We start from the raw sequence: 143605 nt of genomic DNA on the forward strand, positions 1-143605 counted from the left end.
GGGCTAGATAATCGGCTTCTTCCAAGGACCGCTGGAGCTGGAGCGCCACCACCTTCTCAACAACCTTCCCCATAAAGGGAAGGTTGGAGACTGGCTGATAGTTGTTAAGAATGGCTGGGTCCAGGGAAGGCTTCTTGAGGAGGGGGCACACAAGTGCCTCCTTGTAGGGATCCGGAACGGACCCCCTCCCCAAAGAAGCATTGACAATCTCCTGGACCCGGCTCCGCGTCACCTCCCTGCTGGCCAAGACCAGCCAGGAGAAACATGGATCCAGTAAGCAGGTGGCGGAACTCACAGTTCCAATGGCCTTGTCCACTTCATCAGGTGTCACCAGATCAAACTCTTCCCAGACAGATGGACAAGTACGGGCCCCAGTCATCTCGACTGACTCGTCAGTCGACTCTGTTATCCAATTGGAGTCGAGGTCCACCCGAGTCCGAGCAATTTTATCAGCGAAAAACGTGTTAAAATCCTCGGCACTACTCTGTAAGGGCTCCCAAACTCCCCCCTGGTTAAGAAGGGAGCAGGTCACCCTAAACAGCAGCCGGGCGGCATTCCGCTGATGCAATCAAGGCAGCATGATACGCGCATCTTGCCACCTTGAACGCCACTTTGTAAGTCTTAATATGAGCTCTTACAAGTGTTCGATTGGATTTGGACTTACTCTTCCTCCATCGCTTCTCTAGACGTCTCTTCTGGCGTTTCAATTCCCAGAGCTCCTCGTTGAACCATGGAGCTCTAGGGGGTCTAATGCCACGGAGAGGTCGCAACGGCGCAATCCGGTCAAGAGCCTCCGCTGCAGCCTTGTTCCAGGCCTCAGCAAGAGTCTCGCCGAACTGTGGACGAGTGCATCCGGAATGACCCCAAGCACCTTCTGAAAGCCCTCTGGGGCCATCAGGCATCTGGGGCGGAACCACCTAGTCGGTTCTGCGTCCCTGCGGGGAAGGATTGGAGACAGGAAGTCAAGCCGCAATAGAAAATGGTCTGACCATGACAAAGGCAACACTTCTAAGCCCCTTAGTCTCAGACCATTACTCAATTGCTCAGAGAGGAATACCATGTTGGGTGCGTGCTCCCCCTCATGAGTCGGACCCTGTACTACTTGAGTCAGGTCCATGGCTCTCATGGTGACCATGAACTCCTGCGCTAGCCCAGAGGTTTCACCGAGCAACGGTAGGTTAAAGTCCCCCAAGACAATAAGTCTGGGGAATCCTACCACTAGCCAGGCTACCACCTTGAGCAGCACAGGCAGGGCTGTTGACACGCAGCTGGGAGGCATGTATATGAGCAACAAGCCCACCTGAACCCCTAAGTCCAACTTCACCAGGAGGGACTCACAACCCGCAATCTCTGGAGCAACAAATCTAAGCAGGCAAAGGCTCTCCCTGGCTATAATAGCCACTCTCCCCCCTTCCCTGGGGTCGAGGCTGATGCCATATCTGAAACCCAGCTGGGCAGATTTCAGAGAGAGGAACTCCTCCCTCTGGGCCCAGCCAGGTCTCAGTCACACATGCCACGTCGGCCTCCTCATCCAGGATCAAATCCCGGATGAGGAGAGCTTTATTTACCACCGACCTGGCATTGAGTAGCAGCAGCCTGAGCCAAGGGCTAGAATTACACTCGTCACCAGTACCCTGGGTTGAGCTGTTAAGCAGCGATCTCTCCTTTCCCCTTAATTCTTCAAGTTTCAGCATAATAAATTTCCAAATATTTTACACCCGAAACAATCTCCTATATAAAATAGTAAACAACCATAATATATTTTTGTTTCATTTGATCTATTTCCACTCTTTTAATTTTTAGTTGTCCACTTTTAAAGCTGGTAATTAATTGTATTAAATAAAAAAGCCTGTCAACATTATCAATTCATCCATCTAATGTGTAATATCAACCTGTATAAACAGAACAGAAAACTCTTCACTCTTAGTAAAATCATTAAATTAATTATATATATAAAATTCTAAACCATTAACAATTAACTCTAGGATATTGATTATAATAAAGGGAAGAACAAAAAGAAAGGAAAAAACCCTTCTATAACATTCCAACACCCCTCATCCATTTCCTTTTAATTTCTCAACTACTACTAGAAGAATTTGAACGATTAAAGACAAAAAAGGCTATGGGTCCAGATGGTATCCATCCCAGAGTTATTAAAGAACTCAGATATGTGATTGTTACCCCCCTGACTGATTTATTTAACCAATCCCTTTTAACAGGAGATGTTCCTGATTATTGGAGAATGGCCAATGTTGTACCTATCCACAAGAAGGGCAGTAGAGAAGAAGCTAGTAACTACAGGCCAGTTAGCTTGACATCTGTTAGAGTTAAAATGATGGAGACACTACTCAAAAAGAGGATAAATCAGCACCTAAAAACCAATAACTTATTGGACCCAAACCAGAATGGCTTAACTGAGGGCAAATCATGTCAGACTAATCTCATTGATTTCTTTGACTATGTCACAAAGGTGTTGGATGAAGGTGGTGCCGTGGATATTGCCTATCTGGACTTCAGCAAAGCCTTTGATATGGTTCCACATAAAGAGCCAATAGATAAATTAGTGAAGATTGGACTTAATACCTGGATAGTTTGGTGAATTTGCAGTTGGCTGAAGCGTAGATATCAGAGGGTTGTTGTTAATGGCGAGTATTCTGAGCAGAGTCTGGTTACAAGTGGTGTGCCACAAGGGTCTGTTCTGGGTCCTATTCTTTTTAATATCTTTGTGAGTGACATAGGAGAAAGTTTGGTCGAGAAGGTTTACCTATTTGTCTATTTGACTCTAAAGTGTGCAATAGGGTTGATATTCCTGGAGGCGTCAGTAATATGGCAAATGATTTAGCTTTACTAGATAAGTGGTCAAAGCAATTGAAACTACAGTATAATGTTTCCAAATGTAAAATAATGCACTTGGGCAAAAGGAATCCTCAATCTAATCTGAGTATTGTATTGGCAGTTTTGTGCTAGCAAAAACTTCAGAAGAGAAGGATTTAGGGGTAGTGATTTCTGACAGTCTCAAAATGGGTGAACGGTGCAGTCAGGTGGTAGGGAAAGCAAGTAGAATGCTTGGCTGCATAGCTAGAGGTACAACAAGCAGGAAGAGGTGGATTGTGATCCCGCTGTATAGACCACTGTTGAGACCACATTTGGAATCATGTGTTCAGTTCTGGAGACCTCATCTACAAAAAGATATTGATAAAATTGAACGGGTCCAAAGACAGGCTACAAAAATGGTGGAAGGTCTTAAGCATAAAACTTATCTGGAAAGACTTAATGAACTCAATCTGTATAGTCTGGAGCAGCATTTCTCAACCAGTGTCAGGTGTGCCGCGAAACTCCTAGGGAAGCTCCAGCTGGGCGGGGCACTGCCGGTGCCTCCAACCTGGAGCTTCCACTCACAGCTGCCCCCCGGCTACTGCCCGATGCTGCTGTTGCCGGCGCTCTCCTGCTGGGCCCCAAAGAAGGAAGGCGGGAAAAAAGGAGAGCTTCATTCTTCACACCGGCAGCAAGAGGAGGAGGGCGCCATTAGCAGCGGCACCATGTAGTAGCCGGGGGATGGCGGTGGCAAGAGCTCCAGGGCGGAGGCACCAGCAGCGCCCCGCCCAGCTGGAGCTTTCCTGGCAACCAGTGTCCTTTGGGGACCGGAGGGAGGGCACTGGCGGTGGGAGCAGGAGGGTGCTGGGCCGTGCATGCCTGCGCCAGCGCACACCAAAATGCCCCCCGCGCACCCTTTTCCAAGGGCGAAGCCGCAGCCGCCCCCCCACGCCTCTAGCCCCCTCACGCCCCTGGCTACTCGCCGCTGCCTTCGCCAAAAGCGCTTTTGTCCCTGGCTCTCAGCGAGGGGGCTGCAGGAGAGGCGGCGAAGGCGATCTCTCTCGTTCTCCGGAGGCTGGCGAAAGTGATTTTCAATCTCGGGCGCGCGGGCCGGCGTGCGCTCTCCCTCTCCCCCTGCCACATTCAAAGTAAGCCAGCGAAGGTTTTTCTTACTTTGAATGTTCCGGGCTGGCTAGCAAGGGGATGGGGAGAGAGCGTGCGCCGGCCCGCGCGCCCAACATTGAAAATCACTTTCGCCAGCCTCCGGAGAACAAGAGAGTGAGAGCGACAGAGCAAGATAGAAAGTGAGAAAGAGAGAGAGAGAAAAAGAGGTGGTAGAGAAAGAGATAGCAAGAGAGAGAGAATGAGAGAGAGAAAGAGTGTGAGAGAGAAAACAAGAGAAAGTGAGAGAAAGGGGGGAGAGAAAGAGATAGCAAGAGAGAGAACGAGAGAGAAAACAAGAGAGAAAGAGAGAAAGCAAGAGAGAAAGAGTGTGAGAGAGAAAGCAAGAGAGAGAGAAAGAAAACAAGAGAGGGAAAGTGAGAAAAAGAGAGCGAGCAAGAGGGGGAGAGATAGAGAAAGAGGGGGAGATATAAAAAGAGATAAAGAAAGAGAGATGAGAGAGGAAGGAAGAGAGTGAGAGAGAGGAAGAAAGCAAGAGAGAAAGAAAGAAAGATGAGTGAGGAAGGAAGAGAGTGTGAGAGAGAAAAAAGCAAGAGAGAGATAGCAAGAGAGACAGAGAGAGCAAGGGAGAGAGAAAGACATGGAGGGAGAGAGAGAGAGCAAAAAAGAGAGGAAGGAAGAAAGAAAGGGATGGAGAGAGAGAAAGAAGGGAAGGAAGAGAATGAGGGAGGGAGAAATAGAGCGAAAGGGAGGAAGAGAGATTTTTTTTGTCCAAACTTTTCTTTAGCTGCCCCCCCCCCCCCCCGTTCATTGTTCCCCAGGATTTCGAAAATATGAATAATGTGCCGCGGCTCAAAAAAGGTTGGGAAACACTGGTCTGGAGGACATAAGGGAAAGGGGGGACATGAAACGGGCTTTACATAATACACTTGGGAAATTCAGAATGGATTTGATAGCAAAAATATCCGTCAAGCAAATCAAAGTAGGACATGATCATTCATGGACAATTCATTCTTCCAGGACAAAATGTAACCTTAAAAATACTAACACATTTGAAGAGAATCTAATGTGAAGTTCGGTTTCTTGAATCACCACTTATTAGACCTGAGAAAATGAAATTTCAAACTTTATTCCCACAATCTAAAACAAATTGCCACACCAAAATACAATTTGTTTAGGGTCCAAAATGAGAGATTATATGTTGTATTATTTCTTGGCCAAGGGGGAAGAGTTTTATGCTTTTCTCCCAATTCCTTTGCTTCAAATCTTCAAAGAGAGAAACAGTAGATGAATATCCACTAGTTCCTTATTAGGGTGATCATGGTTTTTGGAAATAATATTAGCACATGATCTAATTTACCCATCATTTTGAATTTGAATTCACAAGATCCAGCCTATATGTAAATTTCAATTGCAATATATACACTATAGTATCCACTATATAAGTACTTCAATATTTTAATATTCCCCTTTAGAATCAGGTAGAATAGGGTTTCTTCACATTTAGAAATGTGAAGGAGACTCAATGTCTACATTTATAAGGCATTGTGAGATTAATATGTGACTTCTTTCAAATAAAGTTTTAAAGCATGTGGTTTGTTATTGAATTCCATTGGTTTCCAAAAAGCCTTTTCAATTTCAATTTGAATTACTCATGTTTCTAACCCATCATCACCTTTCAGATATGTACAGTAGTTGCCTCCCTCACATGTAGCTGAGAAAGGAACACTAAATGTGTACAGCAACTACTGACTTCCTGTTTGAAGAATATCAACACTCCTCTAGAAAATCTTAGACCTTTATCAGGAGTGGTAATTTTTATTCTGGTTTTTTTATACTGTAATTAGGGATTCTTTTATTGTCATATTAATTGCAATTGTGCCATAAAATGAGTGGAAGGAATAAGAAGCCTGACCAACATAAGATAAAAATCCATTTTTCTGTATTGGAAAATGAATTTATTGTGTGGATGCTTTTTCTACACAAATAATCATAATCAGGCTATTTTTCTTTTCCAATATTGCCTTCCTATGGTAGAATATCAAAAATTGAAAAGTTAGTATCAATATTTAGGACAAAGAAAGATTAATATGCCAAAGCTTGAATTATGTTGTAGATTGTAGAACATAATTCAAGCTTTGGCGTATTTCTGTATTTTCTTTGACCTAAATATTGACACTTTCCTCTGCATTGAAGTAGAAAGAGAAAATATTGAAGATTTCCTCTGCATTGAAAAAAATAGCTTTTTCATTCTTCGCAATCATGAATTTAAAGAGATCTTAAGTTAAAATACTGAAATGTAATTTGTTCTTATAATTGTAAAGATGAGCAGGACCCGAGGAAACAGAAGATTCAAACAGCATGTCCTTCACAAGAGGGACAAGTTTGGAAAATGGAAAAAAAACCCAGTTTTGCTGCCATAAATCTTACACATCATTTAAAAGGAGAATACTGGAATCTTGTCCTGTAATCTTAATCTTTTAATAAATAGTCTTAAGCAAGAGTTTTTAGACTTGTTTCTTTGGAGTAACTGCTTCTAATATACTGCAAGCAGAGAGAGAAAGTTGACGTTAATTGTCCTACCATTGTATAAATACTAGCTTAACAGTTTTAACCGTTTTAGGAAGTAATGTGAAATAGCTGAAATGTGTACACAAAAATGCTCTGAGGCAGATTTTACATACTGGTACTTCATAAATCTATAATTTATTGGGGGTTTCAAATGAAGCAGCTGGAGGAGTTATAGGGTTTGTACAGCTGATCAAACAGGCAGAGGCAAAGCACAACTACAGGCAACACAGGAAGTAAATTCCTAGGAGAGGATTGAGTGATAGCTACATGTACTTATAGGATGTATAAAATTATACATCTATCCAGTGGTAGATGATTTACAGCATTGTATTTCGTAGTACAGTGGAACCCCGACATAAGAGCTGCTCTACTTAAGAGCAACTCGAGATAAGAGCTGGGAGGGGAGAGATATTTTTGTTCTACTTACAAGCCCAAATTCGAGATACAAGCGCCAAGGAGCTGTCTCCTGAAGCCAAACGCTAACTTCCGCGGCGTGCGTGTTTTAAAAGGTTGCAGCCGGCCTGGGGGGCTCGGGGGGGTGCTTGCAGCTTTCTTTCTTGCTCTTTTTCTTTCTCTCTTTTACCTTCCCTTCCTCTATTTCTTCTTTTCTTTCTCCTTCCCACCTTCCCTCCCTCCCTCCCTTCACTCATTCCTCTCTTACTCTCCCCTTTCATAAGTTTCCTTGCTTCCTTCCTCTGTTCCTGTCCCTTCCCCCTTTCTTTCTTTCTTTCTTTCTTTCTTTCTTTCTTTCTTTCTTGCTCTTTTTCTTTCTCTCTTTTACCTTCCCTTCCTCTATTTCTTCTTTTCTTTCTCCTTTCCACCTTCTTCCCTCCCTCCCTCCCTTCACTCATTCCTCTCTTACTCTCCCCTTTCATAAGTTTCCTTGCTTCCTTCCTCTGTTCCTGTCCCTTCCCTCTTTCCTTCCTTCCTTCCCACCCTCCGTCCATTCATTCACCCATTCCTCTCTTGATCGCTTAAAGCCGGTCCCTGGTGCAAAAAGGGTTGGGGACCTCTGTCCTACAGGATTGGGTGGCAGAGAAGTTGAACATATGTAAATTTAAAAGTTTAAGAAAGTTTACAAGTTAAGTGAAAGAAACTTCATTATTCATTTATATGTACATGTACATTTCTTCATTAAAAACATGTCTTTCTGCATAATTTAGACTAACTTTGTGAGTTTTTTGAGGGCTGGAACCAATTAAAATTATTTGCATTAATTCCTATGGGGAAAAGTCGTTCGAGATAAGAGCTGCTCGACTTAAGAGCCCAGGTCCGGAACGAATTAAACTCGTATCTCGAGGTACCACTGTATATCTTAATTTACTTAGGGAGTTGTGGTATCACACTATTTGAAAATTTGTACCTTGCAATACAGAAAGATCTCAATCCAATTATTAACTTACCTTTGCCACAAAATATAGCACTAAGAAACAGCAACAATGTTTGCATTGTGTTTTGTAAAGTTATCACAAGGTTAATATCTCCAATTTTGGCTAACAAAAAAAATGAACGTTAACTGCATGGCAAAATACTCAATATTGTCTCTTTTTGTCTGTCTGTTTAGCTAGCTTATTAGATACATACATACATACATACATACATACATACATACATACATACATAATTTATTATATGTAAAATTTCACAGTGCTTCCAATTTCTGGACAACAAACCTTTCTTTTAGACTTAACAATTATCATTTCTAATTTAACAACCAGATCTATTTAATTTGTAATAGTTGTATCTTCCCTTAAAACTGTGGAACAAAAATCTGTTCAAAGTATCAAACTTGTGCCGTAGATTCAGCAATTATTTTAATGTGAATAGAAGTATATGCATATCATAATTAGAATTAGATAACATTGTAGAAAGATATCTTATAAGTTTTCCCATCTATTTTTGCCATTTGGATTTTACAAAATATTTTGTTTATTCCATGCTTTATTAAAGCAGAAGCATTCCTAGTTAACCTATTCTGTGAAATTTATAAGCATTTTTTTTAAAAAAAGCATTCTGGATGGTGAATGTAACTACGGTAATACTGCTAGATTCAAATGACAAACATTAGTTTAAAAAAGTGCTATTTATTGCTTTCCCCTGGGTAAAAGCTGAAAAATGATCTTTTAAACAGACTATATAAACAATTTCTATGAAAGACTTGTTACATACCAATGTTTCCCCGAAAGTAAGACAGTGTCTTACTTTCTTTTTATCCCCAAAAGCCCCACTATGTCTTACTTTCGGGGTATGTCTTATATTGGAAAAAAATTGTTGATTTTTTGTTTTAACCATAAAATTAACATTTAGACGCGGTGACGTATGGAGGGGGGGCGGCGCGGAAGTGGGCAGGAGGCGGCGCTCATTAAGATCAGAGGGAGGTGGCAGACGCGGCGACATATGGAGAGGGGGACGGCGCAGGCGTGGGTAGGAGGCGGCGCTCATTTGGATCAGACGGAGGCGGCAGACGCGGTGACATATGGAGGGGGGCGGCGCGGAAGTGGGCAGGAGGCGGCGCTCATTAAGATCAGAGGGAGGTGGCAGACGCGGCAACATATGGAGAGGGGGACGGTGCGGACGTGGGCAGGAGGCGGTGCGCAGCTAGATGAGAGGGAGGCGGCAATACCCCCGTGTTTCCCCGAAAGTAAGACATACCGTATTTTTCGCTCCATAAGACGCAGTTTTTTTCCTCCCAAAGTAGGATGAAAAATCAGCCACGTCTTATGGAGCGAAGATGCAGGCAGGGAGGGGGGGGAGGCGCTGGAGCAGAGGGGGGGGCGGCGATATACTCATCTGGAGACCGCCGCCTCTGTCGCCGCCTCTCCTCTTCCCAACCCCGAAGAGAGCTGCGCCTTTCGGCCTCCGGAAGTGCTGGGCCGGGGGACGCCTCCACCCCACAGGTTTAGGAGGCGGAGCGGCACCGGAGGAGCGTTGGCGGTTCCGAGCCTTTGGGAAGGCTACGGGAATCGCTTCAGGAGGCGGGGAGGTCTCGAAGACCCAAAACCCAGCCAGTCGCTCGCAGCCGGCCGCCGCCTGTGCAAAGTTTGGCTGCGAACTTGGCTGGCTAGCTGCTGCCTGGCCCCCTCCCTCCCGGAGGAGGGTCTCCCTTCACACCACCAGCGGCGCTCCCCCCGCCAGCCAGCCAGCCAAGCCCCGCGCCCGCCGGAGCCGGCTCCTCGCTCTCCCCCCGCTGCCCGCCGCGTTTGCAGGAGGTGGGGAGGGTCGGGCGGCCAGCCAAGGCCAGGAGGGACGCCGCTGCCCCCCCTTCCCTCTCTCCGCCCGCCGCTGCGCCTCCTGCTGAGCCCCCTCGGCCCTGCGCGGCGCCTGTCAGAGGAAGCTGCCCTGTCCCGGCCAGGATCCGGGGGCGAGGTCGTCGGGGTTTGAGGGGCCCTAAACCGCCCACAGCAGAAAAACAGAAAAAATAAGGGAGAAAGAGAAAGAAAGAGAAAGAAAGGAAGAGGAGAGATAGAAAGGGGGAGAGAGAAAGAGGGAGAGATAGAGAAGGAGAGAGAGAAAGAGAGAGATACAAAGAGAGTGAGTGAGAGAAGGAGAGATAAGAGAGAGAAAGAAAGAGGGACAGAGAGAAAGAAAGAGAGGGACAGAGAGAAAGAAAGAGAGGGACAGAGAAAGGGAGAGAGAGAAAGAGAAAGAAAGGTAGAGAGAAAGAGGGAGAGATAGAAAGAAAGAGAGAGGGGGGCTTGTTTGTATATTTTCCCAATTCCCCTAGGGCAGTGTTATTGTAATAAATATTTTAGCCTACTTTTTGGCTCAAAATATTTTTTTTCTATTTTCCTCCTCTAAAAACTAGGTGCGTCTTATCAGCAGGTGCGTCTTATAGAGCGAAAAATACGGTATGTCTTACTTTCAGGGTACGGCTTATATTAGCCGACCCCCCTGAAACCCCCGATATGTCTTACAATCGGGGGTGTCTTACTATCGGGGAAACAGGGTACATGTTACCATATTTCCATATGAAAGCTATTATATTTTAGATTCAATTATATTTCTGTCTTCATGTTAACTCTTAAGCAACTTATTCATTTAATTTTAAAGAGTTATTTGAACTGTAAAATCTGAAGCAAGACTTATAAATAAGGGCCATGCATAGGTAGTCTTCAACATGCAATAGTTCAATAGTGATTGTTCAGTTACAATAGCACTGAAAAAAATGAGATGTGACAATTTTTCACACGTATAACAATTACAGCATCCCCATGATCATACCATTAAAATTCAGACACTTGGCAACTAACTCACATTATGATGGCTGCCTTGTCCCAGAGTCGTGTGATTCCCTTTTGTGACCTTGTGACAAGCAAAGTCAATGGGGAAACCAAATGTACTTAAAACAACTGTTACTAATTTAACAACTGCCATGATTGATTTAACAAGAAACATCATGAAATGGGGCAAATTTCACCTAACAAATGTCTCCCTTAGCAACATAAATTTTGGGCTCAATTGTGGTCATAAGTCGAGACCACCTGAATACAGAGGTGGGCTGCTAAGGTGGAACGGTGACGTGTGCTCGCCCCCGTGGCTCTAAGTGCCAGCAGAGTCTGGCACAATTATGCTACTGCACCTGGGCAGGTAGCGAAATCACACGTGGACATGCAGGTGTGGCACACATGCGTGTCTATGTGCGATTTTGCCACTTGCCCAGGTCTAGTAGGAAAATTGCGCTGGACTCCACTAGCCCTCAAAGCCATAGGGACAAGCACACATCACCATTCCATCTTAGTAGCCCACCTTTGGTTCTAAGCATATCTGTGTATCATATTTGTCTCTTACACCATCTGTCACCAAAGTATATATTTCCGGCACTCTAGCCACTAGGGCTTGCCACCCCAAAAGCTCCATCGCCTGCTCTGTTGCAATTCCTCTGCTTCTGCTGTGCAGCTACAGATTCCCAGTACAGGGCTCTTCACTTTGGACTGTCATTGGACCCCAGGGTGTTTAACAAGATCCTGGCAGCATTAGCGTCTCACCTTAGGTCCCTGCCCGTGCATCTGCAGTGTTATCTGGATGATAGCTTAGCACATGTGCCTTCTAAAGACCTTGTGCTGCAACATCTCCAGGTGACCATTCTAAGTTTAAGACAGCACAGGTTTTCTATCGGTTTGGACAAGAGCCACCTCTGCTTCTTCATTTGGGAACCATCAAAAGTCTGCCTATAGGAGGTGTAAATTCGAGATACAAGCGCCAAGGAGCTGTCTCCTGAAGCCAAACGCTAACTTCCGCGGCGTGCGTGTTTTAAAAGGTTGCAGCCGGCCTGGGGGGCTCGGGGGGGTGCTTGCAGCTTTCTTTCTTGCTCTTTTTCTTTCTCTCTTTTACCTTCCCTTCCTCTATTTCTTCTTTTCTTTCTCCTTCCCACCTTCCCTCCCTCCCTCCCTTCACTCATTCCTCTCTTACTCTCCCCTTTCATAAGTTTCCTTGCTTCCTTCCTCTGTTCCTGTCCCTTCCCCCTTTCTTTCTTTCTTTCTTTCTTTCTTTCTTTCTTGCTCTTTTTCTTTCTCTCTTTTACCTTCCCTTCCTCTATTTCTTCTTTTCTTTCTCCTTTCCACCTTCTTCCCTCCCTCCCTCCCTTCACTCATTCCTCTCTTACTCTCCCCTTTCATAAGTTTCCTTGCTTCCTTCCTCTGTTCCTGTCCCTTCCCTCTTTCCTTCCTTCCTTCCCACCCTCCGTCCATTCATTCACCCATTCCTCTCTTGATCGCTTAAAGCCGGTCCCTGGTGCAAAAAGGGTTGGGGACCTCTGTCCTACAGGATTGGGTGGCAGAGAAGTTGAACATATGTAAATTTAAAAGTTTAAGAAAGTTTACAAGTTAAGTGAAAGAAACTTCATTATTCATTTATATGTACATGTACATTTCTTCATTAAAAACATGTCTTTCTGCATAATTTAGACTAACTTTGTGAGTTTTTTGAGGGCTGGAACCAATTAAAATTATTTGCATTAATTCCTATGGGGAAAAGTCGTTCGAGATAAGAGCTGCTCGACTTAAGAGCCCAGGTCCGGAACGAATTAAACTCGTATCTCGAGGTACCACTGTATATCTTAATTTACTTAGGGAGTTGTGGTATCACACTATTTGAAAATTTGTACCTTGCAATACAGAAAGATCTCAATCCAATTATTAACTTACCTTTGCCACAAAATATAGCACTAAGAAACAGCAACAATGTTTGCATTGTGTTTTGTAAAGTTATCACAAGGTTAATATCTCCAATTTTGGCTAACAAAAAAAATGAACGTTAACTGCATGGCAAAATACTCAATATTGTCTCTTTTTGTCTGTCTGTTTAGCTAGCTTATTAGATACATACATACATACATACATACATACATACATACATACATAATTTATTATATGTAAAATTTCACAGTGCTTCCAATTTCTGGACAACAAACCTTTCTTTTAGACTTAACAATTATCATTTCTAATTTAACAACCAGATCTATTTAATTTGTAATAGTTGTATCTTCCCTTAAAACTGTGGAACAAAAATCTGTTCAAAGTATCAAACTTGTGCCGTAGATTCAGCAATTATTTTAATGTGAATAGAAGTATATGCATATCATAATTAGAATTAGATAACATTGTAGAAAGATATCTTATAAGTTTTCCCATCTATTTTTGCCATTTGGATTTTACAAAATATTTTGTTTATTCCATGCTTTATTAAAGCAGAAGCATTCCTAGTTAACCTATTCTGTGAAATTTATAAGCATTTTTTTTAAAAAAAGCATTCTGGATGGTGAATGTAACTACGGTAATACTGCTAGATTCAAATGACAAACATTAGTTTAAAAAAGTGCTATTTATTGCTTTCCCCTGGGTAAAAGCTGAAAAATGATCTTTTAAACAGACTATATAAACAATTTCTATGAAAGACTTGTTACATACCAATGTTTCCCCGAAAGTAAGACAGTGTCTTACTTTCTTTTTATCCCCAAAAGCCCCACTATGTCTTACTTTCGGGGTATGTCTTATATTGGAAAAAAATTGTTGATTTTTTGTTTTAACCATAAAATTAACATTTAGACGCGGTGACGTATGGAGGGGGGGCGGCGCGGAAGTGGGCAGGAGGCGGCGCTCATTAAGATCAGAGGGAGGTGGCAGACGCGGCGACATATGGAGAGGGGGACGGCGCAGGCGTGGGTAGGAGGCGGCGCTCATTTGGATCAGACGGAGGCGGCAGACGCGGTGACATATGGAGGGGGGCGGCGCGGAAGTGGGCAGGAGGCGGCGCTCATTAAGATCAGAGGGAGGTGGCAGACGCGGCAACATATGGAGAGGGGGACGGTGCGGACGTGGGCAGGAGGCGGTGCGCAGCTAGATGAGAGGGAGGCGGCAATACCCCCGTGTTTCCCCGAAAGTAAGACATACCGTATTTTTCGCTCCATAAGACGCAGTTTTTTTCCTCCCAAAGTAGGATGAAAAATCAGCCACGTCTTATGGAGCGAAGATGCAGGCAGGGAGGGGGGGGAGGCGCTGGAGCAGAGGGGGGGGCGGCGATATACTCATCTGGAGACCGCCGCCTCTGTCGCCGCCTCTCCTCTTCCCAACCCCGAAGAGAGCTGCGCCTTTCGGCCTCCGGAAGTGCTGGGCCGGGGGACGCCTCCACCCCACAGGTTTAGGAGGCGGAGCGGCACCGGAGGAGCGTTGGCGGTTCCGAGCCTTTGGGAAGGCTACGGGAATCGCTTCAGGAGGCGGGGAGGTCTCGAAGACCCAAAACCCAGCCAGTCGCTCGCAGCCGGCCGCCGCCTGTGCAAAGTTTGGCTGCGAACTTGGCTGGCTAGCTGCTGCCTGGCCCCCTCCCTCCCGGAGGAGGGTCTCCCTTCACACCACCAGCGGCGCTCCCCCCGCCAGCCAGCCAGCCAAGCCCCGCGCCCGCCGGAGCCGGCTCCTCGCTCTCCCCCCGCTGCCCGCCGCGTTTGCAGGAGGTGGGGAGGGTCGGGCGGCCAGCCAAGGCCAGGAGGGACGCCGCTGCCCCCCCTTCCCTCTCTCCGCCCGCCGCTGCGCCTCCTGCTGAGCCCCCTCGGCCCTGCGCGGCGCCTGTCAGAGGAAGCTGCCCTGTCCCGGCCAGGATCCGGGGGCGAGGTCGTCGGGGTTTGAGGGGCCCTAAACCGCCCACAGCAGAAAAACAGAAAAAATAAGGGAGAAAGAGAAAGAAAGAGAAAGAAAGGAAGAGGAGAGATAGAAAGGGGGAGAGAGAAAGAGGGAGAGATAGAAAGGGGGAGAGAGAAAGAGGGAGAGATAGAGAAGGAGAGAGAGAAAGAGAGAGATACAAAGAGAGTGAGTGAGAGAAGGAGAGATAAGAGAGAGAAAGAAAGAGGGACAGAGAGAAAGAAAGAGAGGGACAGAGAGAAAGAAAGAGAGGGACAGAGAAAGGGAGAGAGAGAAAGAGAAAGAAAGGTAGAGAGAAAGAGGGAGAGATAGAAAGAAAGAGAGAGGGGGGCTTGTTTGTATATTTTCCCAATTCCCCTAGGGCAGTGTTATTGTAATAAATATTTTAGCCTACTTTTTGGCTCAAAATATTTTTTTTCTATTTTCCTCCTCTAAAAACTAGGTGCGTCTTATCAGCAGGTGCGTCTTATAGAGCGAAAAATACGGTATGTCTTACTTTCAGGGTACGGCTTATATTAGCCGACCCCCCTGAAACCCCCGATATGTCTTACAATCGGGGGTGTCTTACTATCGGGGAAACAGGGTACATGTTACCATATTTCCATATGAAAGCTATTATATTTTAGATTCAATTATATTTCTGTCTTCATGTTAACTCTTAAGCAACTTATTCATTTAATTTTAAAGAGTTATTTGAACTGTAAAATCTGAAGCAAGACTTATAAATAAGGGCCATGCATAGGTAGTCTTCAACATGCAATAGTTCAATAGTGATTGTTCAGTTACAATAGCACTGAAAAAAATGAGATGTGACAATTTTTCACACGTATAACAATTACAGCATCCCCATGATCATACCATTAAAATTCAGACACTTGGCAACTAACTCACATTATGATGGCTGCCTTGTCCCAGAGTCGTGTGATTCCCTTTTGTGACCTTGTGACAAGCAAAGTCAATGGGGAAACCAAATGTACTTAAAACAACTGTTACTAATTTAACAACTGCCATGATTGATTTAACAAGAAACATCATGAAATGGGGCAAATTTCACCTAACAAATGTCTCCCTTAGCAACATAAATTTTGGGCTCAATTGTGGTCATAAGTCGAGACCACCTGAATACAGAGGTGGGCTGCTAAGGTGGAACGGTGACGTGTGCTCGCCCCCGTGGCTCTAAGTGCCAGCAGAGTCTGGCACAATTATGCTACTGCACCTGGGCAGGTAGCGAAATCACACGTGGACATGCAGGTGTGGCACACATGCGTGTCTATGTGCGATTTTGCCACTTGCCCAGGTCTAGTAGGAAAATTGCGCTGGACTCCACTAGCCCTCAAAGCCATAGGGACAAGCACACATCACCATTCCATCTTAGTAGCCCACCTTTGGTTCTAAGCATATCTGTGTATCATATTTGTCTCTTACACCATCTGTCACCAAAGTATATATTTCCGGCACTCTAGCCACTAGGGCTTGCCACCCCAAAAGCTCCATCGCCTGCTCTGTTGCAATTCCTCTGCTTCTGCTGTGCAGCTACAGATTCCCAGTACAGGGCTCTTCGCTTTGGACTGTCATTGGACCCCAGGGTGTTTAACAAGATCCTGGCAGCATTAGCGTCTCACCTTAGGTCCCTGCCCGTGCATCTGCAGTGTTATCTGGATGATAGCTTAGCACATGTGCCTTCTAAAGACCTTGTGCTGCAACATCTCCAGGTGACCATTCTAAGTTTAAGACAGCACAGGTTTTCTATCGGTTTGGACAAGAGCCACCTCTGCTTCTTCATTTGGGAACCATCAAAAGTCTGCCTATAGGAGGTGTAAAGAGTCTGGAAGTATAGCTGACAGAGAGATGTATAAAATGAGACACAAGGAGGCGAAACAGATAATATATGCTGCTAAAGCCTCAAAAGAGGAAGAAATTGCCAAATCTGTAAAGAAGGGGGATATATTAGTGATAGGAAGAAGAAAAAATGCAGCATCACAAAGCTTAGTACTGGGGATAATACATACATTGATGGGAATAAGGAGATTGCTGACCATTTGAATAGTTACTTCTATTCAGTTTTCTCAGAAGGCAGATTACAATATAACACTATGGATGGATATGGCATTGATTCCAGCTGTAGGGATTCACCTTCAGTGATCTGAGAGGTCGATGTCTTAGAAGAACTTGAACGATTAAAGATAAATAAGGGTCCAGATGGCATCCACCCCAGAGTTCTTAAAGAACTCAGATCTGTCATTGCTACCCCCCTCAACTGATTTGTTTAACCAATCCCTTTTAACAGGAGATGTTCCTGATGATTGGAGAATGGCCAATGTTGTGCCTATCCACAAGAAGGGCAGTAGAGAAGAAGCTGGTAACTACAGTCCAGTTAGCTTGACATCAGTTATAGTTAAATAAGAGGATAAATCAGCACCTAAAAACCAATAACTTATTGGACCAAACCAGCATGGCTTTACTGACTTTAAACTAACGTCAAACTAGCTTCATTGATTTCTTTGACTATGTCACAAAGGTGTTGGATGAAGGTGGTGCCCTGTATATTGCCTATCTGGACTGCAGCAAAACCTTTGATATGGTTCCACATAAAGAGCTGATAGATAAATTAGTGAAGATTGGACTTAATACCTTGTTAGTTTGCTGAATTTGCAGCTGGCTGAAGCATAGATATCAGAGGGTTGTTGTTAATGGCGAGTATTCTGAGCAGAGACAGGTTACAAGTGGTATGCCACAAGGGTCTGTTCTGGGTCCTATTCTTTTTAATATCTTTGTGAGTGACATAGGAGAAAATTTGGTAGGGAAAGTTTGCCTATTTGCCGATGACTCTAAAGTGTGCAATAAGGTCGATATTCTTGGAGGCGTCTGTAATATGGCAAATGATTTAGCTTTACTAGATAAGTGGTCAAAGCAATGGAAACTGCAGTTTAATGTTTCCAAATGTAAAATAATGCACTTTGGGAAAAGGAATCCTCAATCTGAGTATTGTATTGGCAGTTCTGTGTTAGTAAAAACTTCAGAAGAGAAGGATTTAGGGATAGTGATTTCTGACAGTCTCAAAATGGGTGAACAGTGCGGTCAGGCGGTAGGGAAAGCAAGTAGGATGCTTGGTTGCATAGCTAGAGATATAATAAGCAGGAAGAGGGAGATTGTGATTCCGCTTTATAGAGCGCTGGTGACCACATTTGGAATATTGTGGAGACCTCCTACAAAAAGATATTGATAAAATTTAACAAAGACAGGTTACAAAAATGATGGAAGGTCCTACAAAAATGATGGAAGATCTTAAGCCTAAAACATATCAGGAAAGACTTAATGAACTCAATCTGTATAGTCTGGAGGACATAAGGGAAAGGGAGAGGACATGATTGCAACATTTAATTATGTTAAAGGGTTAAATAAGATTCAGGAGGGAAGTGTTTTTAATAGGAAAGTGAACACAAGAACAAGGGGGCGCAATCTGAGGTTAGTTGGGGGAAAGATCAGAAGCAACATGAGAAAATATTATTTTATTGAAAGAATAGTAGATGCTTGGAACAAACTTCCAGCAGACGTGGTTGGTAACTGAATTTAACTGAATTTAAACATGGTTGGGATAAACATATATCCATCCTAAGATAAAATACAGGAAATAGTATAAGGGCAGACTAGGTGGACCATGAGGTCTTTTTCTGCCATCAATCTTCTATGTTTCTATCCCGCAGCTACAGACACAAGTTTTGCTTTGGCTTACAAGTACCCATTTTATTTGGAAAAAATCTAAAAACAGTAAAATAGATACATCTTAAAATTAATTAATTAAATAAATAAATAAATTAGTTTTAAATTAATTAAATAAAAATATCACACACATGCACACACATATTCCACTTGTTAGCAAAAGAGCAGTGGTGGGTTCCTGCTAGTTTGGACCAGTTCTTTAGAACTAATAGCAGAAATTTGGTGCTGCTTGCCAAACCGGCAGTGATAATCAGTGGTCCATGTTCCCAAATCGATAATCCGGTGGCTACAGATTGCCAAAAAACCTTCTATGCACGTGCAAAGGCTTTTGTGCATGCACAAAGGGTCATTTTTGGGAAGTGATGCGCATGCAAAACGTGCACTTTTGTCGTGATCTGAACCGGTAGGGAAAGTAAGTAGAACCCATCCCTATATAAGAGTATCCAAACCTTATCTAGTTCATTGCGTTTGTTTCCAGTCCCTAACCTGGATGGCAGAAATCTATTAATTACATGGCAGTATAGGGAATTATATTACTTATGTTATCCTATCAGCTGGATACTTTCAGCAATCTGATTGCCAATTATTTACTTTTGAACAAATCTTTGATTTAGTGGTTAAGATACCAGGCTAGAAACCAGAAGATTTGCAAGTCTCACTTTAGATTTGAAAGCCGACAAGTGGTTTTGCTCCAGTTACTCTTTCTTTCCGCCCGCCCCGAGTTTTCGGAGAGGGGCGGCATATAAATCCAATAAATTGAATTGAATTGAATTGAATTTTCTTTATTTATTTTATTCAGATTTGTGTGCCGCCAGGGGTGGGCAGCAGGCAGGACCGGGTGGAACACAGTTCCACCAGTGGAAATTTATTTATTTATTTATTGGCTTTATATGCCGTCCCTCTCGGAGGACTCGGGGCGGCTCACAACATAAATGAAGCTGTGTGCCTGGCTCCAGCTGACCATCCCACCCTCCCACCCTCCTCCTCAGAAAGCAGCAGGGAGACCAGCATCGGCAGGAGTTGCAGGGGACCCATCTCCTCCCCCATCTTTCTGAACAGCTGATTGGCCCCCGTTTGTTTGCCGAGCTACCCAGCCTGAGTCAGGGGGTGACCCAGGAAGGAGAACGCGGGAAACACAAAGCAAATTGTCACCCCAGAGAGCGACACTGGTGAGGCTGTAAGTCAAAGACTTAACAGTTCACTTGAATGATGACAATCGTTCAAGCCACTCCCACTTGGTCACATAGCCGGCAACCCACTTCTACCCAGTCACATGACCATCAAGCCACACACACACAGTGTGGCAGTAAAATTTTTGGCTCCCCATTACTGTGTGCCATCAAACTCTCAAGGGACTCTGGGCGACTCACAACCAAAGAATAAAACATAGATGTAACATCAAAACCCCTTAAAAACAATCTAAAACAATTCAGCCCAACCCACCTCAAAGTTGTGGGGAAATGAGGATGAACAAGGTTAGCTATATTCGCAGTCTTGAGTTATTTACAAAAGTAATACAGAAAGAATATTTAATCCAGACTACTGCAAATAAAATCCACTCTCTCATAGTAAAATTTCCAAATACTGTATAACAAAGGATCTATCTGCGCAGAGACTCCAGAGATAACCATTGCTTCGGCCTCCGAATGCTGTTTCCCCCCCAAAACAGTTCAAATCTAGTGGGCGTCAAACTATTGCCTATCGCAGCAACGGAAAACAAGCAGGTCTCTGAACATCGACGGGAAACTAGTCCTCCAAAGCGGTAGAGGGCGTCTTAACTTGCTGATAGCACAGGAACCCGATGAACGTGCCTTTCTCAGGGAAGTTAACGGATTTATAGATTTCTTTTCCATTCTGAGAACCGGAAGCATACTAGCATTCTAACATTGGGAGAGGGGGAGTCAACGGGCTTTTCACCAGGCGGTTAGTCGTCTCGCGACTCCAACCCCACCCCTTGCCTCTCAAGTCGGCTTCCCTTCCGGTCTCGGGTTCCTCATTTCCGGAAGCGGGAACTCTCAAGTAGCGACTTGAGAGTTGGGAGTGGAGGTCTGCTGGCCTCAAATGCCGAAATGGACCGGTGAGCCATTTTGACCCTTAGGCAGATGACGAAGCCTTCTGTGGGTACCTTAAAAAATGGACGTGTTTATTATCGCATAAATTTATTCAACCATGATTTTGCATAATGGAGGCAGAGTAGCAGATTTATTGTTGTTATTGCTGGGATTTTATTAGAATAGGAATAGAATAGAATAGAATAGAATTCTTTGTGATTGGATGCACAAGGAATTTGTCTTTGGTGCATATGCTCTCAGTATACATAAAAGAAAAAGATACATTTGTTATTTAAAACCCTTGGTAAAAAAATGCAAAGTGACTGGGACTAATTTTTATTTCAATTAATGGCATACTTTTAGTGGCCCAGGTGGTATGTCTACACCAGGTTTTATAAAAAACGGAAAGTTGAAGTCTTTCTCCCTCAGCCAAAAAATATAGTGCTCAAAACAATAAAGGGAACACTCAAATAACACATCCTAGATCTGAATGAATGAAATATTCTCATGAAATATTCTGAATACTTTGTTCTGTACAAAGTTGAAGGTGCACAACAGCATGTGAAATTGATTATCAATCAGTGTTGCTTCCTAATTGGACAGTTTCATTTCACAGAAGTTTGATTTACTTGGAGTTATATTGTGTTGTTTAAGTGTTCCCTTTATTTTTTTGAGCAGTGTACCTATATGAGTAAGTGGTGGGTTGCTTCTGTTTCAGACCAGTTCGCCTGTACCGCATAAAATACAAATACCTTTTCCCACATCATTGAAGCTTTTCTTTAGATGCTTTCCTCTTTTGAAGTGCCTTCTGTAGAATTTCACATTTGTTAGGTCATGCTTTTTGCACTTTGGCAGGATTCTAAGAACAATTAATATTATTAATTTAAGAAAAATATAATTCCCCAGTGATTATATCTATTTTACTGTAGTGATTAAAGTAATTAAAACCTATTCAAGTATTATTGCATTGAATGATGGTAATTATTCTTTTGTTTTACCTTTTTCCAATTCAAAATTATACATTTGAGTCTAAATTTCAAATATTTTTTCAATCTAAAGGAAGCAAAGCTATCCTATGTCTATGAAGAGAAAATATGGACACAAGTTCAAAATAATTTTCATTCTTATCTTTTCAGGAATGATTTTCAGAATATGTCTTCACAAGAAATGATTCAGCCAGTTCAAAAGCAAAATACTCAAAAAAAAGTTTCTAGTATCCTTTATTATAGCAGTTAACATGAAACTTGTATCCCATAAATGATGAAATTTGAGAGATGCCCGTTATTTTGGGGTACTGCAAAAAATAGTGTCTCTTTCTTGAAAATGAAAAAAATACTCTCATTTGTGCATTTGTACTTGTAACAAAAATAGGTGCAACATTGCATGTTGTTTCAATCTTTAAATTTTTTCAGTTTCTCTTTGGAATGTATTTTAAAATGAATTAGATGGCAAACATTTCTTGCTGATTTAATCTAATACACAAACTACCACACACAGTTTGTAATGAAAAAAATAGAATACCTGTTGCTTTACTGCACTAATTATAATATGGCTTTCTTGATTGTGGCATTATGTAAGATGTAAACATTTGAATTTGATTTTTCTCTACCATTATCGATTAGGTTATCCCAATTCTCAGTTAATGGAATAAATTTTGTACATGGCATCATCTGCCTTGGTTGTCAGTAACTAAACAACTAGAAAAAAAATGCATTTGTAGGACTTGATGAAAAAGTGCTCAACTTACCAAATTCTTGATAGGAGAACTTTCTATACCAGTGATGGCTAACCTTTTATGTCACCATGTGCCAACTTGTGTGCCGGAAATGGCAAAACTATCCTTCCTGGACTGCACAGCTTCACTGGCCTTCGCGTGCACAGGAGTAGCAAAACCTGGCAGAGTAATGTTACAGCACGCATGCGCACCCTGGCACTTGAACATCCGGAGACACATCTGACGAACAGCATGCACAACAGAAACCTGGAAGATCATGTGTCGGTGCGTGCATATGCGCTGAAACACTGCTCTTTGGATTTCAGCACTCCCACATGTGCCAAGGGCAACTGAATGGCGTACGTATGTGCACAGGAACATGGAAGAGGAGCCAGCAAGGCTATACATCCTGCTCAGGATGACTCTGCGTACCGCTTCCAGAACGCGTTCCATAGGTTCGCCACTAGGGTTCTATATGATGAGACAAAATCTGATATACATTTTCTTAGCTTAGCTTCCTTTCTTAGTCTTGGCTGCCTTAGATGACAGTTTAAATGAGATGTCAACAAGAGGATTAGCAATTCCCAGGACTCCAGGACTGTTTTCTCAATCTGGTAAGATTCTTTTTATTTAATATCTATTTATACATATTAAAAATTACAGCTAACATACAGTAAAATTCCTTTAATAAAATAGTCCTTTACATTTCCTGTATTCTACTTGTTATCTAGAATTCATTTTCTCAAAATAAAATTAAATGTTTTAAACACAAGAGAATCTGTTTTTCAGAAAAAAAATAAAAAACATTTTTTTCCAGTTACTCCAAGGAGCCGAAGTGCCACAAAGCAGTCAAATATATCTACCAACCTAGGCACAGAGAAGAAATCACCTTACTTTGTGAAGATTCCTGGGCATCTTGGTAATGTGTCTGTGGTAAGAGCATACTAAAGAAATAGACTGATGCATAAAATAGTTGAATCCCTATTTATACTTTGTGATAACCCACTATTGTCACAAAACAGTATTCCCAAAAATTCATCCAACTGCATTTAACATGTTCAAGGAAATATGCATAAAGTAGCAGAGTGTGAGTCTTAATTTTATTCATGTAAGTAGTTTTGGAAAGATTGCTAGTCTGTAATTCTAAGAGAGAGAAAATAGAACAAATGGGACCTGCAGTAAGTTGTGCATTGTACCCTTCCACCTCCAAAACCAATTAGTTTGTGACATCTGTTTTTTATTTCATCCAAGTAGAACATTCATCACATTCTTTTCTCCAAGTAACATGCCATGCTTTCTGGCTAAAGTGTATATTGAGCCCTGGCAACATTGGAGGGTTTCTCCTTTCCAATATGTCTTTAAGTTAATATGAAAAACTTTGTAAGAATATGTTGGATCTCAATTAATCCTCAATGTAAAATATAGCAAGTAAGAATATTTTGGGTTTTTTATGAATGAGTTACTTGGAAGGTAAGTAAAGAAATAACAATTACCACTTAGTTACTATGGGTTTTATGAATTATGCTGCAGCATTTGGGGTTTAGAGAGGTTGAAATATTCAAGAAAGCCCCTCCCCCATTAGGAGGTTATGACATAGAGAAATATAATTGGTTGCTATAGTTTATTCCCATGGCTATTCTGTATTGACTACAAAATCCAGGCCATCAATACTTTTTGCTGTTGTCTCCTGGTTTTCTGAATTTCTGCAGCCCAGATAGGATGGCTCTAACTCCTGCTAGTAAGTATATTACTATTAAATGAAAGTATCTGCTCACAGACATTCATGCCTTGTGACCATCTGGATTCCTGCAGTTCACGAAGGTTGCCCTTAAAGAGCATCCAGAAGCTTAAACTGGTCTAGAATGAAGCTGCACCATAGTAAATGGTGTCAGTTATACAACATATGCAAGACCATTGATTCATTCATTAGTTGTCAGTGTGGTTCTGGATGAAATTCAAGATGTTTGTTATATCATCTTTAAAGACCTTCGTGGTTTGGAACTGGGTTGCCTGAGATACCTTCTTCTCCCAGTTGTTTCTAACCATCCAATTCGGTCTGGCAGGATACCATGTTCAGGGTCCTGTCAGCCAAGGAATGTCATGTAGTAGGACCACGAGACGTGGCTTCTCTGCCAAGTACCTGTCTTCTCATTGGCCCTAACTGGTTATGTTTACAGGCCTAGGATTTCAAGTATGTGAAACACCCTGTTTCCTGGTTATATTAACATACAGGGTGTGATTTTTTTTCCAGTTGCTGTATATATTATTTTTATACTCTTTGTATTCGGTTTTAATTGATTGTATGATTGGTCGCCACCCATAGTACTTATTTGAAGTGGAGACCATAAAAATTGAATAAGTAAATAAATAAAGGCATCAATTTATTTCCTTCTGTCATTTTGAAAGCTGTAAAATTATGTCAGTCTTTAATGTGATGGGAAGAGAGTTGGTATTCTCTCTTTACTATTTTGGAAGGTGTATTTTCCTTTATGAATTTATTTATTTATTTATTTTTATCACAAAACCTTGTCTTGATATATAACCCCTTTAAAAATAATGGGACATTTATATTGATTGAAATAAAGTTTTTGCAGCTAATAAAATGAATTTTAGATTACATTTTAATACATGGATAATAGGGATTAAATTCTAATAATGGCTATTTAGGTTGTTCTGAGTGTAAATAAATATATTTTAATGTTCTGCTAAAATCATTTCTTTGAAAGTTAATGGCTATCTCATATTTCTCCAATTTATAATTGGGATTATGGTGTATTATTATCATCAGTGTATCTTAAAGTAGACTGCAGTTAGAAAACAATTCTGCCTCAATACTGATAAAATGCTTTATGTTTTAGTTAGATGACAGTGACTGGACAGCTGCACTTACACCTCCACATTCAGTCATGTTCACAAACGTAGATTATAATACATCAGAAGATGTCACAAAGAGTGCTGTTCTCTTGAATGAGGATGACCCGGGCGAAGCTGGTAAGATGAATATTTTCCTGCTTTATTTAAATAATAGCTTAACAATAGAGCAGATAAAATAAATATATTGTGAGTTGTTTAATGTACATTGAACAGAAGAGAACTGAACAAGCTTTTCTTCATGAATTTTCTTGGGTAATAACAATAGGGCATCAATTTCTTGGAAAAGAAAGGAAACCTTTGCTAGCCTTATGGCTAGAAAAGAGTCTTTCTAGCCTTCAGAAGGATTTCCTTTGCTAATTATGTGAGGATGTTTCTAGCCAGTAAAGGTAAAATCTAGCAAAGATGATCATTTTGGAGGTTAAAAAGGCTTTCTTCTGGCCAGGACGTTTGCAAAGACTATTGTTTTGAAGCCTAGAAATACACTTTCAGCAGTTATAGAAAAAGATAAAGTAAGTAGACCCACATGGGGAAAGGGAGCTACCCTCCCGGGCTGGTGACAAGTTTCTGCATGACACTGATCTCTGTAGCCAGTCGAGGCCTCCTAGCCTATAACATGTTTCCACATGCTAGTGGGCCCTGGCTTCAGGGCCTCCCCCCTCACAAAGTACACCTTTGTGCTTAATGACTTCAACTGGGAGAGTTGGGGTTACAGTTATTAAGCAAAGCGGTCACATGTGCATTTCCCTTAATGACTGCTTCACTTAATGAATGAGATTCCAACCTCAATTGTCATAAGTTGAGGATGATCTATATTATGACTAGAAGTCTAGCAAGTAATGATTGCATAAAGCAAATCATACTAATGAACACATTTTTTTCTGTGATTTTAGCTGCACGGAGCATGTATCCTGATTTTCTCCATTCCCTGTTAAAACACAGTTCAAATACTGTTTTTGAACTTACAGATGAGTATGAAGATACTTGCAGTAATCAGGTATATAGAATTCTATTATGTTATTCAGTGATTTCTTGCTTAACTAAAATATTTTATTTAGAATAAGCTTGGATAGTGTTGTGAGCACTCCTTGTCCACCTCTGGTAATGTCAGATTCTGAGGAGAATGAGCCAGGCCCCTTTGGATACCCGGGGACAAGGGGGTTGCCAGCTGATGCAAAGAGTGAGAGGGAGTGAGAAAGTGACCTGAATGAACCCGAGGAACAACCAGAGGGGGCTGATATAACAATGGGGGAGTGGTCTCAGTCAGAAGGGGAAGAAGACATTAGAGGGGATGACCCACTATTAGATGCCAAATATTGGTGATTTCTGAGAAGGCAACAAGATTTGCATAGTAAAAGGAAATAAGCTTACAGCTTTACCTCTTTGGGGTTTGATGTCACTTCCAGTCAGTATAAAAGCAAAGGATTTTGGGTAATTGGGTGTGAGGTTTCAATGCCGTTCAGGGAAGAGGTGTTGGGGAGGAGGGGGTTTGCCTGAAAAAAGCTCCGAAACATTATTCCTGCTTTATTGAAAGACATTCTCTGCCAGACAATGTTTGCATCAGACTCTAGTGAGCTGTTTTATCCTCTTGGATGATGAATTTCCCTCTTCTATCACTAAGGAATGCAATTAGGCCAAGGTGGCACCTTTGTTTACATTTCACCTCAGAGAGAAGAATTACTCCCTTCTTTTTGGCTTCAGTCTGCTTTCGCTTTATGCTGCCTTTTGCTAATAAAGATATAGTAGATTTTGAGTTTGTTTCTCTCCAAAAGGCTGTGCATAGAACAGATAGTAAATTTGTCTTTCATCAAATCTTGTAGGACATGGAAGGACTCTTTGTAGGTAATCATTTTTACAATCCAAGAGTTTTCCATAGATTATGATCATAACTAGATGGGCTTATAGGTATTTATTTGTATTATCTAAAGTTTGATCAATCAGAACACCTTTACATAATTATGTGAAAACAGTAAAATAAAGTAAATGATAACACAGAGATGATATACATTTATAGTCTTAGTAGTGTTCATACCACATGTAGCATTCTGTGCTAATCATAAGAATAGCATAATCAGTCCCTTTGGCAAATACACTCCTACAGAATCAAAGCCCAATTACAGTAGTGGCCAAAATTGTGGAAACCATTTAGGAAAAGTGTGTTTTTGAGGTTTGATGGCTAATAACAGCACTTTTTTTGTACTAGTACCATAAAATTATATATTAATAGAAAGATAATTTAATCAAGAATGTAATACAACAAATTATGTTCAATTATCTGTATTCTATGGAATGTTATAGCCAAATAACCAGAAAAAGGATGCATAACTTGCTTAGGTTGATAATCAGGTAGATTTCCTTCATCTGATTGTAGCCAATGATCCTGAGTATTTATAGAGTCAAATAGGTATCATCTTGTTTTGGCAATAAGTCAATCAGATCACAGGATTCAGTTATTGATGTCATGTATTGAAGCTAAGAGGAGGACATTTATCTCTGTGTTATGTGATCTTTATCAAGTTAGTTGGGGGTTTTTGTGTTCTTTCATTTAGTGAGCTTGTAAAACATAATAAATTAAAGTAATGATGCAGAGAGTTGACTGGTTGCCCAGAAAATGATGCAAAATAGTATTATTAAGTGAACAAGGCTACATATATAAAGAAATTAAAAGAAAAATTGATGAAAACTTAACCAAAGGTGGCATTTCTAAGTTTTTGAAGAGGTATGAGGAGATTCAGTCACTACAAAACTACACTGGTAAAAGGAGGAAAAGATGCACAACAGCAAGTTATGATAGAATAATTAAAAGACTATGCCTACATGACAGAAGAAATTATCTGAATGTATAAAAGATGAAATGGCACAATACAATATGAAATTGGTGCAAGCCCCTTTGGTGCAGACTGCAGGAACCTGACCTAAAATCTAGAATTCCACTAAAAACCCACTTTTATCTCTCAGGCAAATGTTGAAAAGACTAAATTGGGCTAAAACCCATGTTACCTGGATAGAGGAACAATGGGACAGTGTTAATTTAAGTGATGAAATCAAGATCACCCTGTTCGGTAGTGGCGACATAAAATACATAAGGAGCAGAATGGGAGAAAATTTGTATCCTGATTGCCATGTACCGTAAAATATATTTACATACTCAAGATGTAAAATACAGAAAATGATAAATTGTTATTTTATGCTACAAATTATAATGAATAAAATAAAACAAAATAAAGTAGTTCTTCATTGTTTTTCAAACATCAGCTAAACATTCTTCAAAAAATCGTGTATCGAGCAACTCCTGGAAAACAGAAATTTTCCAAAACTGCTAGTATTTTGTGGCTTCTAAAGCAAGAAATGGTAACATGGAGACTCTTGTCATCAATTTACAGGTAAACTCTCAGTTTAAAAGCCACTCAACTCTTTCCTCATTGTATTACTACCTTCTTGCGTATAGTTCATATTTGAGTAAAAAAGAAATATTTCTTATATGGAATAAACAAACAATTTATAAGAAACACTAAGAAAACTTTCATTTTCTTCAGACTCAGAAAAAACATCAATCAGTACATGTATGTTATTCACAATCCTATTGCATTTCAGTCTAAAGTGTGTTTATCTTGGTGATTGAGTAATAGATAATTCAATGCAAAATATAGTAGAGGAATAAGATTTTGTGTCACATAATTTGAAAAACATGAAAGAAAATATTAAACTTCTTAAGATTTCAACAATACTGTTTTAAAGCTCTCTGTGGAACACAGCACAAACTACTAGTAAAGCATCAAAAGCAAGACCATATGGGAAAATGTAATTTTACATGTAATTTCTGCAACACCATCTGTCAGAAATGGAATTGCAAAGTTCTCATGAAAACTGCACCTAGATTTCACATGAATGTTAGCCTATATGTTTTCATTTGTAGTAAGAGGTGTGTGTTTCATAAAACAAAAAAAAGACTAAGACTACTTGATTAAAGCTAGCTAAAACAAATAAATAAAAAGTCAAGAGCACATAAAAGAGCTGTCTGTTGCTATCTTCTCCAAAATCCCTATGTGTGTGTGTGTATGCGTGTGTGTGTGTGTGTGTGTGTATATATATATATTAGTAAATATAGCACTTTTAATGTTTATCATATATGATAATTTGCTTTGCTTTTGAACCTAGAGACAGAATACAGTCTGCTATGGAAGATGAAACTATGTTTGATCTTGCAGTAAGTTTTGTCAAACTCATTTTATTTAAAAGTCTAAAGTTTATTGTTTAGCCAAATATTGTTCTCTTCATAATGTGTAAAACTATGTAAAACTAGGCAAAACTATGAAAGTAAATAATTAAAACAATTATAACTTTTTTCAGATGTTGCCTTTAAAAGTCAAAAAGTGCAAGTGCTAGTTTCCAGCACTACTGTATACTTCTGTTTCTGAAACATAACTTTCACTTCCCTCTTGCCTAAACTGCACTTCAGAATTTCATCTCCTCAAGCAGATTTGGAAAGTGCTATAAGAATGGTAGAGTTTTTTAGAGGGCAATTGTTCTGATAGATGGATTCTACGGAATTAACATAGAAGATATTAAAATATATGAATAGTGTTCCAGTCATTTGAAAATAGAATTATTTTTCCATAGGTTATAAATGCCAGTGAAAAGACTGTTGTGAACAATCTATTCCAGAGAGACTCATTGGTGCGACAAAGCCAGGTATGACAAAATAAGATAAAGTGGTTAAGTGCTGAAATGTTGAGTGCTTTCACAAGACTTGTGACGTAGAGCTGAATATAAACTCTCAGTGCTGTTTCTTGGGACTGGCAGATAGCAACAAAATCACTGTACCATTCTGCCCTTAATACTTATAATTTATTCAGAAACCACCATGTTTTTATACAGTCAATGTACCAAAGCAGCTAGGGGAAACCCACAGCATTGCATTTCCCATCCCAGTGGTCCCATGAAAAAGACAATTGAAAAAACCAACCACTTTTGTGGAAAACCCAAACATGAAATGGATGGGTGAGTGTGAGGAAACAACCTCGAAATATATCTATACTTAAAGTCTCCCTTCATTTTCAATTCAGCAAATATATGTTACATACATACATATGTCACATGTTTTGGCTGAATATATACATACATATACATAGACACACACACACACATATACATACATATAATTATCTGATAGTGGGAATATGGTGAGAGATAATTACTCATCCTATTTTTGTAATTTTAAATTTTCAGTTGGTGGTAGACTGGTTAGAGAGCATTGCAAAGGATGAAATTGGAGACTTCTCTGATAATATTGAATTTTATGCAAAGTCTGTATACTGGTAAGTTATTGATCTAGTATTGAGCTTGAGCATTTATAATCCATGTATTACAAACATTTAAAACCCATGTGCTCTGTGCCAAATGTTGTGACAACCTCTAATTTCCATGATATATTGGATTTTAATTTATATATCAAACTGATAAAGATTCATTAAATATTAAACTGTGTTATATCTCACACTATTGAGATACATCACAATTCCGTTGTTTGGGTTTACCTTTTGCTAAAGAAAAAGCACCTACAAGAAGCTTGCTTTTATTTTTATTTCAAAGTCTTTTGGAACCCAAAAGAAAAAAAAAACCTATTATCTTTGGGAGGATGCTGTTTCAGAGGGTGAGGGCTGCAACTGTGTAGGAATGTTTCCTAGATTCCACAAAATTGCAACATTTTATGAAGGGACCTAGAGTACATTCACTGCTGGAAGATACTGGAAAGGCAGAAACAATTGGAGACAAGTAATCTTCTATCTATCCAGACCCTATGATCTACATGTCATATGAGAATGTAGACCTAAGAAGATTCTATAAGTTGATTTTCTTTGCCAATATAAGAGGAAGTATACCGTGTTAAAGTAAAGTGTACTTTAATGCAGAACAATAAGATTAATGAGTTCATGCCCTGAAAATATTCCCGAATATAATTCACACAAGAATATACAACAAAGGGGTTGGGAGTGAGGGGCACTGTCCTTCAGTGGTTCTCCTCCTACCTCTCCGGTCGGTCGCAGTCGGTGTTAGTGGGGGGTCAGAGGTCGACCTCCAGGTTTCTCCCTTGTGGGGTGCCTCAGGGGTCGGTCCTCTCCCCCCTGCTATTTAACATCTACATGAAACCCCTGGGTGAGATCATCCAAGGGCATGGGGTGAGGTATCATCAATACGCCGATGATACCCAGTTATATATCTCCACCCCATGTCCAGTCAGCGAAGCAGTGGAAGTGATGTGCCGGTGCCTGGAGGCTGTTGGGGCCTGGATGGGTGTCAACAAACTCAAACTCAATCCAGACAAGACGGAGTGGCTGTGGGTCTTGCCTCCCAAGGACAATTCCATCTGTCCGTCCATTACCCTGGGGGGAGAAACATTGATCCCCTCAGAGAGGGTTCGCAACTTGGGCGTCCTCCTCGATCCACAGCTCACATTAGAGAAACATCTTTCAGCTGTGGCGAGGGGGGCGTTCGCCCAGGTTCGCCTGGTGCATCAGTTGCGACCCTATTTGGACCGGGAGTCACTGCTCACAGTCACTCATGCCCTCATCACCTCGAGGTTCGACTACTGTAACGCTCTCTACATGGGGCTACCTTTGAAAAGTGTTCGGAAACTTCAGATCGTGCAGAATGCAGCTGCGAGAGCAATCATGGGCATTCCCAAATATGCCCATGTCACACCAACACTCCGCAGTCTGCATTGGTTGCCGATCAGTTTCCGGTCACAATTCAAAGTGTTGGTTATGACCTATAAAGCCCTTCATGGCACCGGACCAGAATATCTCCGGGACCGCCTTCTGCCGCACGAATCCCAGCGGCCAGTTAGGTCCCACAGAGTGGGTCTTCTCCGGGTCCCGTCAACAAAACAATGCCACTTGGCGGGGCCCAGGAGAAGAGCCTTCTCTGTGGCGGCCCCGGCCCTCTGGAACCAACTCCCCCCAGAGATTAGAACTGCCCCTACCCTCCTTGCCTTTCGTAAGCTACTCAAAACCCACCTCTGCCGCCAGGCATGGGGGAATTAAGACTTCTTCCCCCCCCCCCTAGGCTGATACAACTGTATGTATGGTATGTTTGTACGTATGTTGGTTTTATATATTTAGGGGTTTTAAGTTAGTTTTTAGTATTGGATTTTTTACTGTATATTGTTCATGTATATTGTTCATGACTGTTGTTCGCCGCCCCGAGTTTTCGGAGAGGGGCGGCATATAAATCCAATAAATTGAATTGAATTGAATTGAACAAAATTGAGGCGCATCTAAGTAACACACAATTTGGTTTCAGAAACTATTTTGGTACATGAGATACCCTAGTCAGCATTAAACATTTTTGTATAGCATTGTAGAGATGTCAATTACAGTGTTTACATGTGCTTCATTGATTTTGAAAAAGCATTTGATAAAATAAGATACAGCAAACTATTACAAATCCTGAAACAAGTAGGGCTAAATGACAAAGACATCCAAATAATAAAGAATTTATATTGGCATCAGATAGCAAATATGAGACTAGGCCAAAAATACTCAGTGCTAGTACAGAGTAAGGTTTACTCTCAGTTTATATTCTACTAGCTTACTCTGTCAGTATTGATGGTGATGGACTTGGTGGTTCTTTGGTTGGACTTTACTGTTAACTTGGGGGCAGTTCCTTGATTAGAATATTGTTTGCATCTTAATTGTTGGTCTGATGTTAATTTTGGTGTTAATCTGTGCTGATCTGGGTATTGATTGCTGGTGAGGAGGTGTTTCGATCTTGTTTTCTTGTTTTGTTTATGGAGCTATACTGTATATCTCCAATATAAATCTGTTTGGGAATAGTATCTGAAGAGAGAAGTTATCACAATTGCTATTTAAAATATATGTACAGTAATACCTCATGATACGAACTTAATTGGTGCAAGGAGGAGGTTCGTAAGACGAAAGGTTCGTAAGACGAAACATTGTTTCCCATAGGAAACAATGTAAAGTCAATTAATCCGTGCAACCAAAAAACCCCCCGCAAAAAAACGGCTTTCGGCGACTGCTGGGAAGCCGCGCAGCTGTTTTAAAAGGTGAGACAGCCGGCCTGGGGGGCTTGCCAGCACCCCCCGACCCCGGGTTCGGGGGGGTGCTGGCAAGCCCCCCAGGCCGGCTGCGACCTTTTAAAACAGCCGCGCCGCTTCCCAGCTGTCTCCTGAAGCCGAACGCTAAAGCCGAACTTCCGCGTTCGGCTTCAGGAGACAGCTGGGAAGCGGCGTGGGTGTTTTAAAAGGTCGCAGCCGGCCTGGGGGGCTTCCCAGCAACTTCCCGAACCGAACCCGGGGTTCAGCAAAATTTTGCCTCTTCTTACGAACTTTGTTCGAGTTACGAACCGGCGTTCGGGAGGCTTCTGGGAAGCCCCGCCGCCCGGCTGTCACCTTTTAAAACAGCCACGCGGCTTCCCAGCAATCTCTGAACGCCGGTTCGTAACTCGAAAAAAGTTCGTAAGAAGAGGCAAAATTTTTCTGAACCCCGGGTTCGTATCACGAGTTGTTCGTAAGACGAGGGGTTCGTATCTTGAGGTACCACTGTACAAGGAAACATTCAATTGCATAAATTATTAAGATAGGTTGTGGAAAATAAGTACATAAAGCCTAAGGATAGGTGATAGTCAATGTAAAAAAGCCATATTGATATTCATTTGGATGTTTGGATATGAACTATTGAAATATATCACTACATAGTTATAACATTAGAATATTTAATTCAGTAAATACTGTTGATGATTTTTTTTGTTATTGTTATTTTTAGGGAGAATACTTTACACATTTTGAAACAGCGACAATTAAACACATTCACTGGGATCTTACGTCCATTAGTGACTGAAGTAGTAAGTATAACATACCAATTCCAGGCCTTAAATATCTAAATTAAATACAGAAAAATATTTTTCCATAAAAATCAATTTGTTAAAGTACCATTACAATAGACAGTATTTTATTTTCAGCTTTAATACACACTCAAATACATTACTCATTATGAGGAATAATTAAATGTATTAGTAGAATTCAGATGTAATAAGGAAATAAAAGGAAAATTAGAGCACAGGCTGGAATGAAAGATGGACAGTTAATTTAAAAGAATAATATTGATAAGCTAGGAAAAAATGGTTGATTAGAGCAATTAATAATAAGGAAACAATGTGTGCGCGCGTGCGTGTATATATGTGTGTGTCACATGTTTTTGCTGAATTTGTAAATTAAGGGAGACTAGGATAGATCTATTTCAGCCTTATTTTGGCCTCATCAGCTAGCCATACCCTCACTACTGGGTCTTGAACTTGCAACCTTTCCCTTGTAAGGCAGAGAATTAACCTCTAGGCTACAGTATCCAATCCCTTCAAAAAATCTTAAAAGATAGAATCTAAGCATTATCTCTAAAGGAAAAACTTTTTAACAATAGAGGGGATTTAAAAGAAAGTAGTGATATAACTAAATTTTTCATACACATATTTTAGACAATGGAGAGAAGCAGGCATTGTAATTGATAAGTAAATTGAGAAAAGGGTTTTTAAAAGTCTTGTCTAATTTCTTAAAAGAGTAGAATTGTAAAATAATTCAGATGATATTACTGCATGGAATTGCCTACTGTTACTTTATCTTGAAATCATTATATAGAAGACTCTGTTTGATTTCTGTATTTAGGACCCAGATGCTCCAGTAAGGCAGAAAATGCCACTTGACGATTTAGATCGTGAAGATGATGCACGATTGCTCAAGTTCCTTTTTACTCTTATTAGAGCAGGAATGACAGATGAGGTAAGCTAGTGGAAACTAGTTGGGATAAATGGTTAAAGAGCAGGCTAGAAACCAGGAAACTCTGAGTTCTGGTCCTGCCTTAGGCATGAAAGATGGCTGGATAGCTTTACTCCAATCACTCTCTCTCAGCCCAACCCATGTCAAGAGATGTTATTATGGGGAAAATGAGAGGAGGGAGGAGTATGTTGGCTTTGAATTGTTTATAAAAATAATAAAGGTAGAATGAAAATTAACGCGTACAGAAATATAAAATTGGTTCAAATACAAAGTTATACAGATAGCTATAGCCATAGTTACCCGGCTAAACTAGCATTATTTCTTCTGTGTTATTGTGAATTTGTGTCATAAAAAGTATCTATGAAGTAATAAAAATATTTTGTTGCTTAACAATATTATTAACTATTTTGTAGGCCACTCAGAGTCACCTTCTAAGGGAAATGGATGGCATAGAAATTTAATAAATATATAAAAATTAGCAACATTCAATTCCTTAAGCAGGAAGGAAAAGTTTAATTGGCAAAATCATATAATATTTTGGTCATTAATTCTATAAGCTTGGAATAAACTGTCACATTTTAAACTTTGCTTGTGCATTGAGAGGAACTTTGAACAATAACACTTGAATCTTTGAGTAGATGTTAACCATTAGTTTTAGAGTAAATGTCCAGACAAAGTTTTTAAAAGAAGAAGCTCTAATATTCTATTTGGTACAGATTAACGAGATTTCTAGCAAAAATAATTTTTCTCTCTCCTGGATTCATTCATTCATCCATCCATCCATCCACCCACCAACCCATCATTTATTTATTTATTTATTTATTTATTTAAATTTGTCAAATAAAAATGAGGACAAGAATAAGAGAATAAAAATACAATGACAAAAATGATAGGCACATTAGTATGAAGTAAGGTCCACAGAAGTTAATTTGTGATTGAAACTCTGAAAATTTGTAACTGAAACAACTGAATCAAGTAGGACTTTGACAACTATTACAGAAATCATATTTTTACAGTCAAGTTTAGAATGATTTACATTGAGTTTAAAGTAGTTGTTTGTGTACATATTATTGCAATTAAAACAGAAAAAGTAATTTACAGGTAAAACGTTACTATGTATAATTTTATATGCAATACCTAGGTCTGAGTGCAAGTGACACAGTTCTAAGTTATCCAAACCGAGAATTCCAAGCATAAGGAATTCTATTGTGTATAGAAAAGTGCAAAACCTTTCTCATGAAGTATTTCTGAACGCACTTGATTGTATTGATGTCAGATATATTGTGGAGATTCCAAACAGTTGAACAAAGTTCAAAGTTGAAGTTGCCAAATAGATGACCATTCAGACATGTAGTCAAGATCATTTTGCAAAATAACAGAATTATCTGTAAAATTGAATAATTGTACATTATCGGCAGGCCCAAAGACTCTGCAAAAGGTGTGGCCAGGCCTGGAGAGCTGCAACACTTGAAGGATGGAAACTCTACCATGATCCTAACATTAATGGAGGTATTGAAATGAAAAATGACTTAAGAACAAAGAATGACATGGTTCACCGTTTCAATTTTTTTAATTTTAACATGTCCTTAGCTGTTTTCTACAATTGTGCACTTGGCAAGGAAAAAGTATTTAAGTTCATCCAAGATTACATATTCATAAAATATAGTTAACAAATATAAAGTTAAGTTCTTAATTATAATGAAAATCTAGCCTTATCTTTGAATTTGATATAAAGGGTCCAGATTTCTTATTTCCAATGTTCTTTAAAGATTTATCACAATTTCGAGGAACTGCCTGCTTCAAATTTAATACCATAATTAGCTGTATACCTTCTAGTTCCCTCCTTTTCTTTTACATTTAATTTAGAGAACACTCCTAGTTTGGTGAAACCTCAGTTTGTTACTGCATCTAAAATGAAAGTCTGTCATTTTAAAGAATAAAGATTAAGAGGTGGGCTTCTATCTTGGTTTAACGCTTCATTTAACCAAGAATTTGGATGTAACTGTAGACTATGAATTTAATCATACTACAAGATTATCTGTTAAATTAAATGTTCTACTAGTAGAGAGATTTCTGTGCAAAAACAGATGTTTTGACTAGAGAGCTATTAAAGCTATATTATCCCGGAGCTTTCTTATACAAAATGACATGAATTTTTATGTGGAGACAACTTTGCTTTTTCAGAATGCACTCCTTCTTATACCTGCTTCATTCTAGGGCAAGAGCTAGAGCCAGTTGAAGGAAACCCATATAGATGCATTTGGAAAATCAGTTGCTGGCGACTTGCAGAAAAAGTAAGAAACTTACAAATCTACAATTCACTGCTAATATTGCCAGTAGCAACATAAGCATATTATCAGTATGTCTTTTATAATTATGTGTATTTTTAGCATACCTTCTGCAATACTTGGAACATCCCATCCCAGGATTCAAACATTCTATTATGTATGCTCTCCTCCTGTAGAATGTATTTTCCTAATCATTTTTCTCTAATTGTATGAAGCTCCTGGAACTCTGAATTAAATACTGAAAAAATAAATACAATCTTATTAAGGAATTGTATGTTTTATTTTGTGTGCTGGTTTCCCAGGATGAAGAGCAGCAGGTGATGGCAGAGTATGCAACTTCTCTTGGAGATTGGTAGTTCTCTCCCTTTTGGGGAAATCTGATGACTAGATGAACCTTTAAATGCATTGCCATATTTCACTAATTAGCATCAGCCTGAGCAACCAGCTTCATTCTCTTCATTATCAGTACAATGTTAATTCACTACATTGGCATTGGCAGTTGTTTAACCATCCAACTTTTCACAAGACAAGTGGGTGGGTGGAATAGAATTTAGGCATACAGTGTTCTCTCGATTTTTGCGGATTCGAACTTCGCGAAAAGTCTATACCACGGGTTTTCAAAAATATTAATTAAAAAATACTTTGCGTTTTCCCCCCCTATACCACGGTTTTTCTTGCCTGATGATGTCATATATCATCACCAAACTTTCGTCCACCTTTAATGAATATATATTTTTAATAAACTTTAATAAAGAAACATGGTGAGTAATAATCTAAAAGGTTGCTAAGGGAATGGGAAATTGCAATTTAGGGGTTTAAAGTGTTATGGGAAGGCTTGTGATACTGTTCATAGCCAAAAATAGTGTATTTACTTTCGCATCTCTACTTCGCGGAAATTCAACTTTTGCGGGCGGTCTCGGAACGCATCCCCCGCGAAAATCGAGGGAACACTGTATTGCCTTGAATGTCAGTCTTTACTTGGTCTAGCTTCATTTTTTTTCATGCAAGCCCCAATCTTAGGGGTTTTTTTAATTTTGGCAGGACAAATTCATCCTCTTATGCTGTCTTACCCACAAAAACAGATTATGGTATATGGTATTATTAGACACATCTGAAGTGGCTGAATGTCATGCTTTAGTAATAATATATATTACATTTCTTAAATATAATGATATCAAAAATATTTCTGAATTGAATATTTTTAGGAACAGTTTGACAAGTATGAGAGAGCAATCTATGCAGCACTTAGTGGGAATCTCAAACAGGTATGACATGGGTTTTTTTCAGTATCTGTTGGAACTGTTGCAAACTGCTATCATTCTGAGGTATATAATGGAATTGCAAGCCAGAGATCCTACAGATAAAAAGTATCATAATTATAGCTTTGGAAGCTTATAAGTAAGCCCAGTTGCATGTCATGACAGTAATTAAGCAAAATGTCCTCAATTAATGACTTCAGTCTTTGCTCTCTCTGAAGAAAATATTAAGCAGACAGGAGAATCATTTAACAAAGCACAGGGTGCGTGGTGGGGGGAGGCCTTGAGAAGCCTACACAGGTTCAGGATTGCTTGCTCTGGGCCTCCCAAGGCTACTCACACATCCATAAACTGTACAGAAAAATAGAGCCTGCTAGAATGAAATATGTTGGAAAAGGGGGGTTTGATTTTTTTTGTAAAAAACTAATCTTGTATCACGCTGGGTCATTGAGTGCCTGCAAAGAGCCAGCGGAATGGGATGGGTGGGGGAGTACTGGAGCATCCTTGCAGTCAGTTGTAAGAATAGTACAAGGCTTACTGTAACCACCATAACTCTCAAACAAGCCGTTGTCATAACTTCAAACGGTCATTAAGCAATCTGTCATAGGTCAAGGGCTGCCTGTATGTGATGCTGTCTTTTGAGAAGAATCTAATCTTTAAGAACAAGTTGATTTCTTTGACATTAATTGTAACTACTGTAATATTAACTGTAGTTGGCAAGAATTTCCAAATGCTTCTCTTTGGTCATGCTTATATGGAAAGAAATGTTAAAATCAAAGTTTGCTGCAATTCATTCTAAATGTGTGTGGCATGAAGGGCTGCCCATCACCCGTGCTCCTGGCAGAGGTGGGGGAAGGTCCTGGCCAGGGCATATACTCCCGGCACAGGATTCGGCTTCATATACATTTGCAAAAGCAAAAAAAGGCCAAAAGTTGGCAAAAACTGGCTGCTGCTAGTGCTGCTCGGAGAGCGAGGGGAGCAGAAGAGCCCCTCCATTGAGCGAGATCTTCCCTCCTCCCCCCAATCTCGCCGCCCTACATGCAAAAGGTGAGAGACCTCCGCCTAAAAAGTTCCCCTTCTCCCTACTAACTCACTGAGTGCTGCTCACAACCGGCCCAGTCTCTTTAAACCTTTTTTCCCCTCCCCTCAAAACAGTCCCCCGACCTGGACGGTCTTCTGCCAGAGACCAAGGGATCCCTATCCTGGCCATAACAGCTGCTCATGGTGCACATTTTGCCTTTGGGAAGAGGCTACCGCTTGTTTGCTCTTTCACCCTCTTTTCTCTGACCCTCCCTCAAGAAGGGGGCCAGCAGCAGTGCCTCACCGCACTGAGAAGATGGCATGCGGCATGGGGAGCAGAATGGGCAGCCGGAGCTCAGCGCCATCACTGTTGCTGCTGGGCCTATACTAGGCACATTTTCTTCCCAAAATCTCAAATTTCACACATGTATCCTCACAGGAGATTTGGCTTTCTGCGCATGCCCAGAAAGCAAATCTCACTCAAGTGCATGTGCCCGGCCACCGGTCAACTGGAGCTGCATTTGCAGCTCAATTTCCACTACCAGAACGGCACCCACCCACCCCCATCCTGGGGGCAGCCCACCCCGTTTTGTGTCATCTAATTGTCTGTGTTAATAATTGTTAGCTAAAGTTGGGCTAGCTTGGGTTCTTTTAATTACTATACTTTCTCCAAAACTTCAATTTGTTGAGGCTTTTGTTTTGCTTTCTTTGTGACTTTAAAGCTTCTTCCAGTTTGCGATACCTGGGAAGATGCTGTTTGGGCATACTTCAGGGTCATGGTAGACACACTTGTTGAACAGGAAATTCGTTCATCTGTGATGAACACAGAGGAGAAAGAAGAACTCCCCAGGGAATATTTGGAAACAAAGTGAGTTGTTTTTTGTTTGTTCAATAGCTGCTATGAAATTTTGAAGGCAATGCTAACTGCCATTTTTTCTTCATTATTTGAAGCTGGACTTTAGAAAAAGTATTTGAAGAACTTCAAGCAACAGACAAAAAGGTAAATCTGAAGCTTTTTCAAAATTAAAGGAGTAAATTATAGCCTACTCTTATACGTATTTTCTCATAACCAATTTCTGTAGGGTTCTCAGGAGAAGCTTCAAGATAAAGTTGTAATAACATATTCATTTACTTGTGAAAAAGATTTTGGGCATAGGTTACTGAACTATGAATAAACACATTGGACTGCAGTAGTCTTGATCTGCAATACCACAATTTTATTACACGAATTTTTTTAAAAATCTGATGCTGTGACCACACTACACTATCTATTATCATTAAGCAATGGATGTGTTCATGTCTACTTTTAAACCAGGATATTTAAACTGTGAGTTGAGTAAACTTGAACATCCTGCCTTGCCCATCGAATTGGATCATACAGATAGATTTGTACACATCATTAAATCAGAACAAGTAAATCACGTGCTGAATTTATACTCGACTATGAATCAGCCAGTAAATGAACCTTATTATTGGACAGAAATATTACCCCTCAGTATAAGTATGCTGCAGAATTTTTCAAATATGTCTAAATATCCTGATTACAAATAATTTTCTATGATTATATGTTATGACTTCATAAATACAACATTGTTTTTCAGAGAGTTTTGGAAGAGAATCAAGAGCACTATCATATGATTCAAAAGTTTGTTATTCTAGGAGATGTTGATGGTAGGTTTTGCACTATTGTCTTTTTTCATCCCTCAATTCTCTGTTTTAGTAGTGCTTTTATAGAGTAGCCGTACTTACAAGACTTTAAGAATTTAGTTACTTATTATCTTCCGAAAAGATGGGTAGGAAAGAAAATTCTGTAATTATTTCAAATGTTTATAGATGGGGGGGGGGGAGTGAGATGCAGTTGATATATGAGGGGCACTTGTGACTGTGTTGCCTTTTAAAACATTTCAGCAAAGATATGTAACAGTGTTTCCAGACATCCTGGAGGCATACAAGATTTTTTAATTAAAATTAGTTTGCATATTTTAAAGTGTGAATCACCAACATGTTTATTTAACTGCTTAATTAAAGCACAGAGAAAATTAAAATGCAAAGGAGTTCAATCTACTGCTTTTTTTGGAAATATATTTTCCTGTTCTCCCAAAATAAACTTGGCTGAGAATACTATGGGATATATCCATTGATGGGCTCCTATGGGTACGGTCAGATACGCAGTACCGGTAGCAAATTTTGGTCAAGTACACAGTACCAGTAGTAAAATTTTGATTTCTTTTTTCTCTCTTTTTTTCCCTTCTGGGCTCTGGGTATGTTTTTGAGAACTGGATAGTAATTGAGAACTTGATATCACTTTGCTGCTGACCAATTTCCTATATTTCTGTTTTAAATAACTAATCTATTTTTTAAATTAAATTATTGGAGGGGATTTTTAATTGATGGATAATTGGGGTGGGTGTAGTAGTAATACGTATGGAATGAATGATTGGTATGGATGGGGTAGGTGGGATTATGGTATGGAAGAGGCGAATGGGATTGTCATGAATGACTTTGGTCCACCTGACGTTAGGGAGAGGCAGGAGGGGAGGGGGCACCTATCTCTGGGGTGGCAGAGGGTCAGAATATTCCGGTGCTGCTGGGGAGAGGCAGATATGGCGGGAGCCACGGAGCTAGCCGTTCCAGGGGAAGGAGAGATCACAGCATAATAGCGATCCCTTGTTCCGGCTCCATGAGCTCAACCCAGGGTACTGGAGACGAGTGTAATCCTGGCCCTGGGCTTAGGCTGCTGCTACTCAATGCCAGGTTGGTGGTAAATAAAGCTCTCCTCATCCGGAATTTGATCCTTGATGAGGAGACCAACTGAAACCTGGCTGGGCCTGGAGGGAGAAGTTCCTCTCTCTGAAATTTGTCCAGCCGGGTTTCAGGTATGGCATCAGCCTCGACCTCAGGAAAGAGGGGGAGGAGTGGCTATAATAGCCAGAGAGAGCCTTTGCCTGCGTTGACTCATTGCCCGAGAGATTGCGGGTTGTGAGTCCCTCCTTTTGAAGTTGGATTTAGGGGGGCTTGTTCACGTACCTGCCTCCCAGCTATGTGTCAACAGCCCTACCTGTGCTGCTCAAGGAGGTAGTCGGGCTGGCGGTAGGGTTCTCCAGACTTATTTTCTTGGGGGACTTTAACCTACTGTCACTCGGTGAAACCTCTCGGCTAGCACAGGAGTTCATGGCCACCATGACAGCCATGGACCTGACTCAAGTAGTGCAGGGTCTGACTCACAAGGGGGGGCACGCACCCGACATGGTATTCCTCTCTGAGCAATTGAGTAATTGTCTGAGACTAAGGGGCTTAGAAGTGTTGCCTTTGTCATGGTCAGACCATTTTCTACTGTGGCTTGACTTCCTCGCTCCAATCCTTCCCTGCAGGGAGGTGGAACCGACTAGATGGTTCCGCCCCAGACGCCTGATGGACCCAGAGGGCTTTCAAAGGGCGCTTGGGGTCATACCAGATGCACTCGTCCACAGTTCGGCAGAGTCTCTTGCTGTGGCCTGGAATAAGGCTGCAACGAAGGCTCTTGACCGGATTGCACCGTTGCGACCTCTCTGTGGCACTAGACCCCGGAGAGCTCCTTGGTTTACCGAGGAGCTCCGGGAGTTGAAACGCCAGAAGAGATGTCTAGAGAAGCAATGGAGGAAGAGTAAGTCCGAATCGAATAGAACACTTGTAAGAGTTCACATTAAGACTTACAAAATGGCACTCAAGGCAGCAAGATGCACATATCATGCCGCCTTGATTGCATCAGCGGAATCTCTCCCAGCCGCTCTGTTTAGGGTGACCCCCTCCCTTCTTAACCAGGGGGGAGTTGGGGAGCCCTTGCAGGGCAGTGCCGAGTATTTTAACACATTTTTCGCTGATAAAATCACTTGGATCTGGGCGGACCTCGACTCCAATTGGATAACAGAGTCGACTGTCAACAAGTCAGTCGAGGTGACTGGGGCCCGTCCTTGTCCATCTGTCTGGGAAGAGTTTGATCTGGTGATACCTGATGAAGTGGACAAGGCCATTGGAGCTGTGAGTTCCACCACCTGTTTGCTGGATCCGTGTCCCTCCTAGCTGGTTTCGGCCAGCAGGGATGTGACACAGAGCTGGGTCCAGGAGATTATCAATGCTTTGTTGGGGAGGGAATCCTTCCCGGCTCCCTACAAGGAGGCACTTGTGCGCCCCCTCCTCAAGAAGCCTTCCCTGGATCCAGCCATTCTCAACAACTATCGTCCAGTCTCCAACCTTCCCTTTATGGGGAAGATTGTCAAGAAGGTGGTGGCGCTCCAGCTCCAGCGGTCCTTGGAAGAAGCCGATTATCTAGGCCCTCAACAGTCGGGTTTCAGGCCCGGCTACAGTACGGAAACTGCTTTTGTCGCGTTGATGGATGATCTCTGGTGGGCCCAGGACAGGGGTTTATCCTCTGTCCTGGTGCTTCTTGACCTCTCAGCAGCTTTCGATACCATCGACCATTGTATCCTTCTGCGCTGGCTCGAGGGGTTGGGAATGGGAGGCACTGTCCTTCAGTGGTTCTCCTCCTACCTCTCCGGTTGGTCACAGTCGGTGTTAGTGGGGGGTCAGAGGTCAACTTCTAGGTCTCCCCCTTGTGGGGTGCCTCAGGGGTCAGTCCTCTCCCCCCTGCTATTCAATATCTATATGAAACCTCTGGGCAAGATCATCCAGGGGCATGGGGTGAGGTATCATCAGTACGCTGATGATACCCAGCTGTGCATCTCCACCCCATGTCCAGTCAACGAAGCAGTGGAAGTGATGTGCCAGTGCCTGGAGGCTGTTAGGGTCTGGATGGGTGTCAACAGACTCAGACTCAACCTTCACAAGAGGGAGTGGCTGTGGGTTTTGCTTCCCAAGGACAATTCCATCTGGGACTGGGTGGCATAGAAAAATAAATAAATAAATAAGAAAAAAATTCCCTTCTTTTTTTATTAAAAGAAATTAATAATAAAACAAAAGCAAAATCTATTACTATTATTATCTTCTCTTTTTCCATCCCTGTCTCCTCCCCCCTTTGTGTGTGTGTGTGTGTGTGTGTGTGTGTGTGAACTCTTGAACCATTTCCAATTAGAGGTGAGCTATTGGAAATGGTTCAAGAGTTCACACACACACACACACACACAAACGGCTGGGGTGTTTTTTCTCTGTTATTATTTGGGTGCTTTTTACCATATGCTTTAAATAAAGAGTCATTTCTCTCTCATTCTCTCTCCCCCTCTTGCTCTTTCTCTCTCTCTCTCGTTTTCTTTCTCTCTATTGCTTTCTTTCTCTTGCTATCTGTCTCTCCTCCCTTTTCATATCTCTCTCTCTTTCTCTCTTGTTTTCTTTCTCTCTCTATTGCTTTCTTTCTCTTCTCTCTCTTGCTATCTCTCTCTCCCCCCTTCTCTCTTTCTCAGCAGCGGCATTGGGCAGCAGCTGTGGGGCGGCTGCAGGGTGATCAGCTGTGAGGCGGAGCTCCGGAACAGAGGCACCGGCAGCAAGGGGGCTGCGAGAGCGCTTTCTCCAAGCGCTTCGGGAACGCCTGCCCTGCCTCTACTGCAGCCCCCTTGCTGGAAGTCTGGGACGAAAGCGCTCCCAGCGAAGGGGCTGCGAGAGGGGCAGGGTGGGCATTCCCGAAGCCTGGGGAGAAAGCCCTCTCTCACAGCCCCCTGGCTGGGAGCGCTTTCATCCCGCAGCCGCCACTGCCGCGGGAGAAGTCGCGCCCCAAGGCAGGAGGCGGAGGAGGAGGAGAGGGGGCGGGGGACAGGGCCGAGAAGCCAGGGGCGCATTTGGCCGGAGGCACCGTGGGGAGGCAGGGGCAGCCGTGACTCCCTTTCTTCCTACTGCTGCACCTCCCCGCCCCCCCGCCCCCTGCGGGGTGGCAGGGGGATGGGGAGTGCGCGCCCATGGAAAAGGGTGTGCGGGGGGTATTCTGGGGCGCGCGCAGCTTACAGCAAACAGTGCCCACAGTGTGGTAGTAAACATTTTGGTAGCCCATCACTGGATATATCCCAGAAGAATAGATGAACTAGTGAGGAAAACATAACTTCTTTAGTTCTGTGATAGGCAGTTGGAATTATTTTATATTTCTTGCTTTTATTTTTCAGGTCTTATGGATGAATTTTACAAATGGCTTTCCAAAGGCAGAAATATGCTCCCTGGGCATCTGCTTCGATTCATGACTCATCTCATTCTATTTTTCCGTACTTTGGGGCTTCAAACCAAAGTAAATGAATTTATTTATTCAGCTTTAATAAGTATACAAATTATCCAAATAATTAGAACTAGAGAGTCACAGATAACAAACAGAACTTTCTAAATGTTAAATGTGATCTTGAAAATGTTAAATGTGATCTTGAAAGGTTGCCATTTCTGTCCCAGTGATGTATCTTAAAATATGGCAACTGGTTCCCAAATGTATATTTAGATCCATTAAAAAGGTAGCAAAAGGAGAGTTTTACTATTAATTACCTATTATTATAATATATTAAGGTTAACCTTATACTTTAGAATAATTAGGCAATTTTATTAAAACATTTGTTTTTCCATATAGGAGGAAGTATCAATTGATGTTTTAAAGGCCTACATTCAGGTAAATTATTTCATTACTTACACAAATGAAAACATTAATAAAGAGCAAATATGTTACCTCTATTTGTGTAATTGCATTTATGACCCTTTTTACATATAGAGGTTATCAAATTAGTTGAAAGCAGGCATTATTAGATTTTAATGGCACAAATATATTGATGCATTGTTAGCCACTCTCCCTTTCAATTAAGTGTAAATACATATGCAGGTGTGTCTGGCTATTAAACCATTATATTTTATATTAGATATTACAGCAATATTTATATTGTCTCCTATTTGTTTTCTGTTCCAGTGGTTAATATGTGAGAAGCACACTGATCTCATAGCATTTTACGTCAGCCACCTGCCTCAAGATGTAGCTGTTGCTCAGTATGCTGCATTTTTGGAAGATGTTATAGACACTGAACAACGGCACCACTGTCTGGAGCTTGCCAAAGAAGCAGGTTAGAAAAAAATGTGATGAATTGGACTAAACAGAATATGCACAATTCAGCTAGTCGTAGCTTGAAATGTTAATAGTGAATATGATTTTTATAACATTAGTTATTTAATATGCCATAATGCTTAAAGTTATTTTAGTTTCACCTCATAGTAAGCTACTACTCAGTCAGTTTCAATGTTTCTGTTTAATGCCATTTCTTATCAACAGACTTTATAAATACCTCTCCTTGGTATATAATCCTTGTTCTTCTTTTTTTTCCAAAATAGGTTTGGACATTGCAACTATAACAAAAACAGTGGTTGAAAATATTTGCAGAAAAGACACTAGTGAGTTCTTCCACCATGATCTTGCAATAGAGACAGGCACAACAGAGGTGAGTGGTGGTACTTCATGTGCTCTGTCTCCAATACTAACCAGCATATTCTGCTTGCTTTTATCAGCTGCAGAAGCTGTTCATCTATGAATTTGTACACATAGCCATTCCGTTTTACTTTTCTTCCAACAGCTTCTGATCAATAAAAATAATTGCAAAAGTTGCAATTGCTATAATAATTCATTGGAATTCTTTGCATGTCTGTGTTCCAATCCATTGGCAAGTACTTCTTTTAAATGCTTTGAATGGCTCAAAATAGCAATCCCAATTCTACAGTTATGTGCTGTTCTTGAAAACTCAAAAAAATGCTGGAAGCTCAAATATATAATTTAATATAAATTATAGTTAACTAAATATGGCAGATATTTGTGATTCTCCAATAACGCACAACTAAAATCTCTAGCCTGTAACCAGTGATTTAGCAAATCCCTTTTCTACCCTTAAAAGCTAATTTGGTACATTTGATTTTAGATATTAACACAGGATTTATCCCCCCAGGATGATCGTTTGAAGATTGATGTGATTGACTGGCTAGTATTTGATCCTGCTCAGAGAGCTGAAGCACTTAAGCAAAGCAATGCTATAATGAGGAAATTCTTGGGTACTGCAGTATTCATAATTTTGAAATAAATATAAAGATAAAGCATATTGAATCTGAAAGCAACTTATGTTCTTAAATAATATTTTATAGCATCTAAGAAGCATGAAGCAGCCACAGAAGTATTTATAAAGATTCCACAAGATTCTATAGCTGAAATATACAATCAGTGGGAAGAACAAGGAATGGAGAGTCCACTACCGGCTGAAGATGATAATGCTATTAGAGAGCATTTATGTATTAGAGCCTACCTGGTAAGAATGTGACAAAGTTCCAAAGAGTACACTCTTGTCTCCCAATTCCAAAAGTGTCAGTGCTCTAATATTAGGTGTGAAAAATATACAGTTTAAACCCATAGTTTATTTTAACGTTTGCCCAGGTTCGCCTGGTGCACCAGTTGCGGCCCTACCTGGAACGGAGTCACTTCTCACAGTCACTTATGCCCTCATCACCTCGAGGTTCAACTACTGTAATGCTCTCTACATGGGGTTACCTTTGAAGAGTATTTGGAAACTTCAGATCGTGCAGAATGCAGCTGTGAGAGCAATCATGGGCTTCCCCAGGTATGCCCATGTCATACCAACCCTCCGCAGTCTGCACTGGTTGCCGATCAGTTTCCGATCACAATTCAAAGTGTTGGTTATGACCTATAAAGCCCTTCATGGCATCATACCAGAATATCTCCGGGACCGCCTTCTGCTGCACGAATCCCAGCGACCAGTTAGGTCCCACAGAGTTGGCCCTCTGCGGATCCCGTCGACGAAACAATGTCTGGTGGGACCCAGGGGAAGAGCCTCCTCTGTGGTGGCCCCGACCCTCTGGAATCAACTCTCCCCGGAGATTAGGATTGCCCCCACCATCGTCTTTCACAAACTCCTTAAAACCCACCTCTGCCGTCAGGCATGGGAAAATTGATTCCCCTGGGCCGTTTCCGTTTTATGTATGGTTTGTCTGTGATGTATGACTATTTTTTATATTAAGGATTTTAAATTGTTTTTAATCATTGGATTTGTACTGTTTTGTTGTGAGACACTCTGAGTCTTCGAAGAGGGACAACATACAAATCTAATAAATCATCATCATCATCCTCCTCCAGAGGTCAAAGACAGTAGTAAAACCTTATTGCATTCTGATATTGAATCTTATTTCACATTAAGCCAAATTGAGTCATTTCTGTTCTTTAAAAAAAAAATAAGTTGAACTAAGTTAGATAGGCTTAGCTCTCTATTTTTATCAACTAATGAGGAAGAGGGAACAAAGCGTCTCTGAACTGGCTAGATGTTCAAAATATCTGTTTAAATTTATTCAAGGACAGAGATGTCAGAGAATTCATAAAGGCATAATCTACATATTTATAGATTTATGAATTTGATAATAACTATATACTTCCAACTCAATATAGGAAGCCCATGAAGCTTTTAATGAGTGGTTTAAACACATGAATTCAGTTCCGCAGAAGCCAGGTCAGCTTTCACAAGCAAGTTTTACAGAAAAAGTTGCCCATGAACTTAAAGAGAAGAAATATGAGGTAAATATATATGAAAAAATGACCTATTCATTATATTGAAATATAAATAACTTATCTATATGGATAAAATGTGAATAACCGATCAATATATTTCAAGCTAGCCATAGCCAGAAATTTATATTAGGATTTTGACTTTTTGTGTATGTCCTATATTGTCTCATGTCTTTTTTCTTGTTATCGTTTCTCAGGTAGATTATGGCATCTGGAAAGGTCTTTTAGATGCTCTTACAGCTGACGTAAAAGAAAAAATGTATAATGTCTTATTGTTTATCGATGGAGGATGGATGGTTGATGTCAGAGAGGTTGGTCGATATCAGATATACATGTAAAGCTACATAATACAATAAAAGATATTGGAATAGCTGCATTTTTCTCACTAGAATGCTGCTACATAGTGTTCAGAGTTTACTTCTTCTGGACTGACTCTTAGATTCTAAATAATCATAATTACATGATTACACAATGTAAATAGTGCCTACACTTAAACAGAAATGAAATTGCAAGATCACATTTACTCTGATTTAGAATTATCTTCTACTATCTTACATTATAGTGAAGGGCCAAATTTAAGTCATGTAGCCAGGTTAGTTTTTGTGGGTTCAAATTGGAAGAATTGCACAACTTAATATTCACTCACTTTTCTTCTACTTGAGAGTGGGGTTTTTCAAAGGTTAGAGTAGAGAGAGTTAAGATTGCATATAGGCGTTTGGCTTAATACATATCTATACTTTTTAATCAAGGATGCTGAAGATGACCCTGAGCGTTCTCATCAGATGATCATGTTGCGAAAACTCTGCTTGCCAGTGTTGTGCTTCCTCCTCCATACAGTCTTGTACAGCACTGGACAGTATCAGGAAGACTTAAGACTTGCTGACTTAATTGCTTCAGAGAGGCACAAACTCTATATGGTAATATACTCTTTGGACTGTTTTTTAATGTTCTGCTTGTCTCTAAAGTGCTTTAGTTTAAATTTTTTTAATTTCACTGTCTATGGTACTGCATAGAAAATTCCAAAGATCAGACTCAAACTATTAAAAAGTATGAATAAGATCTTTTCAAATTTTTAATAAAATGTGAAATATAATTAAATCACTTGAATACTTAAGATATGTACAAATTAATTAATTAATTGATTGATTTGATTTGTATGCCGCCCCTCTCCGGAGACTCGGAGCGGCTCACAACAAAAGGCTAACCACAAAAATGAATTTAATTATCATGCTGGTTAACAGAATCCAGAGAATTAAGTGATTGAATGAATACCGCATTTTTCGGAGTACAGTGATCCCCTGCTCGTTGCGAGGGTTCCGTTCCAGGAGCCCCCGCAACGAGCGGGTTTTCGCGAAGTAGCGATGCGGAAGTAAAAACACCGTCTGCGCATGTGCAGACGGTGTTTTTACTCCCACAGCGCTAGCGAGGAGCCGAAGATTGGGGGCGGGGCGGCTGTTTGCCGCCGGCATGGAGGGCTTCCTAGCAGCCCCCCCAAACCCGGGTTGGGGGTCCGGGGGGCGCTGGCTCTCGGCGCTTTTGAGCTGAGTCCGGAAGCGAATTCGCTTCCGGACTCAGCTCAAAAGCGCCGATAGCAAGCGGCAAGGAACGGCTTGTCTCGGCGCTTTCGAGCTGACCGGACTCAGCTCGAAAGCGCCGAGACAAGCCGTTCCTTGCCGCTTGCTATCGGCGCTTTTGAGCTGAGTCCGGAAGCGAATTCGCTTCCGGACTCAGCTCAAAACCGCCGATACCAAGTGGCAAGGAACGGCTTGTCTCGGCGCTTTCGAGCTGACAGCTCGAAAGCGCCGAGACAAGCCGTTCCTTGCCGCTTGCTATCGGCGGTTTTGAGCTGTCCGGAAGCGAATTCGCTTCCGGACTCAGCTCAAAACCGCCGATAGCAAGCGGCAAGGAACGGCTTGTCTCGGCGCTTTCGAGCTGACAGCTCGAAAGCGCCGAGACAAGCCGTTCCTTGCCGCTTGCTATCGGCGGTTTTGAGCTGAGTCCGGAAGCGAATTCGCTTCCGGACAGCTCAAAAGCGGCGAGAATGAACGGCGTGGGCGGGCGAAGGGCGGGCGGCAGCGAGGAGTTTGCGTGGGCGGTGGGGAAACTCCTCGCTGACGCCAGCAAGAGGGGGAAGACCCAGGGAAGCCGCTGCCATCTACGCATGCGTGCCCGGCACGCATGCGTAGATGGTATTTTTGACTTCCGGGTTGAAAAATAGCGAAGTACCCTGTTCGCAATGGTTGGGGACGCAATAAACGGGGGATCACTGTACAAGACACTCCCCTCCACACAGAAAAGGTGAAAATGTGGGTATGTCTTATACACGGAATGTAGTCCCGCTCAGCCACCCCTACTTTTTGCCCAGAGAGATGAAATGGGTGAAGTGTTTGAGTCTGATAGGCACTTGCCTGTATTGTCAAATATTTGAGCTACTGAGCTACCTCAGCTACCTATTTGGTGCTGCAGAGGGCGGGCTACAGCTATACCGCTTGTCAGGATCTGGCCCTGGTGGCCACTGCAGCTCTCATTCCAGCTCTGTGGGGCAAGCAAGCATGGAACTGCCCCGTTTACCTGCGGCAGCTCTGCAACCACCTAGTCTTCTCCCCAGTGCAGTCTCTTCTCCCCTTGCCGGGAATAACAAGGCGTCCTGCCCCTCACTTCTTCCCCACCCCTCCCCACCTGTCACCCCTAAATCATGCCCCAAAATAATAAGACACCCCCCCACCCCCAGAAAATACAGCCAAGCCCTTTTTTCGGGTTTTAAAAAAAAATAACACAAGGTCTTATTTTCAGGGAAACACGGTATAAATGCTTCTAGAATGCTCAAATTCTTAGACTTATTTTTTAAAGACTACTTTATTATTGTTCAAGATAACTTAACAAAATGAAGATGCTTTTTAAAATAAATGCTTGACCTGAAAAGGCTCAGCGCTATTGTATCTTCTTTTAAATAGCAGAGAATAACTATACTTCCAGAAAGCCACATAAATTTTAACAGCAGCTGAAATGTAAGGGTCTAAAATGTAAGTGTTCCTGTTGTATTAAGATAAGACAGCTGAATTAGACCCTGAGCTGGGGTAAATCTATTTAATTGGGAGGAGTTAGTGTGGCTATACAGTGGTACCTCGTCTTACAAACTTAATTCATTCCGTGACGAAGTTCGTAAGGTGAAAAGTTCGTAAGGTAAAACAATGTTTCCCATCGGAATCAATGTAAAAGCGAATAATGCGTGCAAGCCCCAAACTCACCCCTTTTGCCTTACGCCACTGGAAATCCCCGCCTTCGGACTTATGTTGCCAGCCAAAGCGCCCGTTCTTGTGCTGTTGGGATGAGGCTCCCCTCCCTGGGAAACCCCACCTCCAGATTTCCATGTTCTTGCGATGCTGCGATTTCCCTGAGGCTCCCCTTGCTGGGAAACTCCACCCGCGGACTTCCATTGCCATTGAAGCGCCTGTTTTTGCGCTGCTGGAATTGCCCTGAGCCTCCCCTTGCTGGGAAACCCCGCCTCCAAACATCCTTTGCAAGCCAAAACTCCGTTCTTTTGCTGCTGGGATTCCCCTGAGCCTCCCCTCGCTAGGATTCAAAGCAGCACCGGCAGAAATGAAGGGAATTCCAGCAAGGGGAGCCTCAGGTAATCCCAGCCTCAGCAGCGCAAGACCGGGCGCTTCAGCTGGCAACGGAAGTCTGGAGGTGGGTTTTCCCAGAGAGGAGAGCCTCAAGGAAATCCCAGCAGCGCAAGAACACGGACGTCCGGAGGTGGGGCATCCCAGTGGCGGCTTGGGTTCATAAGGTGAAAATAGTTTGGAAGAAGAGGCAAAAAATCTTAAACACCAGGTTCGTATCTCGAAAAGTTCATTAGAAGAGGCTTTCATAAGACGAGGTACCACTGTATTTAAGAAAACTTTCTGGCATTAACATAATGTGCATTTCTCCAATTCTTTGCTATTTCTATGGGTCAGGCACACATGCACAGCAATACACAGCAAATAGAGTATATCATCTGTACTATTGGCTCTCTGCTAGGAGGCAAATTGCTGGGAGGAAGAAGCAGATTTCCCCCCCTTGTTTTCCTCCCCAAAAGCTAGGTGCGTGTTATACTTCGGAGCATGATATACTTCAAAAAATACGGTACTTCATTAAAATAATTTTGTCTTTGATCACTAGCTTTCCAAGCAAAGATTGGATATATTATCTGAGATTGTGATTTTGCTTTCATTTTTATTTCCTATCTTGCAGATATTTTCCAAGGAGGAACTCCAGAAGCTCTTACAGAAGTTGAGAGAGTCTTCCCTCATGCTTCTGGATCAAGGTCTTGATCCCCTTGGATATGAAATTCAGTCTTAATTGCATTGTTCTAGGTAATAGAAATAAAATTAGTGATACAAATGAATACAAGGTTTGGATCCCAGATTCTTGGCCTCCACGAAAGAGAGAATATTTGGATTTAATCTCCATTGATTTATATGGAAATATTTAAATATTTTATAGGCATTGGCACACAGCAGTTTGGATTTTTTTAAAATGTGTAAAATAAAGAATTGCATGGATAATACTTTGTATTTTTCTCAATAAAATTGTAAACAAAAATTTGTAATATTTGTTATAATATAAACTATTTGTTTATATTGCTTAAATACAGGAAGTAGTTTACAATCAGTAAACCTGCCAGATTGTGAAGTGGCCAATAAACCTCAAGTTATAATTTGTAGTTTAATGAGAAAAGTTAACAGCATCAGAAAAGTGTATGGTCTATAAAACATTTCTGGTCTTTCTAAAACATCACACCACAGTCCTACGAGCACATTTTGAGCATTTGGCAAACATTTATGACTAATAACCTGCAACCCCACAAAGGATATCCTTTTTGACTGCAGGAACAGAGTTGAATCCTGAAGATTTCCAGCTGTCCCCTGAAGAATTTTCCCTCCCTTTTTGGAGGCTAGGAGAATTCCTTCAACAGACTCCCGCAGGAATGGAGCTGAATCTTCAACAGGCAGCTTTTTCACCCTATCTGTTTAACGACCCAGGGAACTGCTTAACAGGTAGTAGGTTTGCAGCTATTGACAAAACATGTTTGGCTGCTACTGTACAAAAAAAGGATGCTGAGGAATTGGAAAGAGTACAGACGAGAGCAGGGGTAGGCAACGTTGGCTCTTCTATGACTTGTGGTCTTCAACTCCCAGAATTTCTGAGCCAGTCATGCTAGCTCAGGAATACTGGGAATTGAAGTCGTTATGTCATAGAAGAACCAACTTTGGCTACTCTTGGACAAGAGCAATAAATGGCTTGAAGGCTAAATCCTATAAACAGTTAAAAGAACTGAATATATTTAAATAGTAGACCAAGGGGACACATGATAGCCATCTTCCAATATTTTATGTGTTGTCACAAGGAAGTGTGTAAATTTGTTCTCCCCCGTCCAAGAATATAACTAATATTCCTGATAGCTTCCTTGCCATTCTTTGATGGATACATCAATTAGCTTGTGGCAAGGTCTGATTGGTAGCAATTGACTACTTTGAAACCAAAGCCAAAATCTGAAATGCTTTAACAAAGGATTGAGTAACAAAGATCAAAGGAGCCACTCAGATGCCTGCTGGAGATGTAGGGCTTGCCAAAGGGCACCTTGCCAAAGGGTAAACACTCTTCCTCCCTGGAGGGAGGTGGCCCTTGGGAATAGACTGCAGTGTCGAGCACTGGTGCACTTAACTCCCTGATCTGAGTCTCCCTTTGTTCCCCCTTCCCCCTCCGTCAAGTAGCAAACTGTTCCATGCATCAAAGGTGGCTTCATAAGGGCTCTGCTGAAGGTTATAGGGGGAGAGAAGTCAGTTTATATTATACATGTAGTCTTCAAATTACAATCCTTGTTCCCTCTAATTGTTTTTCAGTGTGCACGGAAAAATATAGTCTTTGAATGGCATTTTCATGCTTGAGCACCTGAATTTTTTTCATAGATGTCACCCAAAACAACAAAATCAGTGTTATTTGAAACTCAAAGTTGTTTATTCAATGTACCTGCTTAATTAAAAGTGTTATGCATCAGTATCACTTATAATACTGCAAATCTGCAATATTAAAATACTTGTATAGTGTTTGCAATAATGTACAGTTAGTCACTGAAAGTCTCTCATCTTACAGTTTCTCACATCCATCTTTCTTTAACAACCATTCCGAGTACACTTTGTCAAGATCAATCTGCGCCCCTGAAGTCTGGTAAGATCGGATTCGCATCAGCATATCCAAGTGCTCACTTTGCAGCTGATTGCAAGCTTTGGTCTTGATGGCATTCATCAGGCTGAAACCTCGCTCACAATCAGCACTTGATGCTTGAAATGTTGCACAAATATCCAGCAGACGTGACAGCATTTCAAACTGTTTCTCTCTCAGTGCAAACTGCACCACATCATCGAATGAGTGCATTACTCCAGATTTGAATTTCACTGACATCAGAAATCTGAAGTCACAATATTGTTTCTGTACAGCTGATGTGATGTCGACTTCATCAAAAGCATCAAAGAAATGCTGGAATTTTCCAACCAGGGTTGCAATTTCCGTTTTCCCAAAATTAAAAGAGGTCACCTTTGACAGAGCAGCAGTGCCAAATATATTCCAATCGGTCAGCTCATTGTCTGGAAAGCGACTGTCAAGATGGAAGCACAAAAGTTCAATAAATTTCAGTATGGCAGTCATGTTAATGTCTGGGTTGCTTTGCATATATTCACGAGCTTTTTCATTCCAGTGAGCTGTTTCGCCTAAATACTGAAGGCGAAGCTTGGATGTTCTGGCCTTCACAAACTGAGCAGCTTCAATTGGTGTCAGGTTGCTTATTTGCAACAGTTTGTTCAACTCAGCCAATTCGCAAACAACGTCATCAAGCACGATCAGTAAAGCACGAATCTGTGTATTTGTCAACTTTTTGTAGCAATATTTACAGGCTGGGTCCCTGTGTTTTTCCATTTGTTCCTTACAGTACTCAATCAAAACTGGAATGTTTCTCATTAATGCTTGCAATGCGAAATGTCTGGAAAGCCATCGTACCTCATTCAAAGCTCTGAAGGCTACCGATTCATGTTCCATAATGTCTGCTAGTTCTACAAATGCTTGTTTCTTCAGAGTGGAGCGGGCAAATATACCGTAGACAGTTCGCAGTAAAGCCTCAATGTCCCTCATCAGTGGGATATCCTTACACGCATCATCAATCCCAAGGTCTTCTTGGTGTGCCACACTGTGCTGTTCTAGCAAATGGGACACATCTCGACGAAGCTGTGCAGCCACGCCATTATTTTTGCCCAGCATCACAGATGCACCATCTGATGTAAGCATGACCATCTTTTGAATGTCGATGTTGTTCGCAGCATAGAACTCTTTTATGGCTGTTGTGATTGCTGTGCTGTTGCATGCTGACAACTGTAAAATTCCTATAAACATGGTCTTATAAATTGTGGCATTACATGGGCGGAATTTCACATACAAAACCAACATTTTGGTGATTGATACATCGGTGCTTTCATCGACAATAAGAGTATGGCAACTGGCATTACGTAGATCATGCATGACTTCTTTTTCGACAACTGCATTGATGCACTCCGTGAACTCAAAGCCATCATTCTTGCTGCGCCAGCTCTCTGGAATAGACACACACTTGCCTATATGGTCATGTATGTCCTTGACTGATAATATCGACGCGTCAATTTTTAAGGCCAGCAACACATTGTCAATCAAAACTTTGACTTCATCAGCATTGGCATTTGTCCTTAGTGAAACTTCTTTTTTGCTTTCTGCACTTTCAGTCAGTAGCGTGCGGAGCACTCCAGATTTCTGGCATCGTCGTTTAGTGACCGAATCCATAGTACATCTATTTCTAATAAACAGTAAAGAAAGCAGTAAAGAAATTTTAGACCAAGGTGAGATAAGTAAACAACCATTAAACACTGCTGTTCTGTGTTGTTCATTTCAGTAAAACCTTCAAAGGTTTGCCTATGAAATGAAATAAAAGGTTCAAACAACATTTTTGGGCAATTTGCTACTAGAGTTATAAATCCTTTAACAGAGTAAATGTGAAGAATACAATGTTTATTGATTGGCAACTAAAGAATTGATTTCAGTAAGATTAACACAGTTAATTGTGCTTTGTCTCTGAAATTATACATATTACATTATACTACTGTATATATGCTGCATAAATTGAGATGAACATCAGATTTTTGGAATTATAGAGACCTTGCAGAAGCTTGGTCCAGATGTCACCTGGAAGACACTCGATTCCAGCCTACTTTTATTCTTTGATCCTATATACAAGCTACTTAGAATACTCTTCTATTCAAGAAATGGAAACTATTTCCCTACCAACTGCTACCATATCTTAAAAGAATCATTTACCCTCACATATACCCATTAAACTGAAGGGATAAATTTTGTGCGCACACCAAAATACATTGAATTACTTTCAGAGTCTGCCTTAATTGCATTGAAAATACCAGTGGTGAAGCTGGGGTGCCTTTTTTAAAAGAGCAATCGGCACTCCTACAGTTGTGTCTGGGTCCCATTACACCCTTGGGATTGAAATTTGGCAAACACATTCCCTGCCAACTTCCCAAAGGAAAGTCACTGCAGAAGTCCGAAGTTACTTTTGCTCCTACTGCTTCTTTTACTTGCTCTCCCTCCCCGTCATTGTTTTTTCCCAGGTTAGGAATATTTCTGAAAGGTCACCCAACAGGGATCGTTTTATGTATTCATAAAGTCACCAGGAATGGAACCGGTCTTGCCTTTATGCCTTGTCTCTGAAATTGTGGAGATTATTCATATTAATTAATCTTTATACAGTGGAACCCCGACTTACGAAATTAATTGGTTCCGGAAGGAGGCTCGCACGTCGAAAAGCTCGTATGTCGAAACATTGTTTCCCATAGGAAACAATGTAAAAGCGATTAATGTGTGCAAGCCCGAGGGCTGAGGGGAAAAGACGTCGGCTGAAGCGGGGAAGTTCGCCAGGAGTCAGCAAAGAAGCCACGCGTGTGTTTTAAAAGATCGGAGCCGGCATGGGGAGGCTTTCAATCAGCCCCCGAGCCCCCAACCCGGGCTCGGGGGCTGATTGAAAGCCTCCCCATGCCGGCTCCGATCTTTTAAAACACACGCGCGGCTTCTTCGCTGACTCCTAAAGCGGGGAAGTTCGCCAGGAGTCAGCAAGGAAGCCGCGCGTGTGTTTTAAAAGATCGGAGCCGGCATGGGGAGGCTTTCAATCAGCCCCCGAGCCCCCAACCCGGGCTCGGGGGCTGATTGAAAGCCTCCCCATGCCGGCTCCGATCTTTTAAAACACACGCGCGACTTCTTCGCTGACTCCTAAAGCGGGGAAGTTCGCCAGGAGTCAGCAAGGAAGCCGCGCGTGTGTTTTAAAAGATCGGAGCCGGCATGGGGAGGCTTTCAATCAGCCCCCGAGCCCCCAACCCGGACTTGGGGGTTGATTGAAAGCCTCCCCATGCCGGCTCCGATGTTTTAAAACACACGCGCGACTTCTTCGCTGACTCCTAAAGCGGGGAAGTTCGCCAGGAGTCAGCAAAGAAGCCGTGCGTGTGTTTTAAAAGATCGGAGCCGGCATGGGGAGGCTTTCAATCAGCCCCCGAGCCCCCAACCCGGACTCGGGGGTTGATTGAAAGCCTCCCCATGCCAGCTCCGATGTTTTAAAACACACGCGCGGCTTCTTCGCTGACTCCTAAAGCGGGGAAGCTCGCCAGGAGTCAGCAAAGAAGCCACGCGTGTGTTTTAAAAGATCGGAGCCGGCATGGGGAGGCTTTCAATCAGCCCCCGAGCCCCCAACCCGGACTCGGGGGTTGATTGAAAGCCTCCCCATGCCGGCTCCGATCTTTTAAAACACACGCGCAGCTTCTTTGCTGACTCCTGGCGAACTTCCCCGCTTTAGGAGTCAGCGGAAAAGCCGGCGTGTGTTCTAAAAGATCGGAGCCAGCCTGGGGAAGCTTTCCATGCTGGTTCCGATCTTTCAAAACCGGCGCGTGGCTTCTTTGCTGCTCCTAAAGCGGGGACGGCCCACCCCCACCCCCAAGCAGAAGCCAAGCGAATGCTTACCAAGTGGGATACTACGAGCAGAGAGGAGCCGGGCGCTTCCTTGCCTTCCTTCCTTCGCCGAAAGAGTCAGGAAGGCGTGGCTCGTATCCCGGATTTGAGCTCGGGAGGCGAACGGAAATGACGCTCCCTCCCAAGCTCTTATCTCGAGTTGCTCGCAAGTAGAGCTGCTCGTATGTTGAGGTTCCACTGTATTCTGTTTGGGTCTTATTTGATCCGAAATGAAATTTGAGATCCTGTACAATTTTTTTTCCTGCAGATCTGAAATTTGTGATTAAGTGAATTTGCCTCATTTGAGGGGTTCTTACTATGAGTGTTTTTTTGTTTTTAGTTTTTGCTGGGCACAGTTATTATACAGATGTACTGTTTTGGGTCAATTTTACCTGAAGAGTTTTACAGGCCTGTAACTTGTGATTAATTGACTTTTACAGGCCTGTAGCTTGTGATTGATTTACTTTTCCTCATTTGAGAGGTTCTTACTATGAGTGTGTGTTTTCTTTGGGGGGGATTGGTTTACCTGCTGCTACATGCTGATTGTTACATTTGTACTGTTGGGGTCAATATTGACTTTTATAGGACTGAAACTTGTGATTGATTTACTTTTCCTCATTTGAGGGGTCCTTACTATGAGTGTGGTGTTTTTTATGGGGGAGTTGGGAGGTTAGGGTTAACCCAAACAGTACAAGTGTAAAAATCAGCATGTAATAACAGATAAACCCCCCAAAAAACCCAAACCCCCCCAAAAGCCACACTCATAGTAAGAACCCCTCAAATGAGGAAAAGTAAATCAATCAATCACAAGTTTCAGACCTTTAAAACTCAATATTGACCCGAACAGTACAAGTGTAACAAACAGCAGGTAGCAACAGGTAAACCAAACCCCCCATAATAAGAACCCATCAAATGAGGAAAAGTAAATCAATCACAAGTTTCAGTCCTGTAAAAGTCAATATTAACCTGAACAGTACAAGTGTAACAATCAGCACCTAGCAGCAGGTAAACCACAACCCCTCTCCCAAAATACCACACTCACAGTAAGAACCCCTCAAATGAGGAAAAGTACATGAATCACAAGTTTCAGACCTGTAAAACTCTTCGGGTCAAATAGACGCGAAACAGTACACGTGTATAATTACCTTTTTCTGAAAAAATAAAAATTAATTTTTAATTTCATTTTTCATTTGTTTATAATCGATCATGTTTACATACAGTTTACTAAGGAAACAAGTTTTCCAAAAAAAAAAAAACACTAGCTAAAATCAACATTTAACCCTGATGTTAGTTCGGGTCTATTCGACCCGGGGGGAAAAAAAACCTCGTGTATAGTAATTACGAACAGAACAACAGGGTTAAATAATCATTCGTTCGTTCATTTATTCATTCGGATTTGTATGCCGCCCAACTCTCAAGGCATTCCTAAATGGCCGGTTACAGCCTTTCGGGTTGACTTGCCCCGCCGCCTTTATAGAGCTCTAAAAACCATCCTCTCTCCTACCTCCTACAGGCAGACTTCTCTCCTCTGCCAACGGGTTGGACGGGACTTCTCACCATGCCCGAACGACCCGAAAAAGCCGAAGCAGCAAACCAGGGTCGAGATTGGCTTGCGTTTGCTGGCAGCTCACGCCGAGCCACGAGGATACTAGGTCGCGCAACAATAGCCGGAGGCCGAGCGGAGAGAAAGGCGAGGCGTAGCCTTCTCGGGTGGATTTCTGGCGGGAAAAGACTGGACTTCCTGTGGCAGCGGAAGTTCCTGCGGCCCAGTCACGTGGGCGGGCAAGGAGTAGGCCGTGGCGGCCATTGTGCCAGCTGTTTGCCCGGGAGCGGTGGCCGCCTCTGGTGCTGCCGCTGCTCCCCAAGAAATGGACGTGGAGCTGGGAAGGAGCGCGAGCATGGAGGGGTGGCTTCCAGAGCGAGGCCGGTTGGCGGCGGGGCTGCTAATCAATTTGGCGGCCTCGATTTGCATCGTCTTCCTGAACAAGTGGCTGTACGTGCGGATGGGCTTCCCCAACCTCAGCCTGACGCTGGTGCACTTTGCCGTCACCTGGCTGGGGCTCTACGTGTGCCAGTCGCTGGGCGTCTTCGCCCCCAAAAGCCTCAGGCCGCGCCAGATCCTCTCCCTGGCGCTCAGCTTCTGCGGCTTCGTGGTCTTCACCAACCTCTCTCTGCAGAACAACACGGTCGGCACTTACCAGCTGGCCAAGGCCATGACCACGCCGGTCATCGTCGTCATCCAGAGCGTGGCCTACGGCAAAACCTTTGCCACCCGCATCAAGCTCACTTTGGTGAGAAGCAGGGCAGGAGATGACGGGGGGTGGGGAGAAGCCAAAGGAAGAGGGCTGCCCTCGCTTGCGCCTACCGAGGATTCCAGAGGCCGTGGGGTGCAACTAACTCTACTGCAAGGAGAAATGGAGATGGAAGTGAAGTATTGTCAGAAATACTGTAGACAGAATGGCCTTTTTGGATTATGGAGGCTGCTTAAAAAAATATTGATTTAGACAATTGCTTTCCCAGATCTGATGCTCCTAGATTTGATGGATTAGTGTGTCTATAATTCCTAGATAGTATGGATGTGCTGAGTAGAGATTCTGAAAGCCAGCTTGTCTAAAGGGTAAAGAATTGGTGAATGCTGCTGTACGAGTGTGTGTGTGTGTGTGTGTGTGTGTGTGTGTGTAAAATAATGAATATCCATGGTTGATTGTGACTAGCTGTTTATGGGCTCTGACTCAAAACTATAAAATGTAAATGCCCCCTTTTCGATCACAAAACCAAAAAATATATACTGTTTTAATATTTGTCAGTCAAGATGTTATGAGAAGCTAGGTATATAGCACCTGCTAGCAGCCTGTCTTATTTATTCAGGTTGGAGGCTGTAGAAAGTCTAATACTGTACATATAGAGACAAAAAGTTGATGAAGACTGTTTCAGTACTAAGAAATAATACTGGAATACCTGGGCATCAAATGCTTCTTTCTCTCTTTCACAGATTCCTATCACTTTAGGTGTTTTTTTAAATTCTTATTATGATGTGAAATTTAGTTTACTTGGGATGATATTTGCTGCTCTTGGTGTTATAGTGACATCTCTTTATCAAGTGGTAAGTTAAATATAGTTTTTTTTAATGCAAACTTAGAATAATATTTTATGTAATCTATTCTGTATTAATTTCCACTCTTCTGAGTAGAACATATTTGTTCTACATAGTTTTTTTGTTATTTAAATAGATTTGAGCTAAACATGCTTTTCTTAAAGCACATATCAATGCAATATTTTAGTAGGCATATTTTAATTTATTTATGTCAGGATTAGACGTGGGTTATTAATATATTTTTCTTTGTTTCAGTGGGTAGGAGCAAAACAACATGAACTACAGGTAAATTCTATGCAGCTACTATACTATCAAGCACCAATGTCATGTGGCATGTTGTTGTGCGTTGTACCCTTCTTTGAACCAGTCTTTGGAGAAGGTGGAATTTTTGGCCCCTGGACACTCTCTGCTGTGGTAAATTATTTATTTTTCTTCTTCATTCTATTTGTTCTAAATGCTCTTAAAATTTAACAAACAACATTCCTGTTCAAATATAAGCATATATAATCCTAAATTTCCACCCCAAGACTATTACCACCTGAGCGCTTTCTCTTGTTGCTTGTTTTATTTCTCTGTATTCTCCCATCTCACTATTTTTTACTAATACTGCCATTTCCTTAGTAATCGTCCATCTTATATTTAATATCCTATTAATATCTTCTTGCACTTTTTGCCAAAAGTTCTGCACCACTGGGCATTCCCAGAGCATATGCATAAACACTCCTTTATCTTGGCACCCATGCCAACAGATTCCTTTAACGTTCTGCTGAAATTGTGCAAGTTGAACAGGTGTGTAATACCACTTATATAATATTTTCCTTCTCATTTTCCTAACTCTTGTATTCTTGATTTTCCTTATATTCTCTACTGCAGAGGTCCCCAACCGCCGGTCCGCGGACCGGGACCGGGCCGTTGGGGTTTTCCAGCCGGTACGCGGCGCCGCTGCCCTCCCGGCAGAGGACATTATGCAGGACAGGGTGGGGCGTCGGGCAGGGCGGGGAGAATCAGGAAGCTCCTTTGGCGGCTGGGGGCTGCCTGGACTTAGGAAGGTCCTACTTCTCCCCCCCCCCAGCCAAAAACTCAAAGCCTATCTGCTGGATACGGGCGATGAGTGGGACAGAGCGGCGCGGAAGCCTCTTGCAGCAGCTGCCACGGCCACCAGCTTCGGCGCCGCTTGTCCCGCTCATCGCCCGTATCCAGCAGATAGGCTTTGAGTTTTTGGCTGGGTGGGGGAGAAGTAGGACCTTCCTAACTCCCCCCCCAGCCAAAATCACAAAGCCAGGCAGCCCCCAGCCGCCAAAGGAGCCTCCTGATTCTCCCCGCCCTGTGGAGAAGTGTGGAGGGCTGCGTCACTAAGCTCCACCCCTCCATAACCCCACCCCCATTTGACCAAAGCCCCCCCCCCCCACCGGGCCGTGGGAAACTGATCTAGCTTAAAGCCGGTCCCTGGTGCAAAAAAGGTTGGGGACCTCTGCTCTACTGTATTTTCCATCTCTTGCACCTCTACTTGTATCTCATTTTGCCACCATTTAGTCAATCCTTGGATCACATCCCCCTCTGACTTCACTAACATCTTATATATATTGCTTGCTTGTGCCTTAGTACCCTCAGTCTTTTCTCTTATTATTTTCTCTAACTTTATCTCCTTCCTAAATAGTGCTTCTTCTCCCTTTCATTCAGATATTTACATATTGCATTTATTTGTAGCCATCTTCCCTTACCCAACCACCATTCTATACGATTTCTCCTTGGCCTCCCATCCTTCTCATATAACTGTTTTATCTTAGTTATCCCTTTTGCCTTCAACTCTCCTATACCCCTATTTAAATTTATTTTCATTAACTTTATTTATTACATAAATTGATGACACTTTTGATTTATATAATCCTATTTTCCCCTGCCATTTTTTCTAAATTTCCATAGTCATGGGACCTATTAGTTTATTTAAGTTGCTCCTGTTCCACTTTATAAAAATTAATTCTCTATTCTTCATCCCGTTTGTCTGTTTTTCCAGTTTCACCCATTTATTCTCGAATAATTGCAACTCCATTAATCTTTCAATTTTAAATGCTTCCCTATACAGCTCCAATCAAGGAACTCCCCATCCACCCTCTTTTTCGTTCGCTATTAACCACTGTTTTCTTATTCTTGGTCTCTTATCTTCTTCAACCCAGTAATTAAGTTTTTTGTCCCACTCTCTAAACTTGGATGCTGATAGCGCCCCCCCCCCCCCCAAGTACCTGAAACAGATACATCATTTTGGGAATTATCATCATTTTCAAGACTCTTATTTTAGAGATTCTCCTTAGCTTTTTCTCTTTCCAGCTTTTCATCTGTTTCAACATTTTCCTCCATATTAATCTATAATTCACCTCCTCAATTTTCGCTGGATTTCTCAAAAACCAAATTCCCAGATATTTAATTTTCTTTAGTCCTAACTTCAACCCTGATTCTTTCCTGATTTCTATCTGCTCTTTCGGACCTGTATTTAAACACATAATCTGATTTTTCCATATTGACCGACAATCCTGATTCCTGTTTAAACTTTTGTAGAATATTTCTTATACCTTTAATCAACTCCATCGGGGTCTGGGTCAATATAATTGCACCGTCTGCAAATAGATTTACCGTATTTTTCGCTCTATAAGACGTACCTGCTGATAAGACGCACCTAGATTTTAGAGGAGGAAAATAGAAAAAAAATATTTTGAGCCAAAAAGTGGGCTAAACACATACACAGAGAGACAGAGAGAGAGAGAGATTTGCAGTGGTTAGGAATAGATAAAGAAATCCAGCGGGGTGGATGAGAAGTACAATTCAGAGAGCACTCAACCACACTTAGCAACCTCTTCTCTCTTTCACGGGGCCGAGGTGGCCGCTAATCAAGAAGGGGGCTTGCTTCGGTGACGGGCACCGCCTGCCTGCTTTCCTTTACCTGAGCTTGCCTCTGCAGCAAAGGCCCAGCAGCCGGCAGTAGAGAGGGCCGCGCCGCTCGGCCTGAGCCGGCGTCCACTTCCAGAGACAACAGCCCCCGCCGCTTCCTCAGTTGGGGAGGAAGGTAGCAGAAGCGGAGGCAGCCAAGCTCCCTGACGCGCCCCTGGGAGAGCTGGCAGGCGCCGGGGGACCCTTCCTTCCGCCAACCGAGGCCGCCCTTCATTTCCCTCTGACGGCTGCCGCTATTTGCAAATAGCAGCCCAGCCAAAACGGCCGCTGTCCCCTCCTCCTCCTCCTCCTCCTCCCCCCCCAGATCCTTGTGTGCAACTCCGCTCCAAAAAAAAAAAGCACCGCTAGTCTTCTCAACTTCACGGGGTTTGCGCCGCGACGCAGGCGGAGGTGGACGCGACGCCGAGGTGCCATTTCAAGAAAAGAAAGCAACAAAAAAACGGGGGGGGGGGGAAGCTGGGTATGTGCGTGAGGAGAAGGGAGACGTCCCCGAAGTCTAGGGCAGAGCTAAGGTCGTAAGGGGGGATTGGGAGGGTCTCCCCTCCTAGTCTTTCCCCTCCACCTTTCCTTTCAGCCCCCCTCACCGCCGCCCCTGCTCCAGAGCCTCCCCCCCCCCTCCCTGCCTGCATCTTCGCTCCATAAGACGGGGCTGATTTTTCATCCTACTTTGGGAGGAAAAAAACTGCGTCTTATGGAGCGAAAAATACGGTAATTTCATTTCTATTTCCCCTATTTTGTATCCTACCCAAGTGTTATCTTGTCTTATCTTATTAGTTAACATCTCTATTGCTATTACAAATAACATTGGAGATAAAGGACATCCCTGCTTGGTGGCATTTAGTATTTTAATTTTCTGTGTTCTTTGTCCATTCACCCTTATATACGCTTCATTCCCTTTATAAATCTCTTATAGTTTCACAAAATATATCCCCCATATTTAATTCCTTACATAGTTTATATAAATAACTATGGTTAACTTTATCAAAAGCTTTATAAACATCTAATTTCAAAATTCCTAATTTCCCTTTAATAACGGTAACATGGTATATCACATTTATTACATTTCTAATTGGTTCACTTAATTTTCTTCCCTTCACAAATCCGTATTGATCCTCTTCAATTATTTTTGGTAAAATATTTTCAAATCTATTTGCCAATATCTTCATTTTATAATCTTGATTTGCTAAGCTGATAGGACGGTAGGACACAGGCTCTCTTAAATCTCGATCCATCTTTGGAATAGTAACAATATCTGAAAGCTTCCATGTCTGCGGGATATCATGATTTAACAATATATTATTAAACAGTTTCCCCAGGTACGGCAACAATACATTCATATAAGTTTTATAAAATTCCCCTGTAAACCCATCTGGGCCCGGTGCTTTGGCTTGTTTTAACCCTTTAATTACTCTAGCAATTTCTTCTTGTGTTATTTCTGCATTCAATGTTTGTTTGTCTTCTTCGCTTACTATTTTCCCAACATTGAGGACTCCTATATTAACCTGCTCCTCTTTATACAAATCCTCATAATATTTTCTCATTATCTTCTCTAGCTGCTCTTTACCATATCTAACCTCTCCACTAGGGTCTCTCAGTGCTAATATACATGATTTTTCTTTCCTCTTCTTCAAATATCTTCCAAGTCTATTTCCCTTATCTTCATTTCCCTTTCTCTACCCCACCTCTTTCTAATATCTGCTTCCATACATATACATTGTCCCCTCATAAAAGCCTTACATGCATCCTACACAATTGATTGTTTAATATCACCTATATCGTTAATTCTAAAATATTCACATAACTCTGTCTGCAATTTATCTTTATCTTGTTCACTAGCAGTTACAACTGCATTATATCTCCAAATTCTTTAGTTGCATTCCTGACCTATTTCCAATTTTGCCAATAGTGGGGCATGATCTGACAACCAAATACTTTTGATATTTACTTTTTTAACTTGTATATTGCCCACTCTATTCATTAATATAGTCAATGCAACTAAATGTATGATATCTTGCTGAATAATAAGTACCTCTATTTGGGATAGCTGCATGGAGATCCACCATATTAAGTCTATTTGTTAATCGCATATTAAAATCTCCTGCCAAAAACATTGTGCCCTCCATAAAGTTATCTAGCTTCCTTTTTGTATTTATTATAAATTGTTTTGTTTTCGCATTCAGGGCATAAATTGCTGCCAATGTCAACTTATGATTAATTTTCCCTTTAACAAACAACCACCTCCCTTCTCTATCTTTCTGAACTCCAACCTCTTCAAATAAAACCCTCTGATGAATAAGAATCGCCGTGCCTCTACTATTTTGCGTTCCTCGAGATTCATATACCCATTTCCAATTTCTATCATTAATCAATTTATCCCTTCCTCCCTGTCTTTTATGTGTTTCTGTCAAAATCATAATATCCACCTTTTTTGCTTAGCCATTCTCAATATCCTGTAATGTTTTAAATCAGATCCCAAACCATTTACATTTAAAACCATTATATTACACTCATTCATAATATACAATAATATCGCTTTCCCCCTCTTGTTTCACTCTTGGTTTGCTTGTTTTCTCCTTCCTTACTCCAGTTCCCCCCCCCCCCCGTGCCTCCCCCCGTGCTCCCTCCGCCAAAAGGGGAAAGGACAAGAAAAACCTTGTTGAATCATGAGGCACTACTCCGGATTGTGTTCCCACCCTACTGAGCTCCACTTTCAACCACTTTTAAATATAATTAAAGAGAAAAATTCCTCTCCCACTCTCCCTTATCCATTTAAATGATTCCTTCTTTTACTTTTTTTTTTTAACTTCCTTTATCTTTTTCCCTTCTCCCTCCAACAAAAATAAGAGTTAACACTGCATTCCAGAAATGTCTCTGATGAAATCACTTCTTCGCTTTCTTGTCCCGCTGGGCTCTTGTTCTTCTCTGCTCCCTTGTAATGGCCTCCACCTGCCCAATTAACTCCTTCAGCTCTTTCTCCCTTTGCCTTTCCTCCTCGTCTGGGGTACTGCAACCGCTAAAATAATCTGATAATCAGCTGATAATCAGCTCTTTTTGGCTCTACAGTCCCCCCTCCTTCCACTCCTCGTGGCTCACTCTCTTGAAACTGAATACCCAGTTGATTCAATAATGCCTTTCCCTCCTCCAGTGACTGAGCTCTGAACATCTTGTTCTCTTGAAACACAAAAATGGCAGCTGGAAAAGCCCAAGTAAACTTTTTTCCACTTTGATATAGGCGGCTTGAAATTGGGCGTAAGGCAGCTCTCGCTCTCAAGGTTTCCCAAGAGAGATCTCTCAGAATTCTTATCTCGCTCCCATCTTGTTTAAGGCTGGCACAGCTTTTCAAATATTTGTAAATGTCCTCAGCTTTTTTCTCGCTGACCAAAGTCATAACAATGTCTCTTTGCCTCTCCCAGTTTCTACATGGGACAGCCCAATGGACACGTAAAATATCATCAGAAAGAACCTGGTATAATATCTGGTACATAAAATCTGGTATAAATCCACGTAGACGTAAATTCCTCTTTGCCTTTGCCGATCTTCCAAATTAGCAATTCTGTAATTCAATTGTTTAAAAGTCTCATCCTGAATTTTAGCTTGTTTTTCCAAACTTTGAATTTTTTCTGCCGCCATCTCTTCTTCCTTCTTAACTGTTTTAAAGTCTAAAGAAAGATTTCCCAAAGCCGATTCCACTTTCTGAAACCTCTGTTCAAAGCCTGAAACAATTTGTAGTAGCTGATCCAGCTTCCTCTCGATTTTGCCAAGGCTAGGTTCAGACCCTTCAGCCATTTTATTAAGATTGATTGTAATCACTCTAATAGAGAAAGAAGTCCCATCTTCCTTAGAAACTCAGATCTTAGATTCTCTTTGATCTCCTGAGAATGCTTTACTCCTCTGCTTTCCTTCAAGAAGGATTTATGATTTTTTAAGGAGGAATTTCACCTTTATTTAATATATCATAATTAGAGCTCGAAAATGAGGCGTGTCTAGCCTTGACGCATGCGCAATCCTATCTCTTTGAATCAGTATTTCCCATTAATTAGCTGGTAGCCACTGAATTTTCAAATGTGAGATATTACAACTGAAGGACTGCAAGAAAAGGTCAACCCAATATTGAATTATTTTTTAAAATAATCTTTACTTTATACATTAACGTAAATTAGTCCGACTAGTAACGACTGCATACAATATATTGCTTTTCAAACTTCTTCAGGCATTTGTCTGAAGGCACACAATGAAATAATCATGCTGAAATAAAACAAGCTACTTTGATTGATTCATTTACATTGTCTTGATTAGAGGAATGGCTTGGGGTATTCCTTGGTTCTTCTCCTGCCCTGAATTTTAACTATTTTTTGTCTCTCTGCCAGCATCAGAATAAAAATTTTAGGAGCAACAAAAACAGCAGACAGAAAATAGGTTACTTATGAGTAAACATGCAGTGGATTGGGCCTCACACTGTTTTCCAAGAATAATCAAAAGCCTCCTTGTTATTTTGCTTTGGAAAGACAGTAAAGGCTATATATAGTACTGTTAAGTTTTAATACTCTGATAATTGGTCATTTTCCAATTATAATGGCATATTTGCTCCTTAATGTTTATTTTTACTCCATACTTTGTAGTGGCATATTTTTGTTTCAAAATAAAAATTAACTTTTAATTCATGCTTTTATTGTAATCAAAAGGCATAGTTTATTAATTCTTAAATGATAAATAATTCAAAATATACTGACATGTCCTTAAACCTACTGATGAAACATTTGCAACCAAATTACAAGGCTTGGAGCTCAAATCAATAGTCTAACTATCAATCTGAGCTATTAATATTCAAACACATTTCAATGATAAATAAAACTGTTTAAGAGATGGTACTTAAGAGATGGCTGGAAGTAGGTACTGTATTGTGAAATGAAAAACTATGAAACCCTTATATAATTTTGTTAACTTTTATACTCCTTATTTCAGCTTGCAATTGAATGTTCAAAGAAAAATTCTTCCAGATTTTTAACATTTATCAAATGGCATAATAATTCAAAGTAGAAAAGGATAAGGATAAGAAATCAGATCTAATTGTTTATAAACACAGGCTGTAATTCTTACTTTGAATATAAAATGATCAGAAAGACAATAAACAGGATACCATTTACAATCATCTATGTCACTTTATAGAAGATATTGTTTATTAAAAATCATTTGCAGTGATTTGTAAGTGCTTTTTCCCCCTACTCCACAGTCTATGGTGCTGATCTCTGGAATAATAGCATTTATGGTGAACTTGTCTATTTACTGGATTATTGGGAATACTTCACCAGTGACGTATCCTTTTTCTTGAAAAATTAATTCTCCAGTTTTACAAAATTATTTACTTGTATTTCACTGATAATAAACCGTACAAATTAGAAATATCAGGTGAGTCACCAATACAATATTTTAAGTAAAACTTTCGGAAACTGTAGAATCATATTGTATTGGACTTAAACACTATGTTTTAGGATCTTTCAATAAATTTGTTTCCATTGTTTTATAAGAGAATAACTCATTTCCAATTCTTGGATTCACTTTCTATAGTGGCAGTAAAATAATGATGAATCTTTTATTGAAAAATTATATAAAATGGACACAGGCAGTCCTTGACTTACAACAGTTCATTTAGTTACAACAGCCCTGAAAAAGTGACTTATGACCACTTTTCACACTTAGGATTGTTGCAGCATCCCCATAATCACATGATAAAAATTGTTAGCAATGCCTCGGGGTGATATTAACATCTTACGTAACCTTCTGACAAGCAAAGCCAGTTGGGAAATCAGATTCACTTAATAACCATGTTACTAACGTAACAGCTGCAGGGTATTCACTTAAGAACTATGGCAGAAGAGCTCGTGTCTTACTTAGCAACACTAAATTTTGGACTCGAAATTATGGTCATAAGTCAAGGACTATCTGTATTTTCCTTATAGCTAAAAATGAATTAACAAATACAAGAAAAAAAATTGATTCTGGTTTTGTATACAGTAAGAAACTATAGAGGTGACTCTATAGTATGTGCTAGCAGTTACAAAAGTATTATTCAAGCTCAGGAGAAGAGGAAAACTTTGGAATGAAACTGACTCCACTTTTAACTTGTTTGGGAATAAGAAAGGGAGAAAAATGCTGTTGGGCTTTCAAGATTCTATTACTATAATCTTTATTAATGAAGCAGTGTTCCAGTTATTCTTGAGGAATGTGTTTTCTGATCTAGTTTACATTTACAAGAGTAGGACTTAAGTCAAACCTGGCACAGGATTTAGTATTTGATTATTTTGGATTAATTATTGGATTTGGATTAATTATGATGTTCCTTAACATGGTTATATAGATACAACATGTTTGGACACTTCAAATTCTGCATCACCCTTATGGGAGGATATCTCTTATTTAAGGATCCTTTATCAATTAATCAAGGCCTCGGAATTACATGCACATTGTTTGGCATTCTAGCATACACACACTTCAAACTTAGTGAGCAAGATGGGAATAAAAGCAAGCTGGTTCAACGTCCGTAAATTAAGTATTTTTGTTATTAACCAATGAGTTGCTATATTATGCACTGATTCCAAAAGCAATGCACTGTTTATGGAGGAATCTAAAATGTACATCTCTCACCAGAGCAGGTATTCTCTCTCCTATAGCTGCCATGCACTGCTTCCTCCTACTCTGGCCAGTTGGGGTATGAATTGGAGTACATTGAGGGGATCACAGGACACAGTAGAAAGAAAAGCACAGTAAAGAAGACTGATAAATTATGGATGTCTGCTCATGTTGGCAAGCCCAGATTCTCTCTCTCTTTTCTCTCTCTCTCTCTCTCTCTCTCTCTGTGCGTGTGTACGCACGCATATGTATGTATGCACAATTTGTTTCTTTAAAGGACTGTTTGTAATTACAGTGTAATCATTCTGAATTGTCCTATTTATACCAAATGAACTCATTCAGACAGATACAGTGTTTTTTGCTAGAGAATTAATCATGTCCTTATTGATTATGTCAGTATTAAGAGACTGTTTTTTTGTGATCAAGTGAACATTGAACTTTCTTGAACTGGTAAATACTGAGAAACCAAATTGTTTTTTCTGGATTGTAAATTTCCATCTGAGACGTTTCTAAGTCATGTTATATTTTTTTCTGCATATTTTAAAACAATGTATATTTAACTGTATACTAGCACTCTAATACTACGTAGCACTCCAAAATTATTAAGACTGAGAATTTTACAAATTGTTAAGTTTTCTAAATTTATAAGTATTACCTAACTCGGTTCAGGCTGGCTCCTGTAGTTTGAAAGTGTTTTCTTTTTATTTGTTCAAAATTCAGTAATTTATACAAGAGGTTTCTTTTCTAATTATTTTGGCCAGTGCAGATGTAGTGTTACCCGCAACTTGATTTGTAAACTTTCTTGTAACTTGTATATATTTCTGCTATGCTTTAAACATATTTAAGACAGAACTTCCAAAGCATTATGGGGATTTTTTAAAATTATCATCCCCTTAACTGCCAGTTAAGAATATTTTTTTACTGAATATTAACTTGGTGATGTAAAGATAACCATGGTTAAACCAAGATAGGGTAATAATCAGTCTCACCCAAATATATCCTTATGTTTTAAACTGTAGCTATAATATCAACTTGAAATCATAGGTTAGTTCAATTTGGTTGGATTATGATCAGCTATGGATTTGTTATGTTACAAGATTCTATGCCAGTGATGGTGAACCTTTTTGTCCTCAGGTGCCGAAAAAGCTTGTGTGTGTGCTATTGTGCATGCTTGAGTGCCCATATCCATAATTCAATGCTGGGGAGGGCAAAAACAGCTTCTCCCGCCCTCTGGAGGACAGAAACGACCTGTTTCTCAACTTTTGGTGTGCCCAGTTCTCCCTCCTCAGGCCCCAAAGGCACCCCTGGAGCCAGGGGAGCTGCATGGCACTATCCTAGAAGAAGCCATTATTTTCCAAGCTATCACAATTCAATGTGGCTGCTTGAAAAATGGCAGCTGTTTCTGAGGTCGCACCACTTAGTCCAGGAACAGAGCAGCAGTCCTCCCCTAAACTGAGTTCTGGATATCTTTGAAAGATAAGTGAAGAGGATATAGGGCCAGGCAGGATGGGAATCTGAGGAAGGGAATGGGGTGGGAAATAGACAGAGGGACACTACAAGGTCCCTGCCGCCAGCCGTAAGGGCAAAGTACTTTAATGGAACAGCAGAAATTTAACAAAAAAGTGTAGTCTGGGACAACTCTTCTTCTTATTGCTTTATATATTGAAAAGTATTATGTTCTGTTTTATTTCTGAGAGCTGGTCTGGTCTACAGATGATTGTTTGAAGTTTACAACAGCTCTGAAAAAATAACTTTATGACAGCTGCACTATCCTGGGGTCACTGTTTGTAATCTTCCCAGCTGGCATCCAAGAAGCAAAATCATTGGGAGAAGCTGGGTTCACTTAACAACTATGTGATTCATTTAACAACTACAATGATTTGTTTAACAACTGTGGCTAAAATGTCATAAAAAGGGGGAAACTCATAACTGTCTTGCTTAGCAATGGAAATTTTGGACTCATTTGTGGTCATAAGTCAAGAACTAAGTGTAGTGATTAAGACCTGAGGCTAGAAACTACAAGACTGATATCCATGGTTTTGCCTTAGGCCTGAAGATTAGCTGGGGGACTTTGTAATAATCATTCTCAGTTGTGGGGGAAATGGAGACAGGAGAATTAGGTATGTTTGCTGTCTTGAATATGTGTGTGCGTGCGAGCGTGTGTGCACATGTGTGTGAAGGGTATATATGTCTTTTTAAATGTATTGGGGAAAAGGCTTCTAGGAATGGAGCAGAAGTCACTTTCATAATGAATCTTTAATTTTAAAATAGTTATCTGAATATTCCAAATATTAACTGTAGTTCTAATTGAAAGTACCCAGTACAGACAAGGTGAATTGATCAACTCTAATAATTTACTGTTCTGCCAAATGCTATAAAAGAATACAAAACTTGAGATGATCTGAACCAATTTATTTACACCATGATTCAAGACACATAGCTGGTTTTATATACTCATTAAACATATTTATTAAAAGTACATTAAACATAGTTTTGGAATCCAAAGCTGCAAACATTATTAAAACCTCACGATTATTCTATACTAATGTAATGACCTCTAAATTTCTGAAAATGCAAGTAATCTGTATTTTGCATTTTTGAGTCATTTGTACTGTTTATTACAGAAAAATGTAGTTGTTTCTTAATTGTATACATTATTTATTTATTGATTGATTTGATTTGCATGCCACCCTTCTCTGTGGACTCATCCATTATGTTATAAATTAACCTTATAGACTTATATTACTTTAGTAAGGGTATATAAAAATCAGCCTGAATCAATTTGCTTTGGGATGAGGTTTGGTTCATTGAAGGTCATGCTGGATCTGTCATAGTCCATCACTTTAATCTTTTACTGACTAATGTGTATGTTTGTTTACATTACGTTATTGTATACATACCATCCATTGCCCCCTGGCAATTTCTATTTTTACAAAGAACAAACCTCCTATTTCCCCCAACAAATCTATGAGGAAAGTTGGGTTGAGAATGTGTGACTGACTGGTTTTCACTCCCAGTTTCCTGGTTTCTGGTGCCTTAACTACTACATCAAACTGGCTCCTATGAACCTGAAATTCAAAGTTGGCATATTACAGTATGCTGACAAAAGTATTCATTTTGGACGGGAGTTCTTTCAAAAATACATTTGATCATTATATTAGAATAATGACATTATAATGTTTTGGGGGTTGTTTTTGCTTTCTTTTCTTATAAAATATGCTGTAAAACAGAACTTTTATTGTATTACCGATACATTTTTTGCCCATATCATTTTAGGAAGCTGTGATAACGAGCAAAAAACCTGAATCCATCTCCTCCAATAAAATATCTCTGAAGTGTCATGAATAATATAAATCTAATTTGTCTTCAGAAATTTGGCTGGTATATTTTATAAGCTGCCTTAAGTGGATCTTTTTTTTTAAAGGGATGCTTTAGTCCAGATACACAAAATAATAGCAGAGAACATGCCCTCAGTTTCCTTTGCTTTTCTAAAAGTATTTCATATCTTCAAAACCAAATTTATTCAGTAAATGATCCTTGTACTTTCTGTCAGTATTATGAAAGCTCGGGTATTTCATATAACGATTATCTGGATTTTAGCTATTATTCAAACTGAATAATGCTTTAAATGCAATATTTGATAGATGTAGTTATTATTCAAACCTGCCTGCTAGAGATAATGTTCAAAACAGCATGTCCAGTGCAGTGTCATTATGTATTACAAAGCAATTTTGTGCTCTGCAGAGTGTTTTCTGAAATATAAATACAATTTTAAAATTTCAAGTCCTTGCATGTTATGTCTTGAAGAGAGTAATAATAATTTAGAGTATCCAAACTCAATATATTTTTCCCTCAAGTCTTTTAGAGAACAAAATGGTAAGTCCATATCCAATTCAGCTGTAACATTTATTGCATTTGTAAAATAATCATAGATGGGGAATATATAGATTGGTACATGCCACTGGATTCCACCACTTGTCAGACGTATACTGTACAGGGTTTTAAGAATAACGAGCTATAATCCACTGATATCTAGTGACTTAATAATTTTTCATTAATATAATTATAATATACAACAAACGTACAAAATATAAATAGAATGGGGTAGATGGCAGTCTGCACTGTGTGGGAGTCTTTTTATTGTCAGAAACAGAATATATAATAAAATATATTTATGACTTTATATGAAACAGAATGGCGATGTTTTTTTAATGCAAGATACTTGTTTTTTAATGAATAAAACAACTTTTATTCATCTCTGAATTCTTTTTTGCTCTTTTTTAGAAAACTGAAAATTTTCCCCTAGTTTAATATCTAGAATATCTCTCCCTAATATGCAGCAAATTAAATGATATATTTTTAATACTCTGTTTAAAATGGATTGGAATGCTGTGCTGGAAAAAAGTAATATTTAAGGAAAACATGATTGTGTTGATACAAATATTCCTGCAATTGTCCACTTTGATAATTACACCTGACCCTTACATTACTGTTTAAGTCAGTGGTTTTCCCTAAGACCCAAAGCTGTAGCTGACCATAAGATTACTTTGCTGAATAAAGAGCTTTCCCACTAACGTAAAGTGAAATAAGTTCTAACTGTTGAAAAATGCCCTATAAACATAATACATGTATCCATTAATCTTTTTTTTTAAAAAATTATTTATTTATTTATTTATTTGACTTCTATACCACCCAATCCCGTGGAACTCAGGGCGGCTTACAACAATATCAAAACACATTATAATACAATAATAGAAGAAGTCAATACTAATACTAAACATATTAAAATAATAGAAACAATAAAAACCCATTATAAACCCACAACAATCCAATCAATTATACATACCATTCCTATCCTATCAACGTAATTCGCCCATAACAGATGGTAGTATTCACAGCCCCCAGGCCTGTCGGCAAACCCAGATCTTCATTGCATTTTGGAAGGCCAATAGGGTGGAAGCAGTATGGACATTGGATGGGAGTTGGTTCCCTACAGCCAGGGCAGTCACAGAGAAGGGCCTCTCCCGCAGCCCAGCCAACCTGCATTGTTTAGTAATCGACGGGACTTGGAGAAGACCAATCCTGTGAGATCTCATTGGTCTCTGGGAGCTATGCGGCAGGAGACGGTCCTGGAGATAGTCTGGTCCTAGTCTGATCCTAAGCCATGAAGGGCTTTATAGGTGATAACTAACACCTTGAATTGTGACCAAAGACTAATCAATAGTGCAGCTCGCGGAGCATTGTGTTATATGGGTGTACACCCATAACGGATCACGCAGCTGAATTCTGGACTATCTGCAGTCTCCGAACACTCTTCAAGGGTAGCATTGCAATAATCAAGATGGGAGGTGATGAGGGCCTGAGTGACTGTGCAAAGTCTCCTGGTCCAAATAAGGCTGCAACTGGTATACCAGGAGAATCTGGGCAAAGGTCCCCCTGGCCACAGCTGAGAGATGGTAATCAAGGCTCAGCTGTGGATTCAGTAGGACACCCAAGTTGTGGACCTTGTATGAGAGGATCAGAGTCCCCCCCCCCAAGAACAATGGATGGACAAATGGAATAGTCCTTTGCCCAAAGCCCCTCAACCTTGTCTGGGTTGAGCCTGAGCCCGTTTGTTCCCATCCCATAATTGTAGGCTGCTAGGGGTTATATATTATATATATTTGTGGTTCTAATGTAAACGAGGCCAGCTGCTTTCCTCCAAATACTTTGGATTATAATTTCCACAATCTTATCTTTGCTCTTAGTAGCTGATGCTCATTGGCAATATAATAAAAACTCTTGGAAGGGATACAGATTGTCTCCTACAAAGTTTAATTAACCTGGGACAGGAATAGGCCTTAACAGATCAACAGAGTTGGAACCTTGCAGGTCATCTCGTCCAACCCACGCACCCACCCACCCACGCCTAAGCAGGAGATCCTATATCTGCCTCTAGGATCGAACTCACAGCCTCCTGATTGTGAAGTAAGAGCTCCACCTCTAGGCCACAACAACCGGCACCCAATGGGCATATTTTGAATGTGAGTAAGATTAATTTGGCAGTTTTACAAAATGGGTTTTGTGGAAAGAAGACTGCTAAAATAATTTAAAAACACTCTTGCAAGCATCTCTTTAATATACACTATTAGTTACCAAAAATTTGCTGTATATTTTTCTAATTTATGTGAATAAATAGCATGCCACTACATTTTATTTATTGTAATTTATAAACCATCCTATCACCAAAGCTTGGATATCAGAATACAATGTGTTGATGTCATCCCAGGGCAACTACGCATACAAGTAAAGCCTATATCCTGAGAATCTACAGTACATACAGGTAAAAAAGTTAGAATATTGTGCAAAAATTCATTTATTTCAGTAATGTAACTTAAAAGGTTAAACTAATATATGAGAGAGACTCCTTACATGCAAAACAAGATAATTCAATCTGTGATTTGCCATAATTGTGAAGATTATGGGTAGAACTCATGAAAACCCCAAATCCACAATCTCAGAAAATTAGAATACAGTATTGTGAAAAGGTACAATAATCCAGGCTCAATGTGTCCCACTCTAATCAGATAATTAAGCCGTAACACATGCAAAGGGTTCCTGAGCCTTTAAATGGACTCTCAGTGTGGTTCAGTAAGAATCATAATCAGCAGGGATGACAGCAGTCTGGAGAGGATTGTCAGCAAAAGGCGATTCAAAAGTGTTGGGACTTTCACAAGGAGTAGACTGAGGCTGGAGTCAGTGCATCAAGAGCCACCACACACAGACGGATCCTGGCCATGGGCTTCAAATGTCATATTCCTCTTGTCAAGCTACTCCTGAACCACAATACTGTATCAGAATTGTCTTACCTGTGCTAAAGAAAAACAGACCTCGTCTGTTGCTCAGTGGTCCCAGAATATGGAGGAAGAATGGAGAGGCACACAATGAAAGATGCTTGAAGTCCAGTGTGAAGTTCCACAGTGTGTTGATTTAGGAAGGCATGTCATCTGCTGGTGTTAGCCCACTGTGCTTCATTGAGTCCAGGGTCAATGCAGCTGTCTACCAGGAGATTTTGGAGCACTTCATGCTTCCTTCCGCAGAACAACTTTATGGGGATGCTGACTTCATTTTCCAGCAGGACTTGACATCTGCCCACATTGCCAAAAACACTAAAACCTGGTTCAATGACCGTGGGATTACTGTGCTTGATTGGCTAGCAAACTCACCTGACCTGAACCCCATAGATCAGTGATGGCGAACCTATGGTACGGGTGCCACAGGTAGCACGCAGAGCCATATCTGCCGGCATGCGAGCCATTGCCCTAGTTCAGCTCGTGTGCATGTGTTTGCCAGCCAGCTGATTTTTGGCTTGCACAGAGGTTCTGGGAAGGCCTTTTTGGCTTCCAGAGAGATTCTGGGAGGATGGGGGAGGGCATTTTTACCCTCCCCCAGCTCCAGGGAAGCCTTTGGAAACTAGGGAGAGCAAAACATGAGCCTACTTGTCCCACCAGAAGTTTTCGGTGTGGGCGGAAAAGTATAGTGTCTGAGCGACAGGCCCTTTGGGACTGGGTGGCATAGAAGTATAAATGAATGAATGAATAAGAAAAAAATTCCCTTTTTTTATTAAAAGAAATTATTAATAAAACAAAACCAAAATCTATTACTATTATTACTATCTTCTCTTTTTCCATCCCTGTCTCCTCCCCCCTTGTGTGTATGTGTGTGTGTGTGAACTCTGGAACCATTTCCAATAACAGGTGAGCTATTGGAAATGGTTCAAGAGTTCACACACACACACACATACACAAACGGCTGGGGTTTTTTTCTCTTATTATTTGGGTGCTTTTTACCATATGCTTTAAATCAAGAGTCATTTCTCTCTCTTTCTCTCTCCCCCTCTTGCTCTCTCTCTCTTTTTCTCACTTTCTCTCTCCCTCTCTTTCTCTCGTTTTCTCTCTTTCTATTGCTTTCTTTCTTTCTCTCTCTTTCTTTCTATCTCTATTGCTTTCTTTCTCTTCTCACTTACTTTCTCTCTCTCCCTCTCTCTCTCTCTTTCAGCGAGGGGGCTGCGAAAGCGCTTTCTCCGAGCGCTTCGTGAACGCCTGCCCTGCCTCTACTGCAGCCCCTTTGCTGGAAGTCTGGGATGAAAGCGCTCCCAGCCAGGGGGCTGCGAGAGGGGCGGGGCAGGCATTCTCGAAACGGATGGAGGAAGCCCTCTCTCACAGCAAAAGCGCTCCCAGCCAGGGGGCTGCGAGAGAGGGCTTTCTCCGTCCGTTTTGGGAAAGCCTGCCCCACCCCTCTTGCAGCCCCCTGGCTGGGAGCGCTTTCGTCCCGAGAAGCCGAAGCCGCAGCCGCCGGGAGAGAAGTTGCGCCCCAAGGCGGGAGGCGGCGGAGGAGGAGAGGGGGAGGATCGGGCGGGGGGTAGGGCCGAGAGGCCAGGAGCGCGAGGGGGCCGGAGGCACCATGGAGAGGCAGGGGCGGCCGCGGTTCCCTTCTACTCCCCGCGCCTCCCCGCCCCCACCACCCCCACCCCCCGCGGGATGGCAGGGGAATGGGGAGCGCGCGCCCAAGGAAAAGGCTGCGCGGGGGGGTATTTTGAGAGTGTGCGCACGCGCACAGCTAACAAGGAACAGTGGTTGGGGGAAGCTGTTTTTGCCCTCCCCAGGCATCAAATTTTGGGTGTGGGCACTTGCACATATGCAATAGCGAGTGCCCATGCTCTTTTGGCACCTGAGGAAAAAAAGGTTTGCCATCAGTGCCATAGAGAATCTATGGGGCATTTCCTAGAGCAGACCTGGGCAAAATGCGGCCCAAGGGCCGGATGCGGCCTGCCTGCTGTCTGTGACCAGCCCGCAGAGGTCGGTCCAACTTTTCTAGATAAGAACCGGGTGTTCAAGATATAATATATAATATATAATTATACTGTATATATAATTATACTTTATAATTATATTACAATTAACTCAGTTCTACACAATAATATACAGTATTGGGTAGAACTGAGTTAATTATATTAGTCCGGCCCTCTAAAACCATTCCAATTTCTCATGGGGCCCTATGGCAAAATTAATTGCCCACCCCTGGCCTAGAGAAAGATGAGAGACATGAGACATAAAAATGCAGAAGAGCTGAAGACCACTATTGAAGCATTCTCAAGAGCTGTAAAGGAGACTGTGAAGATTGCAAGGATGTGTCTGTGTACCCAACAGGTGAACTTCACTAGAGCAGCTGAGCTGTATTTTCCATAGGTTGAGAGAGGTTAGAAGCATAAATGCACCACAGGACATGTCAGGGCAAGTCTCTTAAGTTTTCCACATGTACAGCATTTGACACATAAATGTACTGTGGTAGTCACCCAGCTGGGTGTGGCGGCTAAGGAAGATGTAGAATTCACGGTCTCCACAGTATTAATTCAATTTATTGGATTTATAAGCCTCCCATCTCCAGAATGGACAACAATAAAAACAGTTTACAATGAATAAGATATCTAGGCCTTTCAGGCTGTGGGAAAAAAGGAGAAAACGTAAATCGGATTTTGTTCGTGTGTAGATCCAAAAATTATCGAAGCAAATAATCCTCGAAGAGGGGCGGCATACAAATCTAATTAATTAATTAATAAAATAAAAACCGAATTATATACGCTGATAGGATAGCTGCTTTATTATAAACCTTGTGCGGTTTTTTAAAAAAAATTAAACCCGCGGAATGCAGCGCAATGCCGGAAGTCTGCAGCAGCAGACGATCCCCTCCCTCTTTCCCGCTCTTAAACGGCAGCGCGAGGCAGGCCGTCTGAGGGGGGTGAAGGGGGGGACCCCTTCCGTAGAAAGCCGCTTGATCGGGCTGGCTAGGGAAGTCGGGGGACGGCGCGAGTGTCAGCAGGCCAGGCTGGGGGGCGCCACGTAGACCGCTCGCGCAACAGCAGCCACAGGAAGTGGCGCTTGCCGCCGCATGAAAAAGAAAGCAAGCTTCGAGCGCCTTGGTTCGAAATGGCGACGCGTGGCGTGAAATTCGGCCTCCTCTCTCAGGAGGAAGTGGTCGGCTTTCGCTAACAGGGAAAGAGGCGCGTACGAAAACGGGCGGTGGGGGGAGGGGGAGAGAAAGAGACAGGCGCAAGGGAAGGAGTTGCGGAGCGGTTCCGGAGTTGGGCGGGAAGAAGAACTTCTCGTCTGGCCTCCCCGGAAGGCGAGTTCAGCTTGGAGGGATCGTTGGGGAAAAAGCGGAGCGGAGGGGACGGGCGGCGGCGGCGGCGGCGGCGGCGGCGGGCGGGTTCGCTCCGGTCCTGTCCCTCCTACTTTGTTGAGTCAACGCCTCTTCCCTAATCATGCTCGGACATGCCTGGCCGTTCTGTTTGGAGGAGTGAAGTCCAGACATGCCCGTTAAACGAGGTCGCGGGGCTACTATTTATGCTCGGCTCTTGCGAGGCAGTTGAAACTCGCGTAGCTGCAAGGGCCCCTCACGGTAGGTAAGGTCAGTGAGGTGCTTTAGAATTTTGCTGCCCTGTCGCTTGATGCACCGCCTCGTCTTACTTGGTTTTTACTCCCCTCCCGCTTTCCTCCCTACCAGGCAAATGTGCAATACTAAAATGGCTTCTGCGACCGACCAGCCTGGGGCTGGCTCAGCTATCATTGGCCGCTCGGATCAAGAAGGCCTGGTAAGCGTGTGCAGCGGGACCCTTCAGAGACGGTTGCATTTCCCCGAGGCCCCTGTTGAGTGTCCTGCCGACAGGGCAATAGGAAGGGAGGGGGCGGGTGGTAGTGGTTCTTATTAGCTACTCCTTGTGTATGCACCCTAAATTAGGAAGAGGGTTCTTTAAACGCAATGGGGGAGGGGGGAGGGATAAGTTAGGTGGGTCGCAGGTTTTAAATTTTAAACCATGTTTTAGGAATTGCAATGAGGGATTCAGTCAGCATCCTGAGATCAGCAAATGACAGGTTTGATTTAGCCAGTGTGGGAATAGGATATTTTTTTTTATTGGGAGAACTCTGATCTATTTCATTGTTCAAAATCCTTTGCAGTATCTCAGTTTAAAAATTCAAAAAAGGCTACTGTTAATTTGCTTGGGGAAAATTCATTGGGCTTAAAGAATATGCTTTTGTGTAATTATTCCTGAAATGATTGTTTATATGAAGCCAAAGACACCCAGTAAAAAAGCTATAAAGTCCTGGGACGTTCAGCCTAGTGAGATTTCTCGGTATAAATTTCTCAGGTGCAAGGTAGAATCTGTCACTTGAAAGGTATAAAAACTTTCTGGGTGGGATTGCAGTAATTACATTAAGTATTGCTCTGTATTTGAGACGTAAGACATTTTTGAGGCAAAGTGAAAATCATTTAAAAATGTATCCTCATTTGGAGGCAGGCTCAAAGCTGAAGTTGCTATAAGTGGGTACCACTTTGTGGTGACCTTTATTCTCTTATTTGGATATGATCTTGGGGAATGATAGAAACATGATCTTGGGGAATGATAAAAACAGTATTAGGAAATTATGTTTTTCTCCCCTTCTGCTTTTAAATACAAGCTGTTTTGAGGGTGATCTCAGAAAGATTTGCTATTATTGAGCCTATTAATCTTTGCTCACGGTCACTCATGCCCTTATCACCTTGAGGTTCAACTACTGCAATGCTCTCTACATGGGGCTACCTCTGAAGAGTGTTCAGAAATTGGCTACCGATCAGTTTCCGGGCACAATTCAAAGTGTTGGTTATGACCTATAAAGCCCTACATGGCACAGGGCCAGATTATCTCCGAGACCGCCTTCTGCCGCACGAATCCCAGCGACCGGTGAGGTCCCACAGAGTTGGCCTCCTTAGAGTCCCGTCGACCAAACAATGTCGGTTGGCGGGACCTAGGGGAAGAGTCTTCTCTGTGGGAGCCCCAGTCCTCTGGAATCAACTCCCCCCAGAGATTCTCACTGCCCCCTCCCTCCTTGCCTTCCGAAAGAGCTTAAAAACTCATCTTTGCCGCCAGGCTTGGGACTCTTAGATCTTCCCCTGACCACTGAATGCCTTAAGTGTGATTGCTGAATGTTTGGTTAATAAGTTAGTTTTTTAGGTTAATCTTCTCTTTCTAATTGTTTTTAATATTGTAGTACTAATTGGATTACATTACTGTTCTTTTTTTATATATGCTATGAGTCGTCCCGAGTCCTCAGAGAGGGGCGGCATACAAATCCAATTAAATAAATAAATAAAAACTTTACAGCTGGGTTAGTTTTTGAAACATTTCTCATATTTTGAACAAGACATAACTAAATCAACTGCACCTTTGTTTATATTTTCAGATTAAACCCAAACCATTGCTTATGAAACTTCTACATTTTGCTGGTGCAGAAAAGGATACTTTTACCATGAGGGAGGTAAATAGATTCATTGCAGTCAACATATGAAGTGAACATTATTTAGGTATTTATTTTTCATACATTGAACATGTAATGTGGCTGAAGAGTGAAGAATAGTACACAGATGAGATGGTGGGTTGTGACTATCTTAGCTTTATTTATGAAAGCAAAGGCAAGACCCATATTCTGTTTTGCAAATTTGCCCATTTTGAAAGAATTATTTTCTACATTGTGAATACAGTGGTACCTCGGTACTCAACCACAATTCGTTCCAGAAGTGTGGTCAAGAACCGATTTGGTCGAGTACCGAATTTATTTATCCCATAGGAAATAATGGAAATGGATTTAATTGGTTCCCAGCCCCTGTTAACTCGCTGGGAACCAATTAAATCTATTTTCTTTATTTCCAATGGGATAAATAAATTCGCTACTCCAAGCTGCAGGAAAGGTGGGGGCTGCTGCAATCCCGGCAGCTTTGGGGGGCTCTTTTCCTCATTACTTCCTTTTATTACCTGTAAGCAGCTTCAAAAATTTTTCCCTGTGGCTGCAACAGCGGCGGCTTCCTTTCCAGTAGCAAGAGCGCCGGGAAGTCACGTAATGAAGGGAAGCTGCTGGAGCGGCAGCAACTGCTGAGATGGCTCCGCCGGCTTCCCTTCATCACGTGACGTTCCCGGCGCTGTTGCTACTGGAAGGGAAGCCGCCGCTGTTGCAGCCACAGGGAAAAAGTTTTTGAAGCTGCTTACAGGTAATAAAAGGAAGCAATGAGGAAAGGAGCCCCCAGAAGCTGCCATCCCGGCAGCTTCAGGGGGCTGAGGAGCTCTCTAAGAGCTCCAAGCTGCAGGAAAGGTGGGGGCTGTTGCAATCTTGGCAGCTTTTGGGGGCTCCTTTCCTCATTGCTTCCTTTTATTACCTGTAAGCAGCTTCAAAAACTTTTTCCCTGTGGCTGCAACAGCGGCGGCTTCCCTTCCAGCAGCAAGAGCGCCGGGAACGTCACGTGATGAAGGGAAGCCGGCGGAGCCATCTCAGCAGTTGCTGCCGCTCCAGCAGCTTCCCTTCATTACGTGACTTCCCGGCGCTCTTGCTACTGGAAAGGAAGCCGCCGCTGTTGCAGCCACAGGGGAAAAGTTTTTGAAGCTGCTTACAGGTAATAAAAGGAAGCAATGAGGAAAGGAGCCCCCCAAAGCTGCCGGGATTGCAGCAGCCCCCACCTTTCCTGCAGCTTGGAGCTCTTAGAGAGCTCCTCAGCCCCCTGAAGCTGCCGGGATTACATTTCGGATAATGAACAAAATTTTCTCTGGCTGTTCGGTATCTGAATTTTTGTTCAGATACCGAAGCAAATTTTTGCCGAAAATTTTGTTCGTTATCCAAAATGTACGAGAAAGGAAGCGTTCGAGTACCGAGGTACCACTGTATTTCTAATTTCATTAGAAGTAATTCATTAGTTTCTAATTTTAAAAATGATCTTATTAAATTATAAGATAAATGGAAATTAAGAAAAATAATATTTAAACTTAAAAATATTTCTAATTCCAGAAGGGCACCATAGCAATATTATAACTGAGACATTATTGGGAACTGGCTTACAATTTAATAAATGCAATTGTTCTGTGAGCAACCTGTAGTAAATGCAATACAAATTCTACTTTTGAAATCTTGTGTTATAAAACTTTTTAATGTTTTGTTGTAGATTTTGTTCTATATTGGCCAATATATTATGTCTAAACGTCTATATGATGAAAAGCAACAGCATATTGTCCACTGTGCAAATGACCTTCTCGGGGATCTGCTTGGAGTACAGAGTTTCTCTATAAAAGAACGCAGGTAAAATAACCCCAAACTTGTAGATTGGTCTTAAATGCTGTGCTATAATTTTACTGACATGACTTTATGTACTACAAACATATCAATTCAGATTGTCTGCATGCTTATAGTGAATATATTTTTTAAAGTTGCAATCTAATGTAACCTTTATAGTATTTCCTTAGCAGCTATATTGTGAAATAAAATGCTGTCTACAAGAAAATCATCCAAATTTTGGCAGGATTTATTTATTGCATTTATATAATTCTGAGAGAGCTCACAGTAGTTTATTGGGGGCTGTAGATAAAAGTTTTTTTCTATATTTTTAAAAAAGTACTATAGCCAGTGTTCTTAAGCCAGTGCTTAAGGTGCTAGGCTGGAACAAAGGATGCAGTTTCTAGTCATCTTTTAGCCTTGGAAGCCCTGGATGACTTTAGGTCAAGACTGAAGTTAAGCTGGAATCTGGATACTAAGTGCTAACCCAGCATAACAATATGGCTGGATCTGAATATATAGTATTAATATGGCCATTTAGATTTTTTTTTTTTTGGTGGGGGGGGGGATAAAATATGCTACTTCAACCAACATGGCAGATAATTAATAAGTGTCAGCTAGGCTGTTAGTATAAATGAATGGTATCAAAGTAAATGCAGATTTAATTGCAATCCTGCCTAATTGTAGTCATATTTTAGGCACAAAGTCAGTTGTACAAGGTTGAAATAATCACTTTCTTTCAACCTAGGAACAGGACAAGGGCAAACCACTTCCAAAAACGTTGCCAAAAAAACTGCAAGGACTTGTTCAGGCAATTGTCAGAACTCAGAGAAATAAAAAAGCTGGAAGGAGGAGGAGAATCTAAATCTATACTGAAAGATCTGTACTGTTTGCTGAATGAGCAAAGTGTAGTACAAAATACAGAACAAAGTACAATACAAATCTGCACTGTTAGAGCCCTCCTTCACTCTGCTTTTAGCAGCCATTTTCAGTTTTCTGTTTATTCTGCCAGAAGTTTCTGAATACACAAGCTTTTTTCATCATTGTTTCATCATTGTTGTTCTTTATATCTAAAGCTAAGATCTTATTCTATCTTTAAATAGGCAGTTATATTTTATGATTTCCAAAAACCTTGTAACAGTCTCCCAGGAAGGTAAGTTAATTTTTTTAATAAGCTTGCACTAGAATTGATGGACAGAGGCTAGGTGCAAATAAGAAACCCACTAAACTGTTACATAGTTAAAATTTTGAAAAGAGAATAGGTCCTGAAATGCAATTATATAAATATTTGTTTAATCCTTTCTAATTCTATTGGTCAATTTATTACAGAATTTAAAGGAATTGAAATTTATACAATTATAAAGTAATAACTAGATAATTTTTAAATGTGTGTGTAAATTCCCAGCTTTCATGTTTTGTGACTTCCAATATGTATTTTTTTTAAAGACTCTAATAACATAGCTGTGAATCAATCCAGATGCCAGCTAGAAAATGGAAACATTCTAAAGGTGATCACTGATTTATATTGTATTTATTTATTCATTCATTCATTAAATTTATTTGCCACCCATCTCAGCACAAGGCGACTGGGCAGCTTACAAAGTTAAAACCAACAAAACAGTACAAATATACATGTAACAATAACATAAGTTATGGTAAAAATATAGAGAGGGAAGTAACAAGTTGTGGAGTGGTGAGGTGGGATCAGCTATTAATTTGCCAACCATCTCCAGCGTAGCATTCCCCCATTGGGACCCCAAGCCAACTGGTAGAACTAGGTTTTCAGCTCCTTATGGAAGGTGCAGCGTGGTGGCCGAGAGGCGAAGACATGCTTGCCTCCCACTCAGAAGGTTGAAAGTTTCGAAAGTTTGTTACAAGAAAGATGCTAAAATGTATGGTTTTAACAAAGAATTAACAGATATTAACTGGAACGGATGAAAAACAGATAAAATATATTGTTATTTATTAAGTATTAAACTTGAAAGTGAGCAGGTAAAAACTTTGGATATGCAATAGAATTAGATGAATGACAGAAACTATGGGATAGAAATGTCTATGTCAACTGCATATAAAGAAAATTTGTATAAACTGTTTTATAGATGGCATTTTCCCTGACAAGATTAGCAAAAATGTATAAAGATAGATCCGCTAAATGCTGGAAGTATAATCAATCATCTGGTTCATATTACCATATATGGTGGACATCCTCAAAAACTAAAAAATATTGGACGAAAATACGTACTTGATTGGAAAAAATGATAAAACAGCATATAGATTTCAAACTACTGTAGAGACATTTCTGTTGGGCATCCTACTGGGAAAATCTGATAAAAGGACTATATATCTGGTTTTATATATATTAACTGCAACCAGAATTGTATTTGCACAGCAATGGAAAAATGATGAGATTTCACCAGATGGGAATATAATTAAGAAAATACTAAAATGCACAGAAATGGATAGACTAATGCTTAATATTAAGGATAAAGAAGAAACTGACTATTTTTTAATATGGCACATATTTAATGAATGGGTTGACAATAGAAACGGGGTTAGGAATGAGGAGACATAAAAAGTCCCCGGAGAGGGGCGGCATACAAATCCAATTAAATCTTAAAAGAAGAAATGTTAAAGTGGAGAGTTGTTAAAGAAGATAATGTTAGATATTATTGTTATTATATTATTATCAATATTATTGTGATGAATGATATAGCAAATATATGGATTATGACTACTTAAACAATTGTGCCCAGATCGCACAGTTTGATGGAAATTGAATGCTTATGTGTTACATAAATAAAACATGGAGTGGGGGCAGAGAAGGTTGAAAGTTCAATCCTTGGTAGCAGCAAAGGTTTCTCTATCGGTACAAAGAGAAAATATCTGCTGTGAACTCCATATACTGTAGATGTCAGGAAGGGCATCCTGCCAGTAAACGCTCAGCTCCGTTTAGCTACCCTGACTCTACCCCAAATAAACAAAGTAAAGGGATGGAAAAAGGAGATATTCCAAAGAGCAGGAGGCGCAGGAGAGAAGGTTTTTCTGGACCTCAGCAGCTGAAATTCTTTGACTAACTGAATCTGCAGTATATTTTCTCTGACAGTGCAGATGTGGCAGGCATGTCCCATTGGGTTTAGATAATTCCTCAGGAATGTATATGGTGTATGCCTCTTTATTCTTTCACATGTAAATCTGAAATAGTTTTACTTATTAAACAGGAAACAATACAAGAAGCCACTGAAGCAACTACTTCCCGAAGAACAAGATCCAGTGAAACAGGCATATAAATCTTGTGTTATATTTCAGTCCTTAGAGTCATTTGAATATTCAAATGTATTCATTGACTAGTAATGTGATTGCATACATTGAGTGGAAATAGAGTTGTTTATATTGATTGCTGACCTCTGATTGACTTCTCATACTTTTTAATACATTGGCTGTTGGGCTCAAATTTAACACTGGAATTTAACTTTTTTGTCTAATACTGTGTGTTGTGGAGATATAGCTAAGTGAGATATAGCAGCTTTGTTTATTCTATTGTATCTAGAATATTATTTATCCTATAGATCAATTTACTTCACACTGTTCCAACTGAGGTAGTGAAAAGCAATTGTACTAGAAACATTTTAAATCTAATTACCATTACTACTGTCAAGTAGAAGCTTTTTTTAATCTTTATAAAATAATGCCTGCTTTTAAAAATATTTAGGAGTGTTTCAAGATTGCAATCCAATGAACAATTTCTTATAATTTGGAATTACATTGAAAATATTAACTTTTTGTGGGAATGTCAATAGATGTCTTAGTGAGCTGTTAGTGTTTTATGCAAACATTTTAGGTAGTACTAGTTATTTTCTTTCAGAATATGGAAAGACGATTTAGTCCTCAGAATGATAAGAATAAGACAGCAATCACCCACACTTTCTGAAATTTAGGAATTGCATAGCAGAGTTTCTTCATTAAGTTCTTTTCTAACACAAAATCAGAGATTTGGTCATTTGCTTAAGAGAGTCTTTGTTTTCAACAGACGAAAGTACTTCAGAAGATATGAAGAATGAAAGAGAACGAAAAAGGCATAAATCTGACAGTATTTCTCTTACATTTGATGAAAGCCTTCAACGGTGTGTAGTACATTGTGAGCAAAGCAACAGCAGCAGTTCAATCAATTCTTCACCAAGTCCAGTAAGTAGATACTAGTTTAAATTTGTAAACACGAAACTTAATTATGTTAATTTTGTACCACTGGAAGTAAGTGATAATAGCGTGAGAAAATGGTATGTATTTCACCTGTCATGTCAAAAAAGAAGAAAACTAATCAAGGCTTTTCAGCAAACATGCCAATTTGTTATCTGTAGAGTTTCTCCATCAGAAATAGAATATTGAATTCACGTCTGTATTCTAAGACAGTAAATGGCTGAGAAAATTTTTCATGAAGTGAGAGGCTGAAAGGCCTGTGTATACAAGAGGAAAAATTTTTCTCTTTGATGTTTATTATGTTTACCCCAATTGTGTTGCATTGGAATCTACCCACCAAAAAGATAACAGAATTGGAATAACTTGGAGGTCTTCTAGTCTAACCCTCTGCTCAAGCAGAAAACCCTATGCCAAAAATGGAAACCAAAAATGCCCTCCCAGAGCCTCTGTGAGCCAAAAATCAGCTGGGCAGCACACATATGCACTTTGGAGCTGAGCTAGGGCAACAGTTCGTGTGCCAGCAGATATGGCTCCACGTGCCACTTGTGGCACCCGTGCCATAGGTTCGCCGTCACTGTTCTAGAGTCTCAACATATTTTTTATATTGTAACCAAAACTAGATGAAATATTCCAAGTGTGGTCTTACTAAAGCGTTATAAAGTAGTAATAACACTTCATGTGAACTTGATTCTATCCCTCTGTTAGTGCAGCCTAGAACTGTTAGCTTTTTTGGCAGCTGCAGCACACTGCTAGCTCATATTTAAGTGATTGTCCATTACGACTCCAAGATCCTTCTAACAGTTACTATTATTGAGATAGTCGTTTTGATGTATATCTACTGTGACTGTTAGCTTTCATAGTTTGAATTTTCTTTTTGTCGATGAATTGACATAATTTGTAAGATGGAATTACTACTGTGAAATTTGTTGTTAGTAATCTGAGTTGCGTATTTCAAGATGCTGTATTTTGTCCACCTCCATCCACTATATTTCAAACTTAAATGTCCTTGCCCTTCTTGCCTAAGGTGCTTCAGCCATATTAACATCAATGTATTCTTAGCTAGTACAGTGGTACCTCTACCTAAGAACACCTCTACTTACAAACTTGTAGATAAGAACCGTGTGTTCAAGATTTTTTTGCCTCTTCTCAAGAACCATTTTCCACTTACAAGCCTGAGCCTCCGAAACTGTAACCGGAAAAGGCAGGGAGAAGCCTCTGTGGGGCCTCTCTAGGAATCTCCTGGGAGGAAACGGTTGGAAAAGGCAGGGAGAAGCCTCCATGGGGTCTCTCTAGGAATCTGCTGGGAGGAAACAGGGCCTCCACCCTCCCTGTGATTTCCTTAATCATGTGCATTATTTGCTTTTACATTGATTCCTATGGGAAAAAGCGCTTCTTCTTATAAACTTTTCTACTTAAGAATCTGATCACAGAATGAATTAAGTTCTTAAGTAGAGGTGCCACTGTATATTATTACATCTAGAGCCTTTCTGTAAATGCAATCACAGTACAAATTTTGCAAAATAAGAGCTGTTTATTCTGCTTAAATAAGCCAGTGGTTTGTTAAATTAGATATTGTAAAATAGAGGAAGCTTTTATTAAAATACGATTTTGAATTTTGCAGGATGGGTAATAGCATTTCAGGGTTGACTGACATTTTCAGCAACATTTGATTTGATAAAGCACAATGCAACAGTGAATCTGTTGATATCAGAGCTTGGGGATATCAGAGCAGTACAGTAAAATATAATCCTGGCTAAAAAATGTTTTAGACTTTCATGTAGCACAACACCTGCTAAAATGCTAAATATTCCACCCAGAATCATGGTAAGGCAATTCCTAAAACACTACGACAACTGATGCCTTATGATCATTATCACTTAAAAATAGTTAGTGTTAGCCACTGCATTGTTCTTCATGTCTTGCTTGCATTGGCTTCCATCGGAAATGGTGGATGGGGGGAGACATTGGGATTTGGAAGAGGAAGCTATGCTGGAGGAGCCCGTGTAAAAGTTTGAATGTATAAGGAAGAGGGGGGAGAAGGTTCAGCCCATCATCGTCTGCCTGGCACAAATATGCAGAGCAGAACTATTTATCACCAGCCCAAGATTAACAGCCTCTTAAATTCCAGATGTATGACATGCAACTGAAGATGCACCCACCTGACGCCTATGGACACAGAGGATTAGGTGGATTGTCAATGGGGGGTAGTTGGGGTACTTCATAATATGCATTCTACACGCCTTTTTCTTTGGACTTTGCTTTCACTACTGATATAGTAAAAGTGCTCTTTGAAGTTCAAAATGGACTCTGAGTTTTACTTTCTAAATTCTGAATGAAGTAGACCCTGACAGTTACTCTCTTCTGTTCATACCCATGCCATTTCAATAATGCTCTTTCTTTTAAAAGATGAGTGTTTACCTTTTAATAATGGAAGTAGCCTTGTTTTTAAAGAAAGAAAATATTTCTTTTCCATAGCAATGCCCCTCTACTTCAGGGAATATGCATTTTTCATTGAAGGAGCTACAGGCAATCTTCAACTTGGGACCATAATTAGGACCTGAACCAGGTGGGATTGTTAAACTGATGTGGTCATTAAGTGAGTCATGCCCAATTTTATAATCCTTTTTGCCATGAATGTTAAACAAATCACATGGTTGGTAAGTGAATCTGGCCTCCCTCATTGACTTTGCTTGTTGAAAGGCCCTTGGGAAGGTCACAAATGGTGATTGTGTAACCCAGAGACACTGGAACATTATAAATACGTGCAGGTCATCAAGCATCTGTCTTTTGATCATGTGACCATGGGGATACTACAGCATTCATAAGTGCAGAGACTAGTCATCTGTCACTTTTTTCAGTGCTGTCCTAACTTTGAAAAGGTCAAATGAATGGTTGCCATTATTTCAGATTTTCTTTTTCATCCTATATATGCATTATAATTTTAGGGACCCGTCTCTTAAATTTCATTACTATTCTAATCAGAAACATTATCTCTCTCTAGGATCATGCCAGTTTAAGTGAAAATTCAGACTGGTTAGATGAGGATTCAATTTCAGATCAATTCAGTGTAGAGTTTGAAGTTGAATCTATCTACTCAGAAGACTATAGTCCTAATGAAGAAGGATTTGAACTAACAGATGAGGATGATGAAGTATGTATATTTGAATAAAAATCAGACAGAATGTTGTTTGAGAAATGTAACTTTGTGTAGGAACAATTAAAAGTGGACATTAGCAAGTGAACTATCAATCTTTCAAAATCTAGAGGTAGATTTATGTGATGTAAGTCCTGATATATACAGGGTGCGTTCCAAAAGTAATGCAATTTTTTTAAAAAAGTAATTTATTGAACATATTTGCACAAACACTTAAAATTCTTCAAAGTACTGTCCTTGGGCCTCTACACATTTTTTCCAGCGACTCTGCCATGACCGGTATGTGCCCTGGAAGGTGTCTTCGGGGACCTCGCAAGGTCTTCATCACGGCTGATTGGACAGTATTTGAAGACTTTTAAGTGTTTGTGCAAATTTGTTCAATAAATTACTTTTTTAAAAAATAATTGCATTACTTTTGGAACGCACCCTGTATAAAAGGAGATTGAATGAGAAAATAAAGTTTGTTGCTGGGAGAAAATGCTTCCTCCCTGAATGGCATATTCTTTATTCTATTTTGAAAATTAATAGAGAATTGTAGCTTGGAGTTGAAATGAGGGGTCTTTGGTGATCTCTTACCGTGCTTGTTTTCTTGCAGACGATTCATTACCCAAACTAGGGTACAGCTCTGAATGCTCATGTTATCTAGTTTGCGTAATGAACCATCTGCAAGAAAACAAGCTCAGACCACCAAGGATCCTCATTTTGAAAATAGAATCCAGGTTTTAAACCTAGAACTTTTCAGTGCAAAATTCTACATCATTAGTCTTTTTGAATGTGTCTGATTAAGCTGTCTACTGACAAGTTGTCAACACTTTGAAGATTACTATAAAAAAAATAGAACTCCAAAAATAGTTAATAATATCAAAAACAATGTACTGTTGGTTATGCAATTCCTATAAAGCTTTCTCTCTTACATCCATGTTTGCTTTCACTCCCAGAGTTAGGATGTGAGTTATTTGATATGGTTTAGCATTATTATTATTATTATTATTGTCATTATTATTATTATTATTATTATTATTATTATTATTATTATTATTATTTAGACTTGTATACCACCCCGCTCCCGGGCCCCAGGGCTGCTCACAACATACAATGCAAACAATAAGTATACAAATCTAATAGTTAAAAATATACACTAAAAACCCATTAATCTAAAAAAACCCTGTCAATTTACTCATATTGTATGAAGCCACATATTGTCTGGAATAGTTTAATGTTTTAATTTTCTGAATTGGAGCTCTAGCTTTTTAAAATAAGTACAGTGGTACCTCATGATACGACCCCCTCGTGTTACGAACAACCTGAGATACGAACCCGGGGTTCAGAAATGTTTTGCCTCTTCTTATGAACTTTTTTCTTCTTACGAACCCGCCGCCGCCGAGAAGCCCCGCCGCCCGACTGTCGTTTCTTGAAACAGCCGGGGGGCTTCTCAGCGTCCTCCTGAACACGAACGCCAAACCCGAACTTCCGGGTTCGGGGTTCAGGAGGCCGCCGAGAAGCCCCCCGGCTGTTTTAAAAGACGACAGCCGGGTGGCGGGGCTTCTCGGCGGCCTCCCGAACCCAGAAGTTTGGCAAAAGTTCGGGTTCGGGAGGCCACTGAGAAGTCCCGCCGCCTGGCTGTCACCTTTTAAAACAGCCGGGGGGCTTCTCGGCGGCCTCCTAGACCTGGAAGTTCGGGTTTGGCATTCGCCGTTCGGGAGGCCGCCAAGAAGCCCCCTGGCTGTTTCAAAAGGTGACAGCCGGGCGGCGGCGGGTTTTTTGCGTTTTTTTGTTGTTGCACAGATTAATTGATTTTACATTGTTTCCTATGGGAAACAATGTTTCGTCTTATGAACCTCCTCCGGGAACCAATTAGGTTCGTAAGACAAGGTATTACTGTAATTGTGTAGTGCAATTGATAACTGATTTTGGAAGTACAGTGATACCTTGTCTTACAAACTTAATTGGTTCTGGGACGAGGTTCTTAAGGTAAAAAGTTTGTAAGACGAAACAATGTTTCCCATAGGAGGCGGGGCATCCCAGCGGCGGCAGTGAGTTTGTAAGGTGAAAATAGTTTGTAAGAAGAGGCAAAAAAATCTTAAACCCCGGGTTTGTATTTCGAAAAGTTTGTATGACGAGGCGTTTGTAAGATGAGATATCACTGTATTCTGAAAGAATAGGAAGCTGGTAACTTAACCTTTTTATCTCAGTCTTGTTCTCAGGGATAATTCCTAATAAGATTTTATTGATTTTAAAATATTCTAAAATTAAAGAGTCATTTGACTTGAGATGGGAAAAGAACCGTTGTACATACCTGAACGGTCTTCTCGATGCACTTGAAGGAGAGTCCAACATGGGTAATTTACCAATCTTATTGGTAGAGACTGAGTTAATTTAAATATTTAAATATGAGGTAGTCACCGCCCCTTAGCAGCCCCCAATACCTCAGTTTTAAAAACGAAGCCAGTTTAAGGATAACCTGTTTATTAAACAACAACCATATAACCTCATAACTGTTCAACTTGTAACCCCAAGACTCCGGCGACCTGGCGAAACCAACCATGCCGGGTGGGTTTGGACTCTCCTTCCAGTGCATCGAGAAGACCGTTCAGGTATGTACAACGGTTCTTCTCCACTGCATCTGGAAGGAGAGTCCAACATGGGATATACCAAAGATTACTGCCCATGGGAGGGAAAAGGCTGAGCTACGGTCGCAGGAGTTGAACACACTTGCTGCAAAACCCGTCTCCCAAACGAAGCTTCCGCCGAAGCTACTGAGTCCAGTTTGTAATGGCGTATAAAGGTGGTAGGAGACGCCCACGTAGCCGCCCTGCAAATGTCCTCTATGGACGCCTGAGTCCTCCAAGCAACCGAAGTGGCTGCACTTCTAGTGGAATGCGCTGTTACCCCGGTTGGTGGTACTTGAGACCGACTGTTGGACCTAGCTGATACTGCAAGACCCATTGATCGCTGGCCAAAGGACACAAACAGCCGCTCAGATTTCCTGAAATGTCCAGTCCGTCTGATGTAGATTTTCAAGGCCCTCCGAACATCTACCTTGAGCCATCTCAACTCGAGAGGGTGCTGTCCATGTGTGCAAAAGTCTGGCAACACTAATTCTTGAGCCCTGTGGAACCCAGAGTTAACCTTGGGAATAAATGAAGGGTCTAACCTCAAAACCACTCGATCTGGGTGGAATACACACAAATCTGCATGCGTAGACAGGGCTGACAGCTCCGACACTCGGCGTGCCGATGTAATTGCCACTAAAAAGGCAGTCTTTAAGGAGAGCAATTGTACTGGAATCGTCCTCATCGGCTCGAAAGGAGGGGCTGTAAGCGCCTTGAGTACCAGGGAAAGGTCCCACATCGGGAATCTGTGTACTGGAGGCGCTTGGGTGTTAATCGCGCCCTTAATAAAATCCCTAATCCAAGGATCTTGTGCAAGGGAGCGAGCGTGGGGTAATCGGATGATGGTTGCCAGAGCAGCTAAATGCCTTTTCAAGGTATTTGGGGCTAACCCTTTCTCTACCCCTGACTGTAGGAATCGTAAGATTGAAACAACCGAAGCCTCCCCCGGATTAAGGTGGTGGTTCGAACAAAACCTACAGAAGGCCGCCCATGTGGCCTGGTAGAGTCTTACCGTTGATGGGCGACGTGCTGCCTGAATGGTGGATATAACCTCGTCTGGCAAAGCTTGCTGTCTCAGACCCGCCCTTTCAAGTGCCAGGCGGTCAGTTTGAACCACTGCGGGTTCGGATGGCAAACTGACCCCTGAACTAACACTACCTCGGGATCTGGAATCCTCCACGGGGGAGACACCGACAGGGCTACTAGGTCTGCAAACCAAGGCCGTCTCGGCCAATGGGGAGCTACCATTATCATCTCTGCCCCCTCCCGAATTGTCTTGTCTAATATCCTTTGAATGAGACACGTCGGGGGGAAGGCATACAGTAACCCCTGGGGCCATGGTGACCATAGGGCATTGACCCCTTCCGCCCCTGGCGTTGGGAACCGGGAGAAAAACCTCTGCAATTGGGTGTTTGCTGGGGTTGCGAAGAGGTCCACCAATGGAAGACCAAATCGCAGCACTATCTGCTTGAAGAGTGCCAGGTCCAGTTGCCACTCCGAAGGATCCAGAGTGGACCTGCTCAGCCAGTCCGCTTGCACATTGCTGGTCCCCGCAATATGCTCCGCCGTCAGAGAGGCCAGATGAGTCTCGGCCCAATCGAAAAGATCCGTGGCTTGAACCATGAGACGATGAGATCTCGTACCTCCTTGATGGTTCAGGTGGGCTTTCGTGGCCACGTTGTCCGTTAAAATCAGGACATGCCTGTCCTGAACCCAGGGAGCAAAGGCCTGAAGAGCTAAGAAAACCGCTCTGAGTTCGAGAATGTTGATATTGACCTGGGTTAAATCCTCCTGAGACCATAGGCCCTGAGCTATATGAGGACCCATATGGGCGCCCCAGCCCGACAAGCTCGCATCCGTTGTGATAATCACACGCTCGTGGCTGTGAAGAGGAGAACCCTGGATCAACGCTGGGGACAACCACCATGCCAGCGACTGTTTGACTGAAGCAGGGAGTCTCACCTTCCGGTGCGAGTGACTCACCTTGTCCCTCTGGGCTGGAAGGAGGAACCATTGGAGGCCTCTCATGTGATGACGAGCCCATGGAACAATCCCTGTGGATGAGACCATAGTCCCTAGTACCTTGGACAACGTTGCCAACGGTGTCTGCCTTTGTCGTCGAAGGCTGGATACCAATCTCCGGATATTGAGTACCCTCTCTGGTGTTAGGGAAACCGTGTCCTTTGCGGTGTCTATGATGGAGCCCAGATGTTGGATTGATGTGGTAGGATGAAGATGACTCTTCTCCTCGTTGACCGTATACCCATGGCATTGCAGAGTTTGCCTCGTGAGCGCCAGATCGTGCTGCGCTTGGGCCATAGACTTGGACATAACGATTATGTCGTCCAAGTACGCCATAACCCTTATGGACTGGGCCCTTAGATGTGCTGTCAGAATGTCCATCAGCTTCGTAAATGTACGGGGTGCCGAAGACAGGCCGAACGGCATGGCACGGTACTGGTAGTGGACCCCATTGAGACAAAACCTGAGGTAACGACGATGTGCTGGCCAAACCGGAACATGCAGGTAAGCCTCTTTGAGGTCGATAGAGGTGAGGAAATCGTTGTGCCGAACAGAGGCCAAGATCGATTGTAGGGAGTGCATGCGAAATCTGCGATACCGAATGAACGTATTCAGGAGTTTCAGGTTTAGGATCATCCTGAACCCCCCTGATGACTTCGGCACTAGGAACACAATGGAATAGAACCCTGTGCCCTTGGCATGCTCGGGCACCGTCTCTATCGCTTGAATTTTGAGAAGATGAGTTATCTCCAGTTGTAGATGACGTTTTTTGGTTGGGTCTCGCGTTAGCGGACAAGTGACAAATTGGTTTGGCGGGGGCTGCAGGAACTCCAGGCGCAGTCCTCGCGATATCGTTGCTATAGCCCATTTGTCGGAGGAGGTATTCCTCCAGGAGGCACTGAATCTTTGAAGTTTGCCTCCTATGGGCTGAGAGGCAGCCAAGTCATTTTGTGCGCCTGAAGCCCCTTTGGTTCCCTCGGAAAGGGCGCCGGGACTGCTGGTATCCTCTGGGCCTATCCTGAAAGGCCGCACGGTCTCCCCTAAAGGTGGGTTGGCCATACTGACTTTGAGTGAATGGCCTATTCTGACCTGCCGAAGAAGAGGGGTCCCAACGAAATTGCTGACGGCGAGCGTAGGGATTGGGCCTACGCTCTTGGAGACGGTATGCTCTGGGAAGGGTCTTCCGTTTGTCCTTATCCTCAATGAGGACAGGGTCCAAGGCTTCTCCAAAGAGCTTTTCCCCTTGGTATGGAGATGATGCCAAGTTCCACTTGGACTTCAGGTCCGCTGGCCAGCTCCTCAGCCAAAGGAGGCGTCTGGATGCAAGTGACGCCGCCATACCTCTAGCCGAAAATTTTGCGGCATGTAGGGTAGCATCCGCTGAGAACTCCGCAGCTGCCAATAATTTACTCAGGTCCTGACGTAAGCGACCTTCTTCTGGACCTAGGCGGGCTTGCACCTCCTGCAGCCACATTATGGAGGCCCGGTTGAAAAACGAAGCTGCGGTCGCTGCTCTAAACGCCCAGCTTGCCATTTGATGTGACTTCCTTAGTAAAATTTCCGCCTTCCTATCCTCCGGTTTCAAACTATCACCGGTTTCAGATGGTACCAAGGCCTTAGAAATCAAAGTCATTACCGGCTGGTCGATTGGCGGAAATTCCAGCAGCTTTTCCATGTCATCATCCAAAGTATAAAACTTTCTTTCAATGACAGAAGGGCCTTGTGCTGCTGCAGGCTGCTGCCATGGGCGCTTGATGCTTTGTCTGAAGATTTCCGAGGATGGCACATGATCAGTCTCGGGTTGGGGCTCCTTGAATAGCACTGCTGATGGCTTAGGGTCATCTGAGGCGTCAGTAGCCTTGGTTGGACCCGGCAAATCCACCACCTGCTTAGCTTTATGAAGCAGAATCTTGAAAAGGGGAGCCTTGAAGAGCCCAGCTGTCACAGGAGGATCAGGAGCGGTCTCGTCATCCGAAAAATCATATTCTTTCTCAGTGTCCTCTAGGGGTGACGGCTCCTCCATCCAGGACCCCATACCCGAGGGGGGCGGTGCAGCCCATAGGTTCCTGGGCTGTGTTGGGCGGGGGTGTTGGACATTTTGCTGCACCCCCACAGCCATCCCTTGTGAGTAAACATCAGAGATGAGTCCCTGTAAGGCAGGGGACATCTGCTGCCAGGTATCTGGTTGCACACGCAGCCCAGCCGCAGTGGGCGTAAAGGTGTCAGACGGGGCACTCCTCAATGAGTGGCTGGCAGACCCTGGTCTCTGTTGCTGAGACCCAGATGGAGGAACTACATGAGGCATAAAGGGATGTTGCCTCTGGAGACCAATCTCTCTCTGACAAGGCTTCTGATGGTCTCAAATCAGATTGGGCTGGTGGATCCCTGGCCTGCAATAAGGGAGAGACGGTTCTTGGAGTCAAGAGGGCTGCCTCCAGTCTCTGCTCCAACGCTTTAATGCGCCTCTCTGCCTCCTTGATGGAAGAAGAGGCTGGAGCCTTAGATTTATCTTTGGACTTCCCCTTGCCTTTATCCTGAGGCATGACAGTGGGAGAAGATGCTTTTTCTAAGGTCTTTTCCTCCATTACTCACAGTTCACAGTTGTTATTTAACAGCAAGCTCAAGAGACACTTGACAGACACGACTGTCAATGGCCAAATGTCAGCAAAAAATGGCGTCTAAGCACCTCAGAGCCTAATTCTGCCCAGTAACAGCTGGTCGCGCCCAGTGATTGGGCGGAGAGCAACATTACCCGCCCCAAACATGGCGGGCGCGGAATTATTCGCCCTCCAAAATGGCGTTCCCGCTCTTTTTTGCCGCTGACAGCTCCCTGGGAGACTCGCCGGTAAGGGCCCTGCCCCCCCCCACGCTCGAATCTGACAGCCGCTTTCATAGCCGATCTATGCGGCTTCTCCGGCTCGGCGAGCGGCTTGCGGCGGCGGCTTTAAAAATAGCCGCCGAACAGCTGAGAGGCGCTGGCTGGGCGCCAAATCAAGCGGCGTTCATTCTCGGCTGAAATCCTGCCTTCCAAGCTTCCCAGTGAGGGGGGCTGACCCCCTCACCTTCAGCTGGCAGCCGGGTATGGCCACTGAGGCCGGGGACCCTAGGCTGAGGTGCTGCTCGCTGAGCATAGTACCCACTGAGGGAAGGGAAGCTCGAGGAGAGTCACGGTGGGGGTGCTTCTGCCCGCGGAGGGCAGAGACCCCTTGGAATCCTTTCTCCTTTTTCAGCATCTGTCAAAAGAAAATGGGTGAGAAAGAGCAGAAAGATTAATATCTTTATTATCCTTGTCATTATTATTAACATTATTACTATTATTATTATTATTATTAATATATTAGCCTTCTGTACAGAAGAAAAACTCAACAGTCTCTACACTAAGACTGAGTTTTTAAAACTGAGGTATTGGGGGCTGCTAAGGGGCGGTGACTACCTCATATTTAAATATTTAAATTAACTCAGTCTCTACCAATAAGATTGGTAAATTACCCATGTTGGACTCTCCTTCCAGATGCAGTGGAGAATTACTGTATTTTCTTCTCAGATAGTAAAATAATTGTGAAATTTATTTTCATTGATTAAAGAATTAAAGCTTCACAAATTAACTTTAATCTAGAGTTATAAAATATATTTGGATGATTTTTTATTAAAAATAATTTAATTTTTAATCAGGTATATCAAGTAACTATATATGAGACGGAAGACAGTGATATAGATTCATTTGATGAAGACCCTGAAATTTCACTAGCAGTAAGTAAAATCTTGGTTTGAGATTTTGAATTTGCAACATATTCTTTAAGCCCTTCCTGAGGTCTTCTTAGAGCCTATCATGTGCACAAACAACTTTATAGCTTATCTTTTATTTTGATAAAACATTTGCTTTAAATAAATTATTTCTATCTAATTCACCAAAGGATTATTGGAAATGCTCAAAGTGCAATGAGATGAACCCACCTCTTCCATCCCATTGCCCAAGATGCTGGACTCCTCGGAAGGATTGGCTTCCTGATAAAAAGACTGAGATAGCCAAGAAGAGCAAATCTTTAAATCCCTCACCTTTAAACCTTGAGGAGGGCTTTGATGTTCCTGACTGTAAGAAAGGGAAAATTAATGAGGATAAAGAAGAAGAAAATGCAGAACAAAGTCCCGAATCTCAGGAAAGTGAGGCATATTCACAGCCATCTACATCTAGCAGTATGCTTTGTAGTAGTCAAGAAGACAATAAAGAATCTGAGAAAGAAGACATTGAAGACAAAGAAGAAAGACTGGAACTCAGGCAGCCTGTCTCCAGTGTAGAGCCTTGTGTCATATGTCAAACAAGACCTAAAAATGGTTGTATAGTACATGGAAGGACAGGACACTTAATGTTATGTTTTGTATGTGCAAAAAAGCTGAAGAAAAGGAACAAACCTTGTCCAGTCTGCAGGCAGCCTATTGAGATGATAGTGCTAACTTACTTTTGCTAGTTGCAGTACAAACAACCGTTCCTACATTTAGAATAACACAGAATGCAATGTTGAATGTTTACAGGTATTTATTTTCCAAAATATAGAAACCTTTAAATATTGCACTGCAATTGACAGTGTAATCATAATTCTCCAGTTTAGTTTTGAAATTTGCCAAAACATTAAGCATATGTATACATGATGAAGACTGATAGTTCAGAGTTTATTCTTTTTATTTAATGTAAAGGAGTTTTAATACTCTTGTTGGGACCACAGAAATAAAGTATATATTATGTTCTAAATCTGAAACTGATTTACTTAATGGAAGGTGCTTAACAATTTTTAGTTTTCCAGATTTCCATTTGTTTAATATTTTTATTGTATCTAAGTGGTTATTGGCTAGCAATTAAGGTTATCACATAAAGAGCTTAAAGCTGATTTGATGAAAGTACTGTAATTTTCAGAGTATAATATGCACCTTCCCCCCCTCCGCCCCCCTTCCTAAAAGAGGCTAGAAATTTGGGTGTGTCTTAAGCTTTTTTCCTCAGCCCTAATGAGATACATGGCTGTTCCCGGCTTGTTTTCATTGCTACTTCCTCCAAAGATTTTTTTTCAGCCCTAACTAGGGAATAAAATCATGTGCAGAAACTAACTAGAATAAGGACTCTAGCCAGCTGGATATCTATTTTCCCTATTTTCCTCTCCCAAAAATAAGGTGTGTCTTATGCTCCCGTGTGTCTTATATTCTGAAAAATATGGTTGTTCTGACAGATCCCTTAATGCTGATTAAAACAAGAGGCAGACAATTGTTTTAGGTTTGGAGAAGCTTACAATCTATTCCCAATGTGAAAGCTCTACCTTTGCCTCAGTGAACCCAATGAAGTGGTCTACTTGAGTTGCGTTCTTTAGGCCATGGTTACCATACTTGTATTTATTTGAGGAAATTATAAAGAATGACTTACATTTGTGCTGTAATCAAGTATTATGGCAAGAATTCTGTTTAAAAGATTTTTTGAAGAAGCAAACAGTGTACAATGAGTGTGGGTTGCAACCTATAATTTACCAATAAACAATATTTGCTTAACTCAAATACTTTGGCCCATAATGGGAAAGAAAGATTCATTGGAGAAGAGCCTAATGCTGGGAATGATTGAGGGCAAAAGGGGACGGCAGAGAAATGAGGGGGCTGGATGGAGTCACTGAAGCAGTCAGCTAGAGTGGAATGGACTCTAGGGGATGATAGAGGACAAGGAAGACCTGGAGGAACATTGTCCATGGGGTCATGATGGGCCGGACACGACTTTACATCTAACAACGAAAAAGCCCTTTTGCTTTTGTTTCTTCTCCACATTTTATTTTCATATAGTAATTCAGTTCACAGCAGTAATAGGTTATCTGTTTCCAGTTTTCTTTAGTAGTAGAAAGAGACAGCAGTGTGTAATGTTGATTCTTTTCCTCCACATCTACATTCTAAAGATTGTAATGGTGATCAATTTATTCGAAGTCATATTTTCTAAAATGAGATCTGACAAAGAAGATAATATGTTGTATTTCTTGGGATATTTTGGTCTCTCTCTGTGTGTATGCATGCATATAAAATAGTATTTCCTCATTTGTATTAATTCTGGGGCAAAATACTGCATCAGTATTTTTTTCTACTTGGAATGTAAAAATAGTTTGTCATTGAAATATTTCCCCTAGTTTAGAATTCTCTTGACTTCAGAGTTCTAAAATGTGATTCCAAAGAGAGTAAGGAAAAGTAAAAGCAACAGTTCATGCTTTCTTATACAGTACCCTATCCAAGAACATTTGTTATAGATGCTTAATAGGTACACATTGGCTCAGGTTGCTCAAAGTAGCTTCCATGTGTGTACAGATGCCCTACACAGTGGGGGGGAGGAGATGGGACAGGACAATTTCTTCAAGCAAATGTTTGCATTCATTTATCCATTAAAGAGAAAAGACCAATAATGTAAAACATGCTGTTGGTCTCTTCTGACTTCTCATTTTTATCCCTAAGATCCAGTTGTGTTAGTATAGTAATTCTATTTTAAGTGAAGGGCAAAGAGAATGTTTCATTAAATTAACCATAAATTAATAATTATAACACTCTGACCTAAGTGCACATTTTCTATTCTCAAAGATTGAAACAGAATGCAGTTAATTCAAAGGTTTTATTATCCAGAATATCTCAAAATTTAAAATCTTCTATAGTGGAGTACTGTTAAAAAGCAAATATAAAAAATACAAATTTTTATATGCCTATATATACAAAACTTAGAAAGTTAAACACTGTAACAGTAACTGCACTAACACTGTTTGAATAAAGTGGTTTCAATGGGCATCGAACAGGCTCTTTTGAGGTAGATTCCAGGGAGAAAACAAAGTCATGTTCATAGGCACTGAATTTTTCTGCACCATTTGGTAAAACCACTTTCTGTTGTAATGACATAAATCCAGGGAGGGTTGCCTGAAAAACAAATTTTAGTTTGTCAGTATGCTTTACTATTAGTTTACTATATTTATTTTCAGAGTGTAACTTCAAGTTCCATTATCAATTTAAATCTTTGCTCCATGTGCAGAATGTTCATATCCTAAATCCTGAAACACACATTACTTCAAATCCCTCAATTAATAAATTGTAAGAGCCTGGGACAAATTATATAAAATACAAAAGAATTTTGAATAAGAGTATTGTACTTACATTGAGAGTGTAGACTCCAGGCAAGAGGAGAAGGTAATATTCACCATTTTTATTGGTTACGTAAGGACATATATGCCTCCTTCCTTGAACTTCCACTATCACATTTGCAATGGGTTTATTCTTTTGATTCAGAACACGACCTTTTACACCTATAAGGAGAAAAGAATAGAAGGTGGTATTTTTATTTTTTTCAGGCTATAATAGAAATTTTTTTGCTACAGATAATCACAATTCAGTGATGGCTCTGCAGGCACAATTATGACTAAAGGGCACGTTGAAATTTCTTGGCTTTGGCTGCATAATAGAACAAGCCTAAATCATCAATACATAATACACATATATATGCTCCAAAGTAGACAGAGTTAATGCAGATATTATTTCTCTGGTAGTATTAATGTTATTGAGATCCCACTCCCTGAAATCTAGTCAGCTTCTTGTTGGGTTTAGGAAAATTATTACAAACAGGATTGTTTCAGAGGGTCTACGATTAATATACTAGATTTTGCCATTTATTTTTATTGCTCATCGGTAAGTCATTTTATGATTTAATACTTGATTTTATTTTAGGGAACTACAGAACATGTTTCGTTGTTAGGTCGTTTGAAATTGTACTATACATGTTTTGATTATGATGACTGTAACACACTAAGAATCTCTTGGGGAAAAATGAATAAATAGATAAATAAATAATCTTTCCCTGGAAAGGACTGCACAAGGTGACTTGAATGATGCTATCTATGCCCTCTCATGATACCTGGAGGCTACAGAGATTTGGATGGAGGACAACAGATTTCCAATAAATCTTGATGAGATCAAGTGGTTTTGGGTGCATCAAAGCCTCAATGTTTGTCAACTTTAGTTCTGGATGTGGTTGCACATCCCTGATCAGATCCAGTTTGCAATCTAGGGATTCTCCTTGATTCATGCCTTCTGCTCAAAGAAGCTGGTAGGCATGACTAGGAGAGCTTTTGCGTAGTTCCATTGTGTGCACCAGTTGTGACCTTCCTAGATCATGACTTCCTGTGCTCATCTGGACTAGTACAAAACATGGGCTACTCCATTTGAAAGCTTCAACTGGTAACAAAGTGCAGTAGTGAGAGCAGTCTTTAGGGCCCCTATGATGGCCTATACTACATCTCTGCTCCAAGAACTTCAATGGAACTAGTCTGCTTCCGAGTACAGTACAAGGTGGTATATTGATGTATTCTCATTATGTTCTTTTTCATTGTTTATATTATTACTCTACTATTTTGTTCTGTTTACCCTCTTCATTTTCCCCTTTTTATTGTTGCAAGCCCCATAACAAGACAGGTAGCAAATAAATGTAACAACAACGAGAATATTTATTATATATACATTAAAATGAATTGAGGCTGTAGAATGAGGAGAGTGAGTAGACAATGTATTTTTTGGAAAAAACACCGTGTTCACACATGAATTATAATTTGTAATTGTAAATGTATATTTATTATTCAGTCATTCAGCCACTTCTGGTTAGATGGACATTATTTTGCCAGTGTGGTTTGCTGGTTCTGGTAATCATCAACTTACCAGTGTTGACCTAATCATTGGTTCCAAGTTATGACAGCTTCAGAAAAACTTATTTTCACCTGCCCTGAAGTTAAAATGTTCCCAAACTCCAGTGGTTACATGATCACAATTCAGGAATTTGGCAACTGACTCCCATTTTACAACTAGTTGCAACCTTCCCAGCCAGTTTCTGACAGGCGTTGGATTTGCTTATCAGTGACAATTCTTGTAGAAACAACCCAACCAATATGCAGGTGAAACTCGAAAAATTAGAATATTGTACAAAAGTTGATTTCAATAACGCAACTTAAAAGGTGAAACGTAATATATGAGAGAGACTCATTACACGCAAGGCAAGATAGTTCAAGCTGTGACTTGTCATAATTGTGATGATTATGGGGTACAGCTCATGAAAACCCCAAATCCGCCATCTCAGAAAATTAGAATATTACATGCAATCAATAAAACAAGGTTGTACATAGAACAATATTGAACCTCTGAAAAGTATAAGCGTGCATATGTCTTCAGTACTTGATTTGGGCCCCTTTTGCAGCAATTACTGCCTCAACGTGGCGTGGCACGGAAACTTTTGCATCTCATTTGGAAACCAAGGACCCAGAGTATGGAGGAAGAATGAAGAGGCACTCACAGAAAGATGCTTGAAGTCCACTATTGAAGCATCCTGGTCTTCCATAATACCTCTGTACTGCCACAGGCTCATATATGTTTCTGAGATGGTGAATTTGGAGTTTTCATGAGCTGTTCCCCTAATCATCACAATTATGACAAATCACGGCTTGAACTATCTTGTCTTGCATGTAATGCGTCTATTATGTTTCACCTTTTAAGTTACAATACTGAAATAAATGAACTTTTGCATGATATTCTAATTTTTTGAATTTCACCTGTAAATTTTGGAATACAGTGATCCCCCGATCATTGCGGGGGTTCCGTTCCAGGACCCCCCACAACGAGCGGGTTTTCGCGAAGTAGCGCTGCGGAAGTAAAAACACCATCTGCGCATGCGCAGATGGTGTTTTTACTCCCCCAGCGCTAGCGAGGAGCCGAAGATTGGGGTTCCTGTTTTAAAACGTCGCCGCCGGCATGGGCGGCTTGCCAGCACCCCCCGGACCCCCAACCCGGGTTTGGGGGGCTGCTAGGAAGCCGCCCATGCCGGCGGCGACGGTTTAAAACAGCCGCGTGGCTTTCCAATGAGTCCCGAAGACAAACGTCAAACTTCCGCGTTTGTCTTCGGGACTCATTGGAAAGCCGCGCGGCTGTTTTAAAACGTCGCCGGCGGCATGGGCGGCTTGCCAGCACCCCCCCAAACCCAGGTGGCCGGGCGAGCAGCGAGCGAAGGGCGGGTGGCCGGGCGAAGGGCGGGCGAGCGGCGAAGGGCGGGTGAGCGGGTGCTGGGGAGGGCTTCTCGTCCTCCCGCCAGCAAGAGGGGGAGCGAACGGCGTGGGCAGGCTGCGGACAAGCCGTTCGCTCGGGCCGCTTCCCAGCTGAGTACTCAGCTGGGAAGCGGCCCGAGCGAACGGCGTGGGCGGGAGAAGGGCGCGCGAGCTGTGGGCGCACGGGCAGGCAGGCTGCGGACAAGCCGTTCGCTCGGGCCGCTTCCCAGCTGAGTACTCAGCTGGGAAGCGGCCCGAGCGAACGGTGTGGGCGGGAGAAGGGCGCGCGAGCCCGAGCGAAGCGGCAGCAGCGAGGAGTTTGCGTGGGCGGTGGGGAAACTCCTCGCTGATGCCCGCCAAGAGGGGGAAGACCTAGGGAAGCCGCCCAGCAGCTGATCTGCCCGGCGCCATCTACGCATGCGTGCCCATAGAAAAAAAAGGGCGCGCATGCGCAGATGGTGTTTGTACTTCCGGGTTCAAAAATCGCAAATTAGCCTGTTCGCAATGGTCGGGGACGCAATAACCGGGGGATCACTGTACAGTGATCCCTCGATTAGTGCGGTCTCGATTAGTGCGAAACGCTATACCACGGTTTTTCAAAAATATTAATTAAAAAATACTCCACAGTTTTCTCCAATGCACTTGCAAGGAGAGTCCAAGATGGGTAATTCTACAGTCTGATTGGTCGGGACTGAGTTTAATTTAAATATTAGGCAGGCACCGCCCCCTTAGCCCTCCAGTCTAAAAACTCAGTCGCAGTAAAGGGACTTAGAGTTTGTTTTCTCTTCAATAAATTTATGTTTATTGTGGATTTTCTATGTACTAATCTCTTTTTCTTTCTTTTTTTCCTTTTCTAGGCAGGTGCAGTTGGGGGAAAGTTTTTCCTCACGCAGCCCTGGATTCAAACCTCCAGTGGGTTCATCCAGGAGTCTGCAGCTCCTCCATTGCAAAGCCCACAGGTTGGGTTAGCCGGTTTTTTTGGAGTGAGCACCCGGGGAAACTACCTCCGAGGTAGACCCCGGAGGAGAGGAAGAGGTTGACGCCTCGGGAGGGTCCACCCCGCCCGTTGCGAATATACTGGAGGACCAGGGAGTGACGGAATGAAGGGTCCTCAGCGAGGGGGGGGGCGCTTGTCGCTGCGCACCCCCCCCAATCATCGGCTAAACATTACCTACGGAAGACACTGAGGGCTCGAGATGCCGCTTCGTGCAGGCAGGAGCTGGCGGCGCAGGAAAGCATCGGCTGAGGCCGTTTCTCCCAGACTTTGAAAGGAGGAGGCAGGGGGCGGGGGAGCCAGGCTTCCCGCCCGTCTCCTTGGTGACAGCTCGCCAGCCATCTTGGGAGCCCAAAATTGAGCGGGCAGGCCAGTTCGCGCTCGGCGGGCGTCATTGGTTGCCACGGCAATGGCCCGGCGGCCATGTTTTTTTGACGCTGACACACAGGAGCGTCTCCCTCAGTTCTTCTGTTGGCGCCAAGTGTCTCCTCTGCGTGGAGACACGCAGGCGCAGTCCATAACCGAGCAGTTGCAACCTTTGCTGCCATTATTGCTAGCGTTTGCAAGGCACACAGGATTCTGTTGTGGACAACGATCTTTGTGAGTTACCTTTCTTACTCATGGCTGACCAGTCAATTCCGGCCGGGGAGGAGGCCAGCGCCACCAGGCCCACCACCCCCAAAGAAAGGCCTCAGAAGCAGAAACCTTCACAAGGGGCAGCGCTTAGGGAGGCTGAGAAGCGCATTAAAGCACTAGAGAAGCAGTTAGAATCCTCTCAGAGGTCTGGGGGACCACCGCCTATGCCTGCTCAGCCCCTCATTGCCATCCCTCCGCCGGTCTCTCCCTTATTCACACCAGGGGTTGTAGGCTCGGCCTCAGAGAGGGATTGGTCACCGGAGAGGCCCTTCCAATCCTCAGCTTCTTCTAGACCTGAGGCACCCACATTTGGAAGGCAAGCAGCATGGCCTACCACCTTCACTGCTCCACAGCCAATCCTTCCTCAATGTGGTCAGGCACAAGCAGCCACATTCACCCCTACGACTGCTGGATTGCGCACGGCGCAGGATGCCTGGCAGAGTATGCCCCAGGCCCTGCAGGACCTAATTGTCAGCGCCTACACGCAGGGACAGGCTAGTGTGGCTCAGCAGCAGCAGTTACCTGCGGGCCCTGCTCCATCGAGATTATGGGACCCCTGGATTGCTCCAGCCTCTCAATCCATGCTGGAGTCCAGGGATGAGGATAACTTTTCCAGAGATGACTTCAGCGAGGCGGAGGATGAGTTATCCGGCGATGACCAGCCACCGGAACAACCTGCGTTGCCCGGTCTTTTCAAGTCCTCCCTCTTCAGTGTCCTGCTGAACAAGGCCAAGATGACCATTGACCAGGCTGGAGAAGGAGGTCAGGGTGTTCCTTCGGCACTAGGTCAGCCTACAGGGGGTCTCTTCATGTTTCTGAAGCAAGAGACCATTAATGTACCATCATCTCATTTATTTCTGGAGACTGTACAACGCCCATGGGAGAGCCCCGCGACAGGCCAGGGCCCGTCTAACCTGGACAGACGCTTTTACACCTTTGACCAGGCCATGGAGGATCTCTTAGAGCTGCCTACGGTGGACAAGCCGGTGACCAGCCTGGTCTCAAATGCCCTTGTCCCTTCGGAGTCTCAGGAGGGATTAAGGGCTGAGGACAAAAGGGCGGACAATGTCGTTCGCAGGGCCCATCAAATGGCGGCTTGGGCCGTAAGGGCTGCTTCGGCGGCCTCTTTCTTTAATCGGGCTACGATCCTCTGGATACAAGAGATCCAGTCCAGAGTGGATCCACAAGATGCGAGACTTTGCCAGGACCTGAACAAACTGTTGGCGGCCACAGAATTTTCTGCGGACGCCACAGTTAATGCGGCTAAGTTCGCATCTAGAGCTATGGCGTCGTCGGTCGCCTCCCGCAGGCTCATTTGGTTGCGGAATTGGCAGTCCGATGTAAAATCTAAATGGGCCCTTGCTTCTTCACCGTTCAAGGGCAAGAAACTCTTCGGAGAGGTCTTGGATGATGTATTAGTGGAGGACAGGGACAAGAAAAAGGTTATGCCCAGCTCCAGCAAGAAGCAAGGAAGGCGCTTTACCCCCTACCAACGGAGGCAGCCCTTTCGGAATGACTCCGCCTCGACCAACAACCAAGGTCCTACTTTCCAGGATCCTTCGGACAAGGTTCCTTTCGTTCGGATAGGACCCCGCAATTTGATCGCAGCAGGTCCTTTCCAGGACGCCGCCCCTTTAGAGGCTCCAGCAGGGGGTTCAGAAAGACCAAATGACTTTCCTGTGGATACCCCCTTGGGCGGCAAGCTAATACATTTCTCAGACGTCTGGACAAACACCTCCTCGGACCCATGGGCGGCTGCCACGGTCTCAGAAGGTCTGAGGATCGAGTTTCTTCGCCCTCCACCTTGCCGCTATCTGCCTTGTCGTTCTCCCTTGGACATTTCCAAGAAGAGTCTTCTGTACCAAGAGGTGAGTCACCTGTTGGAGATAGGAGCCATCGAGGAGGTCCCTCTACCCCAGCAGGGTATGGGGTTCTACTCAGCAATCTTCCTGGTACCGAAGTCATCAGGAGGTGTGCGTCTCATATTGAACCTTCGGAGATTGAACCTTTATGTCAAGTACAGAAGGTTCAAAATGCATTCTCTAAGGACCATTCTGGCAGCCATCAGGCAGAGGGACTACATGACATCCATAGACCTAAAGGAGGCCTACCTCCATGTCCCCATTTTTCCGCCTCACCGACAATATCTGCGCTTCAGCCTGGATGGGGCCCATTTTCAGTACAGGGCCATGCCTTTCGGGATTTCATCGGCCCCAAGATCATTCACGAAGCTGCTGGATGTCCTCACGGCCGGTCTCAGGCATCAATCGGTGCACCTGATGGCCTACCTGGACGACATCGTAATTCTGTCCAGGACAAGAGACTTTGCATATCAGGACTTACATCTAACGATCCAGACGCTTCAGGATCATGGCTTTTCGGTCAACTTCGACAAGAGCCACTTGACTCCCACAACTCGGCTTGCTCACCTGGGAACCATCATAGATTCCAGGAGGGGCCTTGTCTTCCTGTCCCAGGAGAGACAGTCCACCATCAGGGAGCTCGTTCGTGTCTTGGCATCGCAACGATACCCCAAGCTCTCCTTCCTGTCCAAGCTACTCGGTATGCTGGTTTCATGTATCGATATCATTCCATGGGCCAGGTATCACCTACGTCCCCTCCAGTGGTTCCTCTTGCCATTCCAGAGGAAGAAGACCAGCCACTCTCACCTACAGGTGCACCTCGACTCGGGGGTTCGAAGGTCCTTACAGTGGTGGGTTTCCCCAGCTCTAACAAGGGGTTCCCTTTTTCTGGACCGATACCTTCTTACGGTGACAACGGACGCCAGCTTGACTGGGTGGGGAGCTCATCTTTCCTCAAACTGGGCCCAGGGCCTTTGGGATCCATCGGACCTGAGGGATATCAACATCAACTTTCTGGAGTTGAAGGCGGTTTCCTTGGCTCTCCTCAGTTTCGCAGAACTGGTGAGGGGTCAGCATGTCCTGGTTCGCACCGACAACGTCTCCACCCGGTCTCACATCAACAGACAAGGGGGGACACGGTCTCGTCGGTTGATGAGGGAGTCGGAGTCCCTGCTCAGGTGGGCAGAGACCAATCTGGCTTCCCTGTCAGCGGAGCACATCTCAGGAGTGGAGAATGTGTGCGCGGACTGGCTGAGCCGGCAGACCTTGGACCCAGGGGAGTGGCAGCTGGATCCCGCACTTTTTCTGGACATTGTTCAGAGGTTTGGGAGGCCAGTCTTTGACCTGTTAGCTACTCGAAGCAACTCTCAGCTTCCACGTTTCTTCTCCCGCTTCCCGACCCCGGGTGCGGAAGGGGTAGACGCTCTTCGACTACAGTGGCCACCAGGACTTCTGTACGCATTTCCACCGATCACCATCATTCCCAGGGTAATGCGAAAGATTCTGGAACAACAAGCAGAGGTACTGTTGCTGGCCCCTTACTGGCCTCGCCGCATTTGGTTTGCGGATTTGATGCAACTGTCAGTGTCACCCCACTGGAGGATCCCGGATCATCGGATCTCCCTCTCCCAGGGCTCAATATCACATCCAGAGCCCCAGTGGTGGCAGCTGACCGTGTAGCGATTGAGCGGCAACATCTAAAGCGACAGAATTTGCCAGACACAGTCATCGATACAATTCAGGCTGCTCGTAGACCTTCGACAAGAAGAATTTACCAAGCGACCTGGGCTTCCTTTTGCAAGTTCTGTGAGGAACAGGAGGTGGATCCACAAAGGGCCTCTCCTCTCATAGTCTTAAGCTTTCTTCAGGCTGGCTTGGATAAGGGTCTCGCGCCAAACACGTTGCGCCGACATGTGGCCGCTTTATCCACGATACTAGGAGGAGACAGTTACCGCCCCCTCACCAGACATCCTTGGATCAGGGACTTCCTGAAAGGGGCCACCAACATCAGGCCACCACCGGTACATCGGTTCCCTTCCTGGGATTTGTCGTTGGTGCTACACGCCTTAACTGGCCCTCCATTTGAGCCGTTTCGCCATGTACCACTCAGGATATTGACTCTCAAGACTGCATTCTTGGTAGCGATCACATCTGCCAGGCGGGTCTCTGAGATTGTAGCTTTCTCCACCAGAGAGGACCTCTGCAGGTTTCATCCCGACAGAGTGGTCTTGAGGCTGGACCCAGCCTTTCTTCCAAAAATCAACTCTACCTTCCACAGGGCGCAGGAGATAGTGCTACCGGAGTTCTGTGCCCAGGGGACTCACCCTTCGGAGCTGCGGTGGCATAAGCTCGATGTGAGACGAGCTTTTAAAATTTATATTCGCAGGACTCAGGAATTCAGGATATCGGAGGCTTTATTCGTGTCCTTTGCAACCAGAACCTTGGGCACCAAAGTCTCCTCTAGGACTATAAGCCGCTGGTTGTGCGAATGCATCAAGGAGGCTTACCGGACTAAGGGATCCCCTGTACCACAGGGACTTACTGGACATTCTACACGCAGTATGGCCACTACAGCGGCCTGGAGGACTCAGGCTTCACTAGAGGACATTTGTAGGGCGGCCACTTGGGCGGCTCCGTCCACATTTGTCAGACATTATCGAATTGACTCCTTTGCTTCCGCGGAAGCAGCTTTTGGGAGGAGGGTGTTACAGCGGGTGTGTTCCTTTTCAGAGCCCCCGGTCCGACCTTCTCCCTCCCTTGGTTAATATCTTGGGTATATCCCATCTTGGACTCTCCTTGCAAGTGCATTGGAGAAGGACCGTTGAACTTACCTGAATGGTCTTCTCGATGCACTGCAAGGAGAGTCCAAACCCGCCCAAATTCGGAACCGGGGTTACTGCTGGGAGGTTGTGCTTGTTTTTATTATATTTCTAATTACCTTGAATGTTTTCAATAAATGTTTGTTGGCTTTACTGCTCCTTCGTTTCTTTTAGACTGGAGGGCTAAGGGGGCGGTGCCTGCCTAATATTTAAATTAAACTCAGTCCCGACCAATCAGACTGTAGAATTACCCATCTTGGACTCTCCTTGCAGTGCATCGAGAAGACCGTTCAGGTAAGTTCAACGGTCCTTTTTGCTATACCACGGTTTTTCCCACCCGATGACGTCATACGTCATCACCAAGAGTCACTTCTCTTTCTCTTTCTTTCCTGTCATTCTCTGCTTCAATCATTTTCTCATTTCTCTTTTTTTCTCCCCTTTTTTCTATCATTTCTCTCTCTTCCTTCCACTCTTCTCTCTCTCTCTTTCTTCCTCTCTCTCACTCTCTTCCTTCCTTTCTCATCTTTCTTTCTCTCTCTCTTTCTCTATATTGCTTCTTCCTCTCACACTCTCTTCTTCCCTCTCTCATCTCTTTCTTTCCTTCCCTCTCTTTCTCTATCTCTCCCCCTCTTGCTCTCGAGCGAGCGAGCGAGCGGCCCCTGCGGGTGAACGAGCGAGCGAGCGGCCGGGCGGGTGAACGGCGGCCGGGCGGGTGAACGGCGGGCGGGCGGGTGAACGGCGGGCGGGCGGGTGTTGGGGGGGTGGGGGCAGCCGACATTCAAAGCAATCTTTGTCGGCTTCCGCACTTTCGTTGCTCCCCGGCTCCACCATCTGCGCATGCGCGGTCATGGAAAAAGGGCGCGCATGCGCAGATGGTGTTTTTACTTCCGCACCACTATACAGTGGTCCCCCGATTATCGCGAGGGTTCCGTTCCAGGACCCCTCGCGATGATCGGTTTTTCGCGAAGTAGCGGTGCAGAAGTAAAAACACCATCTGCGCATGCGCAGATGGTGTTTTTACTTCCGGCGCAGCAGCGAGGAGCCGAAGATTGGGGTTTCCCCGCCGCCCACGCAAACTCCTCGCTGCTGCCGCGCCCGCCGCTTGTCCGCCCGCCGCTTGTCCGCCGCCTGCCTGCCCGTGCGCCCGCCCTTCGCCCGCCCACGCCGTTCGCTCGCGCTGCTTCCCAGCTGAGTCCTGAAGCAAACTTCCGGAAGTTCGGCTTTGACATTTGGCTTCGGGACTCAGTTGGGAAGCCGCGCGGCTGTTTTTAAACGTCGCCGCCGGCATGGGGGGCTTCCTAGCAGCCCCCCAAACCCGGGTTGGGGGTCCGGGGGGTGCTGGCAAGCCCCCCATGCCGGCGGCGACGTTTTAAAACAGCCGCGCGGCTTCCCAACTGAGTCCCGAAGCCAAACGCGGAAGTTCGCCTTTGACGTTTGGCTTCGGGACTCAGTTGGGAAGCCGCGCGGCTGTTTTAAAACGTCGCCGCCGGCATGGGGGGCTTGCCAGCACCCCCCCGAACCCGGGTGGCCGGGCGAGCAGCGAGCGAACGGTGGGTGGCCGGGCGAAGGGCAGGCGAGTGGGTGCTGGGGGGGGCTTCTCGCCCTCCCGCCAGCAAGAGGGGGAAGACCCAGGGAAGCCGCCCAGCAGCTGATCTGCCCGGCGCCATCTACGCATTCGTGGCCATAGAAAAAAGGGCGCGCATGCGCAGATGGTGTTTTTACTTCCGGGTTGAAAAATCGCGATATAGCCGTTCGCAATGATCGGGATCGCGATACCCGGGGGATCACTGTACCGCAGAAAATCGATTAGTGCGGGAGGTCTTGGAACGTAACCCCCGCACTAATCGAGGGATCACTGTAGAATTCTTTATTGGCCAAGTGTGATTGGACACACAAGGAATTTGTCTTGGTGGGTATGCTCTCAGTGTACATAAAAGAAAAGATACCTTTGTCAAAAATCATGAGGTACAACACTTAATGATTGTCATGGGGGTCAAATAAGCAATGAGGAAACAATATTAATAAAATTTTAAGGATACAAACAACAAGTTGCAGTCATACAGTCATAAGTGGGAAGAAATGGGTGATAGGAATGATGAGAAAAAACTATTAGTAATAGTAGTGCAGACTTAGTAAATAGTTTGACAGTGTTGAGGAAATTATTTTATTTAGCAGAGTGATAATGTTCGGGGAAATCTGTTCTTGTTCTTTAGTTCCTGGAGTTTTTTGTCCTTGTTCTTTAAAAAACTGTTCTTTAGTAATTTATTCTACAAAATTTACAGTATATCAAATTCCAATAAGCTAAAAACAGTAGAACTGACTTACCTAGATGAATTTGTTTAATGTATTCAATCAAAGCAATTTTATTGTCATTCCAGAAATCTTGAATCTTATCTTCTGAGGGATAGTTGCAACATGATAATTCCAATGTAATATCAAAGCATTGTCCCCAAACATAATTATAATCCTGCATGCTACCTAAAATAAAATGTTCAATTACATCACTGAAAGGGCAGTCCAAAAATGAATAAACATATTGTTCCGATCACTTCCATATGGCTTCTCACCCATCAAAATGTGCTCTTGATCTGAAAGCAAGCACTTCTGCATTGTGAATGAATCTGGACAACACCAACCCTGAACTTCTCTGCAGATGTCACCATTGGGTTTTGCAACTTTATTATAATAATGTAACTATTAATTTTATCACTGCTATTGTTTACTAACTGCTTCCATTTAAGGGTCCACTGGGGAGGTGAACACACAAATAATAGCCATGAACTGCTACTGTTAGCTGTGGCAAACTGTTCATTCTTTATAACTTGTGTTTCCTCCCCATTACACTATAGATAACAGTGCACTACTGCTCCTTCAATTTTTTTCATCTCTTTTTGTCGACGTAACATATCACATCAGATCAGGCATACAAAATGACCTCACTGCTAAATATAAGGCTAAAAAAATGCAAATAATGTTGAATACAATTTAGATGTTAGTCTAAACATGTGTTTTAGCCTGTGTATTTGAAATGTACATTGAAACAAATCCAAAGAATTTAAGATGCATGAAGTATCTAAATAATTCTTCACTCTTCCTTATTTCCATCTTTGGCCCCTAAAGTATGTAAAAACTTGTCTATGTTTTTAGCATAAAATTAATCCATATTATATTCCATATTAATTTCAATATTCACTACTGAGAGTTCTTCAATGACTAAGATCTTTAAATCTACAAGCGTTATACTATCAAAGAAACAAAAGAGGCACAAGGAAAGAATGGGAAATCGTACCTTTCACTTTATACCACTGATGTCCATTCGTAATGCCATCTTTAAAGAAATCCATATCATGACACACAATGTCTTTATGCATTGTACGATGGTTGTTGGCATATGTGCTTGCAAGATGAACAAAAACATCATTGTCCACTGTTTTGCTAACACCATTTGCATCAATTGTAGCTTTAGAAAGAAAGTGGTTGCAGTGAAATTCATATTAATTTTTAGTCAATTTAACAAATAAATATACAAATATAGGTAATAGAAATCCTTTCCCAAGTTTTCTATAGACAATTCAATTTTCACTTTTCTCCTACAAGGACAAAAAGATGATTGTACTTAGAGACAGTGTCTTGAAAACAGCTGATGCCTTCTCAGATATGAATTTTTTACAAAAGTGAATGACTGTAAATAAAAATGTTTGGAGGTATGAAATATGGGATGATGCTATGGATCCTTGGACTTCAAAGTCCATTCCATTTCACACCCCAAGAATAGAATCAGAAATATTTTGTGTCAACCATGGAGTTCAATTTTTAATAATCTGTTCACCTTGTATATTTTGTCTTTGAGTGCTCTCATTTCTTCGTTTAGTTAAACTATAATACAGTATTTATTCTCTATTCAGGCATGCTCATCCTTTTTTGTTGCCTTCCTAGTTGAATTTGCAGTTGAGTCTATTTCTCACCACCTTAAACTAGATATGCAGACTAAGCTTATCTCTTATCTTGATTATCCTTCTCCCATTCCTTTTGCTTTTCAGGACTGTCAGCTGTAGTGTTACCACTGGTGCAAGATTTGGGCATTTTTATGAAGGAGAAATTTTATCTAAAACTTAATTGATAAAGCCACAAGAATATGCAATGTTTATCTCCTGAATATCCAGAGAATATATCAATTTCTTACTGTTGATTGGACAGTTCATGCCTTGGTGTCTCAGTTGAACTACTGTAGTAGTTTGTTGGCATGCTTTCCTAAATTTGTTCTCCATTCTTTATCTAAATATAGAACAATACAATCCATTATCCTGGGACATTTTCTGATTTTCCATACTTTTTCCCATCAATCTCTCCACTGACTGGATCTCTAGGAGTTTTAAAGCTTCTCTTGGTGCTTTTCGGGCCACCATATAGGAAACCTTGGGGACACCAGGAAGGCTGGGATAATGAGAGTGGGCAGGGGCAGCTAGTTAGGCTGCAATTTCGCAGGCTTACCTGGCAGACAGATCAGGGGCATAGTGCTTCAGGCAGGCAAGCTGCAGAACAGAGACTGGGTAGGGCAGGGCAAGCAAGCAACAACCAGGGGACCAGTTCTGGGGTGTGGCCAGTACCAGTGCCGCGAACCACTGGTGGCTGCTGCTACTGGTATGCTTGAACTGGTTCAAATACGTAGCATTTCACCTCTGAGATCAAGGTTACTTATTTTTTCCATTGGAGTGATACAATTTTAAGCTGCATAACCGGGCAGCTTTTCAATTACCGGTATAAGAATTTAAAAACTATATTTTTCATTGGTTAGACTCTACCTTAAGTATTGTTTCTAGTCCTGGACACCACATTTATTTTTAAAAATTGAAACAGATTTCTCCCCCTCCCCCACCAAATAACAACAATAATACAACAGGGATGCTCAAAGTCTTATGTTGAGATATTGAAGGAAGTAGATATATCTGACTGAAAAAAAGGAAAACAATTGGTGCAGAGAATATCAAGATATGTTTTTCAAGTTCCAAAGTGCAAATCATGAATTAATATTCATAAGTTACAAGAAAGAAAATTCCAACTGAATGTTTTCCTAAGTTTCTTTCAGAAAAATTTACTCATAGTAAGAGTAGTTCCACCAGAGAAGCAATTACTGAGGGAAATGGTGAGCTGTTTTTCATCGTGCATGTTCAAATGGAACAATTCGTTAGGGAAGCTTTAATTTGGATAACTATTGGGCAGGAAGTTAGACTTCCAGTTCTGTAGATTTATATGCTGCTCTTTTGCCTTCCTGATGGTGGGACAGAATTTTCCCCAATGAGGATGTCACAGCAGATCCTCCTTTTTCTACTAGCATTGTTCTTATAATCACTTGCACAATTTACTCTTTTACATTTACAATGCTGGCTGTAGTAATCATAATAATAATAATAATAATAATAATTATTATTATTATTATTATTATTATTATTATTATTTATTAGATTTGTATGCTGCCCCTCTCCGAAGACTCCGAAACTTTCCCTTGTCAGTTCAGAATGAAGAAAAAACTCACTCCTGTATTTAGTGGAAATTTATCTTGGTTCGTTACCTCTAGTATAGCTGGCTATTATTATAAGATGGAATTCATGTGAAAATCTTAATGTTCACATTTTTCTCATAATTTAGATACAAATGAGTATGGATTAGATAAATCATGGACTGGATTAACACAGTCTAAATTAGTTTGTTAAACTGAATAACTCTTTATGCTTTTTAATGTTCTTTTTTTTTTTGCGTGGGTGGCGTTGCAGCGAAAGAGCGGAGGGTCCGACGAGGGTCTGTTTCTTCAAATCTGTTCCCTCCTCTTGTCTCCTCTTCCCTCTTTCTCCTCCTCCTCCCTCCTCCTCCTCTCTTCTTCTCCTCTTTCTTTCTCCTCCCTCTCCTCCTTCCTCTACCCTCTTTTTTGAGGGGGAGGGGGAGTGTGCGAATGGGCGGCGGCTCAATCAGGGAGGGGTCTAGAAGCAACCTTTCCAACGACACCCTCCCACTCCTTTGATACCCAGGTAGGAGTTGTGTATGAGAGAGGTAGACTGCGCTGGCTGAGGGAGATTCTGTTTCCGGGGTGGAAGCTGTGTGCGGAAGGGATGATGGGCTCTGTGGTCTCTTCCCCCCCGCCCCCTTTGATATCCAGGCAGGAGTTGGGGGGGGGTGAGAGAAAAGGTTTTTCTCATAGAAGAGAGCTTTTGGACAGGAATCACATTGAGCTTCTTGGCGCGACGAGTGCGGAGCGTGGTCCAGGCGTCGCCCGGCAACCCCCGGCTCGGTCCTCGGGGAGGGCATTCTTGCACGGAGGGGGAGGATTTTCCTAATGGGTTTGCATGCATTATTTGCTTTTACATTGATTCCTATGGGTAAAATTGTTTCTTCTTACAAACTTTTCTACTTACGAACCTGGTCACGGAACGAATTAATATACCTGTTTGTGTATGTGTTTGTGTGTGTATGTGTGTGTGTGTGTGTATATATATATATATAATCAAAAGCTAATTTATTGTGATTTATTGTAATACTTGCTATTAATAATTTCATTAATGTATTTTGAGATGATGATCATGTAACATTAATTAAGAATTGACAACTGTTTATTGTAGTATCCTTATGGTCATCCAAGTATTAGCTTACCGTCATTGCCATTATCAAAGGGGTAATTTGCAACCAGTGCTCCACCATGCAGATTAGCAGAAAGAACAAACATTCCAGTATTTATCCAGTTCATAACTGCTTTAGTCTCTGGCTGGATAATTTGATTATTGGTAGTAAAATGATCAGGGAAATTCCTGTTCAGGTCTTTTTTATTTGCATTGTACCTTGAAGAGATAACGTTGTTATATAATATTTAATATACTTTTTGAGTACAGTATATTAATTCAGCCATAAGAATTAAAATACCGGGGCTAGGCTAATACTAACATAATTGTAGGTAATAATAACAAGTAACAGTACCTGCGCTGGCTTTACAAGGAAAAGTGGTCTAAAAATATCTTGATGATTAGTCCGGATGATCTGTTATCAAGTAGATAACGAAAGAACAATTCCAAGGAAACAGAACAAAGAGGAGTAGATAATAAAAAAGTAAATCTAAGAAGCAAAGAGATGACCTGTAGGGAGAGCAAACAAGGCATAAGCCTGTAGAAAAAGAAATAGAAACCATCAACTAAGAGAAACCCAGGGAACGGGGGTTGGGGGGGGGGGGGAATAATTGTGTTCAGTTCTGGAGACCTCACTTACAAAAAGATATTGACAAAATTGAACGGGTCCAAAGACGGGCTACAACAATGGTGGAAGGCCTTAAGCATAAAACGTATCAGGAAAGACTTAATGAACTCAATCTGTATAGTCTGGAGGACAGAAGGAAAAGGGGGGACATGATCGAAACATTTAAATATATTAAAGGGTTAAATAAGGTTCAGGAGGGAAGTGTTTTTAATAGGAAAGTGAACACAAGAACAAGGGGACACAATCTGAAGTTAGTTGGGGGAAAGATCAAAAGCAACATGAGAAAATATTATTTTACTGAAAGAGTAGTAGATCCTTGGAACAAACTTCCAGCAGACGTGGTAGATAAATCCACAGTAACTGAATTTAAACATGCCTGGGATAAACATATATCCATCCTAAGATAAAATACAGAAAATAGTATAAGGGCAGACTAGATGGACCATGAGGTCTTTTTCTGCCGTCAGACTTCTATGTTTCTATGTTTCTATAATTTAAAAAAAGTTTAAAACCAGCAGATAATTTATGCTAATCTGGAATGAAAGGGTGACAAGAGGTCACTATTATGGGAGGTATTGTTAATTTAGAGAGGCACATAAATTTTGTAGTAATATCTAAAGATGACCCAAACATTAGAAGAGGAATGATGAATATTCATTCTTGTGGACTGAGGACAGGATTACATGAAATTCTAAAACATCTTTGCAAAAACTCAAACTACTATTCCCTTGCCCCCAGCCTGTTTTTGAGTTAATAAAATCTTCCTTGTTACCTATAAAGGTAGGTGGAAAAGACCAGGCTAAATAAAATGTCTTACTCCTGCTCAAGAAACTATAACTTGACTTAATGATAATGATAATTAAGAACTGAAGCTACAAAATTGTTCCTGCTAAATGAATTGTGGGATGTAGCATGTTGAAGTAGCATGTTGAAAACATAATCAAGACATTCCTCACTATATCCGAGGTTGCTTTTTTCTTACCTGCCAACTGTGGATGAACACTGAAGCATTACTGATACTTCAAAACCATCAGGGTTCATTGAAGGCATAATGTGTATCCGAGTGTGGTTAATGAGCTTTGTGATGACTGGATCGTGTTGATCATTTTCCACCAAATATTTAATCAAATGAAGGAGCAGTTCCCGCCCAAGTGCCTGTGTAGGGAAGCAGAAAAATAAGTACTTGAATTAAATTGACAATAAGCAGAAACAAACCAATATTAATTGGACAAAAATCACATGATACAGAAATTATGTACAGAAAACATATATGCAATATGGCTAATGTTTTCAATTTATAAATAATCTCCCTGAAAACTGAAGAATCAGAAAAAAAACATGGGCTACCTTATTTACATGAAACAGTTCTGAAACATATAGAGAAATGCCATAATTCATGTACCTAATTAATGGATACATATGTATAGACATATGTACAGCATGCATGTATACAAAACAGAATTCATTTTTTAAAAAATCAACTTAATTTATGGCCAGACTAATTAATTAAATGGTATTCTTCATATAATCATATAAATACATCTTAGATTCATGGATTGTGATAAAGATTAATTTCACTATGATCAGCCAAAATCAATTGAGTTAGCCATCTACTAAACTATACAAGTAGTCCTTGACTTATGACTACAATTGGGCTCAACATTTCTATTGCTAAGCGAGACAATTGTTACATGAATTTTGCCTCATTTTATGACCTGGGCATGGGTGGCATGGCTGTAGGGATCCTGAGGTAAGACGGTGCAAGGTTCATAGGACAGCTCCACCCACCACCCCACAATCAACAATTAAATCAGGCCAAAATGCATTTTTTAAATTTATTGTTTGTTTGCTTGCTTGCTTACTTACTTACGAAATTTATGAAATTTATTCACTGCCCAAAAGGATAAGTTTCTAGATGAAGCAATTTAGGATTAAAAGTTTATTACAGTAAAATTATTCATATTATATGGATAGAAAGATCAAGATAATAAAAAACCAGAACAACCCAATAAATTGTAGTAGTTGAAGATAAGAAAAAAGAATTAAAGCGGCTAGCAACTTAAAAAGCAAAAAGAACGGAAATTATTTTGGATCCATATTGTATAGGTCTGTGATGACAAACCTATGGCATGTGTCACAGGTGGCACGCAGTGCCCTCCTCATAGGCATGCAAGCTGTCGACTCAGCTCTGTGCATGCACTCATGCCACCTGCCAGCCAGCTGGTCTTTGGGTCTCTGCTGCACATGTGCGTGATGGGGCGCATCAGAGGGCGTGCATCCATGGCCGTCGGGCACATGGGATGGGATGCACAGTGTAGCGTGCATTGCATTTTGGGGGTCAGATGCACACACATGCATTTGCACGAGTGGGATCACTGAGTATTCAGCCCAGAAAAGTTTAGCCATCACTGCTCTAGTGCTTTGGGTAAATGCAAAGTCTACGCAGAATATGGCCACATCCATTTATGATATGTGAATGAACATGTAGCCTTGTTATGGTTTATTGAATCAGGCATGATGGAGATGACATCCAAAAAAACCCTGGCCACTTGACTTTCAGGGCCTTCATCAGCTGTGACATCATAAAGAAGCTCTCAGTGATCAAGCACTGTTCCAGAGGTAGTTAGTTCCTTTGAATGGAATTGTGCTGCAATGAGGATCTTTGGTCACTGCTGATGTACCAACTACAAGCATCTCTCTGCAAATCTTATATCCCATTCAGCGCTATCTAATAAAAGAAAATTCAGTATTGAAAAAAGTAAGGTTCTACATTTAGGCAAGAAAAACAAAATGTGCAGGTACAGTATATGTGGTACCTCGCTCAATAGTAGTAACTGTGAGAGGGATCTTGGAGTCCTAGTGGACAATCACTTAAATATGAGCCAGCAGCGTGCAGCAGCTGCCAAAAAAGCCAACACAGTTCTAGGCTGCATAAACAGAGGGATAGAATCAAGATCACGTGAAGTGTTAATACCACTTTATAATGCCACACTTGGAATACTGCATTCAATTTTGGTCACCGTGATGTAAAAAAGATGTTGAGACTAGAAAGATTGCAGAGAAGAGCTACAAAGATGATTAAGGGACTCAAGGATAAAACATATAAAAAATGGTTGCTGGAACTGGACATGTCATCTTGTGAAAAGAAGGATCAGGGGCAACATAACAGCAGTGTTCCAATATCTCAGGGGTTGCCACAAAGAAGAGGAAGTCAACTTATTCTCCAAAGCACCTGAGAGTAGAACAAGAAGCAACGTGTTGAAACTAAACAAGGAAAGATGCAACTTAGAACTAAGGAGAAATTTCCTGACAGAATAATTAATCAATGGAACAACTTGCCTCCAGAAGTTGTAAATGCTCATCTGAAGTGGTGTAAAGTTTCCTGCCTAACAAAGGGGTTGGACTATAAGACTTCTAAGGTCCAGGCTTCCAATGCTGTTATTCTATTCTAATCCTGAATGTCACGTTATCATTTCCTTGGCTGACTTCAACCTCCATGTTCTGTCACAGCAACTACCGATATACTGTAGTCCCAAAACATGCAGTTTTTGACATTGACATTGACCTAGTTTTTGTTTCAGAGCAGATGAGATATGACCTGAGAATGGAAAAAAATACACGAACCCTTTTCTATAATTAAAGCAGTACTTCAATAAACTGGACATCATGATGTCATGGAGTCTGCATCACATTGGTGAAATGCTACCAGTTCAGACCGATTTGGGTGTACTGGTAGTGGCAGCCACCAATAGTTTGCCAAACTGGTAAAAACGGTTGGCTGGCTGTACCCTTGAGTCAGTCCCCCAGTTGTTGCTCGCTCACCCTGCAAGCAGATGTTCCAGGCTGCACATGTGCTCTAGCCCTATCCTGTCCAGCCTAATGTCATGCTGGATCACCAGCAGTCCAATGCAGTGCGCATGCATGTGCAGCAGCCCAGGGACATCTGCTTGCCATCCTGGAGCAGTGGCGTTACTGCCACCTCCACTGCAGAAGGTAAGGTTGATGCTGACAGGGAGGAAGACCCACTGCAATAATCCGCCTGCTGCCTGCTAGTTTCTGCCTTTGCAGAAGGTAAGGCCGATGCTGGCGGTGGGGGAGGAGGAAGATCTGCTGCACTCATCCGCCTGCTACCCGCTTGCCATCGCCACCGCCAATGCAGAAGGTAAGTCTGCCACTATTGTGAGGGAGGGAGAGGAAGACCCAGTACACTTGTCCATCTGCCGCCCTCTTGCCTCCATCATTGCTGCCACCCCAGAAGAAGGTAAGGCCAACCCTGACCGGGGGAAGGGGGAGAGAAATGCATTGCACTCACCCACCTGCCACCCGCCTCTGCCACCGCCACCACAGAAGAAAGTAAAGCCGATGCTGGCAGGGGTGGAGGAAGACCTGCTGTGCTTGTCTGCCTGCTGCCCGTTTGCCTCCACCTCTGCCACCACAGCAGAAGGTAAGACTGACATTGGTGGGGGAGGAGGAAGACTCACTGTACTCTTCCTCCTGCCACCTGCTTGCCTCTGCTGCTGCCGTCAAAGAAGGTAAGGCCAATGCTGGCATGGGGGGGGGGGGAGACCTGCTGCGCTTGTCCAGCTGTTGCCCATTTGCCTCCGACTAGAATACCACTCCCTGTATGCAGCTCATGATGGGGGACACACCGCTTCTGGACCAGGCTGCCTGCCCTCGGGCTCCAGAATGCTTTACCACTGGTGCTGGCTCTGCAGCTGCGCAGGAGAACTCCCCTCCATGGCACAGTTCCAAGATAACGGAGAGCTGAAGTAAGTTGCTGCTGCCAGGTGCGTCTGCGCAGGGGAATTCCTCGGGAAGGGCTCCATCAATGTGCCCAGACCAGGTGTGTGTGTGAGATAGAGAGAGAGAGAAGAGAGAAAGATCGAAAAAGAGAAAGAAAGGAAGACAGGGAGGGAGGAGGAGAGAGAGAGGGAAGAAAGAAAGAAAGAAAAATCTTATGACTACAATGGAGCCCAAAATTTTTGGCTGCTAAGCAAGACTGTTAAGTGAGTTTCACTACACTACAAGTTAGCCATGCCCACTCAGTCACATGACCAACAAGTCATGCCAAACAAGCCATGCCAACCTGACTTCCAAGCCATGCCCACAGAACCGGTAGGGGAAATGTTTAGATTTCACCAGTGATTGGGACCATTTGAATAGCCCACCCATGACATCTAGTTGATTGATAGGAATGTCATTCTTTGGAGATGACTTCTTAGGTATACATATATTTTGATGCAAGGTGTCTGGATTGCCTTTATGTTGATTCCACTTTGTTATTTCTTTTAGTGTTTTTTTGAGTGTGTGGCATCAAAATAGAAACATATAAACAAATAAGTGAATACTTCCCATTCACCTCATATTCTGTGATTAATATATTCTTGTTTTGGGGCCTAAATGACTGGCTATGGATGTTCATTCTGATAGTTATTTTCAGAGGAGTTGTTCTGTACTCTGTGCACAGCTCACAATAAAGGAATGCTACACCAAGAAAAAGGAGGTGAGGCATTGCTTTAGTTTAATTAATACATATGTCTTATCCAATTGTTCCCACTTTGCTCTTTCTCTTTGGTGAAGCAGATAAATGCAAACCTTTGGAGCAGAGATAAGTTTTTTCTTTCACTTTTAGGTGTCATTATGTTTCTATTTATGCGCCGGAGAATGGGGGGGGAAAACATTTTTTTCGGTGTATAAGACACACCGATGTATAAGATGCACCTAGATTTTATAGGAGGAAAACAAGAAAAAAAGTATTCTGAACCAAATGGTGTAGTATTATATTGTTTAATAAAATACCAGTGTAGCAGAATACTTTTTAAAACCATGTACACTTTTAAAAACTCAGATGCAGGCTTCATCCAACGTTGGCCAGCAGTGGTGGTGGCAGTGGCAGCTTTACCATGTTTCCAACATGCTTCGGCGGCGGTGGTCAGCAGCGGCGGAAGCAGCTTTCCCCTAGTCCGGCAGCAGCGGCTTTTCACACAGTTTGGCTGCTGTCTACCATGAGAAACATGAGAAAGCTGCGGAGAAAGAGCTGCTGCCACTGCCATTCCTGCTCAAAGGCTGTGAAGAGTTGCGGCTGCCGCTTGTAGCCACCACCAGCCACCGCTGCCAAACTGCGCAAGAAGCCACCACTACAGGAAGCTGTTGCCGCCGCTGTTGACCACCGCCGCTGCAGCACATGAAAAGCTGCCACCACCAGACTACGGGAAAGCTGCTGCCGCCATTTCAACACCGAAAAATACAGTATTTGGCTGTTGTAAGGCAAGGCATAAGGAATAGCAGAGATCCAAAATTTTACTGCCAACGATCACAGGACCATTTATGTTGTCTCTTTGTTGATAAGCATTACAGAAAGCATATGACTGATTTGTAAATAATGTAAATATTTTTATAATAATGTCCATAAGAATTTTAAAATAAAAAATGTTTTGATTCTTCAACTTTCTTTGGAATTGTTATGCTTCCGCCCCACTCCTCCCCAGTCCCCATCCCATTATTCTTTACCAAAAGACTATCGGGAAGGAACATAATGTATATTCCCAGTCTGCATCAATAGAAAAATGCAAATGGCAGAACCAACAAAAAAAACCCTTTTATTTGAATAGCAGTTTTATGAAATTGAACATATAGTTGAAAAAGATTCTTGGAAATGGTGAAGGGTAATGCTAATAAAATTATATAAAGGACGTTGTAATTTTATCCTGATTATAAGCACTTCTAGAATGGTGATAAATTTCAACAGACTATTTATGGCTTATACTTTTCACTGAAAGCCATTTGATTTAAATATACCTTACTAGATCATGCACATTAATAATAGCAAAATATAACTCTTTACTTCATGAAATTAAGGAAAACACATTGCATTTATCAAACCTCCATCTTGTATGGTAGCATTTTTATAACTTTGTACAGTCTTTGGGGGGAGAAAATGTTGGCGGGTTTGGGGGGTTTTGGCTGTGTAAATAAAAGATTAAACTTTTCCCACATGTATATAAATTGGGATGCTTCCTATAAACAGTGCTGTAAGGAAACCACAACAACTGAAGTTATAGACGTACCTCATTCCCATGCATATTACCAACATACTTGAACTCTGGTATGCCAATCTTATGCTGGGTTGGAGACCTTCCCAGAGCAAGAACCCAGAGGTTTCTACCTTTAAGTGGAAAAGAATTTTACACACACATAGATACAGAACGTATGCACATAGTTGTTAAACAATAACATAAAAAACAATGAAGAGCTAAGATAAAATATCTTTAATTCATTTGTGATGGCATTGAATAAATGAGTTTTAAATGTAGGCAGTTATTCAGATGAATTAACACCCAATGTTTTCTTTTTCTTTTATTTAAAAGAAAATATTTTAAATTTCAAAATATACAATTTTTATTCATTCCTAAGAGAATGCATTAGTAATAACTAAATAATTTTACTGGAAAGAGCTAAGTTTAAAAATATATGAACAAGAAATCTGCAAAAAAAGAGATATAAACAAAAAGTCAGATCAATAAGCCTTAGTAAGAGACAACAGAGGACTGCAAATGTTTAAAAGATCAAATATAACATAAAACTAATATTAAAACAGAATAAATTTATGTTTGAATACTTGGAAGCACTTTGAAGTATTGCACAAATCATTTCCCCCTAATGGTTGCTGAAACAAATCTTTAACTTAGGAAGACAAGTCCCTTTTAAAACATTTTCACTGGTTTACTTGATCTCTGCATTGGACCAAGTCTGAGATTTTAAAAAATGAAGTAGCATTTCAGATTTTAGTTTAAAATGGGACCTATATTATTGGGAGATCATTTCATTCAACCCCCATTAATATGAATTGGAGCTTTTAATATTATTTACGGAGGAAATTAAATAAGCTGAATTTCCCAAACCTATCAACCCGATATCTTTTAGAAACTTTTAGGCAGAGTATGAAGTATGTCACAAGGTAAGCTTATTTTATTTTTTACAGACATCATTCATTCTACTTAAAATCCCAAAATATTATCTGAGAGGATCCTGATGAGTAATCACCCTTGAGGTTGCCCTTTTGGAGAATAAAAGCATCATTTGGAAGAAAGGAATGCATGCAGTATTCAGGGAGCTGAAGATTAACCTTCCTTCCCTATTTAAAAACTTAGCAAAATCACTAACTTATAGCCAGATAGCCATGAGCCCAGATCAATTAATTGCAAAGGAAACTATTCTCCTAAGTTTATTTATTATTTATTTATTTATTTATTACTTAGATTTGTATGCCGCCCCTCTCCGAAGACCGGGACTGATGGACGGAGGGAGCCTATTATGGTGGATTTTAAACTGAGAAGGAAGAATTAAATTAATTTTCTCTATGTATTGTCAACACCAAGTTATCACTCCAACCTTTGCTGTTGACATCTTTGAAAAAACAATGTTCTTTTTAATAATGTATAATTTCCCAAGTTATGTTCTTATAACAGGCTGAACTAGACACTGGGCAAATCTATAGCTCTACCTAATGTAATTAATAATGGTCAATGTACCCAGTGTGATTAATTTAGAATATAAACTAGGTTACATAAATTATAGGTAACTTATGATTTCTTCTTTCCCTTCTCATTTAACAGGGTTAAGAAACCTTTGGCAAAACAGGTAGAAGTTGTCAGGCAGCTTAGAAAGTGAAAAAAAGAAAATCAAGGCAAAATGACAGTCAGCAACAAGAAATGAAATAGAAATGTTTCCATTTTTGAGCACAGAAATAATGGAAACATTATCTACGCAGGTAATAATATTTGTTTAAAAAACATAGAAAAATAGAAAAATACATAAGCATGTAAGCAATGAGTTGACAAAGAACAGTGTGCTTTAGGAAGCTACTAATTCTAATGCTATCCGCTTTCCAAATGGTGTCGCCCCCCCCACCCCCATGTTGAATTAAATCCCCCAAAGAGTTTAACATACTACAGGAAACACTTTTAAATGGGAGGAGTGAATACCAAAGACTCCAGAACCAGAACTCAAAATGCTCTAAAATATTTTAGGCAGTAAAAAAATTCTCCTGAAAATCTATTTCATAAAAGATGGTAAGAATAAATGTATTGCAAAACAAGACATAGACTAGAGCAATAATGGTGAACCTTTTTTGATTTGTGTGCCAAAAGGGTGTCTGTGCACGCATGCTAATGTGCATGTGCCCATACCACGCCCTCCACCAGTGCATGCGCAACCCCCCCCATGCATGTGCCCCCCCAACCGCTGCCTTCCATGCTTGCGCACATGACTCACAACTGACTCCTGAAGCCGGGAAAGGCGAATAAAACCAAATGGGCCGACTAAAAGTTCAGAAACAAACTTCTGGTTGGACCATTGGCCCGTTTCTTCCCAGATTTTAGGGAAGCCTCCTGAAACCAGGGGACAGCAAAAAACAGTCCAACCAGAAGTTTATTTCCAAACTTCCGTTTGACCCACTGGGCCATTTTTTGTAATCCCCTAGCTCCAGGAGAGCGAAAACAGCAAAAAGAAGGTTGAAAATCAGCATTGGAACTGACTTAGGGTAATGCCGCATATGCCCTCTGATGTGGCTCTCCGTGCCACCTGTGGACTAGAGCAATAACCTCCTTTGAGGCTTTGCCACATCTTGTCTTGGTCTTAGATGTTCTTTGCCTTTCCTCTTCAGTCTGGTGAATCGTGAATGTGGAATCAAATCAGGCATGCATTCCCCATGCAGTTAAAAATCTGAAAAGGTGTGGAATACCTGGACAGGCATTAAGTAAGCAGCAGAAACAATAACTCTACATGCTTCTAATACTTCTAAAATGATATAGATTAGATTAGATTAAATTTATTGGATTTAGACTCGGGGTGGCTCACAACAATGGTAAACAAAACATAGTAACAAATCTAATATTTCACAATCTAAATTAAGTTTTAAGTTAAAAAATCCAAAAGAACCCCAATATATAAAAAAACAAGCACACAACTGAATCATACACAAAAACTACATGGGCAAGGGGGAGATGTTTCAATTCCACCATGCCTGACAGCAGAGATGGGTTTTAAGGAGTTTCCGAAAGGCAAGGAGGGTGGGGGCAATCCTAATCTCTGGGGGGAGCTGGTTCCAGAGGGTCGGAGCCACCACAGAGAAGGCTCTTCTCCTGGGTCCTGCCAGACGACATTGTTTAGTCGACAGGACCCGGAGAAGGCCAACTCTGTGGGACCTAACCGGTCGCTGGGATTTGTGTGGCAGAAGGCGGTCCTGGAGATATTCTGATATAATTCTACACATTCAAATCTACCTCAATAACCTTATGTAGTATCCTTGGTAAGAATTTTTTTCTGTAGGAATATTTTTATTATTGTTACAATATATATTTTTTCCTCTGAATATTACCTCTAAAAGTAAGCTTTGGCACTTGCATGATCTCTACCAGGTCATTTTCCAACCTTACTTGTCAATATGACAGGTTCCTCTTTCTTGTCTTGCCATTGCATTTCCATTTTTTCCCCACATGGAAGGTATTCTTATCGTTAATCAGCAGGAATGGTTGGACCTATAAAACTTATTTATCAACTTTTCCCAAGTGTCCCATCATACATTAATTATCACATTTTTTAATCTTTCACAAAAATGTCTTAATATTGTAAATGTAGACTATGGGAGGGCTGTGAAGGTCTCAAAAAATCCTCTGAAATAATAATAATAAAATAAATGAGATATTCTACCCTTTCTTCATTAAATAAATCATTATTTGAGTGATATACTATATCAATGTGGTATGTTCTGTTTTCAAACTTCTAGTCTGCTGTATCTCCCCTCCCTCGGCTGAAAAATAAGTCATCTTATTTGTGCATTTATATTTCATGCAGCTGAGTACTGTACTTGACTGAATATGTCCTATTTTCATTACAGAGTTTTTGAAAGGTAACACCTCCTGTGCAGTTGTAAATATCACTGAATGGGGTGTCATAAACTGCTTGGGCAAGAGGGATTATTCAAACAATGTGATACAAAAGGATAGAATGAGTTATGACACATCAGTTTTTTCCATTGTCAAGTAAAAGATCAGAACACTATGGAGGGGCCCAGCATGAATGTATTAAACCAATCAAAGGATCAGTTGAGGATGGTATATTTTGTTATCTATTAGAATATCATGGAAACTTTGTTGAATGCTTGGCTTCAGCAAAATATCTATCGAAGTTTCCCATATACAGTAGAAAAGATGGCAAAATATGGGCCAGATGTGCTACCTAGATGGACATACCGGTAGAACTGACCAAACAATTTATTGTACGTGTCCTCTCTAGGCCCTGTTCAAAATTTTAGGCACAGTTCATATTTGGAGTTGATATAGAAGTAGGGAAAATAATAATCATCTTAGAAGACAGTATCAAGGTTTAGGAAGACCTTATCAAACTGAAACACCAGGGACAAACCTAAAGAACTACATTTAGGAAGGAGAAATAGGAATTATTCTATATGGGGAAAGCATACTGAGCAAAAGTACATTTGAAAATAATCTGGTTGTCTTGGTGAATCACCAGCTAAACATGAGCAGCTGGAAAAAAGCCAATACAGTTTATTACTGTATTTATATATATATATTTTTATTTACTTTTTTCTTTGTTTACTATTATAGGAAGCCCCCACCCTTCTATGAGAATGAAATATTTTGGAAATATTAAAAAATACAAAATATTATTTTTCTCTAAAGGAGAAATGGAGAAACATGCTCTTAAAGACAGAAAACAGCTCCTATGTTTTCTTAATAGCCCACAGCAGATGCCAGTACTTAAGGAGATAGACCTTTTTGAAAGAATAAGCTTTCAATTATTTATTTACTGTATTTTTTGCTCCATAAGTTGCACTCCCCCCCCCAAAAAAAAGTGGGTGCGAATGTCTGTATGTCGGTGCCAGTCCTTTGATGAATAGCAGCCGGGCTGCGGCAGCAGGGTCCTTTTACAGTGCTAAACCCCAGTCTCTTTTCTGCAGTGCAGCAGTCAATAGGAAAAAATGTCACATGAGAGCATACATACCTGTGGTCCCCTCAGGCTCTGCCTGATTATTTTTTCTTGTTTTCCCCTGCTAAATCTAGGGGCATCTTATAGGTATGTCTCATAGTGCAAAAAATATTGAACTATCTAGATGGCTCTGGGCATAAGCAAGGTAAATGTTGCCGCAAAAATCCATTTAAGTCAGGATATTTTGAAAGACTTTGCAGCAAAGTTTGACAGCTAAGGATTAGTACAACAGCCCCTCACTCAAGATCTACCACAGGATGATTTTAGCCACAATAGGAATTTCAGAACATTTGCCTGGGGAAAAACATGGTTTCTTTTAGGCTCTATGGCAGCTGCTTAAATGAAAAATACTCCATTTCAAGCATGAGTCTCACAGTTTCACTTTAGCTTGAAAAAAATGAGGTTACAAGAATTCCAGAAACTAAATTACAACAGTTCACCAAAGTGATCAATACCAATCCCGTCAAGATCAATAGGAATATCCAAGGAGATAATAAATGGCTGTGGATCAAGAGAGTCAGAAATTGCTGGGGGATCAGTATGTAGTTTGATAATATTGAAAGGTTGACTGGAGACAATTAATTTGGGGGGGGGGGGTCCTCTGTAGAACTTGCCTCCAGGCCTGAAGTTGAGGAACCTAGCAGCAAGGAAGGCTTAACCCAGCGTATGATGATCAGCCACTTGTGAGAAAGGTCCTGAGTTGTCTCTATATTATTATTGTTATTTGTAATATTATTAATTAAAGGAGAATTTATTGCATTGTTTTTGTGCAGTAATTATTTGTGAATAGTGAACAATCTGGAACTTCAAGAAGCGTTCAATGTAGCACAGAGTTTAAGGACCCCTGTTTTGGAACTAATGCATCTCTATGCACATTACAATGGAGTCTTTCTGCTTCTCCTTTTAATAGTCTTCTGAGGAACCAAAAGGGAAGCAGGTGTCTACATAAGGGGATTTCTGCAGTAGCTACACAGAATGTATACCGTATATACACTGTACATACAGTAGAGTAAATGTCTCTTGAATGTCTATCAGTGTAGGAATCAATTCTTATAACCACTTTAACAATTAAAAAAGATGCTCTGCACATGATTGCATATTCTGAAGTGCTTCTTTTAAAGGATTTGCACAGTCCTACTTTGCAATATGACAGGCAATGTATGTTGGAGCCAGGGGTGAACGCAGTGGAGTAGCGAAAATAGAGCTCCACCCCAGAGCACCCAATTTGCACTGAAAGATGTTGAAAGAAAATGCATAAGCTCGATTTCATTGAGAACCGCATCAGGATTGTGTTTGACCTTGGCAGGAGAGGGAGCTCAACGTCACTCATGTCAGGGGCGCCTATGGTGGTCCACGTGCCAGTGAAAACGGGGTCCAAAGCTCCATTTTTGGCTGTGATAGCCTCCTGCAACCTTCTGCCAGCAAAAACACAGCTTGGGAAGGACAAGACACTGCTGTTTCCATGGCAGCCCCACAGGCCAGATCTACGCACCCCACGGACTGGATCTGATCCCCGGGCCTTGAGTTTGACACCCCTGTTCTGGACTGTTCTAAATTGGCTCCATCATAAAAATGTAAAGAAAAGCAGGGAAAAGTAAATTAGCATTACTAACACTCTGGTACACTATTATTGTTAAGTTGAAAAATGCTAAGTAATTGTTTGAATGGAAGCTCTTGAAGACAAGTATATACTACAGGATGGTATTTCATATACAATACAATTGTGAAATTAATGTTGTAGCCTTCATCCTTATTCTATTACAAGTACTGTATGTCAGAAAAAGCATTGTTTTAAAATGAAGTCCACATTCCATCCAAGGTAATTTGTTGAGGTTATATAATGGAAAGGCTCAAGAAATGTAATTTGCTGGGAGGAATAAAATAAGTGGAGGTGAAATAAGAGCCAAAAGTGGATGAGTATTTCCATTTTTAAAACTTTTTTCCCCTTTCCTTTCTGAGTGTTCCTTTCTGACACCTACCTTCTCTCTCATTCTTTTTTTCTGTCTCGCCTATGCATTATGTTATTGAGAAGTGAGAAATACATTATTAAAGACTAAACTATCTCATTTGAAGTTTTTTTTTAAAAAATAAGCAGAGAGGTTTATGAAATTTGATTATGCCTGTAGTTCTGGAGATAAAAACGTGCCCAATGGCCATGGGTAATTAAGCAGAATTAACCATGCTCATATTACTCAACTTAATGTAGGGCAGTGATTTTCAACCTTTTTTGAGCCGCGGCACATTTTTTACATTTACGAAACCCTGGGGCACATTGAGCGGGGGGGGACGGGGGGTTAAAAAAAGTTTGGACAAAAAAATTCTCTCTCTCTTCCTCCCCTTCGCTCTATTTCTTTCTCCCTCCTTTCTCTCCTGTCCTTCCTCTTTCTTTCTCTCTCTCTCTCCATCCTTCTTTCTTTTTCTTCCTTCCTCTCTTTTTTGCTCTCTTTCTCTCTCCCTCCCTCTATGTCTCTCTCTCTCTCTCCTTCCCTCCCTCTCTTTCTCTCTCTCTCTCTTTCTTTCTCTTGTTCTCTTTCTCTCTCTCTTGCTTTCTTTCTCTCTTGTTCTCTTTCTCTCTCTTTTTCTTTCTTTCTCTCTCTTGCTTTCTCTCTTGTTCTCTCTCTCTCTTTCTCTCTCTTGCTTTCTTTCTCTCTTGTTCTCTTTCTCTCTCTCTTGCTTTCTTGCTTTCTCTCTTGTTCTCTTTCTCTCTCTCTCTCTCTCACTCTTTCTCTCTCTTGCTTTCTCTCTCTCTTGCTTTCTTTCTTTCTCTCTCTCTTGCTTTCTTTCTCTCTGAGCTTCGCGGCACACCTGACCATGTCTCGCGGCACACTGAAAAACACTGATGTAGGGTATGTCACAATGTTTTTTTCAAACCTGTAAAGCATTTTTCTTAGTCCCCAATGACTCTTTAAATAAGGGACTTACTTAGCTTCACAAATTATTAGTATCTCTGGTGTTTAGAAATACCTAGGTTAGAATAATTAAACATCTATCCACATTCCATTAGAACTAATTTGTGGACATAATAGAAAGAAAGGCTAATTCTTGAAAATGCTGACATTTCCAAACTCCAAAGCATAATCCAAGTCTTTGTCAAGAAAGTTAAAAAATGTGTATATGTCAGCATTATGAGATATACCAGATCAAGAAACTGATTCCACATGAAATGCCAAATCCTGTCCAAATATCTGTCTGACTGTGTGATCAACCATAATAATTTGCAATAACATTAAATAATATATATTTAAAATATTAAATATTAAATAATATTACATTTATTGTATATTATTTTGTATTTTATATAATTATATTATTTAATGTTAAATATTCTAATATTTGCTGACCAAAATTAATAAAATCTAATCTATGCTCAAGGTGCATATTAATACTGGGACTGAATTGCTCAATTAATCAAACACACCTATCTATACATGCAAACATTTGTGAAAGAATTCCATGCTCCTCCAAAATTTATGAAAGCCACCATGTCACTTATCCAGACAAAAAAGATTACATTGTATTGTGAGTCAGCTGCCCAAATATGACTTAATGAATGAGTGGCGACAAAGTCGTGTAGAACAAAAACTGGAAAGGAGACAGATCCTTTGAATTTCTGCACAGAAAGAGAAATTGAGAAATTGGCCACAAATTCTCTGAATTTCGGCTCCTCATGAGGAGACAGCAAAACAATGGTCTCCCATAGGTTTGAGCTTCAAGAGCCAAGGGAAAAATTGCTTTGACTTCACAACAGTAAATACAAAGCCAGTTAAACTCACCTTTAATCATTTCTGAAAATGTTCAGTTTTATGGATATTAGAGGCTTTTAAAATGGTGACATCAATCTGACACCTGATGTGTCCCACCTTCAGATTTAAACATTTTTAAATAGAGCTTCAAGAATTTTTAAATATAACTGGCTAAAAGCAAAACAAACATTAATTTAAGAACGTTTTAAACAGATTGGGAGGCAAGAGAAATTCAGAATATTGGGTATTTTAATTAAAGATTCAAAACACTAATATATACTGCTCAAAAAATAAATAAAGGGAACACTCAAATAACACATCCTAGATCTGAATGAATGAAATATTCTCATTGAATATTTCGTTTGCACAACTATTCCATTTGCACAACAGCATGTGAAATTCATTGTCAATCAGTGTTGCTTCCTAAGTGGACAGTTTGATTGCACAGAAGTTTGATTTACTTGAAGTTATATTCTGTTTTTTAAGTGTTCCCTTTATTTGAACAGTGTATAAATGGAAACAAATGGAAGCGGAAGTAAATCTATGTTAGGAACTGTGGCTTGATAAAGTCACATATAGAATTTATTGATTTGATTATTTATTTATTAAATTTACATAAATATAAAAAAATAGTAGAGGAAACCAAATAGCCAAGCAGAAAAGAATTAAAATGCCCATGCTAGGTATGTCTTAAAGTTTTTTTTACATAGGCTAAAATATTAATAATATCTCAGAAAGGGTACAGATTTCAGTTGATAAGGATTATTATTATCATCATCATCATCATTATTATTAAAAGGTGATGAGAAAATCTTCAAAAACTTTTATGTGACCTAGACATTACACAGAGTCTGAGTCAGAGGTGGGTTCCTATGGTGGTGGTGGGGATGAAGAAAAAAAGCTGGGAAGACTTGGATTATTGTACTTATGACAGAGGGCAGCATGTAGAGGGGCCCTGTATAAAATGCTGTTTCAAAAGTAACAGCAGTCTTATCTTATGTCCCTGAAGTGGACATATTACAGCCCTTTTCAAACTTGCACACTCTCCAGCTAAGATGAGGACACTCTCTCGTGATAACCCTTAAGCCAGAGGGTCTTCAAACTTGGCAACTTTAAGACTTGTGGACTTCCACAAGTTTTAAAGTTGCCAAGTTTGAGGACCCCTGTGGGCCCTCTAGGAATAACTAGAGCGGGTAGGAAGTGTAGCTCAACTTGCCTGGAGTGGTTGCCCGATGGTTTCAGAATAGAATAGAATTCTTTATAGTCCAAGTGTGATTGGACACACAAGGAATTTGTCTTGGTGCATATGCTCTCAGTGTACATTAAAAAATATAGATTTGTCAAGAATCGTGTGGTACAACACATAATGATAGGGATCAAATAAGCAATGAAGAAACAATATTAATAAAAATTTTAGGACACAAGCAACAAGTTACAGTCATACAGTCCTAAGTGGGAGAAAAAGGATGATAGGAATGATGAGAAAAACTAGTAGAAATAGAAGTGAAGACTTAGTAAAAAGTTTGACAGTGTTGATGGAATTATTTGTTTAGTAGAGTGATGGCGTTTGGGGGGGAAAACTACTTGTGTTTAGTTGTCTTGGTGTGCAGTGCTCCGTACCGACGTTTTGAGGGTAGGAGTTGAAATAATTTGTGTCCAGGATGTGAGAGGTCAGTAAATATTTTCACGGCCCTCTTTTTGACTCGTTTCAGTGTCACTGTATTGTAGGCAACGGTGCATGAACCAGATCTCTGGGTCATACCAAATCCCCCCCCCCCTTGTTTTGCAAATGCTAAATCCTATGCCGGGGAAAAGGCGGGAGAGAAATAGCGATTAGATCCACCCCACCAAGCCTTACCTTGTACCGACTTGCCAATGCTGTACAAGTGAGTGATGGCAGCGTAATTCCTCTGCACCTCCTTCAGAAAAGCTTCCAAGTCCTTGGTGCGATGGTAGCGGAAATCCAAGGCGGACACCCAAGGCAGCAGAAGAAGCAGGGAGAAGATGCCCATCTCTTTCTTACTCGAAGGAAGCCGAACAAGGAAAGAAGCGCGACGGGAGGAGGAGAGCGCCGACGAGACCCACCTTAAAGAGTTTATTAGGCATACAAAGAGAACCGATAGATAAATAAATAATAAATAAATAAAGCCGCGCGAATAAAGCGCCCAGTCGCCAGCGAGCGCGGCCTCGGGTGCAGCAAGCCGACTGGCAGAAGGCACATACACGGGGCAGGTTTTGCCAGGCACTGCCTAATTCTTGCCGAAGCGACGGCAGCCTCTCTGAGGTAGCCGCGCAACCCGCAGCGAAGCCTGACGACGGCTGCTTCGGCCGAACCGTAGGCGCGAAGAGCCAGGAGGGGAGGGGCGGGACCTCCTTTTGAGTGACACAGGAGGTGTCCATTCCAGTGAGAAGATACGGACTTGCCCGGCCAGCCCTCTCCTCTTGTTCCACCTTCCGAGTGTCCCGAGAGCAGCCGAACAGCCGGCAAAACGAGCGGCCAGATTCGGTCTGATGCCAAGTTGTGACCTCCTGGGGTGGGGGTGGGGGGACGTTCCTGTGAGCGGGCCAGTACTCCTTCGGCCCACAAATAGAACAGGTCGGTTTCCGGGACTGAGGCGCGCGCTCACGGACCATTTCGGAATATTAATTACTCCGCATTCCGACCAGGGCTCTTCAAATCCTGCTGCTGTCAAATCCAATTTAGCCCCGTTCGTTCCTTTCCTCTCTTTTGTGATAACATCAGCGAAATTCAATATTTAGGAGAAAAGGGGGAAGGAGGAAACTACCCTAGTATTTTGTATTGGACGCCGGTCAGTGTGATGCGTTCTGAAACAGTGATGGGTCACATTTGCCTTTAAGAAGTAACAAGGATTATAGGTCTGTCCCTACTGCATAAAACACCGGACACTCTTGACAACTTCTTTTTTTTCCTGCCCTATCCTTATGGAGCTGCCTTCATCACATCTCTGTAACTTATAACAAGCCAGTCTTAAGTCATTGCCCATCTGCTGGAGGACATGGTGGGTACAGCAGGAAAATATGTATCTTTTAAACCTGCAAACATCTCAGCCTGTAAATAAATTATCCAGTGATTGGGGAAGCAGGAGATTTTGGCAATAGAATTACTTGCTAGTTCAGAGCTCTTCCAGTCTGTTGCTGAGGAAGGGTGAAGAAATGGTAAAGTTAAATCCAAAAGTCATTTACCAAAACCATTTGCTAATCACAGAACTGCTATGATTAGCAGATATTTTCCATCACTTGGTGAGGCTTAGCGTAGGGGATGGCATCAACCTAGGATTTAATGAATGACCTAATATACTGTGGACATATGAAAAAATGATGACATCATGATTTGACAGCAAGACAGAGGCTGCAAGATAGGAATGAGGAGTGGGAACAGCAAATGTTTGCCATGGTTAACTGCCTTTCAAGTCCCACTGTACTCCCTCAGTGTGAAAGTTTGTGTGTGTTTATGTATGTCTCCTGGGAGGGAGAACAAAGAAGACTGGATATTTATGTCAGTATTCTCTTAGTAGGGTCACCAAAGACATGAAGGTCACTTTAGCTGCCTACCTAAAGCAAACAGATATCTCTATTAGTGTCTGTGATGTGGGAAGATGCTGGAGGCAAATTATTGACTCAGCCTTCCATCCTTCTGAGGTTTATAAAATGAGGGCCCAGATTGTTGGGGGAAATATGCCATTCAGGAAAATAAAAGTCCAAGCTGCAAAAACAGAATTACAATGGTAACATAGAATTGTATTTATTTATTTACTTATTTATTTATCAATCAAATTTCTAGCCACCCATCATACTTCTGAGAATGCAGAAAACATATACACAGGAACACTTGACACAGATAAAACAAATCACTACATGTTGATATCTTAGTAAATATACCAGTACGCGGATGATACCCAGTTGTACATCTCCACCCCATATCCAGTCAACGAAGCAGTGGATGTGATGTGCCGGTGCCTGGAGGCTGTTGGGGTCTGGTTGGGTGTCAACAGACTCAAACTCAACCCTGATAAGACGGAGTGACTGTGGGTTTTGCCTCCCAGGGACAATTCCATCTGTCCGTCCATCACCCTGGGGGGAGGGAATCATTGACCCCGTCAGAGAGGGTCTGCAACTTGGCAGTCCTCCTCGATCCACAGCTCACATTAGAGAAACATCTTTCAGCTGTGGCGAGGGGGGCGTTTGCCCAGGTTCGCCTGGTGCACCAGTTGCAGCCCTATCTGGACCGGGAGTCACTGCTCACAGTCACTCATGCCCTCATCACCTCGAGGCTTGACTACTGTAACGCTCTCTACATGGGGCTACCTTTGAAAAGTGTTCGGAAACTTCAGATCGTGCAGAATGCAGCTGCGAGAGCAATCATGGGCTTCCCTAAATATGCCCATGTCACACCAACACTCCGCAGTCTGCATTGGTTGCTGATCAATTTCTGGTCACAATTCAAAGTGTTGGTTATGACCTATAAAACCCTTCATGGCATCGGACCAGAATATCTCCAGGATCGCCTTCTGCCGCACGAATCCCAGCGACCAGTTAGGTCCCACAGAGTGGGCCTTCTCCGGGTCCCGTCGACTAAACAATGTCGTTTGGCGGGACCCAGGGGAAGAGCCTTCTGTGTGGCGGCCCCAGCCCTGTGGAAGCAGCTCCCCCAGAGATCAGAATTGCCCCCATCCTCCTCGCCTTTCGTAAGCTTCTTAAAACCCACCTCTGTCATCAGGCATGGGGGAATTGAGATATTCCTTCCCCCTAGGCCTATACAATTTATGCATGGTATGTTTGTGTGTATGTTTGGTTTTTAATAAGGGTTTTTTAGTTATTTTAAATATTAGATTTGTTATATGCTGTTTTTATTGTTGTTGTTAGCCGCCCCGAGTCTACGGAGAGGGGTGGCATACAAATCTAATAAATAAATAAACAAACAAAGAAAGAAAGAAAGAAAAGAAAGAAAGAAAGAAAGAAAATAAAATAAAAAAAAGAAAAGAAATGAAATGAAATGGACTGAAACTGGACACATAAACATACAGCAAAAATGAAGAAAAGATAAAACAAGTAGTATTTGGATATAACACCACCAGTGATCAAGTAATATCAATTAAACTTCATGAACGTCCAATTAATATAACAATTATCCAAGATTATGTTCCAACTACTGATGCAGAAGTAGAGAAGTTTGACAAGTTTTATAATCAACTTCAATCTAAAATTGACAAAAAGTACAAGCAAGATGTAATGCTTGTAGTTTGAAATTAGAATGCTAATTTTGGAAATAGTAAAATGTAATTGGACTCTACAGTCTAGGAAACAGAAATAAGGCAAGAGAATGACTCATTGCTAACTCAATCTTTAAACAACCACAACAACATTTATATAAAAATCTATCTCCCTAACCAAATTGACCTTATTACTGGTAAAGGAGATAGAAGAGTTCCGTTGTAATAGGAAAGCATGGCCAGGAGACCAGTGTAGAACATATCAGAAATATGTGTATGCAAGTTGCAAGTCAAGTTAAAGCAGAATAAAGCCAACCAGTTTCCACAATATGATCTTAATGTACATCCATAATTTTCAAGGGGAATCCTGAATAATCATTTTGAAGTTCTGGATCTCACTGATAGAAGGAAGAACATAGGAACTGTAGAATGAGATAAAACCAGTTGTTAAGAATGAATATGAAAAGAGAATACTAGAGAGCAAGAAACAAGAAAGCAAAATAGATGTCAGAACATAACGGAATTTGCCAATATGAGATACCAAAGCCAAGAGGGACAAAGATCTAAGGAAGGAAGTTAACAGCAATGAAAGGTTGGAAGAGACAAGAAGCAGGATTACAATTTTGTCTATAAGTAATTAAAGATCTGAAAACAAATAAATTTTATTTATTCCCATCCTTTACTGATTTTATAACTACTTCAAGGTAGTGAACATAGCTGACACTTTTTCTTCTTGCTATTTTCCACACAATAACAACAACCCTGTGAGGCCCAGAGTGTGAGTACAAAATTCACTCAACCTGCTTTCATGCCATGAACCTGGAGACTACAACTCAGTCTCAGTCTCCTGGTTTCAAGCTAATTGGCTGTCTCAGTCAATTGACCCATTCTGAGCCCAAACAATAAAATAAGCTACAAATAAAATTGAACAAATGTATACATTGATAGGTTAAGTGTTATGAGAATAACACCTGGGAAAATGGCCATTAAAGACAATAACACCTGGGAAAATGGCCATTAAAGAGCGAGCAGTAAAATTGAATCAAGTCTGCCTGTCGATTAAGTGTAAAAAAGTATTAGCAATGGGAAATGAAGTCTGAATCCTTTCCTGAGGAACTGTTAAGTATATATTACAGCTTTATACCTCAAATCCTGCTAAAATATTTTGGAGTTTATTAGGCTGGCAGAGTGCACGATCTACATTAGTTCTAGTATCCAATTCTGCTTTACTGAGACCAATGTAAAACTGAACATGTACCGTATATTCATATTTGCCTTGATTACCTTAACAAAGCCTCTCAGCATTCTTTGGAAAAGGTATCTATGTTTTACAGT

At 41.7% G+C, this 143605-nt stretch overlaps 5 protein-coding genes across 11 annotated transcripts; 3 read left to right on the top strand and 2 right to left on the bottom strand.

Annotated features, from left to right (window-relative positions):
• The first annotated feature begins 20212 nt into the window (after positions 1-20212).
• NUP107 (nucleoporin 107) lies at positions 20213-53432 on the top strand. Of its 2 annotated transcripts, none has more exons than XM_070755673.1 (28): positions 20213-20433; positions 21544-21620; positions 22649-22735; positions 22939-23054; positions 24980-25112; positions 25886-25989; positions 28248-28375; positions 29151-29199; positions 29613-29684; positions 30222-30310; positions 33779-33857; positions 34672-34785; positions 36201-36291; positions 37000-37076; positions 38276-38335; positions 40069-40214; positions 40298-40346; positions 40948-41017; positions 45430-45548; positions 45876-45914; positions 46206-46356; positions 46622-46728; positions 47227-47329; positions 47420-47580; positions 48729-48854; positions 49043-49156; positions 49595-49762; positions 53082-53432. In XM_070755673.1, the coding sequence occupies exons 1-28, from the start codon at positions 20426-20428 to the stop codon at positions 53187-53189; spliced, it is 2745 nt and encodes a 914-aa protein (XP_070611774.1). In that variant the 5' UTR covers positions 20213-20425; the 3' UTR covers positions 53190-53432. The 2 variants fall into 2 exon arrangements, with proteins under 2 accessions (XP_070611774.1, XP_070611775.1); XM_070755674.1 differs by having other exon boundaries at positions 20356-20473.
• A 1394-nt stretch (positions 53433-54826) lies between these two features.
• Positions 54827-61085, bottom strand: LOC139169465 (zinc finger protein 862-like). Its single transcript, XM_070755675.1, has 2 exons — positions 60418-61085; positions 54827-56706 (listed from the first exon to the last, which is right to left on the bottom strand). The coding sequence occupies exons 1-2, from the start codon at positions 60471-60473 to the stop codon at positions 54978-54980; spliced, it is 1785 nt and encodes a 594-aa protein (XP_070611776.1). The 5' UTR covers positions 60474-61085; the 3' UTR covers positions 54827-54977.
• On the top strand, positions 60622-75840 carry SLC35E3 (solute carrier family 35 member E3). 2 transcript variants are annotated; one of them, XM_070755676.1, is made up of 5 exons: positions 60622-61204; positions 61906-62016; positions 62263-62421; positions 70181-70263; positions 71306-75840. In XM_070755676.1, the coding sequence occupies exons 1-5, from the start codon at positions 60782-60784 to the stop codon at positions 71490-71492; spliced, it is 963 nt and encodes a 320-aa protein (XP_070611777.1). In that variant the 5' UTR covers positions 60622-60781; the 3' UTR covers positions 71493-75840. The 2 variants fall into 2 exon arrangements, with proteins under 2 accessions (XP_070611777.1, XP_070611778.1); XM_070755677.1 differs by having other exon boundaries at positions 60677-61204; positions 62263-62292.
• A 5480-nt stretch (positions 75841-81320) lies between these two features.
• Positions 81321-102414, top strand: MDM2 (MDM2 proto-oncogene). 5 transcript variants are annotated; one of them, XM_070755680.1, is made up of 11 exons: positions 81321-81738; positions 82120-82207; positions 83835-83909; positions 85579-85712; positions 86789-86838; positions 87132-87193; positions 88904-88964; positions 89713-89867; positions 92881-93030; positions 101340-101417; positions 101582-102414. In XM_070755680.1, exons 2-11 carry the CDS (start codon positions 82124-82126, stop codon positions 102131-102133), a joined length of 1401 nt encoding a protein of 466 aa, XP_070611781.1. In that variant the 5' UTR covers positions 81321-81738; positions 82120-82123; the 3' UTR covers positions 102134-102414. The 5 variants fall into 5 exon arrangements, with proteins under 5 accessions (XP_070611781.1, XP_070611782.1, XP_070611779.1 ...); XM_070755681.1 differs by having other exon boundaries at positions 81334-81616; XM_070755678.1 differs by having other exon boundaries at positions 81349-82018.
• A 1853-nt stretch (positions 102415-104267) lies between these two features.
• On the bottom strand, positions 104268-139280 carry CPM (carboxypeptidase M). The gene is made up of 9 exons (XM_070755683.1): positions 139263-139280; positions 138898-139124; positions 128355-128452; positions 122270-122442; positions 120694-120878; positions 117341-117511; positions 116377-116529; positions 104817-104965; positions 104268-104582 (listed from the first exon to the last, which is right to left on the bottom strand). The coding sequence occupies exons 2-9, from the start codon at positions 139049-139051 to the stop codon at positions 104367-104369; spliced, it is 1299 nt and encodes a 432-aa protein (XP_070611784.1). The 5' UTR covers positions 139052-139124; positions 139263-139280; the 3' UTR covers positions 104268-104366.
• Positions 139281-143605: the final 4325 nt, after the last annotated feature.

The sequence above is a fragment of the Erythrolamprus reginae genome, chromosome 6 (genome assembly GCF_031021105.1).
Source record: "Erythrolamprus reginae isolate rEryReg1 chromosome 6, rEryReg1.hap1, whole genome shotgun sequence".
Classification (NCBI taxonomy): domain Eukaryota; kingdom Metazoa; phylum Chordata; class Lepidosauria; order Squamata; family Dipsadidae; genus Erythrolamprus; species Erythrolamprus reginae.

What these genes read in the sequence shown, in the direction of transcription:
- NUP107 (XM_070755673.1), top strand. An exon ending in AAGATACTTGCAGTAATCAG is followed by an intron (nt 25,990 to 28,247) that starts GTATATAGAATT and finishes TTCAAACATCAG; the next exon opens with CTAAACATTCTTCAAAAAAT. An exon ending in TTAAAGAGAAGAAATATGAG is followed by an intron (nt 48,855 to 49,042) that starts GTAAATATATAT and finishes ATCGTTTCTCAG; the next exon opens with GTAGATTATGGCATCTGGAA.
- LOC139169465 (XM_070755675.1), bottom strand. Translation starts at nt 60,473, where the DNA reads ATGGTGAGAAGTCCCGTCCAACCCGTTGGCAGAGGAGAGAAGTCTGCC. An exon ending in GAGAAGTCTGCCTGTAGGAG is followed by an intron (nt 56,707 to 60,417) that starts GTAGGAGAGAGG and finishes ACTGTTTATTAG; the next exon opens with AAATAGATGTACTATGGATT.
- SLC35E3 (XM_070755676.1), top strand. Translation starts at nt 60,782, where the DNA reads ATGGACGTGGAGCTGGGAAGGAGCGCGAGCATGGAGGGGTGGCTTCCA. An exon ending in TGACATCTCTTTATCAAGTG is followed by an intron (nt 62,017 to 62,262) that starts GTAAGTTAAATA and finishes TCTTTGTTTCAG; the next exon opens with TGGGTAGGAGCAAAACAACA. An exon ending in GGGAATACTTCACCAGTGAC is followed by an intron (nt 70,264 to 71,305) that starts GTATCCTTTTTC and finishes ATGGTTATATAG; the next exon opens with ATACAACATGTTTGGACACT.
- MDM2 (XM_070755678.1), top strand. Translation starts at nt 81,888, where the DNA reads ATGCCTGGCCGTTCTGTTTGGAGGAGTGAAGTCCAGACATGCCCGTTA. An exon ending in GCAAGGGCCCCTCACGGTAG is followed by an intron (nt 82,019 to 82,119) that starts GTAAGGTCAGTG and finishes CCTCCCTACCAG; the next exon opens with GCAAATGTGCAATACTAAAA. An exon ending in TTCTCTATAAAAGAACGCAG is followed by an intron (nt 85,713 to 86,788) that starts GTAAAATAACCC and finishes ATCTTTAAATAG; the next exon opens with GCAGTTATATTTTATGATTT.
- CPM (XM_070755683.1), bottom strand. Translation starts at nt 139,051, where the DNA reads ATGGGCATCTTCTCCCTGCTTCTTCTGCTGCCTTGGGTGTCCGCCTTG. An exon ending in TCAGTGGTATAAAGTGAAAG is followed by an intron (nt 116,530 to 117,340) that starts GTACGATTTCCC and finishes ATTTTATTTTAG; the next exon opens with GTAGCATGCAGGATTATAAT. An exon ending in CTGGAGTCTACACTCTCAAT is followed by an intron (nt 104,583 to 104,816) that starts GTAAGTACAATA and finishes TTTGTTTTTCAG; the next exon opens with GCAACCCTCCCTGGATTTAT.